At 44.4% G+C, this 121,534-nt stretch overlaps 1 protein-coding gene and 4 long non-coding RNA genes across 8 annotated transcripts; 4 read left to right on the forward strand and 1 right to left on the reverse strand.

Annotated features, from left to right (window-relative positions):
- Window positions 1-8,756: 8,756 nt before the first annotated feature.
- On the forward strand, window positions 8,757-11,552 carry LOC132541852 (uncharacterized). The gene is made up of 3 exons (XR_009552945.1): window positions 8,757-8,932; window positions 9,416-9,533; window positions 11,089-11,552. It is a non-coding gene; the product is annotated as an uncharacterized LOC132541852 (long non-coding RNA).
- An 8,250-nt stretch (window positions 11,553-19,802) lies between these two features.
- Window positions 19,803-21,299, reverse strand: LOC132541701 (uncharacterized). Its single transcript, XR_009552798.1, has 3 exons — window positions 21,126-21,299; window positions 20,818-20,902; window positions 19,803-20,410 (listed from the first exon to the last, which is right to left on the reverse strand). It is a non-coding gene; the product is annotated as an uncharacterized LOC132541701 (long non-coding RNA).
- Window positions 21,300-32,563: 11,264 nt separating this feature from the next.
- On the forward strand, window positions 32,564-40,299 carry LOC132541851 (uncharacterized). Its single transcript, XR_009552944.1, has 3 exons — window positions 32,564-32,820; window positions 38,826-38,878; window positions 39,863-40,299. It is a non-coding gene; the product is annotated as an uncharacterized LOC132541851 (long non-coding RNA).
- A 2,362-nt stretch (window positions 40,300-42,661) lies between these two features.
- Window positions 42,662-119,760, forward strand: SEC14L1 (SEC14 like lipid binding 1). 4 transcript variants are annotated; one of them, XM_007532513.3, is made up of 18 exons: window positions 42,663-42,805; window positions 44,203-44,309; window positions 45,969-46,061; window positions 97,188-97,337; window positions 97,427-97,558; window positions 99,251-99,379; window positions 102,119-102,359; window positions 102,514-102,623; window positions 105,275-105,464; window positions 105,857-105,945; window positions 107,612-107,682; window positions 109,878-110,049; window positions 110,354-110,488; window positions 113,184-113,318; window positions 115,108-115,359; window positions 116,978-117,156; window positions 117,416-117,517; window positions 118,705-119,760. In XM_007532513.3, exons 3-18 carry the CDS (start codon window positions 45,999-46,001, stop codon window positions 118,826-118,828), a joined length of 2,274 nt encoding a protein of 757 aa, XP_007532575.2. In that variant the 5' UTR covers window positions 42,663-42,805; window positions 44,203-44,309; window positions 45,969-45,998; the 3' UTR covers window positions 118,829-119,760. The 4 variants fall into 4 exon arrangements, with proteins under 4 accessions (XP_060058804.1, XP_007532575.2, XP_060058805.1 ...); XM_060202822.1 differs by having other exon boundaries at window positions 119,215-119,760; XM_060202821.1 differs by lacking the exon at window positions 44,203-44,309 and having other exon boundaries at window positions 42,662-42,805.
- Window positions 102,630-104,102, forward strand: LOC132541854 (uncharacterized). Its single transcript, XR_009552947.1, has 2 exons — window positions 102,630-103,299; window positions 103,571-104,102. It is a non-coding gene; the product is annotated as an uncharacterized LOC132541854 (long non-coding RNA).
- Window positions 119,761-121,534: the final 1,774 nt, after the last annotated feature.

The raw sequence follows: 121,534 nt of genomic DNA on the forward strand, positions 1-121,534 counted from the left end.
TGAGCACATGCTACCATTTTTGAGGACCTTGGTTCAAGCCCCTGGTCCACTTTCAGGGCGGAAGATTCATGAGCAGTAGAGCTGTGTTGTAGGTACCTCTCCTCTCTGTCTCCCTATTGTTCTCTGTCTCACCCCTCTATAAAAAAAAATAATAATAATAATAGTGGTCCGGGAGGTAGCACAGTGGTAAAGCTTTGGACTCAGCCATGATTTTCATCCCCAGCAGCACATGTGCCAGAGTGATGTCTGGTTCTTTCTCCTCCTATCTTTCTCATGAATAAATAAAATCTTAAAAAATAATAATAATAATAATAATAATGGGCATGTGAAGTGGTAGCACACCCCAGTTAAGCACACATAGTACTCTGCGCAAGCACCAGGGTTCGAGCCCCCACTCTCCACCTGCGGGGGACACTTCACAAGTGGTGAAGCATGTCTGTAGGTGTCTATCTTTCTCTCTCCCTCTTTCCCTCTTTGACTCCCCCCTGCCCTCTCAATTTCTCTCTGTCCTATCAAATAAAATGAAAAGAAAAAAAAAAAGGAAAAAATAGTCACCAGGAGCAATGGATTTGTGGTGCTGGCAGCCCCAGCGATAACCCTGGAGGCATAAAAAAAAATGACCACTGGGAACAGTGAATTTTTGTAGTCATTGGACGTCAGTGATAGCCTTAATGTCCACAAAAAAGAAAAAAAAACAGTTTTGGTTGTCATCCAAGTGAGTTATGTTCGAGGCTCCCATAAACCCCTCTCACTAATGAGCCATGGCTCCAAGCTGCTTCACCCTTTTGCAGCTTAATGAGGGAGATAAAAAGTAGATACTGAGTCAAAATGAAAGAAGGGTCTTCCTTCCTCGGGCCATTTTAGAGAAGTGTAAACACTAGTGGATGTCTGTTTTTGTTTACAATTTTGAAAGAATAAAAGGTTGACATTCACCAGCAGTTAGTTCCCCTGCTCCACATCCCTTCCACAGAGGATCCTTTTCCCTTCACTGGGCTCTCCCTTTACTCAGTCCCCCTCTCCCTATCTTTGCAGTAACATTGCTGCTATTTGACCCATCTTTTTTTTTATTTCTTTATATTTATTTATCTGTATTCCCTTTCACTGGCATTGTTTTTTTTATTGTTGTTGTAGTTATTATTGTTGTTATTGATGTTGGATAGGACAAAGAGAAATAGAGAGAGGAGGGGAAGACAGAGAAGAGGAGAGAAAGATAAGACACCTGCAGACCCTGCTTCACCGCTTGTGAAGTGACTCCCCAGCAGGTGAGGAGCCGGGGGCTTGCACCAGGATCCTCTGCTGGTCCTTGCGCTTGAGCCACATGCACTTAACCCCCTGCGCTACCACTGGACTCCCTGTTTGACTCATCTTATCCCTTGCCTGTTGACTTCCTTTCTGGAGAATTCAGGCTGAGTTCCATGACCTCTCCTCTACTTCCCCTTCCTTAGCTCCCCAGTTCAATCCTACTATACAGTTTCTGTTTATATAATGCATCGTCGTGTCTGTGTAAAATTCATTACCCACATACCAAAATATGCTTGTGTAGAATCACTATGCGAACATAGAATTATTCTTTGCATTTTCTTTTTATTTTCTCCCTAGTTATCTTGCTGTTTCTTTGACTGAGCTTTCTTTGAACCTCTTCCTAATCATTCCCACATTTTTCTAGTAGCCTCTTGGCATAACTTTATACAAAGTCAGCCATTTTAAGTATCTTCCCACTCCAGTTTTTTTTTTTAAGATGGATGAAAGGAGAGCTATCAGACAGCTTTGCACAGAGTCTGTTAGTTTTGCTACACTCTAGTATTAAAGGGGCAAGGCCCCAGTAGATGAATTTAGAAGCTTTTTAAAATATATATTTTATGGAGAGTCAGGTGGTAGCCCAGCAAGTTAAGCGCATGTGGCGCAAAGCACAAGGACCAGGGTAAGGATCCCGGTTCGAGGCCCCGGCTCCCCACCTGCAGGGGAGTCATGAAGCAGGTCTGCAGGTGTCTCTCTTTCTCTCCCCTTCTCTGTCTTCCCTTCCTCTCTCCATTTCTCTCTGCCCTATCCAACAACAACAACATCAATAATAACCACAAAAATAAAACAACAAGGGCAAATAAATAAATATTTTTTTAAAAAAGTTTTATGGGGACTGGGCAGTAGCGCAGCAGGCTAAGCACACATGGTGCATAGCGCAAGGACGGGGAAGAATCCTGGTTCGAGCCCCCAACTCCCCACCTGCTGGGGAGTCACTTCACAGGTGGTGAAGCAGATCTGCAGGTGTCTATCTTTCTCTCCCCCTCTCTGTCTTCTCCCTTCTCTCTCAGTTTCTCTCTGTCCTATCCAACAACAAGGACAACAATAACAACAACAATAATAACAACAACGATAAACAACAAGGGCAACAAAAGGAAAAAATGGCCTCCAGGAACAGGGGATTCGTAGTGCAGGCACCGAGCCCCAGCAATAACCGTGGAGGCAAAAAAAATAAATATGTATGATTTGTTTTACTTATTACATAGGAGACAGAAAAAGAAAGTGAGAGTGTCAAGCCAGAGGAGCACTGCAGGAACCTCAGGCAACAAGTTTGTTGCTCCACCAGTTGAACTATTTCTCCTGCCACACAAGTTGTCTTTAGTTAGACCGTTTTTTTTTTTAATTATTTTTTTTTATTAAGGGGCAGGGAAAGAGAACCAAGGCATCACTCTGGCATATATGATGCCAAGGATTAAACTCAATGCTTCATGCTTCAGCGACCAGCACTTTATTCTCCGGGCCGCCCTATTTTTACTTTATGGTTCCTGACTATGCTCACTTAAACATGTTTTCTTCAAGCTCCATCCAAGATGGGGTGAAGAAGATGAATATTTTGACCTAAACATATGTCTTGATTCAATATCTGAATTTATTACCTTTCCCCCTCCCCGCCTTCTCTTTCTCTCCCTCTCTCTGTCTCTCTCTCTCAACATAAGTGAAAGTTTCTCTTACTTCAGCACTTCCCAGACAACACATTCACAAATTCCTGGGGGTTGTCAAATACACATTCTGGTGTGGGGTGTCTGGTAGGGACTTGGGAGTCTACATTTCTCATGCTGGTTCCCAGGTTCTACTGATCTGGGAACAGAGATGTGCAAAGTTGTCCGGGTGGTGGCGCTGTGGATAAGACATTAGACTCTCAGGTATGAGGTCCTGAGTTCAATCCCTGGAAGCACATGTAGCAGGGTGATGTCTGGTTTTTCTCTCATTTCTCCTATTCTCATATAAAATCCTAAAGAGAGAGAGAGAAAAGCCAGGCAGTGGTGCACCTGGTTAAGCACACATACACTGCAGAACACAAAGACCAGGGTTCAAGCCGCTAGTCCCCACCTGCAGGGGGAAGCTTCACGAGTGGTAAAATAGAGCTGCAGGTGTCTCTCTGTCTTTCTCCTTCTCTATCTTCCCTCTCAATTTCCATCTCTATGCAATAATAAATAAATAAAATTAAGCGAGAGAGGAGTGAGGGGAGACTTTGTTAATCAATTCTCAAATCTTTCACAAATGGAAGGCTTGGCTGTAGGTTTAATGTGTATGGTACACACGCTTGTGATTGCTTGCAGTGCTGAGATACTGATACCGCTGCTCCCAGCCCAGCCTGCAGTGTAACAACATCTTGTAGGCTGTGCCCTTAGACCTCTACAGGTCTAGGGCAGGGGTGGGGAACGTCTAGTCCTGCCAAGGCAATTGGAGCTTTTTATTTAAAAAAAAAAAAAAAAAAAGATTCCCCACCCTTGCTGGAGGATACAAGCTGAACTCAGGGAGGTTTTTGGTTTGTTGGATTAATTTTAGGCAGAGCACATTGGAGCCTCAGGCATGGGAGTCTTTTTGCATAACCAATGTGCTGTCTGCTGGCCCAGGAGGCCTGTTAGTGCAGGGGCAGGAGCAGCAGGAGGCCATGGTGAACACCCAGCACTCTCATTGGCATTTGCTTATTAATAAAGCTGAAGTCACACATGGGAGCAAGCATCATTGAAAATAAAATCTCTCAAATGCCAAAGAAAAAGTAGAGCTGGATAGGTAAAGTGGAGATACATGTATATATATCCAGAGCTATGGCAACAGTGAGAAAGACACTTCATTTATTTATTTTTTTAAATCTTTTTATTTAATTAATTTTATTTATTATTGAATAGAAATTGAGAGCAGAAAAGGAGACAGAGGGGGCGGGCCCCCAACCCTCTTTCCCAGTCTCCTCTCAGTTCCTGGTTGTCTAACCCAATAAATAAATAAAGATAATTAAAAATATATTTTAGGGAGTCTAGGGGTAGCGCAAATATATTTTAGGGAGTCTAGGGGTAGCGCAGCGGGTTAAGCACACGTGGCGCAAAGCGCAAGGACTGGCTTAAGGATCCCAGTTTGAGCCCCCGGCTCCCCACCTACAGCGGAGTCGCTTCACAGGCGGTGAAGCAGGTCTGCAGGTGTCTCTGGTTCTTTCCTCCTCTCTGTCTTCCCCTCCCCTCTCCATTTTTCTCTGTCCTATCCAACAACGACAACAATAATAACTACAACAATAAAACAACAAGGGCAACAAAAAGGAATAAATAAATAAATAAATAATGAAAAATTTTTTAATTTAAAAAATATATGTATATATTTAAAAAAGGGAAGGGAGTCCTGTGATAGTGGTAGCGCAGCGGGTTAAGCGCACGTGGCGCAAAGCGCAAGAACCAGCATAAGGATCCCGGTTCGAGCCCCCGGCTCCCCACCTACATCGGAGTTGCTTCACAGACGGTGAAGCAGGTCTGCAGGTGTCTTTCTCTCCCCCTCTCTGTTTTCCCCTCCTCTCTCCATTTCTCTCTGTCCTATCCATCAACGACGATATCAACAACAATAATAACTACAGCAACAATAAAAACAAGGGCAACAAAAAGGAAAATAAATAAATATATTTTTTAAAAACAGAGAGGGAGAGATACAGAGAGACACATGCAGACCTGCTTCACCACTTGTGAAGTTTTCCCCCTGCAGGTGGAGGCCAGGGGCTTGAATCCAGGTCCTTATGCATTGTAATGTGTACACTGAACCAGGTGCACCACCGCCTGGTCGACACGTCAGAGTAGAACTGATCTCAATTTCAAATACACCAGGAGCAGGTGGGAATTTACAACCGAGGAGCAGGTGGAAAATTACTGAGAGGAGGAAACATCCCAGGTGAGGGAGTTTTAGCTGAACTAACCCGACAGGATTGTTGCTGAAGGCAGGCCAGTGATCAGATCACCTCTCCTGGGGATGGGGTGGGGTGGAGGACATTCCAAGGGTGATGGATATGGAGAATGAGGAATTCTAGCTAAACTGACTCAGCAGAGTTCTTGTTAGAACTAGATGTCTTTTTTTTTTTTTCTAGTATTTATTTATTCCCCTTTGTTGCCCTTGTTTTATTGTTGTAGTTATTACTGTTGTTGTTATTGGTGTCTTTGTTATTGGATTTGACAGAGAGAAATGGAGAGTGGAGGGGAAGACACAGGGGGGAGAGAAAGATGAAGACCTAAAGACCTGCTTCATTGCTTGTGAAGTGACTCCCCTGCATGTGGAGAGCCGGGGACTCGAACCCAGATCCTTACACGGTCCTTGCTGTTTGCGCCACCTGCGCTTAACCCACTGCGCTACCACTCAACTCCCTAGAACTAGATTTCTACAAGGAACTACATGGCTGGTTCAAGGATCCTATCAGGAGAAAGTTCAGGCTAAAGTTTGGTCAAGCAGACAGTCTTATTCAGAACCCAGGAAGGACCCTACACAATGGTAGAAGAGAAAGAAAGCAGTTACTGAATTAGTGTTAAATCAGAATGTGCTGAGCATCACAGGACACCCGCCAGAGGAACTGCAAAGAGAAAAAGAAACCTCACTCTTTGATAGGGTCAAGTAGCCACAACCCGCTCCTGTGGGTTTGCAGTAAGTCAGGTGACAGCTGGTTAGGCCTTTCTCCTCCCAAATAGTTGAGAGCATTATCTTACATTTCAAAGGGATGGCTCTCTAGTCCATGAGCAGAGACTCCCAAGTTATGGGACAGGCGAGACACTTCAGGGAGTAGGGGCTGGAAAGTCTTCCTTGAGTTTTACTTATTTTACAAGGGGGAGACCAGAGCACCATTCACATTTGGCATGGTCAGCACTGGGGAGTCAGATCTCCTGAGCGCCTCATGCACTGCGAGTCCTGTTGTTTTACCACCCAAAACCCCAAGCACTATTCTTATTTTTTGAGAGAGAGAGAGAGAGACAGAGAGATATCAGGGCATGACTCCACAGGCCATGGAGTTCCCTTAAAGCTATGTGGTACAAGGGGTCAATCCCACATGCATGGCAAGGCATGCACTTAATCCGCTGAGAAGCCTCTAGTTTCTAATCTGTGTTTCTATACTGGAAATGATTAAAGTCAGAGTCTAACTTCCGTATGGGAGTTGAAACAGACTACAGAACAGTTGTTATGTACTAGTCCTTTGTCTCTGTCTTTTGTCACTCTGTTCTCTGAAACCAGGGAACACTGACCATCTAAATGACCCCACAGAGTTTCCTGAAGCACCCAGTTGGTGTGGGGGGGAGCAAGGTGTTCCTCTATTCTGAGATCACCAGCCCTGTCTGTTGTGCCCCACTGCCACAAGCTAAGTCATTACCTTTCAGGCAAGGGCCCCAGGAGCACAATTTCCCACAGGAAGTGAAGTTCCCAAAAGTGACGCCTCTGGCATTGAGACTATAGATTAGATGTATCTAAATATGACCTGGCCTGGGGAACAGCTCTCCATAGTGACCTAGCCACGAAGATCCAGAGAGGATCTCTGCCAGGTTTCTTGTTTATAGAGATTATTTATACAGGTAGGAGGAGGGGCTGGAGATACTAGTAAGCTTTGGGGTAAACAGGGTTGAACTTTGACTAAGCCATGGTTTGTTTTAAAGGCAAAAGACAAAGCTGGCCTTCAAAGTCCTCTGACCTTGGAGGTCAATGTCAGAGCCTGTGCTAAGTAGCTCTGTCCTTTGAGGCTACAGTTTTAGGTAGGCTTAGGCATTATCATTCCCCACGACTCTTTTTTTTTTTTTCTTCCAGGGCTATTGCTAGGGCTTGGTGCTGGCACTATGAATCCATCTCTCCTGGTGGCTATTTTTTTCATTTTATTGGATAGAACAGAGAGAAATTGAGAGAGGAGGGGGAGATAGGAAGAGAAAAGGAGAGACACCTGCAGACATGTTTCACCACTTGTGAGGTACCCCTAGCCCCATCCCCACATCACAGGTGAGGAGCTGGGGGCTTGAACTGGAAACTTTGCATGGATTCTTGTGCTGCGTATTATATGCGTTTAATCCAGTGCGCCACCACCAAACACCCCCTCCAGCTCCGCCCCCCCCCCCCCCACATACACACAACTGTGATGCTTCCTCTTAGCGGTTTTCCATCCGCAGCCCCTCCTACTCCTTGGATATAAACTCCCACATGCCCACTATGTTCCAGACGGCGCCCTTTACCCAGCCCCCCTCCACAAACACTGCAGCCCCATCATGTCGTGATCACCTTTGCCAGGTGTCATTGATTTTTTTCTTCAATCAGACCATTGCTCAGCTCTGGCTTATTGTGGTGCTAGGGATTGAACCTGGGACCTCAGACAACTCATGAAAATCTTTTTGCATAGCCACTATGTGATCTCTCTGACCTCACCCCCCCCCTTTTTCCCCTTTTAAGTTATGATAAAGAGATGTGAATTCCTATGTCAAAGAGGAAATAACTTTGCTTTACACTATTCTTTTGCATGATTCCACCATTGTCAGTATGTGTGTGTGGGGGGGGTAGTTAGATGGTGAAAGAGAGGGAGAGAGGAGGACAGAGACGGAAGACACCACAGCACCACTCCAGCACTTGTGAAGTTTCCCCTAGCTCGCCGATCCCATATGTAGACAGGGGCTCAAATCCAGCTCCTTGGGGAGAAAACAAAGTGTGCAATCTACTGGATGAGTCTCCTCACCCTACTCTACACTCTTATGTTTAATAATTGAGGACCAGCAATTCAAATAATGTACTGGTGTAGGTCAGAGCGTCTGCAGGACAAGGTGGAGAAGTTCATTTGACTCCATGTTCTCAGCTTTCTACTGCAAGCAAATAAGTTTAAGCAGAGGGTGGGGGAGGGAATAGCATAGAGCCTCTGTAAAAGACTTTCATACTTGAGGCTCTGAAGTCCCGGGTTCAATCCTTTGCACCACTATAAGTCAGAGTAGAATAGTGCTGTGGTATCTCTCTGTCTCTCGCTCTCTGTTGCCATAAGGGTTATCACTGGGGATTGGTGCTGGAGCTACTGGAGCTACTCCTAGTAGCCATTTTTTTCTTTTTTTTTTTTTTCTGGCATGACTCCCCCCCCCTTCTATTTTATTGGATAGGATAGAGAGAAATTGAGGGGAGGGAAGAGATAGAGAAAGAGAAAGTTACACATTTGCGGAACTGCTTCACCGCTCATGAAGCACCCCCCACCTGTAGGTGAGGAGTGGGGGTTTGAACCTGTGTCTTTGAGCATGGTAATATGTGAACTTAGCTGGGTGTGCCACTGCCCAACTCATGTACATTTCTTTCTATATAACTCTGATTTAAAAAAAATAAAAGATTTTAAAAAATACTAAGCAGGGTCCCAGAGGAAAGATTCCCCAGTCTTATAAGACTGTCATAGATACACACTGTTTTCATATTCCTGGTAATCTTTTATCACTGTCCTGTTAAAATGGGTTATTCCAGGAAAAAAGTACTGACGACACAAAAATCAGAGATGTTTAATCAGAATATTTTGTTCTGCTTTGTTTTGTTATCGCCAGGGCATACTTTTGCAGACAGAGTCAGAAAGGCAGGAAGCAGGAGGAAGCCACAGCACTGAAGCTCCCTTCACTGTGGTCGGGGCAAGGCTCAGACTTGGATCATGAGCATGGGAAAGCAACACACTATCCAAGTGAGCTACTTTACCAGCCTTAATCAGATTATTTTACTTATTATTTATATATAAAACATATGTAAAAATTATTTTTATTATTAACCAGATCACTGATCAGCTCTAGCTTATGATAGTGTGGGGAATTGAACTTGGGACGTTGGAGCCTCAGGCATGAGATGAGAGTGTCTTTGCATAACCGTTATGCTATCTACCCCCACTCTCTCTATATATACACATATATATTTTTAAAAATAAAAGACAGAAACCCAGAGAGAGACCAGAGTACTGATTAGCTCTGGCTTACAGTGGTGCCAGGGACTGAACCTGGGACCTCAGGATTTTAGATATGAAAGTTTTGCACAACCATTGTGCTGTCTCCCCAAAGACCTAGTCAGATTTTTATCTGATTTCCTCTGAAAGAGAATGAACTGAAGTAACTGCTCAAAGCTGTACTGCCTCTTTACTCTGAAATACTTACTTTTTTCTGTCTGACATTGGAAGGACATCTAGTGCATACTGTTTCAGATAATATAAAGGGAAATAATCCACTACTATTTGGAGTCTCTTGATTGCCAGCCATCAGATCTCCCCTCCAGCAGACTATTCCCCATCTAACTCAGTAAGTACGTCAAGCCCTATCATCCTAACATGTGCCCTTTTTTTTTTTTTTAATTTTTTTCCCCTTTTGTTGCCCTTGTTTTTTATAGTCGCTGTTATTGTTGTTGTTGCTGTTATTGTTGTTGGATAGAACAGACAGAAATGGAGAGAGGAGGGGAAGACAGAAAGGGGGAGAGAAAGATAGACACCTGCAGACCTGCTTCACCACCTGTGAAGTGAACCCCCTGCAGGTGGGGAGCCGGGCGCTCAAACCGGCTCTTGCACTCCTGCCATGTGCGCTTAACTAACCCCTTGCGCCGCCCGGCTCCCCTAACGTGCCTTTTTGGAAACGTTGTTAAAAGCCATCATAATGCCTTGGCTCACAGGGGTTCTCCTTGGTACTCACTGCATTCCCCTGTACTTCTCAGTTCTGTACTTCTTGTCCAACCTACACAATAGTTGGAACTGACAGCAGGCAAACCACTCAGGTTTCAATGTTTGACATGTTACCCAGAATAGAGAAGTGGAATTATTTACTTGGTTTTGACTGGGAATGTTCTTTGTCTTCCAAGACCTACATGAGAAGAGTTCCTGTCTGAGAACACAAAGCTCTCAACAGTGGCTTACCCACCGGAGTAATTAGATTGGTTCGCTGAGAGGAAATGCCTTCTCTGTTGCCAGGTTGCTGGGAGAGGAAGCTGCCTGTGTGCAGGGGCTGTAAGTGAACAATGGTTTTAGTTGAGAACAATTCTCAGTCTCCCTCCAGGAAGCCTTGGTCACTACTTATGGAAGTGGCTCTAGGAAAAGTTAATTTAATGCCTGGGATCTTAGCAGGTATGTGTATCAACCGCCTGCTTGAGAGATAGCCTTAACTGAGACTCTGGTCAGAAGGCCATGCCGTGTGGCTTCTGACCACTGGCAAAAGAAGTCTAGGACAGGCAAAACAGCTCAGCTATAGTGCACCTGCTTTGCTCTGTGAGCCGCTCAGGTTTCAGTCTAACCCCCATCACACTGGAGAAAGCTTTGATGCCATGGTGTCTTTCCCCATGCTCTCTACGGAAAAGTTGGTCTGGAGCAGGGAGGTCCTGATAGAAAGGGAGAGGCTGCATCAATAACAGCAACAATAATAACTACAACAAGGGCAACAAAAGGGAATAAATAAATAAATATTTTTAAAAATCTTAAAATGGGATTTGCGTTGTAGCACAGCGGGTTAAGCGCAGGTGGTGCAAAGTGCAAGGACCAGCATAAGGATCCCGGTTGGAGCCTCCAGCTCCCCATCTGCAGGGAAGTCGATTCATAGGCAGTGAAGCAGGTCTGCAGGTGTCTATCTTTCTCTGCCCTTCTCTGTCTTCCCCTCTTCTCTCCATTTCTCTCTGTCTTATCCAACAACGATCACATCAATAACAACAATAATAACTACAACAATAAAACAAGGGCAACAAAAGGAAATAAATTTTTTTTTAAATCTTAAAAGAAAGGGAGAGGCTGGAGAAAAAGTTCACTTGGACAGTGTGGAAAGATAGTGTAATGACTATACAAAAAAAAAACTTTCTTTTTTTCTTTTTTTCCTCCAGGGTTATTGCTGGGCTCCGTGCCCGCACCATGAATCCACCGCTCCTGGAGGCCACCTCCTTCCCCCTTTGCTGCCCCCGCTGTTGCAGCCTCGCTGTGGTCACCACCATTGCCATCATTGACGCCGTTTGCCGTTGGACAGGACAGAGAGAAATGGGGAGAGGAGGGGAAGACAGAGAGGGGGAGGGAAAGACAGATACCTGCAGACCCACCCCACCGCCCGTGAAGCGACTCCCCTACAGGTGGGGAGCCAGGGGCCCGAACCGGGATCCCCAGGCCGGTCCCTGCGCTCCGTGCCACATGCGCCCAACCCACTGCACCACCGCCCAACCCCAAAAAACTTTCTTTTTAAAAAAATATTTATTTATTTATACCCTTTTGTTGCCCTTGTTTTATTGTTGTAGTTGTTATTGATGTCGTTGTTGTTATTGTTATATTGTTATTGTAGTTATTGATGTCATTATTGTTGTTGTTATTGATGTCGTCGTTGTTGGATATGACAGAAATGGAGAGGGATGGGGAAGACAGAGCGGAGGAAAGATAGACACCTGCAGGCCTGCTTCACCGCTTGACCGCTTGTGAAGCAATTCCCCTGCAGTTGGGGAGCCGTGGGCTCGAACCGGGATCCTTACTCTGGTCCTTGCGCTTGGCGCCACCTATGCTTAACCCGCTGCGCTACCACCCGACTCCCTATATTTTATTTCTTACATATGAAAATCTCACACAAGACACAGGGAGGAAGAGAAACAGCATGACACGGCTCACCTGGGAACATATCTATTATGCCATGTGCACAGCCCAGGTGGGAGTCCACTCCCCACCACATTGAGGGAAGCTTCAGTGCTGTCCTTCCCCTCCATTCCCCCACCTTCACTCTCCCTGTGTCTAAAAGAGAGAAAGAGAAAAGGGTGGTGGTGGTGGTAGCAGGTGGTAGTGCACCTGGTTAAGGACCCATTACCATGCACAAGGAGCTGGGTTCAAACCAGTCCCAGGTCCCTACCAGCAGGGGGGAAGCTTCATGAGCGGTGAAGCAGTGTTATAGGTGTCTCTCTCTCCCACTACTCTCTGAATTTATTTCTGTCTCTGTCCAATATAATTAATTAATTAATTAATTAATTAAAGTAGAGCACGAGTGAAGCCAGAGCACCACGTTGGTATGTGCATCATATTATATAGATAGCTAGAGCCCAGAAACTTCAGGCATGCAAATCTGATGCTTTACCAGTTGAGAAATCCTCCATGGTGCTGAGAGTTTATTTTAACACAGTATGTATATGTAGTATGGGGCTGGGTTTTCAGTTGAAAAGACATATGCCAAGAAAAAGATCTGAAGGAGCACGGCTTCTCTAATCTCCTGGGGCTATGGTAATAGAGCTGGCAAAACATTGGCGGCCTAAAACAACGCAGATGCGTTGCTTTGCAGTTGTGGGGATCAGAAGGCAGTTCAGGGCTTGTGACTGAACCAAGGTGTGGGCAAGGCTCTGGTTACAGTGTGTTCTGTGCATAATTCTGGCTAATCTCCCTGCTGTAAGGTCAACGGATCGGTAGCCTTAATTCCCCTTTGTCACATGACTGTACATTTTCACAAGTTTGGCTTTTGGATCTTGGAGCCACTGTACACCAACCACAAGCATTGGCTAAAAACAGTTTATTTCTAAGTGGTAGGGTTTTAAGTCCCCTTTTTCCCCCCTAAGAGTAGATATATTTCAAGGAATACATGCACTGCCTGTTTTTGTTGTTGTTTGATTATTTATTTATTTTTTTATTGCTACTAGGATGTGGCTCGGTGTCCACATGACAAATCCACCACTCCCAGCAGCCATTTTTTCCTTTTAATATTTATTTATTTATTCCTTTTTGTTGCCCTTGTTGTTTTATTGTTGTAGTTATTATTATTATTATTGATGTCATTGCTGGATAGGACAGAGAGAAATGGAGAGAGGAGGGGAAGACAGAGAGGGGGAGAGAAAGATAGACACCTGCAGACCTGCTTCACCACCTGTGAAGTGCCCCCCCCCCATGCAGGTGGGGAGCCAGGGACTTGAGCCAGGACCCTTACTCCGGTCCTTGTGCTTTGTGCCACCTGCGCTTAACCCACTGTGCAACCGCCCAACTCCCTGTTGTTTGATTTTTTAATTTTGTTTTAACTAGAGCACTTCTCAGATTTGTTTGTTTGTTTGTTTGTTTTGGTGGGGCGGGATGGAGCAGGACCCCAAACCCAGGTCGGAGGCAGGCGACACACTGCTTTCAGCCAGCCACTTCCAACCACCTAGAGTACCCGGCCAGTGACATCTCCACACCTCAGCTTTGGTTAATGATCATCTGGGGGATTGAATCTGGGACCTTGGAGCCTCAGGAATGAGAATCTGCTTGCATAACCATTATGCTATCTCTTCCACCCCTTGAACTGCTTTTGAGAGTTTTTTGTGGGGGGGAAATAGAAGTTTGTCCCTATGGATAGTGTCTTCTCAAGATAGGATCAGCCTAGGACTCTGGGCAGTTCTAAGTGGCTAATAGTGGAGCTGAGGTTTTAACATTCAAAACACTGATTATAGGGCTGGGTGGTGGCACATCTGGCTGAGTGCTTGTGTTACAGTGTGCCAGGTTCCAGGTTCAAGCCGTTAGTCCCTACCTGCAGGGGGGAAGTTTCACGAATGGTGAAGTAGGTCTCTCTGTCTTTTGTCTATCTCCCCCTTCCCTCTCCATTTCTTTCTGTCCTATCAAATCAAATAAAGGAAAAAAGAGAAAAGAAAGGAAGAGAGAAAGAAAGAAAGAAAGAGAAAGAAAGAAAGAAAGAAAGAAAGAAAGAAAGAAAGAAAGAGTGGGAGTAGATAGCATAATGGTTATGTAAAGAGACTCTCATGCCTGAGGCTTTGAAGTCCCAGGTTCAATCCCCTGCGCCACCATAAACCAGAGCTGTGCAGTGCTCTGGTGTTTCTCTCTGTGTCTTTCTCTCTGTATCTCTCTCAAAAACAAAATAAATAAAATACTTAAAAAGAACTATCCCTTAGGGGTCGCTTGGTGGCACACCTGGTTAAGCGTACGTTACAGTGCTCAAGGATCTGGGTTCAAGCCCCCGGTCCTCACCTGCAGGGGGAAAATTTTGCAAGTGGTGAAGCAGGGCTGCAGATGTCTCTCTCTTTCTCTCTCCCTCTCTATCTCCCTACCCTCTCAATTTCTGGCTGTCTCTATCCAATAAATAAAAATAATTAAAAAATCAAAAAAGATCTATCCCTTGAAACGAAAGGAAGAAAGAAAGGAAGGACGGAAGAAAGAAAGAGGGAGAAAGAGTAAAAGAGTTTGTCCCTGGGACCAGACAGTGGTGCACCCAGCTGAGCTCACATGTCACCACACACAAGGAGCTGGCTGAGCCTTCAGGGAAGAAGGCTCACAAGCAGTGAAACAGTGCTTCGGGTGTCATCTATTTCCCCCTCCCCTCTCAGTCTGTCGGTCTTTATCTAATAAATATATAAATAAATCTTTTTCAAAAATGTCCCTCTCTCCACCCTGCCCAGAAGTTCTGCTGGGCTAAGGTTAGCATAGTCTTTAGAACAAACAACAAACCAGAAGTTGGAGTTCTTGAGGATTTCACAAGGACATCGACAGGGGGCTCAAGGGAGACATTCAGTTCTTATCATTTCTCCCCTACACCCTCTCTGCTGCTTCTAATTTGCTGTAAACACCACCATCACCACTTTTCCCACTCTCAGGCCTCATGCACTCTCCAGGCACAAGCTTTGGTTCCAGGAGAAGAGGCTGCTCAGTGCAGGCAAAAGTAAAGTGAGCTCAGGTCACCCTGGGTGGGAAGATGTGTCAGTATCCGGTGCTTTCGTAAGACTCTGGCTACCTATCTCTTTGGGATCAAAAGTCTTTCCAGTTTATCTTATGTTTTGCTGAGTTTGTTGTCATAATGACCTCTGCTTCTTTCAGGCTCCTTTGGGGGATCAGTTCCTTGTTCTTGGATGTGAACTACTGTGACCACAGGCCCTCACTGCTGCTACTCATTGCCAAGGAAAGGGACATTGTCAGTTAGCTTATCCTATGCATTGTTGCAACTGAAACAATGAGGGTTTCTCTCTCTCTCTCTTTTCCTTTCCAAACCCAGGAAACAAATATTGTTTCCTAAATGAAAAGGAACAAAATCAGCTCTGGGAGAGGTCATGGGAGATGTTTTCCAAGTATGCATGAGTACTTGGCAGAATAAAACAGGGACATTTATATTTAAAAATCTTCTTTATTGGGGTTTGTTTTGAAGTCACTTTGTTGCATGGCAAAGAAAACTAAAACAGAGGCTGTAAAAGCTTTGATGCATATATGTTTTTAAACCCTGCAAACCTTCCCCTGTCTGTAAGATGAACTTTGGGGGTGCTCCCAGCTGGAGAGGATTGTTGAGTGGAGGCATCCCCCACAAGGCAGAACCTAGGAGAGGTATAGTGATACCAGCAAAACTCAAGCCCCAAACCCAAAAGCAGGGACAACTCATTCTGACTTTTTTTTTTCCTCCAGGGTTATTGCTGGGCTCGGTGCCTGCACCATGAATCCACTGCTCCTGGAAGCCATTTTTTCCACCTTTTGTTGCCCTTGTTGTTGTAGCCTCGTTGTGGTTATTATTATTATTGCCATTGTTGATGTTGTTCGTTGTTGGGTAGGACAGAGAGAAATGGAGAGAGGAGGGGAAGACAGAAAGGGGGAGAGAAAGACAGACACCTGCAGAGCCGCTTCACCGCCCGTGAAGCGACTCCCCTGCAGGTGGGGATCTGGGGGCTCCAACCTGGATCCTTACGCCGGTCCTTGCGCTTTGCGCCACATGCGCCTAACCCACTGCACCACCGCCCGACCCCCTGACTTCTTCTTCTTCTTTTTTTAATCTAGATGCTACAGTCTGAAACTGAACCTGAAGGAGTAGGGTGGGGTTTGGGAGGGCAGAGAGTGAGAAAATAGGCCTTCCAGGTGGCAGAGGCTCAGAGTTCTAACAGTGGCATAAGGACTTGCTTTTCAGTCTTTGGCCCTTGGGGTAGAGTACAAATAAAAGCTTGTGCTTTCACTCCTATTTTCACTTTGTGCTTTACAAATCTGACTTAAAAGCCAGAGACTTACAGAGAGAGTTGGAAGGAATATTATTATGAAAGTATTTTTGATATTTTATTTATATATTTATTATATAGAGACAGAGAAATTGAGAGGGGTGAGGGAGTTAGAGAAAGAAAGAGACAGAGAGACATCTGCAGCCCTGCTTCAACACTCCTGAAGCTTCCCCCTTGCAGGTGGGGAGTGGGAACTCAAACCCAGATCCTTGCGCGCGCTACTGTGCTCACTCAACTAGGTGCACCACCACCCACCCCCTCCCACATTACTATTATTTTAGGATAGAGACAAGGAGAGAGGCAGAGTGAAAGAGACCACTGCACCAGAGCTTCCTCCAGTGCAGTGAGGGCCAGGTTCAAATCCTGGTTGAGCGTAGAGCAGAGCAGTGCACTATTCCAGGGAGCTAATGTGTCAGCCCCTCCCCTTATTTTTTAATCAGTAACAACCTGTTTGAGCCATGTTGGAATTCCACAGTTTCTCTCTTTCCTCTAAGGAGCTAGCTGGTGACATGCTTACTTGAGAGTGAACTGCAGACCTCCCCCTGCTTCCCAGAATGCCATGAGTGTGAGTAAGGGCTAGGCAGAGGCTGGGAGGAGTTTTTGAGTCATGGTTGCAGTCAAAAGTTCCTCATCTTGGTGTGGGGTCAAAGGAACCCTCCTGCACTGCTGGTGGGAATGTAAATTGGTCCAACCTCTGTGGAGCACAGTCTGGAGAACTCTCGGAAGGCTAGAAATGGACCTACCCTATGACTCTGCAATTCCTTTCCTGGGGATATATCCTAAGGAACCCAACACATCCATCCAAAAAGATCTGTGTACACATATGTTCTTGGCAGCACAATTTGTAATAGCCAAAATCTGGAAGCAACCCAGGTGTCCAACAACAGATGAGTGGCTGAGCAAGTTGTGGTCTACATACACAATGGAATACTACTCAACTGTAAAAAATGGTGACTTCACCTTTTTTAGCCGATCTTGGATGGACCTTGAAAAAATCATGTTAAAAAAAAAAAAAAGAAAAAATCATGTTAAGTGAAGTAAGTCAGAAACAGAAGGATGAATATGGGATGATCTCACTCACAGGCAGAAGTTGAAAAACAAGATCAGAAAAGAAAACACAAGTAGAACCTGAAATGGAATTGGCATATTGAACCCAAGTAAAAGACTCTGGGGTGGGTGGGTGGGGAGAATACAGGTCCATGAAGGATGATGAATGACATAGTGGGGGTTGTATTGTTAAATGGGAAACTGGGGAATGTTATGCATGTACAAACTATTGTATTTACTGTTGAATGTAAAACATTAAATAATAATAATAAAATAAAATAAGTTCCTCATCTTTTTAAATTTTTTAATATTTTATTTTGTTTTATTAATGAGAGATATATAAAGAGAGACACAGACAGATCAGAACACTGCTCCGCTCTGGCTTACAGTGGAGCCTCAGGCATGAGAGTCTTTTGCATAGCCATTATGCTGTCTCCCCAGCCCCCATCTTTACAGAACGGAACCATAAACATCCTTGCACTTTACATTCTTGTTATCTCTGCATCTACTGAGTACCACCAACCCAAGAGTTCACCTGAGTTTTGATTTTCTGCAGCAAATGCTCTTTAAAGCAATCTGTATGCAGAAGCACCTTCTGTGCATGCAAAAGCTCAAGAGGCTTCTTTGCAAAGGATCGGCACTTTTTAAAAAGCCTTAATAAGCTAATCTCACTGACTGAATGAATGTTTTGATTGGTGCATTCGGTAGTTTCTACACAGAGCTGCCAAGTTATAAAGTGATTTCACAGATTGTTGGGACTATTAGCATACAAATGACGTCACCTGAGGAGGTGCTTCAGAGAAGGGACTGTATTCTTCTTCTAGTGTTTGCCCTTCTTCCGTAGCCAGTCAACAGCGTCAGGTTGAGCCTGATGTAAAGTTTCGAGACCTCCTTTGAATCTGGAGAGGTGGCAGTCGTTGACTATGTGGGTCATAGTCTGTCTGGAGCCGCAGGGGCAGTTCGGGTTGTCTCTGGCTCCCCAGCGATGGAACATAGCGGCACACCGGCAAGGGACTGTATAAAAGCACGGGACTTGGAGCAGGTCTCTCTCTTTGGCTGCTGCTTCTTCTCCTGGTCAGAAGCATCTTTGCAGAGTTGCGCCATGGCTACCCCTCCTGGGAACTGAGCATGTGTGACTCTGCTGACTCTGCTAGCTGGTAAACTTTTAGACCCCTTTACAGCCATGAGCAACCTTTACCAGAGCTGGTAATTGTTTATCTTATGGGACTAAACTTTTGATAACTATACTCAGGCTTTATGGACCTAGCGAATTCTTAACCCTTGATGATGATTGCTTATTTTGCCTTTTACCTGTTTCACCCTAATAAACCTTGTATTGTTTAAACCAGTTCCCAGCTCCCCACTGTGAATCCTTTTACCGCCAGAGCAGCCCCCAACCAAACCCTTTTTTAAGTTAAATAATAACAACAGATCAAAACCTAGAGGAGCTTTCTCCATAGAGATGTCCTGTCACCAACAAATTGCTCAAGAAAATCTAGCGCCCTAATGGCCCCAGCCAGCTCCTGTAGAAAGAAATGTTTTATAAGACTGGGGAACCAGGCACTCCTTCCTTATAAAGGAGTTGTGGGGGAAAGACTTTGTCCTGAGGGCATCAAGTCCTGAGACACCCCACCCCCCTTAAGACCATGGCCCAGTCCTTCCTTGTCATTCTCATCACTCCAGGTTAGAACCCATCAGAATGAAAGAGTGATTGTGACCTTTTACAAAGGGGCTTGAAAGGACCCCAAGGAGGGGTGATAGCATGATGGTCTACAAGATTTTCATGCCTGACGCAACAAAAGGCCCCAAGTTTATTTCCCAGTACCACCATAAGCCGCAGCTGAGAAGTGCTCTGGTTAAAAAAAAATAATAAATATATAAACAATAAGAAATAAAAATAAGGGCTGAGTCAATAGCACAGTGGTTATGTAAAAAAACATTCATGGCTGAGGCTCTGAGATTCAGTCTCTAATATCATCATAAGTCAGAGCTGAGCAGGGCTCTGGTTAAACACACACACACACACACACACACACACACACACACACACACACACACACACCATAAAGAAAAGACCCCAAGATCAAGGTGAGCCTGGAAGCTCCTCAGTTGCAGTGCACAAGCCAAAAACTGAGGCTCTCTGGAATCCATGTCTAGGATGTCTGAGGCAGTGAGGCCAGCAATAAGTTGGCCATTTAATCTTGTTCAACTTCAGGACCTACTGGATGCAGGAATAATGTCATTTCCCCAGTCTGGGTATGCTGAGTAAACCCCACCTGGCTCAGGAGGGCCATCCCAGCATCCTACTAGCCAGAGGTATGTGACTGCTCAAAGTTGCTGGAGATCGCAACAGAGAGCTCTTTAGAAGACTTGGAAGGGGATAGGGGCAGGCAATGGCCCATCTAACAGAGTGCATGTTACCATGCTCAAGGACCTGGGTTCAAGCCCCTGGGAGTGGGGGGTGATTCACGAGCAGTGAAACAGTGTTGCACTGCTATCTCTCCTTTTCTCCCTCTGTCCCCCTCTTCCTTTTCAACTTCTCTCTGCCTCTATCCAGAGAGAGAGAGGAAGAGGAAGTGGAGGGACACACTTGGAAGGGGCTGGTCATATAGCTGATTGCTAAAGCACAAGACTCATTATATGAGACCCTGGATTCAGTCCTTGGCACCAAAAATAAACAAAGGCTTGGAAAAGCCCTATTCTTTTTTTTTAAATTTTTAATTTATTTTTATATTTTTTCCTCCAGGGTTATTGCTGAGGCTCAGTGCTGGCACTATAAATCCACTAATTCCTGGTGGCCACTTTTTTCCTTTTTTCTTTTCTTTTCTGTTTTATTAGTTTTCTTTATTTATAAAAAGGAAACATTGACAAAAACCATAGGATAAAAGTGGTACAACTCCACACAATTCCCACCACCAGAACTCTGTATCCCATCCCCTCCCCTGATAGCTTTCCCATTCTTTATCCCTCTGGGAGTATGGACCTAGGGTCATTGTGGGATGCAGAAGGTGGAAGGTCTGGCTTCTGTAACTGCTTCCCCTCTGAGCATGGGCGTTGGCAGGTCGATCCATACTCCCAGCCTGTCTCTCTCTTTCCCTAGTGGGGCATGGTTCTGGGGAGCGGGGCTCCAGGACACATTGGTGGGGTCGTCTGCCCAGGGAAGTCCTGTTGGCATCATGTTAGCATCTGGAACCTGGTGGCTTAAAAAAAGAATTAATGTGTAGAGCCAAACAAATTGTTGACTAGTCATGAACCTAAAGGCTGAAATAGTTCAAATGAAGATTTGGGGGCTCTCCATTTTGTACATAGTTAGTAGTCCTATTTTAGTTATATTCCAAAAAGCCCGTGACTATACTAGTTTTCTTTTCTTTTTTTTTTCCCCTGAGCCTGACATTTGATATGCAGGTGGATCCAAGTTATTGTATGGGGAGATGATGCCATGGCTGGAAAAAGGACCAGAAAGCTGGATCAGGGAAGAAAGTAGCTCCCAAATATGGGAAAGATATATAAATATTGTTGACTGTAAACCCCATATATCTGATCTGATCTGGGACTCATTTAGCTTATGTGACCTCCGCATCCCTGTAGATCTGAACTCACATTCTGTGGTCATGAGTAGGAACGTTCCATGCTGCCCCAATACCAGGACCCATCTTTCTCAGGTAGAACTTTTCTGTTTTATTCTCTAGGAAAGAGAGAAACTGTGAGTGGAGGAGAAGATAGAGTGGGAGAGAGAAAGAGAGACACCTGCAACCCTGCTTCACTGCTCATGAAGCATCCCCCTGCCTGTGGGGAGCAGGAACTCGAACCCGGGTCCTTGCACATTGTACTATGGTAGTACGTGTGTTTAACTGGGTGCCGCCACCCAGCCCTAATCCTATTGTTTCCTCAATCCAAAGCCCTCTTACCCTGACTCAAGGAGGTCCATAACTACAAAAATCTTTCTCTCCTCTCCTTGAAGACTCCACAGCTGGGATCTTAAACATTCAGCATACAAGCAGATCACTTTGAGAGTGAAAGGAGCGTTAGTAATAGTTTTAGTGAGTCAATAGGCAGAAACAGACTGTGTCAGGCCTGGCAGGATGTCTGTCACCCTAATTGTAAAGGATGGACAAAGGGGAAGTCATGTGGCTCATTAGTACGACCTGTTAACCCCCACCCAGTGGAGGGCTGTCCTGGGAGGCCCACACATTCCAAGTGACAACGTCTATTTTTCTGTTATGCAACACAACTGCAAATGCCAGCAAGTCCTAAGGACAGAGCATTTCCAGCTGCTGGTCTAGGAATGTTGTTTAGCCCAAGAGGAGTCCCCTGGCCCCATCTGGAAAATATCACGCTTTCCTAATCCAAGGTTCTAATTATGCATTGCAAAAGCCTCCTTCCTGTCATTGTTCTGATGTGCTTGTGGGCACACACGTAGGCTGAGCACCTAGAAGCTGCTGTCTATATTTAGTTGCCATTCGTGTTGGCTCTTGATGTCATTCCCACCTTTGTGCAGGGAGCTCAAGACTTTGACTGGCAGGGTGACGGGGGGAGGGGGGTTGGAATAGGAATGAATCAACTGGTGCCTTCCAGTAGCCATCCCACCATTGTCAACAAGACTTTACTGTCTTCCTGAGGTGGGTTCCAGAAGCTAGTTTAACATCCAGGAAGCTGGACCTCTGCATGCAGTCACACAGGAAAAGAAACAGTCCAGAAGTCACCAGGCCATCTTCCATAGGGGTGAGGGCTGAATTCCAGGCTGCTGTCCTACCTGCTGCTTCTAGAAACTGGAAGGAGGAATCTCGGACCACTCTTACTAGCTTGGGAAAGCCCCTAGGCAAGTTGCTGGGAGATAGCTCATCTGGCAGAATGCACACGTTACCATGCTCAGTCCAGGTTCAAGTCTATCACACTGCTGGGAGCACTATGCATAACAGGTGCTGTGGTATCTCTCTTCACTTTCTTCTTTTCTTTTTCTTTCTTTCTTTCTTCCTTTTTTTTTTTCTCAAGGGTTATTACTGGGGCTCAGTGTTGGCGCTAGCAGCCATTTTTTTTCCCTATATTTTTTATTAGGTAGTGAAATAATGTATACGAATAATTGCAAATATTTGACCCAGGTTTCCAGGAAATCTACAAATGCCAAGCTTAATCTCGCTCCATCTTCTGGTGTCTGGACGGCCCTGAGAGCTTTAAGCCTTTCACTACCTCTGTGCACCTCCTGGTCCTCGAATAGCCAACTGGGACTCACTAGCCAGACTTTCTTGGTGACTGTTTGACTATAAAAAATAAACTCTGCTGAGATTGGAGGTCCAGAACTTGTAGTGTGAACTAATTCTGGCTTGGAGCCAATAAACTGTTTTCATGGCTTTTGTTCAGATTGTCTGTTTGCAACAGGACATAGAGAAATTGAAAAAGGAGGGGGGAGATAGAGAGAAAATAAGACACCTGCAGACCTGCTTTACCGCTTGTGAAACATCCCTCTGCAGATGGGGAGCTGGGGACTCAAACCTGGACCCTGACTCAGGTCCTTAAAGCTTTGTACTATGTGTGCTTAACTGGGTGTGTCACCTCTCTGCCCTCTCTTCCCCCTCCCCTTTTTAACTCTATCTCCCTTCTTTCTTTCTTTCTTTCTTTCTTTCTTTCTCTCTTTCTTTCTTGTCTTTTCTTTCTTTTCTTTCCTTTCTTTCCTTCTTTCTTTCTTTCTTTCTTCCTCCCATTCTTTCTTTCTTCCTTCCTCCCATTCTTTCTTCCTCTCTTTCTTCCTTCCTCCATTCTTTCTTCCTCTCTTTCTTCCTTCCTCCATTCTTTCTTCCTCTCTTTCTTCCTTCCTTCCTCCTTTTCTTTCTTCCTTTCTGCTCCAGGGTTATCGCTGGGGCTTGGTGCCTGCGCTAGAAATCCGCTATTCCTGGCAGTCATTTTTTCCATTTGTTGTTGTGTCATTGTTGATGCTGTTATTGTTGTAGTTGTTATAATTGTTATATAGGACAGAGAGAAATCTAAAGAGAAGGGGAAGACAGAGAAGGGGAGAGAAAGGCACCTGCAGACCTGCTTCACTCCTTGTGAAGTAACACACACACACATACAAACACCACCACCACCACCTGCAGGTAGGGAGCTGGGGGCTCGAACCAGGATCCTTATGCAGGTCCCTGTGCTTTGCTCCCAGGTCCCAGGATCAATACCCCACACTATAATCAGCCAAAGTAGAGCAGTGCTCTAGTAAAAAGAAAAAATAAAGCGGGGGAGGGGGAGGTGGTGGCACAGCGTGTAGAGAGCCCATGTTACAGCATGTGAGGACCTGGGTTCAAGTCCCCAGGGTCCACCTTCATGGCCTACCACTGCAGGGCTGCAGTTGTCTCTCTCTCTCTCCCTTTCTATCTCCTCTTACCCCCTCTCTCTGTCTCTAGCCAATAAATAATAGTAGTAAATGAAGAAGAAGGATAAAATGTGGTCCCTTTAAAACTAAACTAGAGTGGTCTGGGATGTGGTGCAGTGGATAAAGCATTGGTCTCTCAAGCATGAGGTCCCGAGTTCAGTCCCCAGCAGCACATGTACCAGAGTGATGTCTGATTCTTTCTCTCTCTCTCTCTCTATCTCTCTCTCCTCCTATCTTTTTCATTGATAAATAGATACAATCTTTAATAAAAAAAAATTGGACTGGACAGAAGAGATAACATCATGGTTATACCAAAAAAAAAAAAAAAAGACATTTGTGCCCGAGGCTCTACATTCTCAGGTTTAATCCTCCAAACCACTATAAACCAGAGCTGAGCAGTTCTCCAGACTCTCTCTCTCTTCCTTTCTCTCTCCCTCTCTCCTTCTCTCTCTCTGTATCATTAAAATATTAATAAATATACAGTAAATCATATTTTTTCAGTAAATAATATTTTAAAGATAGAAACAGGGACCAGGTGGTGACACACACAACTGAGCGCACATGTTAAAGTATGCAAGGACCCAGGTTCAAACCCCTGCCCCTGCTTGTAGGGAGACACTTAACAAGCGGTGAAGCAGTGATGTCTCTCTCTCTCTTTCTAGCTCTCCTTCCCTCTAGATTTCTCTCTGTCTCTATATGAAACATCAACAAACAAATAAAAGAAAAAGTGGTCTAGGAGGTGGCACAGTAGATAAAGCATTGGACTCTTAAGCATGAGATCCCGAGTTTGATATCCACAGCACATGTACAAAAATCTTGAAGGAGAGAGAGATAGAAAGAGAAAGAAAGCTTTTTTTTTTAGATTTTTTAAAAAAATTTTTTATTTAAGAAAGGATTAACGAACAAAACCATAAGGTAGGAGGGGTACAACTCCACACAATTCCCACCACCCAATCTCCTTAACCCACCCCCTCCCATGATAGCTTTCCCATTCTCTAGCCCTCTGGGAGCATGGACCCAGGGTCATTGAGGGTTGCAGAAGGTGGAAGGTCTGGCTTCTGTAATTGCTTCCCCGCTGAACATGGGCGTTGACTGGTCGGTCCATACTCCCAGTCATAGATTTTATTTTCTTTAAATATTTTATTTATTTGTTTCCTTTTGTTGCCCTTGTTTTATTGTTGTAGTTATTATTGTTGTTGATGTTGTTGTTGTATAGGACAGAGAGAAATGGAGAGAGGAGGGGAAGACAGAGAGGGGGAGAGAAAGACAGACACACCTGCAGACCTGCTTCACCAATTGTAAAACGAGTCCCTGCAGGTGGGGAGCCAGGGGCTCCAAGTGGGATCCTTACGCTGGTTCTTGCGCTTCATGCCACGTACGCTTAACTGTTGCACTACCGCCTGACTCCCCTCAATATATGTATATGTATTTTATTTTATTTTTTACGTGAACATGAAGAATCCCTGGGAATGGATGGTTTTAATCCCCTTGTTTGCCTCTCTCCTCAGAACTGAGGATTTATTGGAGCACATCACCGTGCTGCCTCCGACCGCCAAGAACAGAGACACACACCTTCCAGCCTTGGCCTGCTTGCTCTTGCTCTGTAATCTGAGGCTGCCTCAAAGGTTTTGAAGTTTCTCTCCCTGTCACGGGCTGCAATCAGATCTCCAGAATGTAGAAAGGCTCCTATTTCTGATGTAGAAGGTGTCGACATCTAATACCTGCTGAGATTCAGAAGTGTTCTTTAGATTCAAGTAAATGCACGCTGTGACAACAGATGTGACTCAGAACTGCCTGCAATGGGCAGAGAGGTGGGGACAGGGCTCTGCTTTGTTGGCAAGGACTGTGGCAGAGGGAACTTGACTCTGTAGACACCAGCATCTTGACTTGGCAGCTTCTGCACCCAGTGAGGTGGCAGCTCTTACAGTGTAATTCTGGCAGGTAGTCTGCTGGTCCTGGACACCAGCCCCATGCCTGCATCTCTGGCCCTCCCAACATCCCCCAAAGCTCTCACTGCCTATTCATAAGCCCCTTTTGTCTTGAACTAGTTGAGCTGGATCCTCTTATTCTGTTATGTTACCACCAACACCCCCCCCCCCAGCTAATACCAGTTGAGGGAGGGGGTGGGAGAAGAGAGACAGGCAGGACTTGGTAGGAGATTCCAAGAAGGCATACAGAAAGTAGATGAATATTGTGAATAGTGGTTGTCATTTATTGAGGCTGTCCCTTATTTCGAATCCTTACAAGGATTAGACATTGTTATGTTTAGTTTTACCAGAACACTGTTAAGCTCTGGTATATATAGTGGTGACCTGGAACCTTGGAACTTCAAGAATGACCAGACCATCCTCTCCCAGGCCTAGAATCAGTCATTATTATTACCATTTTACAGATGAGGACATAGACTCACAAAAGGCTAAGGGACCAGCTTATGTCCACTCAGCCTTTGGCAGTGAGTCAGGAATTTGAACCCAGATCATTTGTATTCACAGCCCAGACACTCTCCATTTTGTTCTGCCCAGGCCAGCCCTGCTTACAGACATTCTTTCCATTTTTTTATTGGATAGGATAGAGAGAAATTGAAAGAGGAGGGGAAGATAGAAAGGGGGAGAGAAAGGGGCCAGGTGGTGGCACACCTGGTTGAGCACACACATTACAGTGTGCAAGGACCCAGGTTCAAGCCCCTGGTCCCCACCTGTAGGGGGAAAGCTCCACAAGTGATGAAGCAGGGCTGCAGGTCTCTCTCTCTCTCTGTCTCTCTCCTCTCTCAATTTCTCTCTGTCTCTATCTGATAATAAATAAACAAATAAAATATTTTTAAATGGGGTGAGAGAGAGATATACACCTGCAGGTCTGCTTCACTATTTGTGAGGCTACCCCCCCCGCAAGTGGGGAGCCCAGAGTTTGAACTTGGATACTTGTACAGGTCCTTGGACTTTGTACTATGTGCACTTAACCCAGTGTTAAGTGCACTACCACCTGGCCCCCTCTATTTATCTAATTCTATCTCCCCCTTGCTTCTCAATTTCTCTCTGCCTCTATCAAAAATAAATTAAATAAAATTTAAAAGAATGAAAAGGCAATCATTTTGGATGATGAGATTATAGCAGATTTAAAAAATATATTTATTTATTTATTCCCTTTTGTTGCCCTTGTTGTTTTATTGTTGTAGTTATTATTGTTATTGATGACATCATTGTTGGATAGGACAGAGAGAAATGGAGAGAGGAGGGGAGGACAGAGAGAGTGAGAGAAAGACACCCGCAGACCTGCTTCACCGCCTGTGAAGTGACTCCCCAGCAGGTGGGGAGCCGGGGGCTTGAACCAGGATCCTTATACTGGTCCTTGTGCTTTGCGCCACCTGCGCTTAACCCACTGCTCTACCGCCCAACTCCCTATAGCTGATATTATTTTCTTCCTTATGTGCTTCTCATTTCTTCCCATTTCTAAAATGAGGATGTGCTCAAGTTCCTCTTAGCCACAAGGCCCTGAAAACACTTCCTCAAACTGTATTGCACAATGAGGGCATTGAAGATTCACATGACTGCAAGTCTAGCAGACAAGGAGGATCCCCAGCATGGCAGGGACTGTCACGAAAGACCAAAGGTGTTTCTTCTTCCACTCTCCTCTTTGTGACCCAGTCTCTCCCCCAACCCCAGCAAAGGCTGGGTGATCTCATGGATATCTACAACTATCTCAGTCCCAGGAGCCCATGGGAAGATTACACTGTTAAAATGTCCACACATTGCCAGCAGGCCATTCTGTATCAATGTCTGCTGTTTCCCGGAACCCAGTGACAGATGCTCCAACCCCCAGTCTCATTCATCCCAAATAAGTGTCCAGGAGCAGGAATGTCTTAGTTCACCTGAGCTACCTTCTGGAGCCAGGGCAGGCACTGGCTTCCCCGGAGCCCCTGACATGGGGTGGAGGGTGGGTGCTTGATCAAATGAAAGTCTTGGGAGGGAGTCGGGTGGCACACCTGGTTGAGTGCACATGCTACAATATGCAAGGACCCGGGTTCGAGCCCCCAGTCCCCACCTGCAGGGAGAAAGCTTCATGGGTGGTAAATTAGTGCTTAGGGTATCTCTCTTTCTCTCTCCCTCTCTATCTCCTTTTACCTCTCGGTTTCTGGCTGTCTCTATCCAATAAATAAAGATTAATTTTTTAAATGGGGGGGCAGGGAGTCCGGTGGTAGCACAGCGGGTTAAGCATACGTGGCGCAAAGCGCAAGGACCCATGTAAGGATCCCGGTTCCAGCCCCTGCTTCCCCACCTGCAGGGGAGTCGCTTCACAGGAGGTGAAGCAGGTTTGCAGGTGTCTGTCTTTCTGTCCCCCTCTCTGTCTTCCCCTCCTCTCTCCATTTCTCTCTGTCCTATCCAACAACAATGACATCAAGAACAACAACAATAACAAATACAACAATGAAACAACAAGGGCAACAAAAGGTAATAAATAAATATTTTTTTAAAATGGGGGGCAGGCGGTGGTGCACCTAGTTAAGTGCTCACATTATAGTGTGCAAGGACCAGGTTCAAGCCCCTGTTCCCCACTTGCAAAGGGAAGCTTTATGGGTGGTGAAGCAGGGCTGCAGGTGTCTCTCTGTCTTTCCCTTCCCTTCTCTATATCCTTCTCCCTTTAATTTCTCTCTGTCTTTATCCAATAATAAATAGATAATTATATTTTTAAAGTTTTAAAAGTGCTTTAAAAAATAACTGTATTAGTTGAGCCAGGAAATCCTGATAATAAATAGACCTGAGAAAATCAGGTGGGACTCCCCTTGGTTCCTTTTGTTCCCAGAGATAAAACTATATTATGAAACAGAAGCAGAACAGACAGTTTTTTTTATTATTATCTTTATTGGATAGAGACAGCCAGAAATCGAGAGGGAAGGTGAAGACAGAGGAGAGAGACGCCTGCAGTCCTGCTTCACCACTTGCAAAACTTTTCCCTTGCAGTTGGGGACTGGGGGCTTGAACCTGGGTCCTTGCACATTGTAACATGTGTGCTCAACCACATGTGCCACCCACCACCCACTACCTGGCCCCTAATAGACAGTTGTGTGTGTGTGTGTGTGTCTTATCTGTTTTTAAAAGTATTTATTTTTTTGGACAGAAACAGAGGGAAATTGAGAGGGAAAGGAGAGATAAAGGAATAGAGAGAGAGACTGAGAGAAAGAACTGCAGCACTGTTTGCCATTCATGAAGCTTTCGCCTGCAGGTAGGGACCGCAAGGGCTTGAACTTGGGTTCTTGTGCACGGTAGTATGTGTTCTCTAGCAAGTATTGAAGGAAACATTGCTAAGGCCTGCTCCCCTATTAATACAGAAAGAACTTATCTCACTCAAACAGACTGAGGGTGACATTCAGAAGAACAGATTTTCTCACCCACACAAGAAAAACTTATCTTTCTCCTGCCTGCCTTGGAAATATCTGAGAGACTTTCTTGAGGTTCAGTCTTCCCAGGCAACCAGGAATATCTCTGAATACATCATAAATCTACCTAAGACCATTGGTCTTCCCACACTGCTAGAAAAAGCCCTGAACCAAGACCCTATCTAAGACCCACCAGCCTGTCCCAGAGCAGGCTCTCAAGCTCCCCCAGCAACTTTCTTAAAGCTTTCCCTTGGCTGCTCAACAGTCTCTGTCTGTATCACATTTGTGTCTTATATTTCTTTTTTAATTTTTTATTATTATTTATTTTCCTTTTTGTTGCCCTTGTTTTGTTGTTGTAGTTATTGTTGATGTCGTCGTTGTTGGATAGGACAGAGAGAAATGAAGAGAGGAGGAGAAGACAGAGAGGGCGAGAGAAAGATAGACACCTGCAGACCTGCTTCACCGCCTGTGAAGCGACTTCCCCTTAGGTGGGAAGCCGGGGGCTTGAACCGGGATCCTTCCATGGGTCCTTGCGCTTTGCGCCACGTGCGCTTAACCCGCTGTGCTACCACCCAACTCCCGTGTCTTATATTTCTAACAGGCATGCTACCACGTGGCCCCATTATGTATTTATGTATTTATTATTTCTTAATTCATCCATTTTTTCCCTTTTGTTGCCCTTGTTGTTATTCTTATTGTTGTCATTGTTGTTGGATAGGACAGAGGAGGGAAAGACAGAGAGAGGGAGGGGAAGACACCTACAGACCTGCTTCACCGCCTGTGGAGTGACCCCCCTGCAGGTGGGGAGCCCGGGATGCCGGTCTGTGAGCTTTGCGCCATGTGCGCTTAACCTGCTGTCCCACCGAGCAGCTCCCTCATTGATTTTCTTATTGCCACCAGGGTTATTGCTGGTGCTCAGTGCCGGCACTACCAACCCAGCCCTCATGGTGGCCATTTTTTTCTTTTTCTCCCCACCCCCAACTTTTTCCTATTTTATTTAATAAGACAGAGAGAAATTGACAGGTGAGGGGAAAATAAGAGAGGGCGTGAGAAAGGTAGACACGTACAGACCTGCTTCAGCACCCATGAAGCTTCCAATTTTCAGGTGGGGAGCAGGGGCTGGAACCCAGGTGTTTGTGCATGGTAACGTGAGTGCTCAACCAGGTGCACCACTGCCCAGCTCCTATGTATTTATTTATTTATTTATTTTTATTTAAAAAATTTATTTCCTTTTGTTACCTTTGTTGTTTTATTGTTGTAGTTACTATTGCTGTCATTGTTATTGGATAGGACAGAGAGAAATGGGGAGAGGGGGGGAAGACAGAGAGGGGGAGAGAAAGACACCTGCAGACCTGCTTCACTGCTTATGAAGTGAGTCCCCTGCAGATGGAGAGCCGGAGGTTCGAACTGGGATCCTTATACCAGCCCTTGTACTTTGTGCCACCTGCACTTAACCTGATGTGCTACCGCCCATAAATAAATATTTTTTTAAAAGATTAGCTAGCATGGTCCAGGAGGTGGCGCAGTGGATAAAGTACCGGACTTTCAAGAGTGAGGTCCCAAGTTCAGTCCCCAGCAGCACATGTATCAGAGTGATGTCTGGTTCTTTCTCTCTCCCCTCCTTTCTCATGAATAAGTAAATAAAATCTTTAAAAAATTAGCTAGAGAAAAGACAAATTTAATTACATGTGCATGAAGGTCCATGGAATGTGAAACCTGTGATTTGGTCAATATGTTGAGGTGATGCAGGTTTTAGAAGGGGGACTTATTCAATAAATTTGGGAGGGAAAGCAGACCAAAGAGACTTCATGATTTTTTTTTTCTTTTGCCTATAGGGTTATCGATGGGGATTGGTGTCTACACCACGAATCCACTGCTCCTGGCGGCCATCTTTTTTCCATTTTTTGTTGTTATTGTTAGATAAGATTGAGAGAGAAGGGGAAGATGGGGAGTGGGAGAGTAAAACAGATACCTACAGACTTGCTTCACAGGTTTGTGAAGCAACCCCCCCCCCCAGCCCAGTGGAAAGACAAATTGCAGGTGGGGAGCCCGGGCTTGAACGGGGATCCTTGGCCTGTCCTTGCACTTTGCACTACGTGCGCTTAACCAGGTGTACCACCACCTGCCCCCTGAAACTTCATCATTGAAAAAGGAAGTTTGCAGAGTTTCTTTACATTTGCAGAGAGAAGGTAGACCCCCTGATGTTGGCTGATATGGCTGTCTCATCTGCAGGGGGGAGATTTGCTTTCTGACTTAGGGAAGGGGATAGCAGGGCTAGGCAGCATCCTTAGATATAGTGCTTCTCAGTTGCCTTCAGTTTAAAACATCGCAGGTCCCCCACCCCCCACCCCTGTCCTGTCCGTGCCATGTTTAGATGTCACCTGGGAAGAGCAGCACTATTAGCTGGCACCGAAGTTCTGAATTCTCTGTAGGGATTAAACAAACAGGCCTCCTTGTGCCTTGGCTTGCCTAGATGTGAACGCACTCAGGTGCGGGTTCCTGGAAGGCTCCCGGAAATGCTAAGCTGCGGGCCCCAGAGAGGCCCTTATGTGCCTGCTGTGTGCGGTGAGTCACTTTCTAGGCGCAGCTGACTCGCCCTGGGCTGAACAAGGCCAGTCCGGATGCAGAGACCTTTGCCATCCAGGACAGAAGTACCCTTGTTCTCAGACCATTTCATTTCGAAGTGGAGAACAGATCCTGTCTCTTCCCTTGACAGTCAGCAGGCCAGGTAAAGGCAGCCCACCTGGAGGCCCGTCTGGGGGATGCAGGCCCCTCACCTACTTCATGCTGATATGACTAGTGCCCATGAAGGGAAGCTGAGCAGCTGAGCTTGTGCTCCCCCACCCCCCCATCCTAAAACAGGATTATTTTTCTGCCCCTGTAGAGGAGGAGGAAATGGCAGTAGTGTCCCCCTCCCCCCACTGCAAAAACCAAAGGTGTGTTTAAGTCCTAACCCTAGGTCCATGTGTTTGTTTTGAAAACAAGGTCTTTGCAGATGTGATTAAGTTATGGATCTCCAGGAAAGAACATCACAGATTTAAAGTGGACTCTAAATTCTATGATGGCTGCTCATGCATTTTTTTTCATTTATTTATTTGTTTATTATTTATTTATAACCAGAGCACTGCACATCTCTGGTGCAGGGGGGGTTGAACCTTAGACTTCAGAGCCTTAGGCATCAAAGTCTTTTTTTTTTTAATTTATTTATTTATTTACTTTTTGTTGCCCTTGTTGTTTTTGTTGTTGAAATTATTGTTGTTACTGATATTGTCATTATTGGATAGGACAGAGAGAAATGGAGAGAGGAGGGGAAGACAGAGAGGGAGAGAGAAAGATAGACACTTACAGACCTGCTTCACAGGCAGTGAAGCAACACCCCTGCAGGTAGGGAGCTGGGGGCTGGAACTGGGATCATTAAGCTGGTCGCCTCATGCTCACGCCTCATGCTCTTAACCCACTGTGCTTAACCCTCTGTGCTACCGCTCAACTCCCACTTTCTGTTGTTAGCCATAGGCATGTGGCAATGTGTTAGGACAAAGTACTAGTGACTTGCCTGCCAGACATGTAGCAAAGTCAGCCTGTGTGATTAAAAAGTCCCTGGTCTGCTGATTCAAGTTCAAAGGCATAGCTTGTATCCCAGGGGTGTGAAGGACCTTGAAGGCTCACATTTTTACATCAGTGTAGTTGCACAATTTGGGAGCACTGTAGGACCCAGCTAACATGCTAGAGGTCCGTGGGGATCAGGCCTCGACATGACCATGGTACACAACAGAAGCCAGCATAGAGGCACGGCTGGCTGGCAGGCCCAGGCCCTCTTAGGATCAACTTGTTCCAGTGGAGAGAGCTTGGTGAACTTGGCTCATAGTTATCGAAGGTGAGTTACAAAGGAAGATTTATATTCTTTCAGCATATCTGTACCTACAGACAGACAAGTGAGACTCAGTCTTTTGATTGCCACTCTAAATGGTGTTCTTCTGTTTTGGGCAAATTTAACATAGGAAAGATGGGGTGGGGAGTGCGGTGGCATAGTGGATAAAATGCTGGGCTTGAGAGCATGGAGTCCCAAGTTTGATCCCTGGCATTGCCATGTGCCTGAGTGTTCCTCGAGCTCTCTCTCTGTCTCCCTCTCGTTAATAAACAAAAAATCTTTTCTCGGGGACTGAGTGGCGGCTCACAGGTTGAGTGCACACTTCACTACTCTAAAGGGCCTGGGTTCAAGCTCCTGGCCCCTACCTACTGGAGGAAGATTCATAAACAGTGAAACAGTTCTGTAAGTTTCCATCTTTCTCTCTCCCTCTCCTCCTCCCCCTTCTTTCTCAATTTTTCTCTGTTCTATTAACTTAAATTGGTCAATTAAATTAAATCAGCTTATGGTGGTGCTGGAAATTGAAACTTGGACTTCGAAGCTTTAACCATGAGAGTCTTTTTGCATAACCATTATGCTATCTTCCTCTCCTTTACCCCACAAAAAATCTTTTTTCTTTCAATTTTTTTAAAAAAATAACATTTATTTATTCATTCCCTTTTGTTGCCCTTGTTGATATATTGTTGTAGTTATTATTGTTGTCACTGTTGGATAAGACAGAGAGAAATGGAGAGAGGAGGGGAAGACAGAGAGGGGGAGAGAAAGATAGACACCTGCAGACCTGCTTTACTGCTTGTGAAGCGACTCCCCTGCAGGTGGGGAGCCGGGGGCTTGAACCGGGATCCTTACATGGGTCCTTGCGCTTTGCACAACCTGCACTTAACCCACTAGGCTACTGCCTGACTGGGGTTCCATGTCTGCACCATGATTCCACTGCTTCTGGAGACCATTGTTGCCCTTGTTGTTGCCCTTATTGTTGTCATTGTTATTGTTGTCATTGTTGTTCTTGTTCTTGAATAGGACAGAAAGAAATCGAGAGAGGTAGGGAAGACAGAGGAGGGGAGAGAAAGAAAGATAGACACCTGCAGACCTACAGGTGGGGAGCCGGGGGCTCGAACAGGGATCTTTAAGCTGTTGGTGCTTTGTGCCATGTGTACCTAGCCTGCTGCGCTACCACCCAACATCCCCCCCAACAATAAATCTTTTCTCAAAAAAATAAAGATGTCTGGTTAAAATAAAGGAATAGGCAAGATAATGTTAATGATAATAATAATAATAGTCTATGAGTACAAATTATTCTGGAAGCTATAAGAAGCCTGGCTATGGGAAGCTCTAGAGAAAGCGTCATATGTAGAGAGTTTGCACATTTTGTTATCTATGGGTAACAATTCTGTGAGATGTTTTGACACCACATCTCATCAACATCTAACAAAAACATTTTTTTCCCTTTGGGTAAAGACAAATCCTAAATGCTGCTTTGGGCTTCTGAGATGGTTCAGTCAGGCGCTCAGACCCTGCCAAGGAAGACAGGGAAGCAAAATGGAATTGTCAGTGAGGTGTGAAATGAGCAGATGTGTGATTCTCAGGTCACAGAACATTCTGGAGGCAGAGCCCTGGGATGCTTCCCAGACAGTGGATTGAACAAAAATACCCCCAACCTTTGTCAAAATCTTTTGAGATGTCAGAACATTGGGGTACTCTTTTCCGTATGCTAAGGAGAAATTGGGGGACTCTGAGTCCCCCCTTAAAAATAAAACCTTATTTATTAATAAGATAGAAGAGAGAGAGACCTAGAACACCATTCTGACATATGCAATGCCAAGGATTGAACTCTGGACCACATGCTTCAGAGTCCAAGGCCTTATCCACTGTACCACCTTTCAGGTCATTGATGATCCATATATATATATATATATATATATATAAAAAATTTATTTTCCCTTTTGTTGCCCTTGTTGTTTTTTATTGTTTTTATAGTTATTGTTGTTGATGTCGTCATTGTTGGATAGGACAGAGAGAAATGGAGAAAGGAGGGGAAGACAGAGAAGGGGAGAGAAAGATAGACACCTACAGACCTGCTTCACAGCCTGTGAAGCAACTCCCCTGCAGATGGGGAGCCGGGGCCTCCAACCAGGATCCTTAAGCAGATCCTTGTGTTTTGTGCCATGTGCGCTTAACCCGCTGCGCTACCACCTGACTCCCTGATGATCCCATTTTTAAAATTTTATTTATTTATTTTTACATTACAGAATTACATGTCTACAGGGGTTTGAAACCATATCATTCCCACCACCAGAGTTCTGAATCTTCACTCTCCCCACTGCAATCCACCACAGATCCCCTAAGGTTGTAGACACGGGCCAACCATCTTCTCTACAACTATCTGTCCACATTTATACATAGTTTCTCCGTCTTTTTTTGATTCAATCCTCTCTTCTCCTCTCTGCCACTCATGACATCATAACTACCTCCATATGTCTCTCTCCTTTTCCTTCTCTCTCTCTGGGTGCTGATGGAGCTGGAATCCAGAGTCCTCTTATCTTCATCCTGTCACTTCTCCCCTGCTGGGAATATGGATCAAGGTTGGTTATGGGGAGCTGATGATTCCATTTAAAATGTTTTCTCTTTTCTTTTAAAGATTTAAAAGAAATCTTTTATTTTTTTTATGGGGGGCTGGGTGGTAGCACATCCTGTTAAATGCACATATTACCATGCACCAGGACCTACCTGGGTTTCAGCATCCACTCCGCACCTGTAGGGAAGAAACTTCACAAATGGTGAAGTAGGATCTGTAGGTGTGTCTCTATCTTCTCCACCCTTATCAATTCTATCTGCCTTATCAAATAAAAAAGAAAGGAAGGAAGGAAGGAAGGAAGACAGAGAGAAAGAAAGAAAAGGAAAAATGGCTACTGGAAACAGTGGATTAGTCATGCAGGTAATGGGGAAAATATTTATTTATTTTGGGGGCTGGGGACACAACATAATGGTTATGCAAAAGACTAATTTCTGAGACTCTGAGGTCCCAGGTTCAATCTCCAGCACCACCAGAAGGCAGAGCTGAGCAGTGTTCTGGTTTTTGTCTCTGTGTGTCTCTCACTCTGTATCTCACTTACTATACTAAATTTAAAGGAAGGTTCCAGATGCTATCATGATGCCAGCCTGCCTTCCCAGGGCAGAAGACCCCACCAATGAGATAGAGAGGGGAGAGTAAATCAGACAGTTGTAGACCTGATTCACCACTTGTGAAATAACCTCCACATAGTTGGGGAGCTGGGGGCTTGAACTAGGATCCTTGTGCTTAGTACTGTCCAGCCTCCCATTTTTTTCTTTTTCCTTTTTTAAATATTTATTTTGGATAGAGACAGAGAGAAATTGAGAGCAAATGTGGAGACAGAGAGAGACAGAGAGGGAGTGTGGTGCAGTGGATAAAGCACTGGACTCTCAAGCATGAGGTCCCGAGTTCAATCCCCGGCAGCGCATGTACCAGAGTGATATCTGGTTCTCTCTCTGTCTCTGTCTCTCTTTCTCCTCCTATCTTTCTCATTAATAACTAAGTAAAATCTGTAAGTGGGGGGAGAGACACTTGCAGCACTGCCTCATCACTTGTGAAGCTTTCACCTTACAAGTGGGGGTTGGGGGATTGAACCCAGGTTCTTATGCACTGTAATGTGTGTGCTCAACCAGGGGCACCAGTCCCGTGTGCTCTGATTCTTTTTCTTCATCCAGTCCACAGGACATGTGGTCTTTGGTCTGTCCCTTTGTGGCAACATTCCTTCTGGAGACCCATCTCTCTCCAGCCCATGTGAGCGGCATCAGGACAGACAAGATGGAGACAAACTGCTGGACATACAAACCTGAGTCCCCAGGGGAACCAGCTAGTGTAAAACAGTTGCATCAGGGAAGGAGGAGCAAGGACTATGTTTTCTGAAACAAACAAAGCCAGAAATACCATTGGGTGGGCTATTTTTATGACTCTGAGCCGGAAACTGAAAGGCCTCAGGTCATCCTGTGTCCACTAACATCATCAGATGTGGTTTTGCTTCCCAGGCAACTGTCCTCAGCCATGCTGCTCCCTCCAGATGATGTCCTGGGTCGGTGACACTGGAGACAGAACAGAGGGGAGAAAATTATCTCTCTCCCCTGCCAAGGATGCTTCAGCTCAGGCTGTGAGCTGGGGACTGGTGTTTATTTACTTTTTTTTCTTTCTTGTTCTTTGTTGTCATTTCTTTTTTTGACACTGGAGACTAACCACATGCAAAATCCTATGCTCTGCCATTGGGCTTCATTGCTGGTCCCTGAGTGTTTAAAGCACTCAGAAGAAAGGCCTCACCAGTTAATTAACTGGATTCTGAGAGAAATCAAGTGCTGTGATAGGTGGCAGGATATAGTGGAGGTGGTGCCAGGACGCAAGCAACTTACAATTCCATTCTAAGGAGACTCAGATCTGACTTTTTTTTCCCTCCACTCTATTTGATACAGGATGACTTAGAATGTAAGTGCCAAGTCTCTGGGCATATAGAAAAAGAAGAGGCAGGCTGGAGAGACAGCATAATAGTTATGCAAAGGACTTTCATGCCTGAGATTCCAAGGTCCCAGTTTCAATTCATAGCACTACCACAAATCCAGAGCTGAGCAGTGCTCTGGTCTCTATCTCACTGAAACTAACTAAACAAAATACTACAAAGGAAAGAAAGAAAGGAAGGAAGGAAGGAAGGAAGGAAGGAAGGAAGGAAAGAAAGAAAGAAAGAAAGAAAGAAAGAAAGAAAGAAAGAAAGAAAAAGGAGGCAAGATAAAAGGCTGGGGGGGGGGACTTCTCACTGGTGACTTGTCCTGAGCATTTTGGAGGGAATTTTTATTTTATTAATTTTACTTTTTTAAAAAGATTAATTAATTAACTTTTTACCAGAGTACTGTTCAACTCTAGTTTATGGTGGTGCAGGAGATGGAGCCTGGGACATTTGAACCTTAGGCAGGGAAGTCTTTTGCATAACCATTATGCTACCTCCCCTACAAGACAAACTATTTTTTATTTTACCTCCAGGATTACTGCTGGGGCTTGGTGCCTGCACCATGGATCCACTGCTCCTGGAGACCATTTTTTTCCCTTTTTGCTGCTCTTGTTGTTTATTGTTGTTGTTACTGCCTTTGTTGTTGGATAGGACAGAGAGAAATTGAGAGAGGAGGGAAAGACAGAGAGGGGCAAAGACAGACACCTACAGACCTGCTTCACAGCTTGTGAAGTGACACCCCTCCCCCCCACAGGTGGGGAGCTGGGTGCTGGAACAGGATCCTTACACTGGTCCTTGTGCTTTGTGCAATGTGTGCTTAACCCTCCTGCCCCCCGCAAACTTTATTTTTATTTTATATTTAAATATTTTATTTATTAATGAAAAAGGAGGAGAGAAAGAGTCAGATATCAGTCTGGTACATGTGTTGCTGGGATTGAACTCAGGAACTCATGCTTGAGAGTCCAACACTTTATCCAATGTGCCACCTCCCAGGCTACCAAACTTTATTTTTATATACTATCTCCCTACACACCTATGTTTAATGTGGAATCTGAGTAAGCTAAGGGCTTGAATAAATGCCTGCTAAATCAGTGAAGGAATGGAACTAGACAGAGATGACGGGGTGAGAAATAAGCACATTTGGGCAAAGGAAAGCCAGAGACAATGTTTAGAGGGTAGCCTCTGAAGCTTACATTTCATTACAGCTTTTATGCTAGAGTATGTTGTTGGAAGCAAAGCCTGCACACAGAGAAGGGTAGCCAGAAAAGGGAAAATTGTCGGCAGGAGAACCAACTACGATATACCAATTAACGCCAATTCCCACTGAACTCCTTCAGAAGTCATATATAGCTGAGTGATAACTTCTGCAGACTTGCCTTCTTGGCCAGAAGTTTTCCCAGGTTGGAAATGATGCAATGGCATCAGCTTGAGGTTTCTGGACAGCTGCCCAAGCGCAATTAGGAAATTGTGCCTTTAGGGTAACCTACATTTTCCGAACTTTTCCAGGTTGGAAACTTTGCCAGATGGCCCACGTCAGAAGACCCAGCATGCCTTGCGAGGTAGCCTTTTCTCCTCTGATGATTAAAATGTGAAAGTGTTCTCTTCCAGACAGAGAAGAGACCTGATATGTCTCTGTAACAGACCAAAATGGAAATGGGGGTAGCTGGGGGGGGGGGGCAGGGCTACCAGAGAACAAGGAGGAACACCCCAACTCTTAATAACTTCAAAGGGATCCTTCAGATTTTTCTGCTTCCTTCATTGTCAGGTAAAAGAGACTGAGCTCTGGGGGCTAAATTTTTGCTAAGATTGCCTCAGACCTCCCAGTGTCATATATATATATATATATATATATATTATAGAAAGAAAGAGGGAGAGAGAAAACACAAGTAAACCAGAGCATCACCCTGGTATATGCAAGGACTGGGATCAAACTCAGGACCCTATGCGTGCGACTTCAATGCTTTAGCTACTATGCCACTTTCCAGATTACCTCCTAGTATCTTTTATGCACGGGTCCCCTTTCTTAATCTATACCCCTATTTCTATTAGCAGTATCAGCTACCATGCTTTTCAAATATTGCTCTAAAACCAATGAAGAGCTGAGACTGGAGGAGGCAGTATTGCTGTCCTCAGCCTCAGGTTAATCCTGTTGAGGATAATGTCAGTGCCAAGGCTATTGGCACTGTATCCTCACCTGCAAGGAAGTACTGCTCCAGGGAAGGATTAGAGTTTTTTGGTTCCTTTCTCCTATTTGCCAGTCCAAGATGGAGGAGTCACCAAGGTGGTGGCAAGACTGAGGCACTTATGTCCTTGCAGATGAGAAATGAGACCACCTATATCCACAGAGCTTAACTGTCAGGACTGAGATCTCAGACTTTTTTTTCTCCCCTCCCCGATCTCAGACTTTTTGTACCAACATGATTTGCCATTTATATAAATAGCAAGGTAGATAAGAGTATAAAGCGATAAGTTATTTTACCTTTTGCTTCAGGAAATTTATAATAATTTCTTCTAACAAAGGATCTGTTCTTTTGAAAAAACAGCCCCCTTCTCAGAGGATAGATTGCTCACCTGGGCAAAGTGTTTGATTATCAAACAGCAATCTACTCAAATCTATAAAGCCTTCTGCTTGCTGTGTCTGCCCGGTCTAACCAACTACATTAAAACTTGGACAAGACCCAGGAGGTGGAGCAGTGGATAAAGCATTGGGTTTTCAAGCATGAGGAACTGAGTTTGATCAACTGAATGTGCTATAGTGGTGCTCTGACCCCTCTCTCACCACTCATAAACAAACAAACAAACAAACGAATAAAATTTGCAGCCTGGGAAGTAGTGCCATTGATAAAGTATTGGATCTTCAAGCATAAGGCACCCAAGTTGAATCCTTGACATCACATATGCCAGAGTAATGCTCTGACTTCCTCTTTCTCCTCATTAATAAATAAAAACCAGTCTTTAATAAAAACCTTTTTTTAGTGGTCCGGGTGGTGGCGCAGTGGATAAAGCAAGGACTCTGAAGCATGAGGTCTTGAGTTCAATCCCCGGCAGCACATGTGCCAGAGCGATGCCTGGTTCTTTCTCTCCTATCTTTCTCATTAATAAATAAATAAAATATATTTTTTAAAACAAGTATGCAAACTTTAATGGTGGTTCAGTGAATTTCCCAATTAAAAATATCTATACATCTGTCCTTCCCGTCTTTTCCTCTGGAATTTAATTTGATGACAGTGTTCACCAAGCTCCTTACCATCTGTACTTGGCCAATCATTCCCCTCTGTTCTTTTCCTGTAAATTTGTGATTACAGTCAAAGGCTTATGAGATCAGGTCCATTTTTGGAAGACTATTTCATAGGTGTGGTTTTCTCCCAACAGGAAGCTCAGCTCATACTTCCTGGGTTGTCTTTCTTTTACATATATATATATATATATATTATTATTATTATTTTTTCCTCCAGGGTTATTGCTGGGCTCGGTGCCTGCACCATGAATTCACCGCTCCTGGAGGCCATTCCCCCCCCCTTGTTGTTGTAGCCTCATTGTGGTTATTATTATTACCATTGTTGATGTTGTTCGTTTTGGATAGGAGACAGAGAGAAATGGAGAGAGGAGGGGAAGACAGAGAGGGGGAGAGAAAGATAGACACCTGCAGACCTGCTTCACCACCTGTGAAGCGACTCCCCTGCAGGTGGGGAGCCGGGGGCTCGAACCGGTGGTGGGGGGCTCGAACCTGTCCTCGCGCTTTGCGCCATGTGCGCTTAACCCACGGTGCCACCGCCTGACCCTCTACATATATATATATATACATATATATATATATATATATATATATATATTTAAATTCCAGTATCTGGGTCGTTTTTTCCTTAGATATATTTATTTATTTTTTATTGCCATCAAGGTTATCACTGGGCTTGGTGCTGGCATTATGAATCCACCACTTCCAGCAGCCACTTTTTCCTTTTTTTTTTTTTTCCTTAGATGGGACAGAAAGTGAGAGGGGGGAGATAGAGGAGAGAGAAAGATAGACACCTGCAGACCTGCTTCACTGTTCAGAAGCATCCCCCCCCCGCAGGTGGTTGGGGGGACTTGAACTCGGATCCTCAAGCACTGTAATGTGTGTGTGCTCAATCGGGTGCGCCACCACCTTATTTATTTTTAACCAGACCACTGCTCAGATCTGGTTTATAGTGTGCAAGGGATTGCGTGTGGGACCTCAGAGCCTCAGACATGACAGTCTTTTGCATAACCATTATGCTATCCTCTCTGGCTCTGAGTTGTCTTTCTCAAAGCATCTTTGGAAGGTGGGTGTGACTTTACAAACAGGTAAAAGTACTCATTCAAACTAGTGATTAGGTCGGAAAATAACCGGTTTGAGTTGGAAAACCGGGTATGATCAAGTAACGAATGATTTTTCCTTCTGTGGCTGGTAAATTGACTCTGAAGGAAATTCCAAAATAGTTGCCCAAACGTCTGCTGCGGTGACAGCTTCAATGTACAGCCACCCGGGGGGTGACTAATGTGAACGGAACAACAGTGACACTGATGGAGAAATTGTAGCTGGTTACAAAGTCAGCCTTGCTGAGTGGGTGGACATGTGTGGTGTTCCTGGGTAGTCACGGGGCTCCTTAAAAGTCTCAGTGTGAACCACACTTGTGTTTTCAAGTCAGCACCGGAACTGCGGCTCTTTGCTGAAATGTGCATTCCCTGGGCGGTCCTTTTGCCTCAGAGGCAGACTGAAGATTCCCTCAATTGCACCGAGCTCTCAGGTGGTGCTGACCGGATGCAGCTAGGTTCCACCCAGCCCCTCCCTAGCCTTGGCACTAGCCTCATCCGAGAAAATGTCCTCAGGGCACTGCAAGGGGAAGCGTGCTGATTTTTGAGTAGTCAACAAAAAATGAGGAAGCTTGAGGTGAATCTCCAGCGCTGAGCAGACCCGATCGGTCGCCGACTTCTGCAAAGCTCCTAGGTCGGGTTATTAGTACATTGTCCAGGGGGGACCTAGCCTTGCAGTCCGGGGGATTCTAGTCCGCGCCCTCTGCATAGCCCCGCCCCGTGACGCAGCACTGGGCGGAGCCAGGCGCCTCCAGAGGGACCAGCCCTCCCCCAGAGCAGCTCGAAACTCCGCCCCCTCGCCGGTCGGGAATTGGCGCCTGCGCCGTTCGGGTTTGGCCCCAGTCTCCATCCTCCCCACGCCTTCATAGCAACCGACTTGGAGCCCGTCTCCGCCCCTCAACCTCGTTTGCGCACGCGCGTTTCTCCCGCCCGCGGGGCCCCGCCCTCCCGTCACCCGTAACAACCACTCGAGCCTCGCCGCGCCCCGCCCGCTCCCGGCCCCCCCACTCCCCCCCCCCCCCAGCGCCAGCCCACTCCCGGGAACCGGCGGTGGAGCCGCGGCCGCCCGCTGAGGGACGGCGACGGCACTGAGAGCCGCCGGCATGAGCGCACCCCGCCGCCCTGCGTCCCGGACCCGGCCTTTCTGACAAGAGGTAGGAACGTGTAGCCGCGCCGAGCCACGAGCGCACCCTGGCTCCTCTGGGTGGCCCGGGCTCGCGATCGGTCGGTGTCTCCCCGGCGATCGGACCCGAGAGGGAACTGCCGCCCAGCGGTCCGCGCCCCCAGGCCCCGCGTGGCGACTCCGGGACGGGCTCCGCGCCCCGCCCCCACCGCCAGCCTGCGCGGCCCGGAGCCCGGCGCGGGAGGAGGCGGCGGCGGCGGCGGGGGCCCCGCACGTCCCCCCGGGCCCCGGGCTGGAGCGGGGCTGGGGGCCCCCAGGGCCCGGCGCTCCCCGACCTCCTCGCGATGCACCCTCCCCTCCGGGTTCGGTCAGCGACTGCCTTCTGAGCCCCGATTGTCATGCAACAGAGGCTGATCCGGGTGCCGCTCGGCCATTGTCACCCGGCTGCCCGCAGCACGTTCCTCTGGACCCGCGCGCCCAGGCCGGGACGTGCACGAGTTGGGAGGCTCTGCCGTGGAGTGGAGCCTTGAATGGGATTGATTGTCTTGGCGTCAAATCCTTCCTTTCTTTTACTTGCTTAACTTACTTTTCCTCTCTCCTTTTCAAACCCACTCATCACGACCCCTGTCCCTTCTCTAGAAGATAAGCATGAGTTTTCTCAGTTAAAAGTTTTAAATGAATTTATTGAATTCCCACCCTGCAGCCCAGCAGTTGTCAGATTAGCAAGACTTAAATAGAAGAAGACCGTGGTCCCAAGCGCACCAAGATTTTGCAGTCCCAGGATCTAGATAAAGAGCCGGGTGGAGAACTCAGGGGTCTGGCCCCGAGTGACTTTAGAGCTGGAAGTCTTTCCAGATGATCTCACACCAAACCTTATTTTTTAAAATTTATTATTTTAGTGGTCCAGGAGGTGACACAATGGATTAAGCATCGGACTATCAAGCTTGAGGTCTTGAGTTTGATCCCTGGCAGCACATGTACCAGAGTGATGTCTGGTTATTTCTCATAAATAAATAAAATCTTTAAAAGAATTGTGTGGCAGTGCTGGAAGATGAAGCACCACAGCACTTAAAAAAAATTATTATTTTATTTTTACCAAAGCACTGATCAGCTCTGGTTTATTGTGGTGCAGGGGATTGAAACTGAAACATTGGAGCCTCAGGCATGAGAGTTTCTTTGAATAAACATTATGCTATCTACCCCCTCCTGCCAAACCTTATTTTACAGAGGTTGTAGCAATCTGAGGGAAGTCGTCTGCTGGAGGTCACTTGGAGTTGTCCTTTAATAATTTTCATGCCTTCAGAGGGCTGACAAACATAAAGTAAGGAAAGTTAGAAATAGATTTACCTGCTAAAAATGTAATCATATAGATAGAAATCTTCAGAAATAAAATATGTACTGCTAATTTTCTTCCTTTTTTTTTGACAGCTAGACTTTGGGCTCCTTGAAAACACTCCATTTTGTACTTCTGAACATCCTCTCAATCACTCTCAGCATAAAAGTAACGTTCTTAATGATCATCAGAGAAAGAGCAGGTAGGCTCTTTGATTTCTTTTAAGCAGGTATATAATATTACAGAGGTCTTCAAGTAAAAGTGCAGTTTAGAAAAATCTCCAGTGGGGATAGATAGCATAATGGTTATGCAAAGAGACTCTCATGCCTGAGGCTCCAGGTGTCCCAGGTTCAGTTCCCCATACCACCATAAGTCAGAGCTGAGCAGTGCTCTGGTTTAGAAAAAAAAAAAAAAAAGACTTCAGAAAAAAAAGAAAAATCTCCGGGAGTCAGGCGGTAGAGTGCAGTGGGTTAAGCTAGGGCAGTGGGTTAAGTGCAGGCGGCGCAAAGCACAAGGCATAAGGTTCCTGGTTCAAGCCCCCAGCTCCCCACCTGCAGGGGAAACAGGTGTGCAGGTTTCTTTCTCTCCCCCTCTCTGTCTTCCCCTTCTCTCTCCATTTCTCTCTGTGCTATCCAACAACGACAACAGTAATAACTACAACAATAAAACAAGGGCAACAAAAAAGTAATAAGTAAATATTAAAAAAAAAAAAAAAGAACTCCCCCCACATAGGTGTGGACCAAAATGTGATTATGTATCTTGAAGGAGGATCACTGGAGTTGAACATTTCATTGATACTGTATTAGATAGACACAGCTGTTCTTAGAAATGTTTGAGACTGGAGATTTTAGTGGGCCCTGTGCCCAGAGTGCTTGAAGTGCTTTGTCACATGAAGACCAGCCTCAAATCATAGTTTGTGATTAGAAGTCAGTCTAAGACGTTTCCTTTGAAGCTATCTTTGAAGAGTAGTTCATAATTTCAGAACAGTCTTTATTTTTTTAAAAGATTTTATTACTTATTAATGAGAATGATGGGAGAGAGAAAGAACCAGACATCACTCTGGCACATGTGCTGCCAGGGATTGAACTCAGGACCTCATGCTGGAGAGGCCAATGCTTTATCCACTCTACCACCTCCTGGACCACTAGAACAGTATTTTTTTCTATTTGCATTTTTCTGTATTCTCAGAACTGATATAAAAGTGCCACCGTTTTTTCTTTGGCTTCGGTTGATAGAAATCGTTGAAGAAAAAAATCACTCATGGATGAATTCTATTGGCTTTTAGAATCTTAACAGTTTGAGGCTGAGGGGTGGCATCCTCAGCAGAGCAGCACACATTAGCATGTGCAAGGACCTGGGTTTAAGACCCCCGTCCCCATTAGCAGGAAAGAAAGCTTCATGAATGGTGAAGCAGTGCTGCAGATGTCTGTCTGTCTTTCTTATTTTCTTTCTCTCTCTCCCTCTTTGCTTCTTTCTTTTTCTCTATCTCCCCTTTCCCTCTCAGTTTCCCTCTGTTTCTGAAAAAGAAAAAGAAACGAAATCCTAACACTTTGTTGCTCCTGAGAACCATTAAGTCAGCACACGACTTCATGAGTGCAGCCCTGGAGAGTCTCAGTGGCGGGAGTGGCGTCCACTAGCCTTCAGACCAGTGCTGTTGCCCTTTCTGCACTTGGGCTTTCTTCTCTTCCTGTTGTCTTCTTACATGTCCCTGCCCTTGTCTAAGTAGCACCTTTAAGTGTATACAGAGAATTGTGAGCACTTGGTGTCTCTTTGTCGCCCGAGACTATAGTAGGATATGGGAATGCAGATTCAGTCTTCTCTACATCATTGGGTCTTGCTAAAAGGTGCTTTTGTTTTGCAGGTGTGAGAGGATTGCTGTTTTATTGCAATCATGGTGCAGAAATATCAGTCACCCGTGAGGGTGTACAAACACCCCTTCGAGTTAATTATGGCTGTGAGTACTACTTTACATTTCAGTTTATTCTTTTAGTTTTTTTTTCTTTCAATATTTGAATTTGATAATCTGTAAACTTTTTTGCTTATTTCCATTGTTCCACCTTTATTCTGTTTATGTGCATATACATTTATTTTAAGTTTATAAAATGTTTTTAACTGTAAGACTGAAAAAAAATTAACTGCATGTGTCTTTTAAAAATAAACCTCAAGATAATGTTTAAATCCTAGTTGAGTCTTCCACCGAAAACACTGAAGTAGGATCTGACTAATACTTCCTTTGGATTTTACTTATTAAAGTAGAAAAGGGATGTGGAGGTTGGTTTCTTTCCTCTGCTGCTGCTTTAGCTACTGGTGAATTTAAGAATTGCACACTATAAGATAGAGTTTAACTTACTTTTTTGTCTTTTTTTTTTTTTTTTTTTTTGGTAAGACAGAAATCGAGAGAGGAAGGGAGATGGGGGAGAGAGAGAGAGAGAGAGAGATATCTACAGATCTGCTTCTCAGCTCTTGAAGCTTCCCCTGAGGGTGGAACTTGGGAGCTTGAACCTGGGTCCTTGCACATGGTAATGTGTGTGCTTAACCACCGACTGGCCCTTAATTTACTTTTTTCTAAATTGCTAAAGGAACCCCCTCTCCATCAACTTCCTAAGGCATACTGGAATTTCCTGAATAGGGTAATTAATGATTTAATTCTCTGTATTTACCTAAGCTTTTTGAAAATAAGCCTTTAACTAGATGGAAAAGACAACTGTTTTCCAAAATCACTTTTAGATTGCTCTAGGGAATTCTTTAAAAAAACTTTTTATTTATTTAATTATGACAGAAATAAAGAGAGTTAGGGAGAGAGATGGTGAAGAGGGAGAGAAAGAGAGAGAGAGATCTGCAGCACTGCTCCCATTGTGAAGCTTCCTTTCGGCAGGTAGGAACCAGAGGCTTGAACCTGGCTCCTTGAGTATAGTAACTTGTGTGCTTTACCAGTTACAACACTGCCAGCCCCCACTTTAGGGCATTTCTCCCCATTTATTATGAAGATAAATATAACATATTTTCAGGAAAATGCTCCTGTCATGAACAGTGACTTTGAAGATAATGTCAAGTGAAATAAGATCTATGAGCAGATTCCAGCAGCCCAGTTAGAAGCTCCACTTGGTTCCTTTCCATTCGTGCTCCACCTCTGTCAAAGTTAGCCATTCCCCTGACTTCACATCCACAGCTGAATGTTAGCTGTCTCTGGAAACTCAGGTGTTCTTCATCTGACGACTTCTTTTCAACATTATGCTTGTGAGCTTTATCTAGATGAAGATGGTTTTGAAAAAACAAAAACTGCAGTGTGCTGACCCTGGCATAGTGGCTCTGCACATGGGCTCTGAGGCAGACAGAGCTTCAGGTTCAAACCCTATTCTTACCAGAAGCCAGTGGTTCACCCCTCTGGGGGTAAAACAAACAAACAAACAAACAAACAAAAACCCACATTCTTTCATGGGAACTATTTAGATTCGGGGTGTTTAAATTGATGTACAGTTTACATATAGAGAAATGGCCATGTGTTTGGTGCACAGTTGATTAGTTTTGACCAGAGTGACCCAGACCCATACTCTTTCAAGATGGTGAATCTTCCTTTTGTTATTTTTGAAAGTTGCCTGGTACCCCCTTTCTCTCAAGGTTGAGGAGGTTGTTCTATTTCCCAGAGCACTGCTCAGCTCTGGGTAGTGGTGGTACGGGGACACTGAATCTGGGACTGCAGAGCCTCAGGTGTGAGAGTTTTTCTGCGTGACCATCATGCTCTCTCCCTTGCCTTTGAGGTTATTTGGGGGGGGGGGGCGGGTATTTTAAAGTTATGTCTCTTAAATATGAACACTGCCTAGAATTTTATTTTAGTGGTTTACCAACAAGACTCATTTGCATGTCCTGTGTGCTGGCTTGACTTTGTACGGGGCAGGGATATATGTACTGCCACTAACTTGAGAAGGGCCATAGTCTGTTGGAACTAGGTGGTAGGTATCATTACAACAGTGCAGAAATCCAGCAGTTTCAGCCGGGACACAATGAGTCCAAAAACCTGGCCTGGAAGGGTGCTTTCTCTTCAGCCTGGGCTTCTAGCACTTGTCTGCAGAGCTAACCCTGAGGGACAGCTGGAGCCTGGCTCCCCATTGCCAGCTGACTGATTTGCTCACTTCTCCTTCTCCTGTGCTTTCAGCTCAAACACTTTTTTTAATTGGTCAGACTTTTCTGGCCACACGTCAACTGTGGAATTGCTTGTTGATTTCTTTCAGTTTCTAAGTGACCAATTCTTGTCATGTTTCCTAATTAAGATCTCGAGAGGCATTAGCCGGCTCTCCTCGCCCTGAGACCCAACATGTGATAGGCTGCTGGTTAGCTTGTGGGTTATTTACCTGGAGTCTAACCAGGTGGCAGGGACTGTGGAGTTGGAGATGAATGTGGGGGGCCTGGGGTGGGGGTTGGGCAGAGTGGCAGAAAGGCAGCCAGAGAAAAGCATTGCCCCAGTGGGTGTGGGGTGGGGTGGCAGGTGCCGTGACTGGTACATTTTATTTACCAAAACATTAAATATAATTTTAAAAGATTGATTTATTACCAATAGGTCTTAGAACTGTTAACAGTAAGTAGTCTGATTGTGTCAATGAGACACTGAATAAAATAAAACAGGAAATACTCTACCCTCCCCAGAGTACTTATCAGCTCTAGTTTATGGTGGTGTGAGGAATTGAACCTAAGACTTTAGAACCTCAGGCATGAGAGCCTCTTTGCATAGCCATTATACTATCTCCCCTGCCCCAGAAAAGAAATTTTTTAAAAGGAGAGTAAGTCTTTGGCCAAGGGGAAGAAGGGCATTTATGCTCTGAGAAACCCTTTGTTGAGCTGGCTAAGAAACAACATTTGTAGTAATAGAAACTACTCTCTCTCTCGTGGTCTGGGAGCTGGCACATTGGATAGGGCATTAGACTCTCAAGCGTGAGGTCCCAAGGTCAATCTCTGGCAGCACATGTACCAGAGATGTTTGATTCTTTCTCTCTTTCTCCTCTCATTTCTCATGAATAAATAAATAAAATCTTAAAAAAAGAAACTACTCTTTTTTCCTTTTCTTTTTAAAATTATCTTTATTTACTAGATAGAGACACCCAGTAGTCAAAAGGGAAGGGGAGATAGAGGGAGAGAGACAGAGATATCTGCAGTCCTGCTTCACCACTTGCAAAGATTTCCCTCTGCAGGTGGGGACGGGGCGGCGAGTGGGGGGCTTGAACCTGGGTCCTTGTGCATTGTAACATGTGCTCTAAACCAGGTGTGCCACCACCCGGCCCTCCTCTCGCTTTTTTGAACATTTTATTTAATTATTATTAAAAAAAATTTTTTTAAATTTTATTTTTGAGAGAGATGCAGAGAGTGAGACACACACACAGAGAGAAATACCAGAGCACTGCTCAGCTCTGGCTTATGGTGGTGCGGGGGATTGAACCTGGGACTTAGGAGCCTCAGGCATGAGAGTCTGTTTGCATAACCATTATGCTGTCTCCCCCGCCCCTATTTAATTATTTTTAATGAAAGAGATGCAAAGAGAAAGATATACACAGATAGCTACCAGAGCACTGCTCAGCTGTGGTTCATGGTGGGTCTGGGGATTGAATCTGGGACTTTGGAGCCTGTCATGAGAGTCTTGACAGCATAACCGTTAGGCTGTCTCCTCAGCCCTAAACTACTCTCTGCCGGCACTAGTTAAATAAGTTAAGGGAAAGATAACTATCTCTCTGCTAATTTTTTCAACAAAAAGAACATGAGGAATACTGCCCACTACCTATGTGAGGGTCAGAGTCCTAAAGTCATTGCTTACATGACAGTCATGCTTTCTATGCAACTCAGAATTTTATTATCATCATTATTATTATTATTTTACTTGAACCCTGCTTAGCTCTGACATGGTGGTATGGAAGATTCAATTTGGGACCTTGGAGCCTCAGGCATGAGAGTCTTTTTTTAAAAAAAATATTTTATGTATTTATTAATGAGAGGGATAGAAGGAGAGAGAGAGAAAGAACCAGACATCACTCCGGTACATGTGCTGCCGGGAATTGAACTCAGGACCTCATGTGCGAGAATCCAACACTTTATCCACTGCACCACCTCCCGGACCACAGGCACGAGAGTCTTTTTGCACAGCCACTGTATTATCTCCCCCACCCAGAATATTTTACAAGTCCCAGAAAGACTCAGAAATGGGGACTACAGATCTGCGTATTAAGACTTGGTGACCAGTTCCCTCCTCTAGTTATATCCTGCTTCGCAGTCTTGAGAATTGGAATTAGGCTGGAAGTCTGTAAGAGTGGAAATGTTAGTTGAGTTGTCATGGATACAGATACCAACAACAGATACCACCTGCAGTGAAATGCGGGGGGGGGGGGGGGGGGGCATAGCAGTGTCACAATGTAGAGCTGCCGCCTCTTGATTTGTCTGTCTCTGTCAGATAAGTAAAAATAAATAAAAAATATATATACATATATATATTATATATTTTTTTAAGGATTGAAAATTAAGGAGCCAGTGTGTTTGGAATTGTGGGTTATTGCAAGTGTGTAAACACAGGGAGCCAAAAAAAAAAAAAACAAACAAAAAAACTGTGGACATACATACAACTTTGAATGGAGAAGTTCAGGGTGTTCCGGACACCCTTGGCCACTTAATATAAACTACTGACAATGGTCTGACTGGTGGTCATGATTCAGTTGTGTAATTAAACCTTATGAGGACAGCACATGCAGATCAGAGACACATGTCAAGCATGGGACTCCATGCTCTGAGGTATTCACGAAGAGACAGAGAAACACATTTATTTTCCTGCTTTGGTTAAAAACGGTCTTATTTTCCAGTCTAGACGGTGTAAGGGTGAGACTCACCAGGGAGGACTGGAAGTACTGGAGTATGGCGTTACTTTGCAAATCCAGCTTAAACTGGACTTGTTAGAATTGCGTGATGTGTCCACTGTAAGAAGAAATTTGGCCCTCCCCCCACTGTTTTAGAGATTGACCTGTTAATGCCTGGGAAGTGGTCTGTTTATATTGTCCTGTTCCTACTGGCTGTAGGTGTTTGCAGAAAAGGAACTGGTTCACAGTCTAATGGGCCCTTCCTGCCTCCTTCCCTAATGGCCCCGCCCTTCCTCCCTCCCTCCCTCCCTCCCTCCCTCCCTCCCTTCCTTCCTTCCTTCCTTCCTTCCTTCCTTCCTTCCTTCTTTCCTTCCTTCCTTCCTGTGTTTATTTAATAAAGAGAGGGCGAAAGGCCATCTGAGCAGCACTGATATATGCAGTGCCCGGGATTGAACTCAGGACCTTGTGCTTTCAAGCTGAATGCTTGAGCCACTGGCCACACCCAAATGGGTGCTTTCTCAGTTGCTAACTTTATTCTTGTATGGTTGATCTGTAATGGGGCTTCTAGGCTTAAGGAAAAGGATAGTCACAATTCTACTTATTTTCCCTTTTGTTGCCCTTGTTTTTTTTTGTTGTTGTAGTTGTTGTTGTTATTGATTTTGTTGTTGTTAGATAGGACAGAAAGAAATGGAGAGAGGGGGAGAGAAAGATAGACACCTGCAAACCTGCTTCACCACCTGTGAAGCGACTCCCCTGCAGGTGGGGAGCCGGGGGCTCAAACCGGGATCCTTACACTGGTCCTTGTGCTTCATGCCACGTGTGCTTAACCTGCTGCTCTACCACCTGACTCCCAGTCACTGTTCTTAACACAAATTCAAAACTTGAGAAAAGCAAAATGTCAGCTCAGAAAGTAAAAATTTAAGATTCATTTGGTTCATTCTTGGTTGCACCTAAAAGCAAAAAAAGGAGAAGCCTCAGATGATTAGAACTTGAAATAGTTTTCTTCTTTTACCTGAATATACCAAATATTGGGTGTTCAGAAAAGTCTTGATGTATTTTATATTTTTATGCAAAAATTCATCATGACTTTTCCCATGATTACAGTAAAATCAAACTGCTGATCTGATCCCAACAAACCTGCCCTGTTATTTTGTATAAGTACAGAGGTAACCATGTAGATTAGAAACAGTTTTTTAAAAACTTGTTTTAGAATAATGAGAGATACAGAAAGATAGGGACCAGAGCACTGCTGGCTTATGGGTGTGTGAGAGATTGAACCTGGGATAGAGTCTTTGTTTCCTGGTGGCCATTTTTCCCCTTCTTTTTTCAGTAGAACTTTTTGGGTTTTTTTTGGTGCTGCTGCTGAGGATGGAACTCACAGCTGTGTGTGTGTGTGTGTGTGTGTGTGTGTGTGTGTGTGTGTGTGAGAGAGAGAGAGAGAGAGAGAGAGAGAGAGAGAATATATATATATTTGGAGCATGTGCTCTACCACTGAGCTACCTCCCTGATCAGGGTGTTCTTTAATTGGATATTGGCCCAGAAACTGGATGTTAGCTCTACTATGAGGTGAGCGATCATGTGACTCAGCCCTCTTTCAGGGTATAAAGAAGTCCAGGCTGACATTGTAATGTGTGGAGATCTCATTCACGGTGCCCCTTATGGCCTCGATAATACAGTGTAGCCTGGGAATGTTTTGCGAAGGTTCCTTTCTGAGAAGGTGCCTTTTAACATTTCCTCTATCAAAAACATTTCTTGGGCCAACCCAGCTCGATTTGGGTCAGTGTTCCTTGAAGGATTTGTGATCTCACACAGCTTTTTGAAATAGAGTAGAAATGGTCTGTCGGCCTGATGCTGCAAAGTAATAACTAGGTACTTCAGTACTTGTGCAAAGGAAAAGGCTTCATCCTGAAATATTGCACAGTATTGGGAATGGGGTTATTCCTCAAGGCATTCACCCCTTAACTAGCCTAGTGACTGTTCTAAATATCTCTGGGTAGTTGGCCAGAAGATCCAGATCCAGATATCTGACCTCCTTCATTCCAGAGGGAGGATGGGCAGCACCTCCCTGACCTTAATTCCTCCCCCAAATTTAACCCTCTATTGTAAAGACGTGATCTGAGAGAGAAAGTTAGAATGTGGAAGAGGTGTGACTCTGAGATGCATAGGTTAGAGTTTTTCTTTTTGAAATCTATAAGGTAAAAACCTCAACTTTTAAACTCCCATTTTCAAATATAGCTTCCCCCTTCCAAATGTTAAAGGCCCTTTACTTACTGAAGGAGCAATAGAAAAGCAGAGAATCAGGAGTACTGTTGTGTAGTGGGGCAGCATGGGCGAGAACGGTCAGGTCAGGCGCTCTGACTGAGAAATGTGTGAGAGAAGCTAGGTCACAGCTTTGCTGTCTGGACCAGCAGATCTGTCATGAAAGGCCCAGGAGGCTCCACTGCTCTTTGAAATGTCCTGTAAGTCTATTAGTGTCTAGTCTTTCTGCTTGGGATTTCCATTTTCACACTAGATTTGCTTACATCATTCTCTCCTCTCTTCACCCTCCTCTCTTCCCATATTTCCTTTTTCTCCAGTAATTTCCCTCATTCCCAGACTCACTCCCCCCGGCCCTCCCCATTCCTCCCCCTGGGTATCATCCTTTGGGTGGTACCTGCTAGTCTCACATTTTGAAAGCAGTTTTCTCCTAGATACTGCGTCCTTCCAGCCTAAATCCTGACTCTTTAGGGGGAGACACAGGATTTGTTACCTTTCTTGTTAAAGATTTATTTAGTTTGCCACCAGGATTATTGCTGGATCCGGCGCCTGTGTGACAACCCCACCATTCCCAGTGGTTTTCTTCTCTGCCAAGACAGAGAGAAATTGGGAGGAGGGTGGGAAAGAGAAGAGGAAGAAAGAGGAAGCTGCAGCGTTGCCCCACCACTTGTGAAGCTCTCCCCACTCCCCAAGGGGCTCTGAACCCTTGTCCTTGGTCATTGTTAGCATATGCACCCTACCTGGTGCGCCACCATCGAGCCCGAAAATTTTTTTATTTTATGAGAAAAAGATGAGAGCACTGTTTGGCTTTGATATATGCAGTGTCAGGAGAGAACCAAGGACCCAGGCACACTTCATTTTCTTTTTTAAAATTTCTTTATTGGGGGACTAATGGTTTACAGTCGACAATAAAATATAATAGTTTACACATGCATAACATTTCCCAGTTTTCCACATAACAATCCAACCCCCACTAGGTCCTCCTGCCTTCATGTTCCAGGGCCTGAACTCCCACCCCCCACCCTAGAGTCTTTTACTTTGGTGCAGTACACCAATTCTATCTTATTTTAATGAGATAGACATAGAGTGGAATGGGGTAGGGGAGTAAGACCAGAACACTGCTCTGCTCTCTGGTTTATGGGATTAAACCTGGGATCTCTGAGCCTCAGGCATGAGAGTCTTTTTTTTATTTATTTATTTATATTTATTTTCCTTTTTGTTGCCCTTGTTTAACATTGTTATTAATGTCGTTGTTGTTGGATAGGACAGAGAGAAACGGAGAGAGGAGGGGAAGACAGAGAAGGGGAGAGAAAGACAGACACCTGCAGACCTGCTTCACCGCCTGTGAAGCGACTCCCCTGCAGGTGGGGAGCCGGGGGCTCGAACTGGGGTCCTTACGCAGGTCCTGGCGATTTGCGCCACGTGCGCTTTACCCGCTGCGCCACCGCCCGGCTCCCCAGGCGTGAGAGTCTTTTGCATAGCCGTTATGGTATCTCCCAGCCCCTGCTATTTTCTTACCCCATCTCTGCCGCAGATACTTGAATTTGTTGGCCCTCTTTTTTCAATCTTTATTTATTTATTGGCTAGAGACAGCCAGAAATGAAGAGGGAAGGGGAGATAGGGAGAGAGACAGAGAGACACCTGCAACACTGCTTCACCACTCATGAAGCTTTCCCCCTGCAGGAGGGGACCAGGGGCTTGAACCTGGGTTCTTGCGCATTGTAACATGTGCTCTCAACCAGGTGCACCACCACCGGCCCCTTATTGGTGCTCTATTATATTGATCTCTCAGCCATGTTATTTCTTTGATGGAAACTAAAATCTAAAATGTAACTTTGCGATCTGTTTTCTGAGAAGAGGTTTAGTTTTTTTTTTTTTTTTTCATAGAAAACAAGTGACTTTCGGGAGTCGGGGCACAGCATGTGGCTCAAAGCGCAAGAACCAGCGTGCGGATCCTGGTTTGAGCCCCCGGCTCCCCACCTGCAGAGGAGTCGCTTCACAGGCGGTGAAGCAGGTCTGCAGGGGTTTTTCTCTTCCCCTCTGTTTTCCCCTCCTCTCTCCATTTCTCTCTGTCATATCTAACAATGACGACATCAGTAACAACAACTATAATAACTGCAACAACAATAAAAAGAATAAGGGCAACAAAAGGAAAAAAAAACACTATATGGGGTCGGGCAGTAACGTAGCGGGTTAAGCGCATGTGGAGCAAAGTGCTAGGACCGGCGTAAGGATCCCGGTTTGTGCCCCCGGCTCCCCACCTGCAGGGGAGTCGCTTTACAAGTGGTGAAGCAGGTCTGCAGGTGTCTTTCTCTCCCTCTCTCTGGCTTCCCCTCCTCTCTCCATTTCTCTCTGTCCTATCCAACGACGACGACATCAGTAACAACAACAATAGTAACTACAACAATAAAACAACAAAGGGCAACAAAAGGAAATAAATAAATATAAAAAAAACCACTATAATAAAAAGAAAAAGAAAACAAGTGACTTTGATGTACAGCCCTTCTGTTAAACAAGAGTCTTCCTAAGGAACAAATCCATTTGTGAAGAAGTTGACTTATTATTTTTTTTTATATAGTAGTAAATAACACTTTTTTCAATAGATACTCCAATAACCGTTTGTTTTATACTCTCATTGGTTGAAGAACCGGAAAAAATCTATTTTCAAGTGTTATATAGGTTTTGATAAAATAACTCACTACTAGAAGATTTGCGTTTATTTTTATTCTCTTGCTTTGCTTTTGTATCAATTTCTAGTTTTTGTTTTGTTTTTTTGGTCTCTTTTCCTTGCCCAGGCTAGAGAATGAATGGTAGGGCTGAGGAGGAGTCACCGTGACATTAGGTACAGATCAGGTCCCAGTTGCCATCTAGCTCAGGAACTGTTACTAGCCCGCCAGTGACGAGGGTGTGAGGGTTGCCGGAGAGTTATGCAGACTGCAGACAGGGAAGTGTAGGCAGGGCCTGGTAACACCCATGTCCTCCTAGCCTTTTTCTTTGTCTTAATTTCCAGGTGAAAAATGTCAGTTGACTCGTAGCATTTGACTGTACTGTGAATGTGTTTATCTCCTTTAGATTAAATAGGCACTTGTGTTTTTATATAAGCCTATCCATTTAATTTCACATCTTAAAACAGTTCATGAGCTGTGGGGGTCCCTTAGAGGAAACTTGTCTTTCTGCAAGATAAGGAGCATCTCCAGTGAGTGAAATCAGATCTGGTCTCTTTTGAGGGTGAGGGTGGGGACTGCAGAAATCCAAAGGTAGCGGACCTCTGGAGGAGGGAGGTGGCTTCTAATGCACGCCACCACACACACAGCTGTTCCCAGATTGTCCTCTGCCTGGCTGGGTCCTGCTGAACCTTGTTCCTTCTTTGTTGTTCTCATTCTGGGTAACAGCCAGCTCCAGCTGGCTTCCTGTTTCAATTAATTAATTCATTAAAAGAGAGTTTCACCTGAGACCCAGAGAAGGAGTGGGAGGGGGGACTCAGGGAGAGAGGGGCAGGCAAGCTCCAACGGCAGTCTGTTACCTTCAGTGCCGAGGATCTAACTGGCAACCTTGGGCATCTAAGTAGAACTGTTTCCCTGGGCCCAGTTGTCTTCCATAGCTGAATTTATCTTGAGCTGCCTGTTTTCTTTCTTGAACTTGGTTTTCTTCTGTTCTGAGTGCAATGCATCGTTTTAATTAGAGATATTTTCATTCTATCTCACATCTTCCTTAAATCCTCATCCTTGTGTCAAAGGTTTTATTAATGAGAAAGAGAGAGAGAGAGGGAAAACACCAAAGCATTGTTGATGCACATGTGTTGCTGGGGATTGAACTTAGGATCTCATGATTGAAGGTCCAACATTTTATACACTGCTCACCTCCAGTCCCTTATCCTCATCTTAAGATTTCATCCAAAAAAAAAAAAATTTCATCCCTGGGGGCGGTGGTAGATAGCATAATGGTTATGCAAACAGGCTCTCAAGCCGGAGGCTCCATCAAGTTCCAGGTTCAATCTCCCACACCACCATAAGCCAGAGCTGAGCAGTGCTCTGGTAAAATAAATAAATAAATAAATAAATTAAATTAAATAAGTTATATATATAAAAAAGATTTCATCCCTGGACTTTTTTTTTTCTTTCCTCTGATTTTTGCTTTCAAGTTTGCCATGGATGAGGTGTGATAATGACAGGCATCTTTTTTATTAGTCAGGGTATTGCTGGATTTTCAAGCCACCTAATAGAATTTGTTTTTACTCAAAGGGATAAGCAGACAGCATAGGGGGTAGTTACTTAAAACCCAGTTTTGTGCAAATGTTGGACTAAGGGAAGTGAACTATTTTCTCTGATAAACTGTTAAAAGACCCTGGTCAGTTTTTAGTGGTGGAGGTGTGTGTGTGTGTTTGGGGGGGGGGAGGGTTGTGCCATTCTAATTACAGAGTGTTTGACTGCCGTAGTGAGTCCTAGTGCATGAAGAAGAGCTTGGGCATAACTGCTTGAATTCACTTAGTTGTGAAAATGACCACTTATTCCATGCTTTCTTTATGTGGCACTCGGTGCAGAGCCAGGCACGTTTCCTCTCACGCCTACTCTTCCAACACATTATGCACTCTGAGTATGTCTAATGTGCTAGGGTGAAGACTGTTGTTCAGTAGGAGATACTTCAAAGAGAAATAAAGCAGGATCTAATTCAGCCCCTGACACATTTATTTTCCTGTTTTGATAAATGAAAAAAAAATAGCTAAAACCTTGTATTATGGTTTAAAATTTCAAATATACATAAGTAAAGATAATGACATAATAAATACCCATGTACTCATGCTATCAAATACATGGGTATTTATTTACCCAGCTCCCGTGGTACCAACATTTTGCCAATGTTATTTTAGCTCTTCTCTCCACTCTTTCCCCCCACCCCATTATAAAGATTTTAGACATTTTTTAATTCATTGATACATTCTTCATTATGTGACTTTCATACTTGAGAATCTTCTTTCTAAAGATTTGTCTATGAGGGTGGGGGTAGATAGCATAATGGTTATGCAGAGACTCTTGCCTGAGACTCCAAAGTCCTAGGTTCAACCTCCAGGATTATTTCTGGGGCTCAGTGCCTACATGACAAATCGATCACTTCCAGCAGCCATTAAAAAAAAAAAAAAAAAACCAGAGCACTGCTCAGCTCTGACTTATAGTGGTGCAGGGGGTTTCTGGGACTTTGAAGCCTCAGACATGAGAGTCTCTTCACGGAACCATTATCCTATTTACTCCTTCCTGCTGTGTTTTTTTTTTTTTTAATTTAAAAAAATTTATTCCCTTTTGTTGCCCCCCTTTTTTTTATTGTTTTAGTTATTCTTATTGTCGTCATTGTTGGATAAGACAGAGAGGAGGGGGAAGACAGAGCGGGGGAGAGAAAGATACCTGCAGACCTGCTTCACCACTTGTGAAGCAACTCTCATGCAGGTGGGGGAACAGGGCCTTGAACCCGGATCCTTACGTGGGTCCTTGGGCTTCATGCCACGTGCACTTAACCCGCTGTGCTACCACCCAACTCCTTTGTTTTCTCTTTGAAAATTTTTTCCTTTTCCATATTTCTTTTATTTTGATAAGACAGAGAAGAATTGAGAAAGAAGGGGGTGGTAGGGTGAGAGAGAGACACTTGTAGCCCTGCTTCACCACTTGTGAAGCTTCCCTTCTACAGGCGGGGACTGGGAGAAGGCCTGAGTAAGAAGTGTTCTCTGTAGCAGGTGGGCCTTGTGCTTGGTGGAGGTCTGGCCTGGGACGGTCTATCCTTTGTTGTGATTCTCTTTACAGCCCTGGTTTTGGGATATCTGGCTGGTTGGGTTCTCCCACTGAGGAATTCACTGAAGTGGGGGCTGGGGGTTGGCACACCCAGCTGAGTGCACACATTACAGTGTTTAAGGGCCTGGGTTCAAATCCCAGGTCCCCAGCTGCAGAGGGGAAGCTTCACAGGCTGTGAAACAGTGCTGCAGATGTCTCTCTTTTTTCTCCATCTTTATCTCCCCTTCCTCTCTCAACTTATCTCTGTCTCTCTCCAAAATAAGTAAAGGGGGAAAAAATCACTAATGACATAGTGGGGTTGAGTAGTGTTATAATTGATCCTTTTTTGATGTTTATTTTCATTTTTTATTGATTGATAGAGACAGAAATTGAGAGGGATGGGAGATGTAGAAATGAAGAAAGAGAGGCACCAGCTGCACTGCTCTACCATTTGTGAAACTTCCTCCCTGCAGGTGGGGTTCAGGGGCTTGAGCCCTGGTCCTTGTGCATGATAATGCGTGTACTCAATAAAGTGTGCCACTGCCTCACCCCATTGATTTTCAGGTGTTCTGATGGGCCAAGGCCCCCTACTGTTCACTCTGTCATGGTGAGGTCACTAGCTTGCCAACTTCCCTTCTATGCAAACATCTCTAGGGAAGGGATCAAACTACCTTTTTATCTTGAGCATATAGTAAACTCTCAAAAATGTACTTGTCCTACCTCCTACCACTGAGCCATCACCCTGGGCCTTATGTCTTTGAATGTCTGCTTATGTTCTGTTCACATGTGTTTCCAGTGATAAGCAGTTTGATAAGAGGTTACATGAGAACCAAGCTCTTGGTAGTGGCAGCGGCGAGGCAATGCAAAATCTCTTTATTGATCAGAGAGCTAAGGCTTTTAAAGGGCAGACCCGGAAGTGGCAAGTCAGAAATGGAAATGGCTAAGAAAGGGGCGGAGAAAGGCAAAATGGGGCCGGAACTTCTTTAGCAACTGTTTCGAGGGTTTTAACTGGTAGGATTAGACATGCAGGTTGGGTCTTGAGGGTAGAAAGAAGATAGATCAGAGGGATGGAATGAGTGGGGATCTTTCAGGCAAAACAGTGATTATGTAGATAGACCATAGTATCAGGAATGCAGGGTGCTTTGTGATCCCTCACAGTTTCCTGACAAGAGGTAATTACTACTTGAATTACATTTTGAAGGAATCTGATGTACATATTTTGTGAGTAGAACAGAGTTTATGTTCAGTAGCTGAAGGCTATAATTACTGAAAAATGTGCCCTGGCTTATGTGTCACTTGGTGTTTTTGTTGACTTTTTTCCTATGGTGATGAGTACTGAGTATATTAAATATACTGTTTGGGGGCTGGGGAGATGACATGGTGGTAGTGCACCAGACTATCATGTCTGAGGCTTCACAGTTTTAATCCCTGATATCACCAAGTTTCTAGAGCTGATCGGTGCTTTGACCTCTCTACCTCATAAATTAAATAAGTGGGTGGCCTAGTGGCGGTGTTGCACCAGATTAAGGGCACACAGCATGAAGCACAAGGACCTAGGTTCGAGCCACTGGCTGCCCACCTGCAGGGGGGTCACTTCACAAGGGGTGAAGCAGGGTCTACAGGTGTCTGTAATGCTCGCTCCCTCTCTTTTTTTTTCCTAAAAAATTTATAATCTTTATTTATTGGGTAGAGACAGCCAGATATCAAGAGGAAAGGGAGTGATAGAGACAGAGACATCTGCAGCACTGCTTCACCACTTGCAAATCTTTCCCTCTGTAGGTGGGGATTAGGGGCTCAAGCCCTGCTCCTTGAGCACTGTAACCTGTGCAGAAGGAGAGAGAAAGAGCCAGACATCACATCTGGTACATCACTCTGCTGCTGGGGATTGAACTGAGAACCTCATGCTTGAGAGTGCGATGCTTTGTTCACTGTACCACCTCCCGGATCACTCTCTCTCACTTTCTGTCTTCCCCTCCCCTCTAGAGTTTTCTCTGTCCTATCCAGAAAAATAATAATAATAAAAAAATGACCACAGGAGCAGTGGATTTATAGTGCTGACACTGAGCCCCAGCAATAACCCTGGAGGAAAAATAAAAATAAATAATTTAATTAAAAAATATGTTTCTGTGATTTTTTTTTTTTTTTTTTACAGAGCATAAAATTCATTTAAAATTGTTTCTGATAAATGGTATTTTAAGTTTATTTTGATCTCCTATAAGTTTAAATCTGAGAGACTGGCTACTATATGATTCTTAACAGGTAAATTATTTGGTCGTATCAGGTAGTGCTAACTATAAAATATATCTTTCTCTTTTTCCCAGTTTAATGCCTGTGTATGATTTAAAACACCAAGTCCAGAACTAAAAGCACAAGGTACATACTTTAAGAGTAAATAGATTTAAGAGATCTTTACAGAGCAGAATCGATGCTGTTAATATTTAGAAAAATCTTCCCTCAAACACTTGTTATCTTCATCTTACTTGGCTTAGAATGCAAATTGGAACATTTAAAATTCTTCTCTGCTGAATCAGCATTCTGGGGGTGGACATAGCAGGCTGCACACAGCCTGCAGGTGACTGTGGTGGGGTTTGAGAGCCAGATTTAGACTTTCTTGATTTGAATGTGTAGCTGAGAAGTTAGGAAGAAAGTTTGAGTAGCAGGTTTTATTTATTTATTTTTAATATAAAAATTTTCAAAAAAAATTTTTCAAAGGAATGGGCTCTTGAACAGACTGTAGCCATACTCTCTAAACAGTCCCAGAAAGACACTTTGTTTTCTTCATGTGCTTTCGTAGCCAGCTAGTCGTGAGCTTATTTACTGACACCAAAACTGTCTGAACCTCTGTGCCTCTTTGAATTTGTTGTAATTATTTACCTGACTTTCTTTGCTAATTTTCTTTTTTAAATTAATTTGATAGGATAGGACAGAGGAGGAGAGAAGAGAGAGAGTGAAAGATATACATACACACACACTATCTACAGCACTGATTTACCCTTTGTGAAGCTTCCCCCTTCTGCAGATTGGGGCGTGGGACTTGAACCTGAGTCCTTTATTTCAGCTAGGTATACCAACCACTGCCTAACCCCTACTAATTTTCAGATTGACTTTTTTTTAAAGATGAGTTTATTAACAAAATAGGAAGTTTGAGGTTTGGGTAGAGAACCTGTCAGGAAATTATGTGGATGTGGTTGAGCTTGTCAGGGCTCACAAAGCACCCTGCATTCCTGATACTGTGGCCCATCTACATAATCATTGTTTTGCTTTGAAAGATTCCCACTCATTCCATTTCTTTGATCTATCTTCTTTCTACTCTCAAGACCCTCCCTGCCTCCAGGGCATTATTAATCCTATCAGTTAAAACCCTTGCAACAGTTGCTAAGGAAGTTCCTACCTTTCCAGCTCCATTTTGCCTTTCTCTGCCCCTTTCCTAACCATTTCTGTTTCCGACTTGCCACTTTCAGGTCTGTCTTAAAAAAGCCATAGCTCTCTGATCAATAGAGACATTGCATTGTTTTGCCACCACGTGTTTGGTTCTTGAGTTATCTCCCTCGCGTCTCTGAGTAGTAGCAGCTCAGGCTGGCTCTGGTCGAGTTCTCTCCAACCCAGAGAGTACGCACCTGGGAAGAGGCACCCCCACACTAGCCCGGCCAGAACCAACATTTTCTCCCCTTTTTACGGTTGAACAATTAAACTTTGTGTGTATTTTCCATTTTGCATACTTGCCCTTAAATCAGTGGATGCTTGGGCCTGCTTCTACATTTTGGCTGTTGTGGTTTACTATGCATCTTAAAAGTGTAGTCAGTCATTATAAGGCCTACTAGAAATAATTCATATATCGCTCTAGGGTTTTTTTGTTTGTTTTATTTTTTATATTTGATAGATTCTAGTCCCAAAAAGACACGATCCTTGAAGGATTCAGGGAGTTGGGTGGTAGCGCAGCAGATTAAACGCATGTGGCACGAAGCCTAAGGATCGGCCTAAGGATCCTGGTTCAAGCTCCTGGCTCCCCACCTGCGGGGGGGGGGGGGGGGGGTCGCTTCACAGGCAGTGAAGCAGGTCTGCAGGTGTCTATCTTTCTCTCCCCCTCTATGCCTTCCCCTCCTCTCTCCATTTCTCTCTGTCCTATCCAACAACAACGACATCAATAAAAACAACAATAATAACTACAACAACAATAAAAACAAGGGCAACAAAAGGGAAAATCAATAAAGAAATATATATATTACAAAAAGAATTTACCCGTCCTTGAATGATTCAATCACTGTATCTTATTCCATCTCTTCAAAATACAGCTTCTTAGTAAAGAAAGAGTTGCATACAAAGTAGGTATAGGTTGATGAACTAAGTGACAGTGGGGGAGAAAAGAAACTCTCATGCTTCCAGATCTGTAGGACACAACTTACTAACCTGGGGCTTTTATTCTGGTTCATGATACTGAGGCAAGCAAGTGTTAACTTCTTAGCTGAAGAAAATTATAGTTGGTGGCAATCTACCCCTCCCTCTCAGTGTAAATAGGGCTTTTTAAAATCTCTTTTTAAAATTTATTATTGGATTGAGACAGAGACTTTGAGGGAAGAAGGGAAGAGAGAGAGAGAACCCTGCTTTATCACTTGCGAAGCTCCCCCCCCCCCAGGTAGGGACCAGGGATTTGAAAGTGGGTCCTTGTGCACTGTAATGTGAGCGCTTAACCAGGTGCGCCACCACCTGGCCCCTAAATAGGACATTCTACTGCTGTCATCAAAGTGGCCTTGGTTGGTGGCCTTAGAATCTGCTCTTCCTGCCCAAGAGTCTGCTGATGACCCAAACAAGTTGTACTTTCTGTATACACAAAAGAAAAACCAGCCTGTTAAGTTCGTTGCTGTGAGTGGCTATGGGGAAGTTGCGAACTATGAAAGGGCCAGCGTCATTGTGCTGGGGGCCTAGTGTCTTGTGGACACGAGTCCGGCTGGGTCTGCCGGTGTAATAAACATGGCTTCCTACACGAAAGCCTCTGTGTGTCCCGTCTCTCCGCCTGAGAATCCGATTACACTACCAGGTGATAGTTCATAGCTTGTGACATTCTTTTGTGTGGGCAGACACATGGCATTCTTGAAAGCCAACAGCTGCAGTTCCCTGGAACAACAACTGCTTTCTCAGCTCCGTGAATTTATTGTGTACACTGTGGAGAAGCAAGATGGCATTATTCTGAATCCAACTTGATTTGGGAAGAATTTGCATGACTGCAATTTATGGAATAGGAATGCTTTATTTATTTATTTTTTAATTGTAGCATGTTTTGGATTACATTTTTTTTGCTTGAGAGAGAGAGAGAGAGAGAGATGCAGAGGGAGAGAGAGACAGCAAGAAACACCAGAGCAGTGCTCAACTCTGGTTTATGGTGGTGCTGGGGATTGAACCTGAGACTTTGGAGCCTCAGGCGTGATAGTCTGTTTGCATAACCATTTTGCTATTTCCCCTGCCCTTGGATTACATTTTCTTCTTAATAAATACTTTTAATTTAATTAATTAATTTTCCCTTTTGTTGCCCTTTTTTTTAATTGTTGTTGTAGTTGTTATTGATGTCATTGTTGGATAGGACAGAAAGAAATGGAGACAGGAGGGGAAGACAGAGGGAGCGAGAAAGATAGAGATACCTGCAGACCTGCTTCATAGCTGGTGAACTATGAAGTGACTCCCCTGCAGGTGGGGACCTGGGGGTTTGAACTGGGATCCTTAGGCTGGTCCTTGGGCTTCATGCCACATGCGTTTAACCCACTGTACTACTGCCCGACTCCCCCCTTGGATTACATTTTAAGACCAGCAGAAGAGAACCTTTCAGAGCACTTCAGGCAGACAGACTAGTGTGACTGAAATTTAACTGTAACCTGTGAAACTTTGGACCTTTAAGATTTACTAGTGAAAGCAAGGTGTCTATAAAGTATAAAGATCTCCTTAAAGAAGATTCACTTTTTTTGGTTTTATTATCATTTTTAAAATATCTATTTATTTATTATTGGATGGAGACAGAGAGAAATTGAGAGGGGAGGGAGAGATAAGAGAGTGAAAGAGAGCTACCTGCAGCCCTGCTTCACCACTCATGAAGCTTTTCCTCCTGCAGGTAGGGACCAGAGGCTTGAACCTGGGTCCTTGCACATTGTAATGTGTGCGCTTAACCAGGTGTGCCACCACCTGTCCCCCAGTTTTACTATAATTTTTTTAATGCAAGGAATGAGATTTGGGCCTCCTGCTTGCATGCAGCTCCCCAATTTCCCCATTCTCTTTAGAGAGAGAGAGACAGACAGATAGACAGACAGAAGGGAGAGATTCCTCAGCACTATTCCACTGTCATGGTGCTCCCATGTGCTCTGCTGTCCAAAGTTGAACTCATGACCTTGTGCGTAATAAGGCTGTACTTGATGTGCTAGCTCGTGGTCCCCTCTATTTATTTTTCTCTCTGCCAGGGCCTTACATCTGCATGATGTCACTGCTTCTGCCAAGTTCCACCCCACACACACACACTTCAGACAGAAAAACCACACAAGAGACACCACGACACCACGCCACCTTTTAGAGAGTCTCCCCTGGTGCCATGATGCTCCTGTGTGGGGTTGGTGGCTCAAACTTGGGCCCTTGTGCCTGGCAGAGTGTGCATTTTTACCAGCTGAGTTATCTTCTAAACCCTCTCCCCTCCTTTTGGTAATAGAGGGAGGATTTCTTGACTTCATGTAAGAGAAAGACTGAGAGAGACCTGCATTCTACTCTGGCACATACAGGGATTAGAACTGGAGGCCTACAAGTAGTTTGCTCTACTGCTCAGCTACCCAGCCTGCTGTATCTTGCCCCCCCCCCCCCGTGTGTGTATTTTGCTGGACCCTTGGACATGTGTGATTTCACTTCTTCAGAGCTCTTGCTTTTTCATATAGGCAGACAGATAGGGAGAGACAGCACAGCATAAGATCTTCTCTTGGTGCTCTGGGACTTCTGTTAGGTGTGCTGAGACGCAAACTTAGACCAGCAGTGTTCCTGGCAAGACAGGCACCCCACCAAGTGAGCTATCTCTCCAGGTCTCCCCCTCTTTCTCTGTTCTCTAAGCTGGTGTTCTTTAATTCTCTGGCAGGCGTAAGGTAGTGTGGTTTTATTTCTAAGACTGATTAATACAAGAGAGGGAGAAAGACCCAAAGTGTCACTGGCATATGCAGTGCTGAGGAGTGAACTTGGGACTTTATTAAGAACGTGAACGTAGCGCCCTGCCCACACATAGTGCCATCTCCCTGGCTACTGCTGTGCTTTGCTTTGAAAATTAAAAACTAAATGCATTGAGACGAGCTGGAAGCCTTTCTAGGTGCTGTTAGTACAGTTTCTAATATTAATACAAGAGGGAAAGACCCAGAACATCACTGTGGGACCTGTGACGCTGGGAATGGAGTTCGGGCCTCAGTCTTTTGTGTTCAGTGCTCTAGCCACTGTGCCACCTCTCAGACTATAATGATATATTTTTATTTCTAATTTATTTTTTAAAACTGTTTAAAGCTTTATTTATTTGATTTGATAGAGAGAAATCGAGATTGTGTGGGAATAGAGACAGAGACACCTGTAGCCCTGCTCCACTGTTCATGAAGCTTCCTCCTTGCAGGTGGGGAGTGGGGGCTCGAACTCGGGTCCTTGTGCATGGTAATACATGCACATAACCAGGCGTACCACCACCTGGCCCCAATAAAATTTATCTTGATGTTTTTTTTGGGGGGTGGGCAAACACATCAAGTAATACTGTTTTGATGGATGGTTGATGGTTGAAAGTAAATAGTAGAACAGTGATAAAATTAACATGTAAATAATATGTTTGAGCCAAGTATAGGCTAAGTTACTTGGCAGGTTGGGAACTGTGCAGATCAGGACTTAAATATGCAGATCAGGACTTAAATAGAGGGGCGTGGTGGGCCTGGTGAGTCACCTGACAGCCTCCTGAGGGGGCCTCCTGAGCAGCTGTGCCCTGCCCATCACTTTGGACTGCTGGCGGGGCAAGCTCATCGTCAACAGCCTGCCCGTTCTTGTTAGTTTATGTTTCATAATTGTGTGTGTTCGTACCTCCTTTGTACATATGTTAGTGATATAATAAAGATAGCTGCTCACTACTGGAAGGTTCCAGGAATCTTTTCCAAATGAGGTTTGTTTTCCAGTCTAATAAATAATTTCTCAAAGATAGAAATTTGGTTATAATTTTATAAATTATAAGTCAGCCTGGTGTTTAAATTGCATTTTGTTTGAAGCCCATCAAGAGATTGAAAATAACCAGAAATTCCCCACCCTCAAAGGAAAGCTTTACAGGTGGTGAAGCTTTCTTTCTTGCCCCCCCAATTTCTGTCTCTATCCAAAATAAATAAATAAATAAAATATCGAAAGAAAGAAAGAGTGGGGTAGGGAGATAAGCAGATTGGGCAGGGCAGAACACCCCCATCTTTTAAACTTACTTTTTTATTATGATAGAGACAGAAACACGGTGGGCGAGGGACACGCACACACGCACACGCACACGCGCACACGCACACGCGCACACGCACACGCGCACACGCACACGCCCTGAAATCTGCTCTGCTTCTTGTGAAGCTCCCCCACCTGGCCCTTCCCTTTTTTAAAGTCTTATTTATTTATTTTTTTATTTATTCCCTTTTGTTGCCCTTGTTGTTTTATTGTTGTAGTTATTATTGTTGTCGTCATTGTTGGATAGGACAGAGAGAAATGGAGAGAGGAGGGGAAGACAGAGAGGGGGAGAGAAAGACAGACACCTGCAGACCTGCTTCACCGCCTGTGAAACGACTCCCCTGCAGGTGGGGAGCCGGGGGCTTGAACCGGGATCCTTATGCCGGTCCTTACACTTTGTGCCACCTGTGCTTAACACTGCTGTGCCACCGCCCGACTCCCTAAAGTCATTTTTAACATGTTTGTGAAGGAGACCTGAGTACTGCTCAACTGCAGAGTGTATGGTGCCAGGGATGAAACGGGGGGGGGGGGGTCCATCTCCTAGTGCAGCCCCCCTCCCATACATTTGAGTCCTGAGTTCTACCACTCAGTGTCTCTTCATCCCAGGAACATTCCTGTGTTCTGTCTGTGCTTAACTATTTGAATAATGGGAAACCTTTCTTTCTTCCTTCCTTCCTTTCTTTCTTTCTTTTTCTTTTCTTTTTTTTTAGATAGGACAGAGAAGTGGAGAGAGGAGGGGAAGACAAAGAGGGGGAGAGAAAGACACCTGCAGACCTGCTTCACCGCCTGTGAAGTGACTCCCTTGCAGTTGGGGAGCCGGGGCTCAAATAGGGATCCATAAACTGGTCCTTGAGCTTTGCACCACGTGCGCTTAACCCACTGCGCTATTGCCCGACTCCTGAAACCTTTCTTTTTAAGTGATCAACAGCCAGAAGTCTGTAACAGGTATTTTACTTGGGTATCAACTGGTGAGACTGAGAATGGAAAATAGAGATGGCAGTGTCTTCTGCTTCTGGTTCTAGTGTTATATCTGTTCCTCCTGTTTCTCTTCTCCAGCTTCATCTTTCCTTTCCCTTTTTGAGCTCAAGGCTTGAACTAGGATCCTTGCATCGGGTCCTTGTGCTTCTTGTACTATGTGCGATTAACCCAGTACACCACCGCCCGGCTCCCTCCATCTTTCCTTTGATCTGTGTTGGAGCCAATTCCCTGCTGGACAAGGACTTCCCCCCTGGCACCCTAGTAATACTTTTGCTGCCTCACAGTCTTTTTCTTTCCATATCGAGAGACTGTGTGTGTATAGGTTTACTGCTGGAACTCAGTGTAGGGCTGCCTCCTCCAGAGCCCAGCTTCCCTCCACTTCCCTTCATACAGCAGCTCTGTCGCACGTTGGAATGCGCCCGGTTGTGTCACAGCACTGAAAGGGCAGTGTCTGAGGGGCGTAGTGAAAAGACGCTGTTGGGTACTTAGATGGGGCCGGGGGTGGGGGAGTGGGTGAGGGGTTGCTAGAGCACTCAGTTTCACATAGTGTGAGACCTACGTGTTGGTTCCATGTCACGCCTTTAGGAGGCGATTGTCCTGGTTACACGAGGAAAGCTTTTGTCCACAGTAGTGGGCTACTCCCCCAGCACCGTGGGAACAACAGCTACTCAGGCCATGGCAGGAGCCCAGTGATTTGCTTCCTCACACTGAGTTCTTTCTCTTGCAGGGACACTGTTTCTTCGTTCTTGGAAGATGTTAATATTAGCATGAAATCTGATTCAGGGCCATCTGTGACCAAAACCTTTTTAGAGAACATCTTATTCAGCACCCCCCCCATTTATTTTATAAAAATCATCTTCTCAACTGCGGTACTGCTTCCAGCAATAGAGCATAGTCTTTTTAGCCAGTTTTGAGTTTAATAAGTAACACGGCATATATATTTTTTGTATATACTTCATATTACAAAGGAAGTATTTTACTCTTTTTTAAAAAAATTCCCTCCAGGGTTATCACTGGGTCTTATTGCCAGCACTGCCAATCTACTATTCCCTCCCAGTAGCTATTTTTTCCATTTTTTTTGTTTGTTTATTGGATAAGACAGAGAGAAATTGAGGGGAGAGAAGATAAGAGAGAGAGGGAGACAGACAGACACCTGCAGACCTGCTTCACTGCTCATGAAGCTTCTTGCCTATAGGTGGGGAGTGGGGGCTTGAACGTGGGTCCTTGCACATGATAATATGTGCACTTAAACTGCCCAGCCCCAGTGATTTACTCTTAATGCGTAAATCAAAATAGATTATTTCATATTTCTTCTCTTTTTTAATTTTTATTTATTATTGAACATAGAGAGAAATTGAGAGGGGAGCGGGAGATAGAGAGGGAAAGAGAGACACCTACAGCCCTCCTTCACCACTTGTGAGGTTTCCCCCTTGCAGGTGGGGACCAGGGGCTTGAACCTGGGTCCTTGTGCACTGTAATGTGTGCGCTTAACCAGGTGTGCCACCACCTGGCCCTTCATATTTATTTTCTGTTGAAAATTTAATATTTTCTTTCTAGAAGGGGACACACATTATTTACACCTACCCCCTTATTTTAAAAATATTGATTTATTAATGAACCTGTAGTGCTGGGAATCAAACTCAGGACCTCACGACTATGGGTCTTTTGCTTTATCCATTACACAACTCCTGAGCTGACACTTTTGTTTCTTTGAATTGATTATCAGTGTAGACTTAAAGTAATTGGTTTCCAACAAGGCCTCATGAGATTTAACCTTTTAATTGTTCTCTGAGGCAAATAATGATTTGCAAGACAGCTGTTACATGAGTGCAGTTTCTTTATTTTTATTTGATAGAAGAGAGAGAGTATTTGAAAGGGCAGGGGGAGATAGAGGGAGAGAGACAGAGACACCTACAGACTTGCTTTACTGCTCTTGAAGCTTCCTCCCTGCATGTGGGGAGTGGGGGTTCTAACCCGGTTCTGTGTGTTATGGTAATGTGTGCGCTTAACCAGGTATGCCACTGCCCAGCCCCATATGTAGTTTCTTGTCTCCCCAAAATAGGTGTCTGCACACACACCCACACACCCACACACCCACCAGCAGTTAAAGTCTTACTCTCCCACTGTGCTCTGTGCTCCTCATGCCCTCTCAACCCCATCTCGCCTCCATTGAGAGTCCACCTTTTGTACATTTAGGGCCACGGAGGGTATACAATTGTATATATATTTACATAATTAACTATATTAATTTTGTTGTTTTTACATAGTGCATTTTCAGATTTTGCTAGAAAAAATAGAAATGTCAAATGAGAGATTTTAAGTTTTTCCTAAGATGTATTTGTTTATTTTTACAGGAGACAGAAGTACTGAGACCAGAGCACTGCTTAGCTCTGGCTTTTTGTTTTTAATTTGTATTTATTTATTAGATAGATATAGCCAGAAATTGACAGGGGAGGGACAGAGAGAGACACCTGCAACACTGCTTCACTGCTCACAGAGCTTTCCCTCTGCAGGTGGGGACTGGGGGCTTGAACCTGGGTCCTTTTTGCATTGTAACATGTGTACTCAACCAGGTGTGTCACCACCTAGCCCCTTACCTCTGGCGCTTATGATGGTGCTGGGAATTGAATCTGGACCTCAGAGACCATAGACAAGCAAACCCTGATCTTTAACGTTATGTGGCATGCTATATATGACCTTGGCCCAATAAATTTTAGAGGGTTTTTTTTTGTTGTTGTTGTTTTGTTATTTTTAGATTTACTTATTCATTATAGGGGGGTGGAGGAGGGCAGGGAGAACATCAGAGCATCACTCTAGTAATCCATGTGATGTCGGGGATTGAACTCAGGACCTCATGCTTGAGAGATCAATGCTTTACTCACTGCATTACCTCTCAGGCCACTAAAATTTTAGTTTTTAAAGTTGCTTGTCCTATAGAGGTTCCATTCATCATTGTGTGGGGCCTTGTTGGTTCTGGGACTGTCATGTAACAGCATCTAGTATTCGATCTTTTTCTTCTCTTTGACAAGTTTCTGTGTAGGTTGGATAGGAGCCACAGTTATAGAATGCTGCATATGTTAATAGAAGGGTTTGTTAAGTACTCTGCTTTTAAATTTTCTGCAGTGTTTTGAGTGTCCGAGTTAAAAATGAAGATGCTAAGATGAATTGAAGAAATGGGGGTGGGGTGATCCGGGAGGTCGCACAGTGGATAAAGCACTGGATTCTCAACCACGAGGTCCCGTGTTCAATTCCTGGCAGTGCAGGTAACAGAGTGATGTCTGGTTCTTTCTTGCTCTCCACCTGTCTTTCTCATGAATAAATAAACAAGTTCTTTAAAGGAAAAAAAAAAAAAAGAAAGAAATGGGGGTGGGAATGGAAGATTGAGTCTGTTTCCCTAGGAGGGCTGGTGTTTATGTTGCCTTTCACACTGTGCTCTCAGAGATGGTGCTCAATCTTGTAGTGGGAAAGATTTTGTTAGGATCTTGTGATAGTTACTGTTTTCAGCCTCTTTCTCCTCATGTGTGTCATTTCATGGGACAGTTTCACCCAGTAAATAAAGCTTTTGCCTTTGTGAAAGTGACTGTATTTTTTTTTTTTTAATATTTATTTTATTTATTTATTCCCTTTTGTTGCCCTTGTTGTTTTATTGTTGTAGTTATTATTGTTGTCGTTGTTGGAAAGTGACTGTATTTTAAGGAGATACCTGCTGACTGCCTGCCTCTGTTAAGTTGTTTTGCTCCCTGCTAACAGTTCTCCATGAGGTATTTCTTTTCAAAAGAATTATGAGAAAGATTGGGGGGGAGGCAGTACCACCATGGCACATGCAACACAGGGGATCAAACCTGGAGCCCCCGGCATTCAAGCCCTTTTGCCTTGCTAATAAAAATGAAAAAGAAAAAAAAAAAGAAAGAAAGTTTTCTTCCAACTTAAATTGCTATTTTTTTCAAATGGTTACTGAGTTGTTATTATTATTATTATTTTAGGTTGTTTGAACTTAACCATTTTAATAGATGGTATTTCTTTTGACTATGATATACCATTGACCAAGACACTGAGCTTAAATCTAAACTTGGAAAGTGAGTCACCCTGGGACAGCGCTTAAGGACAAGTGTCCCCAGCTAACCCAGTCTGAGTGTCTGTAGTGCTTGTCTTCCAGAAGACAAACTGAGAGCGTGAAGCCCCTAGGCCTTTTTTCATTTATTTTTATTTATTTATTTTTAATTTCTTTATTGGGGAATTAATGTTTTGCATTGGACAGTGAATACAGTAGTTTGTACATGCATAACATTTCCCAGTCTTCCATATAGCAATACAACCCCCACTAGGTCCTCTGTCATCATTTTTGGACCTGGATTCTCCCCCCCACCCACCCCAGAGTCTTTGGCTTTGGTGCGATACGCCAATTCCAGTTCAGGTTTTCTCTTCTGATCTTATTTTTCAACTTCTGGCCGCCAGGCTTTTTTTCTGAGATGTTAATCTTGAGATCTTTGGAAATGTAATTTGGCTGAACCTGTATTGATTTTAGTAATTTAGTAATTTTAATGTAATTTGGCTGAACCTGTATTGATTTTTCTAACCCAGATTAAAATGCTGAATATGGGGAGTCGGGCGGTAGTGTATGTGGCGCAAAGCACAAGGACTGGCATAAGGATCCCGGTTCAAGCCCCCGGCTCCCCACCTGCAGGGGATTCGCCTCACAGGCAGTGAAGCAGGTCTGCAGGTGCCTTTCTCTCCCCCTCTCTGTCTTCCCCTCCTCTCTCCATTTCTCTCTGTTCTATCCAACAACGACGACATCAATAACAACAATAATAATTACAACAGTAAAACAAGGGCAACAAAAGGGAATAAATGTTTTTTTTTTAATGCTGAATATGCAGTGAAATCTAGCATTGTAGGTTCTACTTTGACTTTTTACCTAAAAGATCCGTATCTCTATCCCAGTATGTAAATAGCGTTTACAGAAGCTTTTGGATGGACTTGCCTGGAAATTCTTGAAGAATTTAATTATTTTGAGATACACTTAAATGTCCTAGAGGACTTTGCTGAATCAAGGTGTTAGTTTGTTTTGTGTTTTTAGATTTCTGTTTATTCACACATGATAGGAAGTAGGGGAAGAACACCACCCCTCTGTCACTGATGCCGAGGATCAGGCTCAGGACGTCTTGCAGCACCACTAGCCCAGCAGTTGATAGATTGAGATGTTAACTATTTGGTTACATACATGTGAGGTTTGACAGAGTGAGAGGAGCAGATGGTTTGGGTTTTTGTTTTGTTTTGTTTTGTTTTTTGCATTGCTAGGGCCTTTCATAACCATAAGCCATTGTTTCCAGGTCAATTTTTTTTATTCTTATTTCAGAAAGGGAGGAACACACGCATACACCCACACCACACCACACCACACCACACACCACACCACATCACACCACACCACACCACACCACACCCACACCACACACCACACACCACACACCACACACCACACACCACACCACACCCACACCCACACCCACACCACACCCACACCACACCACACCCACACCCACACCACACCCACACCACACCCACACCACACCCACACTACACCCACACCACACCACAACACACCACAACACACCACAACACACCACAACACACCACAACACACCACCTTGAACCACGGACCTTGCACACTGTAATGCCTGTAGCCCCCCTACTTTTTTTTTCTCCCCTTAAAAAAGGCTTATTTATTTTAGTGAGAGGTACCAAAGCACTGCTTGGCACTGGCTTATGGCGGTACTGGGGACTGACCCTGTATCCTTGGAGCTCAGGAATACTAACATTGAGCTATTTCCCCTAGGTTTTAAACACAATTTGTTTTTCTGCTTTGTTGTTGCAGCAGTGGTTCAGATTCTTAAAAGCCAGGGTGCTCTTTGTTGAATATTGTGAGCTCTCATTACAAATGAGGAGCAGTTTGTTAGCAGGACTCCTGACTCTGGTTTGCGTAGTCAAAGTCCCAGCTATAAGACACAGCCACAGGGTGTGGTGGCACTGCCAAATCAGACTGGCCGCTGTTCCAGTTCTGCCCAGGTGGCTCTGCTGCTCCCTTGTTTTTTTTTTTTTTTTTGCTCTATGATTTTTTTTTTTTTAATCATGCACTTTAGCACTTCTTTCTAGGACTCAAAGGATTAAAAAGAAATTATATGAAGAACCCTTTAAATGACTAGAATTCTAATTTGTAGTCTTTGCAGGGAGAATGCTGTCAGTAAACTGGGTCAGAGCACTTCTGTCCCTCTTGTCTTTCAAGACGCTCCCTTTGGAATAGTCAGGCACACCGTGGGGATCACTGGCCTACATTGCTCTGAGAGGTCAGTGAAGTCTACTGTCCTCTCTCTCCCTCCCCCCTCCCCTCTCTCTCTCTTTTTATTTTGTTTGTTTGTTTGTTTGTTTTCTCCTTTTTTTCCTGCCTCCAGGTTTATTGCTGAGGCTCATTGCCTTCTTGATGTCTCCACTACTCCCAGTAGCCTTCCCTCCCCTTTCCTTTTCTTATAGAAACAGAAAGGAAGACAGAGGTACCTGCGGGTGGGGGGCCGGGGGCTTGATGTGTACACTATACTGGCTGCTCCACTGTCTGGCCCCTGGTGATGTGCGGGGTGCGGGTGCATGCGTGTGTGTGTGTGTGTGTGTGTGTGTGTGCGCGTTAATATTTTACTTATTATCTATTTATTTTTGTATTTATTTTCCCTTTTGTTGCCCTTGTTTTTTATTGTTGTAGTTATTGTTGTTATTGATGTCGTTGTTGGATAGGACAGAGAGAAATGGAGAGAGGAGGGGAAGACAGAGGGGGAGAGAAAGATAGACACCTGCAGACCTGCTTCACTGCCTTTGAAGTGACTCCCCTGCAGGTGGAGAGCTGGGGGCTCGAGCCAGGATCCTTCCGGCGGTCCTTACACTTTGCGCCACGTGTGCTTAACTCGCTGCGCTACTGCCTGACTCCCTATTTATTTATTTTTAATGAGAGAGAGAGAGAGAGAGACATGCCAGAGCACTGCTCAGCTCTGATTTATGTTTGTGTGGGGGATTGAACCTGGCACCTCAGGCCCTTAGAAATGAAAGTCATTTGCAGAGCCAATGTTTACTGAGAGGGTGTGTGTGTGTGTGTGTGTTTTGACACTATTCAAAACTCTCTTAGTTTGGATAAATCAGACAAGTGGCCACTCTTTGGAATGAAAACTTTTTACATGTAGCGTTTTTTTAAGTTCGTGTGTAATACCTGCCAGTCCTTTAGAACTGTGTCACTGTGCCTTGCCTATGATCACCTGAAGGTCCTTGAGGAGGCAGGTGGTGAAGGTGGAGCCCAGAGTGCTGAAGGGCAGTGAGTGCACACCTGGTCTCTAGATAGAATGACATACTCTGGATCTAGGCCCAGGGCCCCCACCAGCACAAATGCCACCAGTCTCCATGCCGTTTTCCTGTGAGAAACTGAACTGTAGAAGAAACCCTGAAGTTTATTCTATCCCTTTAAAAGTGTTTCCTGTCTAAAACCTGGAGCAAAGGAGATGAATGATCTAGAAATGATGAGTGAAAGAAACAGTGATCTCTTGACCTACAGTTCTCCCCATCCATTGTGTGGAGTGGTGTATAATGAGGTGACTCCTTCGCCATGGTGAGCGCCAAGGTGAGCGCCAAGGTGAGTGTAACTAGAAGCCCACAAACAGCTCTGCTTAATGCCACAGATCACAGCTCTGCACGCCAGTCCATTGTGTGAAGGGAAGAGAGTCTGACTTTGTGATACCCTGCAATAGGCGATGTTGTTTTCCTCCTACAAAACTGCAAAATATTCCGCCTTTCCCCGCCTTGCAACTATTTTTCAAATCCTCCAGGTTGGGGGTGGGAGTGGAAGTTTGGGGCCCAGATTTTTTTTTTTTTTTTTTTTTTGCCTCTTGGGTTGTTTTTCTCTCATTCTTCTCTTGCCAATAGACTTCTTAGATCCTCCGTAAGGAGTTGAGTTTTTTTTTTAATTCTCAGCTTCATAACCTCTACCCCCAAGTGGTAACTGAGAGTGGGTGGTAGGAGAGAAAGAATGAGCTGCAGGTGAAAGTGCCTTGAGAGACTTGGCATTGCCAGCCTTTGGGAACATGGTATATGAGCAACTCAGTCGCCATCTGTGCCTTGAGCTATAACTGTCCCTTCCACAATATTCATCATAATTACACTTTAATGAGAAGGTCTTAGGAAAGAAATTACTAATTTTTTATTGGGTTACTTTGATGTTTTCCATGATTCTTTAGATACCCTTGCCATTTAATTTTTTTCAAATCTATTTTTGTTACTTATATCTTAGATAGGATAGAGAAATTGAGAGGGAAAGAAGGGGACAGAGAGACTGAGACCCACCTGTAGTGTAGCTTCAACACTCATAAGCTCCCCTCCCCCCTGCTCGAAGGAGGGTTCTGAGGTATCGAACCCTGGTCTTTGCATATGGTGATGTGTTCACTCCAGCAGGTGCACCACTGCCTGGCTCTAGATGCCCCTCCCCAACCTTGTAGCTCCACAGGTCGAACTCTGTCTTTCCTAGATGAAACCTTACCTCTGGAAAATCATGTCATTGGGGTCGTGGAACTTGAGATGATATTTACAGTTCAGACCTCAGGCCTCACATTTGAGGGAAAAAATTTGGGATATATCAAGTTTAATTTGTGTCTTTTTTTAGTTTTAATACAGTCATTCTATTTTCTTGTTTGATACCACCAGTGGATATTTTAGTCTTGTTTTGTCTTGGTATGTTGGTCTAACTGAAGACTAGTGACCGAGGACAGTAGTTGGTTTAAATGTTAACACTTACAGTATGTAATTATATATGCTATTTTACTATTGTTCATAGTTTTGTACTAGTTTAAAATAGCTAATCTAGTTGAGCTTTCAGTAAGTACTTGGATGGGGAGCCAGATGGTAGCACACCTGAAGAAGCATACATGCTGCCGTGCCCTGGACCCACAAGCTCCCCAGTCCTTACCTGTAAGCGGGGAAACTTCATGAGTGGAAGAGTAGGTTTGCAGGTGTCTCTTTCTCTCTCCTTATCTTTCTCTTTATGTCTTATCACACATTCCTTATTGTCTATCAAAAAGAAAATGCTTCTCTCTTCCTCTCCCCCTCTGTCTCCTTCTCCCTCTCAACCTCTGCCCCCTTCCTGTCTGACTGTCTATCAGTAGAAATATGAAACAAAAACAAAAAAGCAAACAACAACAACAAGTCTCTGGGGAGCAGTGGAGTCCTCCTGCAGGCATGGACCCCAGTCATAACCCGCGTGGTGGGATAGGAAAGATAAAGGACTGGGTGAAGAATGTAGGCCATGATTAGATCATAGAACATTTCTAAAAGGAGTTCAAATTTTCATTCATTTTTGCTTTTACGAGAATCTTCTTGAGTCTGGACACACCTCAGTTTACTGGTAGACTAAACAGGAGTGAGCTTCTCTGAGAAGTACAGGAGGAACCAAGAGCCCACAGAGGGCTGCACTGTGATACAGGGCAGCGTCAGAGCCCTTGGGTTTCCTGCACATTTAGCACTTTTAACATCTAGAACTAACTTATATGTTGGTCTGTGTTTGAGTCTTAGCCAAAGACACTGGTTCTTGAAGCTGTTCATGAGCCACCTCTTTCTCTAGAATGTGTCCATGTTGGTTCCCTGTGGTGTTTCCTCTTGCCAGGAGTTATCCTTTCTCAAGGGGTCAACTTCCAGATCTCGTTCATGAAGCCCTTTTACCCTCCTAGCCTAAATACTTCCGTGAGTATCCTAGCCAGATTCCCCTGCAGTTGAGGACTCCCTACCTCAGTCTTCTCTGTGGGTCGGTACTGCGATAGGTCACAGGCCTCATGTCTTCCACCTCCCGTTCTCTAGAGTCTTTGGTGCAGTACTGCTTCTGATAGACTTGCCGCTCATATCTGCTCTTTGATAATGAATTTCAGAATCCTGAGGGACTTTGGCCAATTAGTTACATTTGTTTTTGAAATGTGTGTATTTGCTTGCTTTTTACATCTGGCAGCTCAAGAGAACTGAAAGCCACAGTTGGCTTTTTTCACTTACTGATTATTTCCATGGTGAAACCGGAGTTGTATATAAATGAGTTTGATTGTTATAGCAGTGTGCTAGAACTTCCTAGTTGTTATGTGGGAAGCAGCTGGCTCAGTTTGTTGGTTAAGAGGAAGAGACACCATGCGGTCATACTTTATGTGGTGTGTGAGGACCCTAATCTGGGTGGCATGCCTGGCAAGAGGTTTCTTCCCAGTTGGGCTCTCTTGCTGGCCCTAACATAAAGCCTTTCAATTTCAGTTTGTTTTATATATATTTTTTTCTGACAGAATACCTCAAAAACTTAATTTTCTAGTTAAAACATTGCCACTGAAACATAGTTGTTGTCTTTAGCACAATTCTGTTTTTTAATGTTGAACTGCATTCAAAGGTTGGTTAAAAAACAAAGTTTTGTTCCCAGGCTCCCAAGTTGCAGGCTCAGAAACTTCTTGTGGAATTGAGTAGGTGGGTGTAGAGAAGTAGAAGGAAGCTAAGTTGCCCAGCTTTCCTCTCCTGATAAAATGATAAGATCCTAGTTTTTTTTTTTTTACGACCCTGGGCCCATGCTCCCAAAGGGATAGAGAATGGGAAAGCTATCAGGGGAGGAGATGGGATATGGAGATTGAGTGGTGGGAATTGTGTGGAGTTGTACCCCTCCTACCCTATGGTTTTGTTAATTTATCCTTTCTTTTTTTTTATTTTTTAAATTTATTTCTTTATTGGGAATTAATGTTTTCCATTCAACAGTAAATACAATAGTTTGTACATGCATAACATTCCCCAGTTTTTAACAATACAACCCCCACTATGTCATTTATCATCCTTCATGAACCTGTATTCATGAACCCACCCACCCACCCCAGAGTCTTTTACTTTGGTGCACTATGCCAATTCCAGTTCAGGTTCTACTTGTGTTTTCTTTTCTGATCTTGTTTTTCAACTTCGGCCTGAGAGTGAGATCATCCCATATTCATCCTTCTGTTTCTGACTTATTTCACTCAACATGAATTTTTCAAGGTCCATCCAAGATCGGCTGAAAATGGTGAAGTCACCATTTTTTACAGCTGAGTAGTATTCCATTGTGTATATAGACCACAACTTGCTCAGCCACTCATTTGTTGTGGGACACCTGGGTTGTTTCCAGGTTTTGGCTATTACAAATTGTGCTGCCAAGAACATATGTGTACACAGATATTTTTGGATGGATGTGTTGGGTTCCTTAGGATATATCCCCAGGAGAGGAATTGCAGGGTCATAGGGTAGGTCCATTTCTAGCCTTCTGAGAGTTCTCCAGACTGTTCTCCACAGAGGTTGGACCAATTGACAATCCCACCAGCAGTGAAGGAGGGTTCCTTTGACCCCACACCCTCTCCAGCATTTGCTGCTGTTACCTTTTCTATTATATGACATTCTCACAGGTGTGAAGTGATATCTCATTGTTGTCTTGATTTGCATTTCTCTGACAATCAGAGACTTGGAGCATTTTTTCATGTGTTTCTTGGCCTTTTGGATCTCTTCTGTGGTGAATATTCTGTCCAAGTCCTCCCCCCATTTTTGGATGGGGTTATTTGTTGTCTTGTTGTTGAGTCTGGCAAGCTCTTTATATATGTTGGTTATTAAACTCTTATCTGATGTATGGCATGTAAAGATCTCCCATTCTGTGAGGGGTCTCTTGGTTTGGGTAGTGGTTTCTTTTGCTGTGAAGAAGCTTTTTAATTTAATGTAGTCCCATAGGTTTATACTTGCCTTAGTCTTCTTTGTAATTGGATTCGTTTCATTGAAAATGTCTTAAAAATTTACGTGGAAAGAGTTCTGCCAATATTTTCCTCTAAGTATCTGATAGTTTGTGGTCTAACATCCAAGTCCTTGATCCACTTGGAATTTACTTTTATATTTGGTGAAATACAGTGATTCAGTTTCATTCTTCTGCATGTTTCAACCCATTGTTTCCAACACCATTTGTTGAAGAGACTCTGCTTTCCCCATGTAATAGTCTGGGCCCCTTTGTCAAAGATTAGATGTCCATAGGTGTGGGGCCTCATTTCTGGGCTCTCAATTCTATTCCACTGGTCAGTGTGTCTATTTATGTTCCAGTACCAAGCAGTTTTGATGACAGCGGCCCTATAATATAGTTCGAGATCTGGGAGTGTGATGCCTCCGATTCTGTTCTTTTTTCTCAAGATTGTTTTGGCAATTCTAGGTCTTTTCTGGTTCCAGATAAACATTTGTAGCATTTTTTCTATTCTCCTAAAAAATGTGCTTGGGATCTTGATGGGGATAGCATTAAATTTGTAGATGGCTCTGGGTAATATATTCATTTTGATGATGTTAATTCTTCCAACCCATGAACATGGAATATCTTTCCACTTCTTTGTGTCTTTTTCAGTTTCTTTGAGTAATGACTCATAATTTTCAGTATACAAGTCTTTCACTTCCTTAGTTAGATTTACTCCTAGACATTTTATTGTTTTTGTTGCTATGGTAAAAGGAATTGATTTCTGGATTTCAATTTCTTCTAACTTAGTGTTTGCATAGAGGAATGCCACTGACTTTTGAATGTTAATTTTATAGCCTGACACCTTACTGTATTGCCTGATGATTTCAAAAGCTTCTTGCTGGATTCTTTAGGTTTTTTTATGTATACTATCATGTCATCTGCAAATAAGGAGAGTTTGACTTCTTCTCTTCCAATCTGTATCCCTTTAATTCCATGCTGCTGCCTGATTGCTATGGCAAGAACTTCCAACACTATGTTGAATAGTAATGGTGATAGTGGGCAGCCCTGTCTAGTACCTGATCTGAGTGGAAATGCTTCCAGTTTTTCACAATTGAGTATGATGTTGGCTGTAGGTTTGCTATCTATAGACTCCACTATCTTCAGGAATTTTCCATCTATTCCCATTTTTTGTAGTGTTTTGATCATAAAGGGATGTTGTATTTTGTCAAAGGCTTTCTCTGCATCTATTGATATGACCATGTGGTTTTTGGTCTTGCTTTTGTTGATGTGGTGAATCACATTGATTGATTTACGTATATTAAACCAACCTTGCATGCCTGGGATAAACCCCACTTGGTCATGATGAACAATCTTTTTGATATACTGCTGTATCCGGTTGGCTAGAATTTTGTTCAATATTTTCGCATGTATGTTCATCAGAGATATTGGTCTGTAGTTTTCTTTTTTGGTTGTGTCCCTGTCTGCTTTTGGTATCAGGGTGATGTTGGCTTCATAGAAGCAGGCAGGGAGTATTCCAGTGCCTTCAATCTTCTCGAAGACTTTTAAAAGTAGAGGTATTAGTTCTTCTTTGAAGGTTTTGTAGGATTCATTTGTAAAACCATCTGGTCCAGGACTTTTATTTTTGGGGGGATTTTGGATAACTGTTTCAATTTCATTAGCTGTGATGGGCCTGTTCATGTTATCCACTTCCTCTTTACTTAGTTTTGGAAGTTGGTAGGTATCTAGGAGATCATTCATTTCTTCCAGGTTCTCTAGCTTGGTGGCATATAGTTGTTCATAGAAGCCTCGCATGATATGTTGAATTTCTGCAGTGTCTGTTGTGATATCTCCTCTTTCATTTACTATCTGATTTATTTGGGTCTTCTCCCTTTTTTGTTTTGTGAGTCTGGCTAAAGGTTTGTCGATTTTGTTTACTCTTTCGAAGAACCAACATTTACTTTCGTTGATCTTTTGTATGGTTTTCCTATTCTCAATGTTATTTATTTCTGCCCTAACTTTAGTGATTTCTCACCTTCTCGTTGCTTTAGGGTTCCTTTGTTGTTCTTCTTCTAGGTCTTTAAGATGTGCAATCAGGCTGTTTATTTGTGCTTTTACTTGTTTCCTAATGTGTGCTTGTATAGCTATGAACTACCCTCTTAGGACTGCTTTAGCTGTGTCCCAAATATTTTGATAGCTTGTGTCTTCATTTTCATTGAACTCTCGAAACATTTTGATTTCTTCCTTGATTTCCTCTTTGACCCAGAAGTTGTTAAGAAGTGTACTGTTGAGCTTCCACATTTTGGCACTGTTACTAATCTTTTGTTGATTGTTAAGTGTTAGTTTAATTCCACTGTGGTCTGAGAAGATGCTCGGGATGATTTCAATGCTCTTGAATTTGCTGATGCTGTCTTTGTGGCCTAACATATGGTCTGTCCTTGAGAATTACCCATGTGGATTTGAGTAAAATGTGTATTCCAGTTTCTTGGGATGAATGACTCTGAAAATGTCCAATAGTTCTAGTTTATCTATCTCTTCATTTAGCTCCCTTATGTCTTTATTGATTTTCTGCCTGGATGATCTATCAAGTTGAGAGAGTGGGGTGTTGAAGTCCCCTACTATGATTGTGTTACTGTTAATATATTGCTGTAGCTCTTTCAGTAGAAGTTTGATATATTTAGATGGCTTCTCATTGGGTGCATAGATGTTAATAATTGTTAAGTCCTCTTGATTGACTGATCCTCTGAGCATTAAGTAGTGTCCATTCCTATCTTTTTTAATCTTATCTATTTTAAAGTCTATCATGTCAGATATGAGAATAGCTGTTCCTACCCTTTTTTTGTGAGCCATTGGCTTGTATGATAGTTTTCCATCCTTTCACTTTAAGTCTGTGTTTGTCTTGTTGAGTTAGGTGGGTTTCCTGTAGAAAGCATATTGTTGGGTTGTGTTTTCTGATCCATCTTCCTACTCTGTGTCTTTTAATAGGTGAATTCAGGCCATTGACATTTATTGATATCAAAGATTGAAGATATTTTAACGCCATTCTTGTAGAGTTTTAGAGTGTTTTGATATATGTCCTATTTGTGGTGGTCTGGTTGTTTATAGGAGACCTTTCAGAACTTCTTTCAGGGCAGGCTTGGTGATAGTTATTTCCTTCAACTGTTGCTTGTCTGAGAAGGTTTTGATGCCTCCATCTAGTCTGAATGACAGTCTAGCAGGATATAGTATTCTTGGCTGAAAGCCTTTCTCATTGAGCACTCGATAGATATCTTGCCATTCTCTTCTGGCCTGTAGTGTTTGTATGGAGAAGTCTGCTACTAATCTTATGGGTTTTCCTTTGTAGGTGACTCTTTGTTTTTCTCTTGCAGCCTTGAGGATCCTTTCTTTATCCTTATTCCTTTCCAATCTAAGTATGACATGTCTTGGTGTCTTTAGGTCTGGGTTAATTCTGTTTGGGACCCTCTGGGCTTCTTGAATCTTTATGTCTTTGATGTTGTCTAGACTAGAGAAATTTTCACCTATTATGGCCTGGAAAATGCTTTCTTTCTCTCCTTCTCTTTCTCTGGTATGCCAATAATGCGTATATTGTTTCTTTTGAAGTCATCCCATAGGACTCTGTTGTTGTTTTCAGCATCTCTTAATCTCTTTTTGAGGTCTCTTACTTCTTTTTTAGTTGTCTCTAATTCATCCTCAATCTTGCTAATTCTGTCTTCAGCCTCATAGATTCTATTCTCTATGCCCTCTACTGTTTTCTGGAGTTCATCTATTTTGTTGCCCTGCTCTGATACTGTTTTAGCTTACTGTTCATCTAGTTGCATTCTTAGCTCAGCAATTTCAGCTTTCAGCTCTCTAATAACCATGAGATAATTAGTATTTTCTTCCATATTCTCATTTGTTGTTCCTGTATTTCTGATTATAATTTTTTCAGATTCTTTACTCACTCCTGTTATTATTTCCTTAGCTAATGTTTGGATGTTGAACTCGTTATTTTGTGCTTCACCCTCTGGAGGACTTTAGCTGGACTCTTGTCCTGGTTCGATTCTCCAATATTTCTTCTTGTTGTTTTAACCATTTTATATATTATGTTATGAGTTCCCTTTATCAGTACTTTCCAAATTATTGATCACTATTGCCTGGATTGACTTGTGTCTAAGTAAGTTAATTAAAGGGTTCACAGTGGTGGAAGTTAACAGTTGTTTCAGTAGTATTTAAATCTCTGAGTTGGAGCTCAGTGGTTTAAAAGCCTCTTTTTTTTCCTTCCCTGTAGGCTATGGGAGCCTGAGGGCTTTTAAACTATCAATAGGCTTCAGCTTAATCACTGACTCTTGACCAAGAGATAAAGCAGGGTGTGGCAGAGATAATCCAGTGGTTATGCAAAGAGACTTTCACAGCCCATCAGCTATGCCACCGAGGTATAGGTCTTCTCCTGAGTTTCCTGGCTAGATCTCTGTCCCCTGGTGTCCCTCCCTCTCTACTCCAGACTCTGCGGGTAGTAGCAATGGAGACTCAGAGTTGCACTTGGGGAGTCTCTGGGGAGTCCTCTCCTCCCTTCAGCTGTCCCCTTGTTGGTGGAGCAGACTGGAGGTGGTGTCTCAACTGATAAACTGCTGAACTGTTAGCAGTCACGTAATCTCGCTCCTCTCTCCTCTCTGTCACCAGCCACACGTGTTTGTACTCATCGGTGATTTACTGGGTTCCTGTGGTCATTCTAGTCCTGTCTTGTTTCCTGGGTGGTCTCCTTTGGTATTCCTAGTTGATCCGGGAGAAGAGGGGAGGGGAGGGGAGGGGAGGGGAAAGAAAGCAATCTGCTGCTGGTCTAGTTTTGTTTTTCTTATTAAAAACAGTTGCTTTGTTAAGCAAGAGTGAGCAATGATTACAATAGTTACTTCTCCTACAGAATTAATTTTTCCTTTTAAAGGTGACATCAAAGAACATGTCTCCTCTGAAGTGATTGCTTCTGGAGACTTCATTTCGCTCAGCTTTTCTTGGTTTTTGTCCTTAATAAATGTTGAGTGTTATTAGGAAATGTTAATATTGTAGTTTGCAAAATAAATAAATAAAAATAAGAAGACACTTGGAAATCACCACTGTTCTCCTGACTCAGTGACTTGATTATGACGAGAGTTGAAATACGAGTTTCTCCCTTATTTTTCTTGTGGAGCTGTCTTACAGAAGGCCTCCTGAGCTCTAGATCCTGTCTCCCAAACAGGGCTCTAAAAACAGGGAGATTTTACAGAGAAGTTTGGGTGCTTGTTTTCCCTTCTTCCTTCCCTCTCTCCCTCCCTCCGTTTCTTTCTTCCTGTCTGTCTGTCTTTCCTTTTTATTCCCAGCATTGCTCAGCTTTGGTTTAAGGTGGTGCTGGGATTGCTCCTGGAACCTTTGCTGCCTCAGTCTCCCCAGTCTGCTTGTTCCTCTTAAAGGTGGAAACCTGGACTGGGAAGATGGTGTACCAGGAGTGCACAGAACTATCCTGCCTGAGCCCCAGAGGTCCCAGGTTTAGTGTCTGGCGGCAGCATATGCCCAGTTGAATGATGTGCTGGTTTGGCTCTCTCATGAAAGTAAATAAATAAAGATAAGAAAGAAAAGCTGGAAACTTGAGTCCCCTGGGCCATCATCTCGTCCAGGAGCAGTTGCTATTGGAAGGCACACCGGACCTGCCTCCTCGGGCTATCATTTTGGGCAGCTATAAAGTGTACATAAGTTTTCATGTATAATATGTAACGTTGGTGGTCAGGGAGGTGGTACGGTAAGCAGGTCTCAAGCATAAGGCTGTGAGTTCAATCCATGGCACCACATATACCAGAGTGATGCTCCTGTTCCCTTCTCCCTCTTGTAAATAAACTAGTCTCCCTTAAAGAGTGACATGGTCACATTAAATCAGTTATGTGCAAATCTGCCTTTAGTTTATCGGTGGATTCTTCCCGCCTCCCCCCAAGTCACCCTTTGCTATTCATTTATAATCCCAAACCTTGCCATTTTTTAAAGAAAGTTGATAAGTATATTGAAGAAATATCTACATTTCACCTAGATAAGTTAGTGCATGGTTTTGAGGCTCTCTTACACACACACCTGACCATACCTGAAGAACCTTTGGAAGTAAGCTCACATATCATGAGACTTTTTGCCTAAGTCCTAAGACATGCATTGCCTAACAATAGCTGTGTTCCTTTCATTAGTAGCTCACCTAAGAAAATTCACACGGGGGGGGGGGGGGAGGATCGGGAGGTAGCGCAGCGGGTTAAGTGTACATGGCGCAAAGCACAAGGACTGGCGCAAAGATCCCGGTTTGAACCCCCGGCTCCCCACCTGCAGGGAGGTTGTTTCATAAGCAGTTTGCAGGTGTCTTATCTTTCTCCCTCCCCTCTGCCTCCCCATCTGTCTCAATTTCTCTCTGTCCTATCCAACAACAACAGCAATGGCAACAATAACGACAACAAGGGCAACAAACAAACAAACAAACAAACAAAAGGGAAAGATGGCCTCCAGGGACAGTGGATTCATGGTGCAGGCACCGAGCTCCAGCGATAACCCTGGAGGCAAAAAATTAAAAAAAAAAAAATGAAAATTCACACTGGTAGAATAACTTTGTTTAAGGTCACATCATACAGATAGTCTTTTTAGCTTTTTAAAAAATCGTTATGGTATCTCAGCTAGCATGGATTCTCCCCCCTTCCTCTCCCCCCTTTAAAGTGGGGAATGGTATTTACATGGATTATTTATTTTGATATCTAAGTGCTGCCATGGCATATGTGTGGTTATGTGTTAGCTAGGCCTGTTCTGATAAGACTCACTGGGTGGACTCTGATGGATAAAGCCAGAACATACCAGCTTTAGTAAAATTGGGATACTTCTATTATGTAGTTCATACTGAAAATACAGTATCTATAATTAATGTTTGAGATGAAAGCTAGTCAATTTTTAGATTTTTCCCTTTCCCACCTAGAAAGTTAGGGCCTTATGTGCTAACAATACACAAAATTCACTAACTGTAGTTTCCTCATGGCATGCCCAGGTGTGTGAACACAGCCCTGTTGCAATCACCTGTCTGTTTAGCAGTCTTATTTTTCGTAATTCAAAAGATGTTTATTAAATGGCCCCTTTGCTTTACTAAACCATAGAGCAAGGTCCTTATTCTTGTGGGGATACAAAGGGAAATGGAAGTTGTCCTCTGTTCTGTCACTGAGCAGTATATCTGACCGGTGGATGTGTACTATCAGCTGTTCACACCCTTGGAGCTTGGAGAGGAATGTGCCTGTGCCCTGTGTTAGCTGCTCGTTCCCCTGGATACTTTAAATGCCAACTGGCTGGGGAAACCAATGTACAAGGAAACATCTATGCAAATGTGTCTCACATGGGTGGATAAGTTTACAGGGATGGAAAATTTGTACCATGTTTGAAAGTCAGGGCCAGTTGTGTGGGTAAAGGCTTATGCTGACCACTCTGTTTCAGGAATTTAAAGGATGTGACTGGTTTGAAAATGATCTAGTAGGTGCTTAAATAGAGACTAGAGGGTTTTTTGTTTTTTTTTTTTGCAAAGTGCTTACTCTACCTTTTATGCAACTTGAAAAGAATGTTTTTTTAAGGCCCATGTCATCTCAACTCTTTGTTATGTCATAGTGCTATTTATTTTTATTTTTTATTTATAAAAAGGAAACATTGACAAAACCATAGGATAAGAGGGGTACAACTCCACACAGTTCCCACCACCAGCTCTCCATATCCCATCTCCTCCCCTGATAGCTTTCCTATTCTTTATCCCTCTGAGAGTCTGGACCCTTTTTAAAAAAAAACAAAAAAAAAACCAGAGCACCGACCAGCTCTGGCTTGTGGTGCAGGGGATTGACCCTGGGACTTTGGAGCCTCAGTCATCAGAGTCTTTTTGCATAACCATTAAGCTATCTACCCCACCCCTAATTTTTTTTTTAATCCAGTACAGTTTAAAAGACAGTCTAGTGGCCCAGGGGCTGACATATGGATAAAGTGTTGGGCTGTCAGCCTCCACATCCTGAGTTTGTTCCCTGGTGCTCTCTTTTCCCCTTATTAATGAATTAGATCTATATATTTTTAAAAGATTTTATTTATTTATTCATGAGAAATGAGAGAGAGAGAGAGAGAAAGAAAGTAGACATCACTGTGGTACATGTGCTGCCGGGGAGTGAACTCAGGCCTCATGCTTGAGAGTTCAATGCCTTATCCACTGCACCACCTCCTGGGCCACACTAGATCTTATTTTTAAGGAGAGTTTTGCTGGGGAGATATGATGGCACAGTAGCTTATGTAATAGCCATTTATGTCTGAGTCTCAGAGGTCTGAGGTCCTATCCCTGGCACCACCATAAGGCTGAGTTGGGCAGTGTTCTGGTCAAGAAACAAAAAAACAGCTTAAGATTTTTTTAAAAAAATTTTTAAATTTATTTATTTTCCTTTTTGTTGCCCTTGTTTTTTATTGTTGTAGTTATTATTGATATCGTTGTTGTTGGATAGGACAGAGAGAAATGGAAAGAGGAGGGGAAGGCAGAGGGGGGAGACAAAGATAGACACCTGCAGACCTGCTTCACTGCCTGTGAAGCGACTCCCAAACAGGTGGGGAGTTGGGGGCTCGAACCGGGATCTTTACGCCGGTCCTTGCGCTTTGCACCATGTGCGCTTAACCCGCTGTGCTACTGCCCAACTCCCTAAGATGGTTTTTGGTGCCATAAAGAACAGAGAATAGCATCCCCAGATTGTTCTTGTGCATGCATATTAATACTGACAAATTAGGGCTCAGTAGAGCTTGTCTGTGTTAAGACCTAAGCAGTTGAGTCATTTTTTTTTAATTTATAAGATGGAGATATTGACAAGGCCATAGGATAAGAGGGGTATAGTTCCACACAATTCTGCCACCAGATCTCCATATCCTACCCCCTCCCTTGATAGTTTTTCTATTCTTTATCCCTCTGGGACTGTGGACCCAGGGTCAGTGTGGGGTGCAGAGGGTGGGAGGTCTGGCTTCTGTAATTGCTTCCCCTCTGATCATGAGCATTGGCAGGTCGATCCAAACTCCCAGCCTGCCTCTTTCTCTAATGGGGCAGGGCTCTGGGGAGGTGGGGCTCCAGGACACGTCGATAGGGTCATCTGCCCAGGGAAGTCAGGTTGACATCATTGGTATCATCTGGTACCTGGTGGCTGAAAAAGAGTTAAGATATAAAGCAGAACAAATTGTTGACTAATCATGAACCTAAAGGCAAGAATATAGCAGATGAGATTTGGGGTCTCCATTTTGGAAAGAGCTAGTAGGTCTATTTTAGGTGTATTCCAAGGGTCCATGACTTGTTTTTTTCCTGAGCCTGACATCTAATATGCAGGTGGACTCAAGTTGCTGTCTGGAGAGTACATTATTTTCTTAAATACCTATTGTAAAATGAAGTGAAAAACAAATACTGGCTAGAGAGATAGCTCACAGGATAGGGCATGTGCCTTGCCATACGTGCAGCCCAGCCTCGAGGCCCTGCACCACATGAGGGGTACTGTGGCACCAGAGGAAGCTCTGGTGCTGTGGTCTGTCTGTCTGTCTGTCTATCTGTATCTGAATGAAAAAGGGTTTGGAGCAGTGAAATCACCCCTGCATAAGGCCCAGGTCTCCACCACGAGAAAAGAAACGAATATTGTGTTCTTTATAAGGATCGTAGCATAGTGGGATTCTGCGCGTATGTAAGTGGAGGAGGAGTCGGTAAATATGAAGAATATGGGGTGATCTCACTCTCAGGCAGAAGCTGAAAAACAAGATCAGAAGAGAAAACACAACTGAACTGGAGTTGGTGTATTGCATCAAAGTAAACCAGTCTGGGGTGGGGGTGGGGGAGTACAGGTCCATAAAGGATGACAGAGGACCTAGTGGGGGTTGTATTGTTATGTGGAAAACTGAGACATGTTATGCATGTACAAAGTATTGTGCTTACTGTCATATGTAAAACATTAACCCCCCAATAAAGAAATTAAAAAAAAACTGACTATTTATTATGGATGGAGACAGAGAAATAAGATGAGGCAGGGAGAGAGATACCAAGGCAGAGACCTGCAGCAAAATCAGTCAATCAGTAAATAAATAAGAAGGATTTATTTTCAACAAAAGTGAAGACACTGAAAATCAAGTATAATCGGTCACGATGTGGGATTTGATTCCCTTCCAGACCACGCTGTGCATGACGTCCATGAAGTTTCTGAAAGAAAGCCCGGCTATGGCTCTGATAGCTAGCGAGTGCCTTCCTTCCCACCCCCTGGCTGATAGGTTCCCCACCCCCCACCCCCCCAGCAGGGCCCTCTGCTGCTTGGTCCCCTACCGGCTCCCTGCCCCCAAGGCCTGGCTCTGTGGTGGGTACTCAGCAGGGAGTGCCAGACGTTGCCACTGGCTCCTGTTAGCACCTCAGGTTTCTCACAGCCACATTTCTGGGCTCTTCTGCCTGGATCCATTCTCCTTTCTGCTGACTAGAGCTCCCCCTACCACGAGGCCCTGAGTAAATGCCTCCACTCCTAAGAAGTCTTCCAAGCCACTGGCCCTCAGTGCTGAGGGTGTTCTTTTTCTGCGTAAGCCTTGCCAACACCGTCTTACTCTTAGGGCATTCGTGTGTATTTTCCTAACTCCCTTTCCTAAACTGTCTCTTTCCTCTCCTCTCCTCTCCCTCTTCTGTTGCTTAACACGGAACCTTATACACAGGTAGCGGGAGTGTAACGTACATTTCCCAGGCCAGCATAACATTGTATTGTGAGGGAGAGCAAAATGCCAGGAAACTGACAATTGTTGGAGTGGGCTGGTAGTAGAAATACCGGCTGAGTGCACAGGTGGCTCAGGAGCTGCTGTGGGACCTTCCATGGCAGCCCTTGCGATGGGAGTATGACCCATGTTCCAGCGGTCAAGCCTGGTCAACTGGGACTTAGAGAACTTCTCCGTATCAAAGGCTTTTTACCTTGACAATGCTTCTAAATGACTTGCACCTGTCGTAAGTAAAACCTAAGTGTTTTAATCAGTGTTTTTTTTAAATCAGTGCTTTCGCGTAACTGTTATAAATTGAACCCACCTCCCACCCACTTAGTGCTTTTATAAAGGGGTGACACCTGTCAGTCTAACGAGCACTAACAGCCAGTACTCCCTTTAGAGTCAGAGCACACCCACTGAGGCAAGCCCTGGCCTTCCTCAAAGGTTCCGTCTGACAGCCAGACTCAATGGTTTTCTGTGAGCCATGGGATGATTCAGGTTTAGTTGAATACAGCATTGTCTTTGGTTCACTAATATTCACAGATTGCTACAGAATAAATGGAATCTGACACCTAGTTATATTTTCTAAAAGTTTGGATAGCCCTCCTTATCTTTTCTTTTTTTGCTTTTTAAATTTCAGAACTTTCGGGAGTTGGGTGGTAGCGCAGCGTGTTTTAAGCGCACGTGGTATGAAGCTCAAGGACTGCTCCCCACCTGCAGGGGAGTCGCTTCACAAGCGGTGAAGTAGGTCTGCAGGTGTCTATCTTTCTCTCCCCCCTCTGTCTTCCCCTCCTCTCTCCATTTCTCTCTCTCCTATCTAACAACGCCATCAATAACAACAACAATAAAAAACAAGGGCAACAGAAGGGAAAATAAATAAAAATTTCTGAACCTTCACCACCTTGGGCTGACTTTTTTCAGAGAGAGAGAGCGAGAGAGAGAGATGGAAAGAAACCAAAGCTTCCTTCAGTAAGGTAGGGGCTGGGCTCAGTCCTGGCTCCAACACATGACAAAGGACCACATTATCCAAGTGAGCATTCTGCCGGTCCAAATTGTTTCTTTTTCATTTTTAATGAGAAAGACCAGAACAGTGCTCTGCCTTTTGTAATCTTCTGTCTGTCTTTATGGGCTTCTAGGGATTGAGCCCAGAGCTGCCTGCACAGAAGGTAGGTGCTGTGGTCTGGGAGATGGCTAAGTGGATAAAGCACTGAACTCTCAAGCATGAGGTTCTAAGTTCTAACCCTAGCAGCACATGTACCAGGGTGATGTCTGGTTCTTTCCCTCTCCTCCTATCTTTCTCATTAATAAACGAAATCTTCTAAAAGAAAAAGAAGGCAGGTGCTCTACCACCAAGTCACCTCCCCAACATCCCCTTCACCCTTTTCTTTCTATCTCTTTTTACTTAAGTTTTTCATTTTAAGGTAGTTGTAGATTCATAGATTCACACTTTTTAATAACCTATCATTCATAAGGAACAATGTGGAGAGATTTATCTGCTTTTCCCCCCCAGTGGTAGTGTCTTGGAAAACTGTGTCACCATCACTACCAGGATAGGACTCTGATGTGGTCCAGAGACAGAATATTCCCCAAATGTGCTTTTAGAAAGGGCCTGTTAGAGCCACACTCACTCCCTCCTGCCTTCATCTCATCCTAAGTCTCTAGGAACTACTGATCTGTTCTCCATTACTGTAATTTTGTCATTTCCAGAATTCTACAGAAATGAAATCAGACAGCATTTTACCTCGAGTTTTTGTTTGTTTGTTTGTTTTCTTTACTCAGCATAATTTCTGGAGATTCATCTAGGTTGTATGATCGATCAGCAGTCGATTCATTTTTTTAAAAATATATATGATTATTTATTTATGAAAGGAGACATTAACAAAACCATAGGATAGGAGGGGTACAACTCCATACAATGTCCATATCCCATCCCCTCCCCTGATAGCTTTCCCATTTTCTATCCCTCTGGGATCATGGACCCAGGGTTGTTGTGGGTTGCAGAAGGTAGAAGGTCTGGCTTCTGTAATTTGCTTCCCCACTGAACATGGGCGTTGACTGGTCAATCCATACTCCCAGTCTGCCTCTCTCTTTCCCTAGTAGGGTAGGTCTCTGGGGAAGCGGAGCTCCAGGACACATTGGTGGGGTCTTCAGTCCAGGGAAGCCTGGCCGGCATCCTGATGGCATCTGGAACCTGGTGGCTGAAAAGAGAGTTAACATACAAAGCCAAACAAATTGTTGAACAATCACGGACCCAAAGGTTGGAATAGTGGAGAGGAAGTGTTAGGGGGTACTCACCGCAAACTCTAGTGTACTACTGCGTTCAGGTATATATTTTGCCCTAGTTTATGGATACATGTGAACATACGCTCTATCTCACGGAACCTGGTCTATATCTAGGTTTTGGGACTTTGTTAGGATGTGATCCACCTGGAATGGAATTAGAGAATACTATGAAAGGAAAGGTCTCACCCGAGTAATGAAGCTGAAGGGTTGTCATTCCACATGTGAAGTCTCTGGACACAGTCTGAGCTGAAGCATGTTGAGGTGGCACTCGTTGCGTTGATTAGGTTGCAATTGGCGGATGCAATATTATTTGATATGAATTGGGAGAAGCATGCGGGAAAGTGGGCCATACCCTAAGACTCCAGGACTGGGGGAAGTAGGGGCTTTATAGTGGAAATGTGAGGTTCCTGCTGTTTTAGGGTTCAAGAAGACAATGGATAGTTATTGTTATCATCACATTATTTGGCAATTGGGTTAACTTTGAAAAGTCCCTTTGTTAGGGTTTGCTGTATAATACCCAGTATCTTGTATATAGCTGTGCTAAAAAATATTTTTTATGAGAGAAAAATAAGACAGACTAGCAAATAAGAGGTACTGCTCAACTGTGATTTATGGTAGTGCCAGGGAATAAACCCGGGGCCTCAGGCCTGTGCTTAACACAATAAGCTATATCCCTGCCTCTCATTCATTTTTACCACTGAGTAGTTTTCATGCTGTGGACTAAGGATCTGGGTCTTTCCCAGTTTTTTTTTTTTTCCTAATTAACCTTTTAATTAACCATTTGGATAGAGACCGAGAGACATTCAGAAAGAAGAGAGGTAGAGAGGGAGAGGGAGGACCCTACAGTACTGTTTATCCATTCATGAAGCTTTCCTCTTACAGATAGGGACCAGGGACTTGAGCCCAGGCCCTTATGCACTGTCACATGTGCTCACTTGATCAAGTGTGCCACTGCTTCCAACATTTTTCACTTTCTGGAATAGTTGCCTTGGAGTGTAGTATAGAATTAAATGTTTAAATCTTGGAGACATCCCAGGCTGGGGAAATAGCATAATGGTTAAGCGAAAAGACTTTCATGCCTGAGTCACCAAAGGTCCCAGGTTCAGTCCCCAGCATCTTCATAAGCCAGAGCTAAGCAGTGCTCTGGTTGGGGGGGGGGGGGTAGGGTACATTAGATTTGGGGAAATAGCTCAACTTGTTAGCACAGTGTCAGTATGCCTAAGGTCCCAAGGTCCCAGGTTCAATCCCTAGCAACACCATCAAGCAGAATTGAGCATCGTTCTGGTGCCTCCTCCTCTTCCCTCTTTCTTCCCTACCCTCTTCTGTCTTCTCATTAAAAATCTTGGGGGGAGGGGAAGCAATTGCCTGTTTTCCCAAGTGATGATACTACTAGTGATAAGTTTTTCTGCATCTGTACTGGAATATTTGGTGTGTCGTTTTTTATTTCCAGTATTTGGGTAGATGTACATTGATACCTCTTTGTAGTCTTCATTTGTCATCTCACCAAGGGTTTTATAACTGTGTAGTGAATCTTGTCCAGTGCTTTTTCAGCATCTACTAATGTGATTCTGTGATTTTTATCTTTTTGTTGATTGATTTGTGTGTTTTGAACGATCCCTACATCCTTGAGAAAAATTCCACTGGGCCATGATGGATTGATGTGGTGTTGAATTCAATTTCCAAAGCTTTTGTTGGAGATTTTTACATCAAGTTTATCAGGGATATTGGCCTGTGGTTTTCTTTGGTGTGGTCCTTTTCTATTTTAAGAAGAGTGATGATACTAGTCTTACAGGATGTGTTTGGAACAGTTACCCTCCAATTTTTGGGGGGAAGATTTTTTGAGCTCTGTGAGTATTAGTTGTTCTTTGAAAAAGTTTTAAAGTTCATTAGCGTTAGATTTCTGGACCACTAATCTTAGGGAGACTTTTGATCACAGACTGGATGTGTGTACTTGTGATTGGACTGTTCAGGCTGTTTCTGCCTGATTCCGTCTTGGAAGCTTGTTTGATTCAAGGAAAGTGTCCATAGTTTTTCTAGGTTCAATTTGTTTTCATATAGATGCCCCAAATATTCTATTATAATCCTTTACATCTCTGAGGTATCAGTTTATAATTTTACCACCACCCCATTCCCTTCGTATCTTACTAAAATTCTGTTGTTATTGTCATTGTTAATTGGTGGGGTGAGAGAGAGAGATGCATCATTACTCTGACACATGGGGTGTTAGCTTTTGAACTTGAAACCTCATGTTGGAGAGTCCAAGACTGTATCCCCTGCACCACCTCCTGAGCCACTTTATAAAACTCGATAAAGTAACTTCTGAGTCACTTAATCGGGGAATATTATACTGTTGTGACACATGGACTCTTGTCCTGTTTGCACATCTGGGCTAACTTCTGTTTTCCCATAGGTGTAGCTGTTGTGAAAGTGCTCGCCTTAGTTTATACAGTGTGACAGGGAGGGCGAGGCAGTGTGAGAAATGACAAACAGCAGTGTCTCCAGTCACTTGTCAGAAGAGGAGATGTGCAGCCTAGCAGGAGAGCACCACACTGTGCCGTCACTTCTCCGGTTCATGTGACACAGCTCATCTGCACACTCAGTAGGACAAAGCTGCAGTGTCCTTCTTGCCTGCACACTCAGGCAGCCACTCATGACTGAGTATGGCTGCTCTCACCCACATGGTTCTCTGTTGGGGGCAGGGGACTTGGGCAGACTGACTCTGCTGAGCTCACTTGTGTTCTCAGATGACTGCTGTTTCTGTTGCGGAACTGAGTCCTTGTGGATTGTTTGGCACTGTGACTCCCTAGAGATGTTCCCTGGGGCCTAAAGTCTCCGAGGTTCTCCTGTTCCTGCTGTTCTGTTAGAACGGTGGAGACCGGTGGTTGCAGTGCCGGCAGTCCAGATACAGCTGCTGGCCCTACCCCCCCACTGTCCACCACAGAAGTGTGTGTGTGAGTGATTTTCAGGCAAACTAGACTGCACCGTGAGGATTTTCTGTGGTTTGTTGTTCTTTATATAGTTGGCGGCCAAGGAGCATGATCTTCTTGTGACTATTCTATGAGTCTGACTTAGGAAGTCTGAATTTTTTTAAATTCTAAAAACACGTAGCATATGATTCACCACCTCAAGCATTTCTGGGCATGGAGTATGGAGTTCAGTGTTGGTGCAGATAGCAGTTGCTTTGAGAATTCTTTACTTATTTTAAGTACTAGTCCTCTGACAGACCTGTGGTTTACTGATATTCTTCTAGTCTCTCACTTGTTTGTTCATTCTTTTAGTTAACATGGTCTTGAGTAGAGCAAAAGGAGTTTAAATTTTCTCTCATGGATTGTGATGTTGGTGTCACTGAAGAACTCTGGCTGGTCTTAGACCCTCAAATTTCTTTCCTTTTTCCCCCCTAAGTTTTATGGTTTACATTTAAGTTCAGGATCCATTTTGAATAAATGTATATAAGGTGTGAAGTTTAAGTTTCTTTTGTTACTATTTATAGATGTGCAATTTCTCTAGTAACATTTGCTGAAAAGACTCTTCTTTCATTGAATTGCCTTTACATCCTTGTCACAAGTCTGTTTAGTGGATTACTCCGTGTGGCTCCATTCTCTGTCCACTGTTGTGTGTCTGTCCCTCTAGCAGCACCGCACAGTCTTAATACTGTAGCTGTATAGTGAGCCTTAGTGTCAGGAGAGGGAATCCCCAACTTAGTCTATCTTTTTCCTTTCTGTGTAAATTCTGTAGTAGTCTTCTCTAAGCTACCCCCCCCAAAATGGTTTTTTGTTGTTGTTGTTTTGCTAAGAATTATGTTCTCAATCTCTGTATACATTTCTCCAGCGTGAACATCTACACTGTGTTGTGTCTTCATTCCATGAATATTTCTGTTTTAAAATGAAAGCTCACGATATAAAGATGAAGGGAGTTGTGGTCTAACAGGTTGACATAAGTCAAGAAGTTATTTTGGTCAGAGAAACTATATCAGTGGCAGATTTGCAGTTTGCATCTTTTTCAGTTTCTCTTTTTAAAAAATGTATTCGTAGGCCTATGAAAGGAGGTTCCCTACGTGTCCTTTGATCCCAATGTTTGTGGACAGTGACGTGGTGAATGAGTTCAAGAGTGAAGATGGGGCCATTCACGTTATAGAAAGGCGCTGCAAACTGGACATAGATGCACCTCGATTGTTGAAGAAGGTAAGAGTCCCCACCAAGTGACTTTTGCTGACAGCTCCTATTGCAATCGGAGGTTACTAATAGACCTTTTAAATTTCCCTCTCCTAAAGATTGCAGGTGTCGATTATGTTTATTTTGTCCAGAAAAACTCTCTGAATTCTCGGGAGCGTACTTTGCACATTGAAGCCCATAATGAAACGTTTTCTAACCGGGTCATCATTAATGAGTTCTGCTGCTACACGGTGAGTGGTGGGCACTCGGTGAGGTGGCCGCAGGTGCTGAATCACAGCCTGCAAGAATTGCTTGGCATTGCTGTAAGCAGTATGTTTCTGTGTCCTAGAGGGCAGTTCTTCAAATATTCCCAGAGTCAGGCGGTAGCGCAGCTGGTTAAGTGCACGTGGTGCCAAGTGCAAGGACCGGCATAAGGATCCCGGTTTGAGCCCCTGGTTCCCCACCTGCAAGGGAGTCGATTCACAGGTGGTGAAGCAAGTCTGCAAGTCTCTGTCTTTCTCTCCCCCTCGTTGTCTTCCCGTCCTCTCTCCATTTCTCTCTGTCCTATCCAACAGGGATGACATCAATAACAACAAGAGTAATAACTACAAAAATAAAACAAGGGCAACAAAAGGGAATAAATAAATAAATATTTTTTAAAAACACCACAAATATTCCCCATCACTTCCCATTAGCAGGATTGGCAGGTGGCAGGTGTTGGGGGCTGCAGAGTGGAGCGTGTCCTGATAGCAATTAAGGGATTCAGTGACACCTGACCTTTTAAAAAATATATTATTTTCATACGCTGCTTCCTTTCTGACTCACTCTGCCATCTTAACAGTATGTATCCGAAGACCCAATCCACAAAGAGTAGAGCTGAGTGTAGTTACCTGCGCTGCCATTGCCACTGCTTAGTTTGAAGAACTTTTCTTTGTAAACTCTTAAAATATCTTAGTAGATGTCTTTTTCTGCTCTGCCATTCTGTTCTACAGTATATGCTCACTGACTCCAAAGCTGTTCATTTAAAGCATGTCAGGTAATATTTTCTCTAGGCTCAAAACACTGCAGTGTCTTTGCATTTCACTCGGGAAAAGCCCAGAGGACTCACACACCTTGTGCCCTCTCTTAATCACACTGCCTCTGCGCACAAGCTTGCCTACCTTTCTGTGTTCCCTGACCGCATATGGACGCTTCCCAGAAAGGAATCTGTCCCCTCTGCCCCAATCTCTGCTTCACTCCTCCCCATGCCTCCTCCAGTCTTTTCTTCCATCTCCTTTTTTTCCTCTGATGCTAACCCTGAACACCCTATTTAATTCTGCACTCTGCTCCTTTGCAGTCCTTTTAACCCTGCTCCAGCTTCTTTGTGTTAATATTTTCCATAGCACTTACCTCTGAGCAGCTAGATAATGTCTTACTTACTATATGCATGAACAATGTTCACTTCCCTTTGATATCTTTGTCCTTCACAAGGCAGGGACAGCAGTGAGCAGCAAATATGATGAATGAATGATTGAGTGAATTAAGAGAATTATGCTCTCTTGATCATTTTTTAATTATTTATTTATTATTTAATAGAGACAGAGAGAAATTGAGAGAGGAGGGGGTATAGAGAGGAAAAGAAGCAGAGAGATACCTGCAGCCCTGCTACACCACTAATGAAGCTTTCCTCCTGCAAGTGGGGACCAGGGGCTTGAACCCTGCACGCTGTAGTGTGTGCGCTTAACCAGGCGCGCCACCATCTGGCCCTAATCATTTCATAATGTTTTACAGTTATCATTTAAACATTTTCATGATTTTTGCGCTTGTAGTTTTTTCCATGTTATCTTTTCATTGCCACAAGAATATTAGTAACAGCAGTGTTTTCTTCTGGTTACCAGTTAATTAAGGAGCAGTCTTCCTAGTCATTAGCATGGTTACTAGGAGTGCTTTCTCTTCATCTGCAGGTTCACCCTGAAAACGAAGATTGGACCTGTTTTGAGCAGTCTGCAAGCTTAGATATTAAATCTTTCTTTGGTTTTGAAAGTACAGTTGAAAAAATTGCAATGAAACAGTATACCAGCAACATTAAAAAAGTGAGTGTTTTGGGATTTTGTGGAAAAGAAAAGAAAAGGAGGCAGAGGTGTCTTTTTAGGAGGCTGGGACTCATGAGTGGGTTAGTTGGGATCTGGCCGTTTCTGAGCTAGGAAGTGTTGTGTGTTTCTCCAGAGCCTTAGATCCCAGGAAGGGGAATTGGTGCATGTGTTTATCACAGAGATAGGAGGAGTAGCTACTGACCCTGGCAGCTTCTATTTGGAGTTGCTAGGTGAAAAGTGGGGTGAGGCAAGAGCAGCTAACAGACAGTACCCACCCTACCCCCTACCCCAACATCCACAGCGTGGTTTGCTGGCGGGAGCAACTGCTGTACTGAAGAGACACTTAATAGGTGTTCCCAGAGTTCACAGACCTTGGACTGTTAGACTCATATTCTGTAGAAGGCCTTACCTTCTCATTTTTATGCTACTGTTATGTAATTGTCCAATTTTAGTTTTGAAGCATATCAGTATGGAATTATAGATTGTTTTTATTAAGGGCTGCTTTCTTTTTTTTTAATTTCTTTATTGGGGAATTAATGTTTTATATTCAACAATAAATATAATAGTTTGTACATGCATAACATTCCCCAGTTTCCCATATAACAATACAACCCCCACTAGGTCCTCCATCATCCTTCATGGATCTGTATTGTCTCCACCCCAGAGTCTTTTACTTTGGTGCAATACGCCAATTCCAGTTCAGGTTCTACTTGTGTTTTCTTTTCTGATCTTGTTTTTCAACTTCGGCCTGAGAGTGAGATCATCCCATATTCATCCTTCTGTTTCTGACTTACTTCACTTAACATGAATTTTTCAAGGTCCATCCAAGATCGGCTGAAATGGTGAAGTCACCATTTTTTTATAGCTGAGTAGTATTCCATTGTGTATATATACTACAACTTGCTCAGCCATTCATCTGTTGTTGGATACCTGGGTTGCTTCCAGGTTTTGGCTATTACAAATTGTGCTGCCAAGAACATATGTGTACACAGATATTTTTTGATGGATATGTTGGGTTCCTTAGGATATATCCCCAGGAGAGGAATTCAGGATCATAGGGCAGGTCCATTCCTAGCCTTCTTTTTTTTTTTTTTAATAATTTATTTCTTTATTGGGAAATTAATGTTTTACATTCAACAGTAAATACAATAGTTCGTACATGCATAACATTCCCCAGGTTCCCATTTAACAATACAACCCCCACTATGTCATTCATCATCTTTCATGGACCTGTATTCTCCCCACCCACCCCAGAGTCTTTTACTTTGGTGCAATACGCCAATTCCATTTCAGGTTCTACTTGTGTTTTCTTTTCTAATCTTGTTTTTCAACTTCGGCCTGAGAGTGAGATCATCCCATATTCATCCTTCTGTTTCTGACTTATTTCACTCAACATGATTTTTTCAAGGTCCATCCAAGATCGGCTGAAGATGGTGAAGTCACCATTTTTTACAGCTGAGTAGTATTCCATTGTGTATATAGACCACAACTTGCTCAGTCACTCATCTGTTGTGGGACACCTGGGTTGTTTCCAGGTTTTGGCTATTACAAATTGTGCTGCCAAGAACATATGTGTACACAGATATTTTTGGATGGATGTGTTGAGTTCCTTAGGATATATCCCCAGGAGAGGAATTGCAGGGTCATCGGGTAGGTCCATTTCTAGCCTTCTGAGAGTTCTCCAGACTGTGCTCCACAGAGGTTGGACCAATTTACATTCCCACCAGCAGTGCAGGAGGGTTCCTTTGACCCCACACCCTCTCCAGCATTTGCTGCTGTTACCTTTTCTGATGTATGACATTCTCACAGGAGTGAAGTGGTATCTCATTGTCTTGATTTGCATTTCTCTGACAGTCAGAGACTTGGAGCATTTTTTCATGTGTTTCTCAGCCTTTTGGATCTCTTCTGTGGTGAATATTCTGTCCAAGTCCTCCCCCCATTTTTGGATGGGGTTATTTGTTGTCTTGTTGTTGAGTCTGGCAAGCTCTTTATATATGTTGGTTATTAAACTCTTATCTGATGTATGGCATGTAAAGATCTCCCATTCTGTGAGGGGTCTCTTGGTTTGGGTAGTGGTTTCTTTTGCTGTGAAGAAGCTTTTTAATTTGATGTAGTCCCATAGGTTTATACTTGCCTTAGTCTTCTTTGTAATTGGATTCGTTTCATTGAAGATGTCTTTAAAATGTATGCGGAAAAGAGTTCTGCCAATATTTTCCTCTAAGTATCTGATAGTTTGTGGTCTAACATCCAAGTCCTTGATCCACTTGGAATTTACTTTTGTATTTGGTGAAATACAGTGATTCAGTTTCATTCTTCTGCATGTTTCAACCCATTGTTTCCAACACCATTTGTTGAAGAGACTCTGCTTTCCCCATGTAATAGTCTGGGCCCCTTTGTCAAAGATTAGCTGTCCATAGGTAGGGCTGCTTTATTTTCAACTTATTAGAATTTTAATTGAGATAGCACCTATTAAGTATGAGGATGATAAACTAGTTCTTTCAGTTAATCATAAATATTTTATCTCCTTAGAAAAGAGACGTTACATAATAGGAAATACAAATAATATATACTAACGTAGTAAATGTAATATAGATGGTAATACAAAAACACAGAAATATTTGGATTTCGTTTTCCCTCTTCTATAGTAGTTCAGTTTTTATCATAACTTTTAAAACCTGTGAGGAACGAGTAATCTTAATGTTAAATATTCACTCTTTTAAAATTGGTTTTGTTTTAAAGGGAAAAGAAATCATTGAATACTATCTTCATCAATTAGAAGAAGAAGGTATAACATTCGTGCCTCGCTGGATGCCCCCTTCCCTCAAACCCTCTTCAGAGATATCCTCATCCTCAGCAAGCAGGAAACCGGCAGCGGTGTCGACTGTGGTCACCCCAGACACTACCCAGAAGGAGGGGCAGAGCAGTGAGGCCCTCGGCAGCCCCAGCGGCGCGCCTGAGCCTGTGGTGGGGACGCCTGATGGTGAGTCTGTCAGAAGCTTCTTTGAGAGCCAGATTTGTGCTTTTTACAGGGTTCTGCTGGGACCACACACAGCTTCATCAAGCAGAATGACTTTGGGAGTCTTCCAGCTCTAGTGTTGCTTGTTGTAAATGATGTCATGTAATTTCTGTTCCAGACAAATTGGATGCAGACTACATCAAGAGATACCTGGGGGACCTGACCCCACTGCAGGAGAGTTGTCTGATCCGACTTCGCCAGTGGCTCCAGGAAACTCACAAGGGCAAAGTAAGAAATGACACATTCCGTATGGTGGTGCTATCTAAAGCTGTAATCCTGCTCACAGCCGTGCTGATAAAATGTTCACGAAGCGTAGCTGGGAATGTCATTGACTCTGTGTCTTTTTTGTCCTTTGCTGCAAGTTACGGTGCCCTCTATAGTTAGCTCTATTTCTCCAGGTTTCACAGAGAATGATAGAACTGAGCTATAATTTCATGTCAAGTTACAAAGCAGTATTCCAAGTATCCACACATGTTAATTTCAGGTGTGTGAATGGAGTTGCTCAATGGTTCAGAGAATAGAAAATGCATCAGTGACCCCGTAGATAAGTCTCTGGGTTAACTCTCCAACACCCCCAAATCAATAAAAGATTTTCAAAATGTCTCGACCGTAGGGCTGGAATCATAACTCACTAGGTAGGGCATATGCCTCGCCATGTGCACCATCCAGGTTTGAATGTCTGCACCAGATGGGAAGTGCTCTGGCCCCAGAGCTGATATCTCTCCCTCTCTTTGGGTATTTATTTATTTTTAAATGTTTAAACATGTTAATTTTTAGTTTCATAAAGAATTAGATTTTGTCTTAACCAAGGTTCTTGCTGATGGGGAAACTTAAGATCATCAAGCAGAGGCAGATGAGTGTGTTTCATCTCTGAATACAGTTAGTCTGCTCTGGAGTTCCTGGAGTGTCTCGTCTCTGAGTACAGTTAGTCTGCTCTGGAGTTCCTGGAGTGTCTCGTCTCTGAGTACAGTTAGTCTGCTCTCGAGTTCCTGGAGTGTCTCGTCTCTGAGTACAGTTAGTCTGCTCTGGAGTTCTTGGAGTGTCTCGTCTCTGAGTACAGTTAGTCTGCTCTGGAGTTCCTGGAGTGTCTCGTCTCTGAGTACAGTTAGTCTGCTCTGGAGTTCCTGGAGTGTCTCGTCTCTGAATACAGTTAGTCTGCTCTGGGGTTCCTGGAGTCTTGGTGCTTACTGGGACTGGATACTAGCTTAAGCTCTGTACTAAATCCTGTTCCTGCCCAGTGAGGTTGGAGCTGTTTTTATCATGCTGATGTACACGCGAGGAACTGAGGCAGTGAGTAGTAGTTTGCCCAAGGTCCATTGTGGGTAGTGGGCATAGGGTTTATCAGTCACCCCAAAAGAAAGACTTGTTTGTTTGTTATGAGAGAGAAGAGGACCAGAGCAATGTTCCGCTCTGGTGTAAAGTGGTGCTGTGACTTAAACCTTTGACCTTTGAGTGCCTCAGGCACGCACGTTCTGTGCTCTGACAGGCTAAGCTGTCTCCCCGGCTTTTGAGATTAGGGTTTGAAGCCAAATCGCTTCACCCTGAAACCCATGTAGTTGTTCTGTAAAGAAGACAGCTGGGGCGGGGATAGACAGTATAATGGTTAGGCAAAGAGACTCTCATGCCTGAGGCTCTGAAGTCCCAGGCTCAATCTGCCCGCACCACCATAAGCCAGAGCTGGGCAATGCTGTGGTCTCTCTCTCTCTCTCTCTCAAAAATAAAATAAATAAAATATTAAAAAAAAAAAAAAGGAGACAGCTGCAATTTTTCTTTTTTTTGGTTTACTTTCCTTTAGTTTCATTTTATGAAAGGGGCAGAGATGGGAGGGAACGGCTAGAGCTCCAACTGTAGCATATGCAACTGGTGCTAGAGAGAAAACCTAGGACCTCACACTCTGAAGTCCAAAGTTTACCATGGTGCCGTTTCTAAGGCTGCTCTGAAGCCCACCTTTGTCGTCACCCCCATGGGACATAACCCTTTCTGGGCAGAGGCTATGTGTTCTCAGTGCGCGCCATTATTTTCTCAGGAGTCGGGGAGGGAATAGACTCCAGCTCCCACTTCCTACTTGGCTACTTTGACCAGCACACGCACCTGTGGAGTAAGACAGCTGGTCCAGAAGAGACTCGGACACTGTCTTGGCCTTGAGTTTGGCTCAGGAAAGTCTGCCTATCAGCTGTCAATGGCAGAATATAGAGAAGGTTCCGGAATAATGGGAACACTGCCGCCATCAAAACTAGTAACGACCCCCCCCCCCCAATCTGTATATAGAAAAGCTGTGGATCACAGCAATGCAAAGATCGGTTCACTGAGTTGAAGCAGTTAGTATTTAAAAAACATTGTTATGCCTTTGCTCTGTCTTGTTGGAACTAAAATGAAATACTGTGAGATTCAGACAAATAGTGGTGACTCATTAAATATTTTCTGGTAACTCATTTTTAAGTAGAATAAGAGTATAGTTCACTCTTGATAAGAAGTAAGAATTTTAGAACCATACTCCCTTAGTACTACTTGGTGTTTCCTCTTAGCATCTTTAAACATTGCTCAGAAACATCTCTTTAGGGAGTTAGGTGGTAGCGCAGCAGGTTAAGCGCATGTGGCACCAAGCGCAAGGACTGGCTTAAGGATCCTGGTTCGAGCCCCTGGCTTCCCAGCTGCAGGGGAGTCACTTCACAAGCGGTGAAGCAGGTCTGCAGGTGTCTGTCTTTCTCTCCTCCTCTCTGTCTTCCCCTCCTCTCTCCATTTCTCTCTGTCCTTATCCAACAACGACTACATCTATAACAACAACAATAATAACTATAACAACAATAAAAAACAACAAGGGCAACAAAAGAGGAAATAAATATTTAAAACCAAAAAGAAACATCTCTTTGTCTTCACAGATTCCAAAAGATGAGCATATCCTTCGTTTTCTACGTGCCCGAGACTTCAATATTGACAAAGCCAGAGAGATCATGTGTCAGTCTTTGACCTGGCGAAAGCAGCACCAGGTAGACTACATTCTTGATACCTGGAACCCTCCCCAGGTCCTTCAGGACTACTATGCAGGAGGCTGGCATCATCATGACAAAGGTAACCTGGGAACTTGGCACTCTGGGCATGCTCAGAAACGTCATTCCCCAGAGTTTAAGTGGGCTATATCACCCTTTCCTAGTACAACACTCTTAATCACCCCAGAAATTAGAATAGAAGGGGAGGGTGGGGCATGAACCTGAGAATGTGCTTGCTTCTTCCTCACCAGTTCACATTGCCTGTTGGCAGGCTTTCCTCCCCTTTATACACATATTTTAAGGGTGGGGACTGTTGACGCCCCTCACACAGAGACCTGGCACTGCATCTAGGAGCAGAGCAGAGCTTGCAGCTCCTCTGGAATATGGGAGAGTATATTTCCTTGTTTTAAAGTTCTTGTGTCCTGGGTTTCATGTCCGGAATAGTGTTAATATCTTCCCCTCCCTCTCCTGCAGATGGGCGCCCCCTCTACGTGCTCAGGCTGGGCCAGATGGACACCAAAGGCCTGGTGAGGGCCCTGGGCGAAGAGGCCCTGCTGAGATACGTAAGTTGCTCTGTCCATCTGGCTTCATGTTTGCTTTCTCTGCCAGCAGGATTGGGGCATTCCAACCTTCCTGTGATAGCAAGCATGTTTTGCTTCTGTAGTTAGAAAGGAAAAATCTATTAATAAATTCTAAAAATTTCCAAAGGAGGTAGCATGTTATAAAGCTGTTTTTCACAGGGAAGCATCCACAAAATATCAGTATAGCTAGTCAAGATGACTATTTAGGGTTGATTCTGAGTCCTCTTCTTTCTGCACTCCCACGTTGAGTTGGTCCCCAGCTCACACCCAGCTCTCCTCGGAAGATTCTCTCAAATAAGACCACTTATTAGTGTTCTTTCCACTTTAGTTGAGGTTCTTAGCATCTTTCTGAACCACAAATGCCTCCTTGTCTCCTTGACTCAACCTCATCTTCTCTGTCTCTCTCTTTGTTGATTTAACAATGATCGATAAAACCATAGGATAAGAGGGGTATAATTCCCACCACCAGAGTTCTGTATCCCACTCCCTCCATTGGAAACTTTCCTGTTTATCCTGGACCCAGGATCGTTATGGGGTTCAGAAGGTGGGAGATCTGGCTTCTGGAATTGCTTCTCCACTGGACTTGGGTGTTGGCAGGTCAATCCATACTCCCAGACTGTTTCTGTCTTTAGTGGGGCAGGGATCTGAAGAGGTGGGATTCCAGATACACTGGTGAGGTTGTCTGCCTAGGGAAATCAGGTTGGTGTCATGGTATCATCTGCAACTTGGTGGCTGAAAAGCATTAAGATATAAAGCAGAACAAATTTTTAGTAATCAGGAACCTAAAGGTAAGAATATAGCAGATGAGGTTTGGGATCTCCATTTTGGAAAAAGCTAGGAAGTCTATTTTAGGTACATTCCAAGGGGCCCATAGGTAGTTCAAGACTTATTCTTTCCACTGCATCCTTCACAGTGTGGGTGGGTATGAATGTGTGCCCCCCACTGCATCCTTCACAGTGTGGGTGGGTATGGATGTGTGCCCCCCACTGCATCCTTCACAGTGTGGGTGGGTATGGATGTGTGCCCCCCACTGCATCCTTCACAGTGTGGGTGGGTATGGATGTGTGCCCCCTTTCCCAATATTATCCTTAAAAACACACAAAGACTTCTTCTGTGGCCTCATTATCATCAAATATAAGAGCTACAGTTAGCAGGTTGGTGTGTGTCCTCTTGACCCTTCAGTGTGCATGCAGGCTTAGCATTCATAAATATACACACACACAGACATATGAACGTACAAATGGGGTGAAGTTCTATAAGGGAAGGATTTGTCGATCCGAATACAGACTTCTGATTAGCCATACTTGCAGATTCCCTGTTCTAAGATCCACTTCTGAACATGCCTGAAAATGGTTATTCCATGGAATATCAGAATGTCTCCTCCATAGGCATGTTTATATCCTTATTCCAGCTGTGTTTGTTCTGAAGCTAGGCCGTGCATTCCCTGACCATCTAGTGACTGCCTAGATGTGATCTTACTTGGGGCAGCTGTTGTCTCATCCCAGGTGTCTGAGTGTCTCAGAAAATCTGAGGTGACTTGTCATTTACACAATTGCCTACGATGTGTTTTTTCAGTGTCACTGTCTTCCTAGCTAGATGCAGTGGTCTTTCCCTCGTAGACTAAATGTCTGTGGCTTCTTATGTACAGGTTCTCTCTATAAATGAAGAAGGTCTAAGGCGCTGTGAAGAAAATACAAAAGTTTTTGGTCGACCTATCAGGTAGATGTGTGATTTGTTTTCCTTTCTAAATCATTGGGCATATAAGTTAGCTGTGTCTAGTTGCATTTTGAGCCCCAATCTGGTAGGTAGTTTGCTGTTTTCTAAAAGGTAGAAAGTAAGATTCATGGGAGTCGTGCGGTAGCGCAGCGGGTTAAGCACACATGTCGCGAAGCGCAAGGACCAATGTAAGGATCCTGGTTCGAGCTCCCAGCCCCCCACCTGCAGGAGAGTCGCTTCACAGGCAGTGAAGCAGGTCTGCGGGTGTCTATCTTTCTCTCCCCCTCTCTGTCTTCCCCTCCTGTCTCCGTTTCTCTCTGTCCTATCCAACAACGACATCATCAACAACAACAATAATAAATACAACAACAATAAAAAACAAGGGCAACAAAAGGGAAAATAAATAAATATTTAAAAAAAGAAAGATTCATATGCAGTGTGGCGAGTCATGAGGGAAGTTGCTGTCCTCTTTTGTTTTTTATTTCTTTAATGTTTTAGGAATCATTTGAACCGACTCCCGCCTCCCTTTTTTTTTTTTTTTTTTTTTTTACTTATTATTGGATAGGGATAGAGAGAAATTGAGAGAGGAGAAGGGATAGAGGGGAAAGAGACAGACACTTGAAGCCCAGCCTTATCACTTGTGAAGCCTTCCCCCTGCAGGTGAGGACCAGGGCTTGAACCTGGGTCCTTGTGCATGGTAACGTGTGCTCTTGACCAGTTGTGCCACCACCTGCCGCCCCTGAGGTTAGAGGTCTTAGGGATATAAGACAGAGCTCAAACTCCAAAGTCCCTAGGGATGGGTCTGGCAGGGGCTTGGGTGGTGGTGGGGTGGCGTTCCAGGGCCCTTTTAGACTGTGGAAGGGGCAGCTGGGTCATTTCTCATGTTCTGTCACTACTCATACGTGGTCACTTCAGCCTGAGCGAAACAGCGGCCGGTCCTGTTGGTTTGCCATGGTCCATGGGAGACCAGAGAGTAGGCTTTTTGTTTTTGTTTTACTTTAGGGAAGCAGTGGAAAATTTACTGTTATATGTTTCTTTTATTATTATTATTTTGGACTAGAGATAAAAGTTGAGAGGGAAAGGCAGGAGGAAGAGGAGAAGGGGGAGAGAGAGAGAGAGACTGACTTGTAGCACTGCTTCACCACTCATGAATTGTCCCCCTGCAGATGGGGGGGACCAGAGGCTTGAACCTGGGTCCTTGCACACTAATGTGTGCTCAGTCAGGTGATCCATCACCTGCCCCCCTTTCATGTGTTTCTAAATCATACTGGTAGCTGAAGTTGCTTCAAAAATGTGCAGTGGGGGGCCAGATGGGTTAAGCGCACACGGCACAACAAAACACCAAGGACCTGTGCATGGATCCTGGTTTAAGCCCCCAGATCCCCACCTGCAGGGGGGCCGCTTCACAAGTGGTGAAGCAGGTCTGCAAGTGTCTATTTTTCTCTTCCCCTCTCTGTCTTCCCCTCCTCTCTCCATTTCTCTCTGTCCTATCCAACAACGACATCAATAACAGCAACAACAATAGCAACAATGATAAAACAACAAGGGCAACAAAAGGGAAAAAATAGCCTCCAGGAGCAGTGGATTCATAGTGCAGGCACTGAGCCCCAGTGATAACCCTGGAGAGAGAGAAAAAAAAGTGCAGTGGTTCAGAGGTTGATGTCCGGAATGTAACAGTTTCCTGGAATGTGAGTTCCAAGAGGGAAAGGACTGTGACGGTGATTCATTCACTGCTTCATTATCAGCTCCTGAGACAGTGGCAGGCTCTTAAGTGGTAATTGAAGAAAATCTTTTTTTTTTTTTCCTCTTATCTATTTGTTTTTTTACACCGGAGCATTTATTAGCTCTGGCTTATGGTGCTGCTGGTGATTGAACTTTGGACTCAGATCCTCAGGTATGAGAGTCTCTTTGCATAACCATTATGCTGTCTACCCTCCGCCCTTGAAGAAACCCTTGATGCAGTACAGTTACACCGTTTGCTAAGATGCCCATCTCGTGTTCTTTATCTGTCTGACTGAAGTTTATATTCACTGTCAATTAGCTGCCAGTCCGATTACTTTGCTTTTGAGGAATTGGTGCTGCCATCCAGATCCTTGTGCTTTATATAAGTCGATTTTTAAGAAGTCTTTAAAGTTTTTTAAATAGTTCATAGCACTGTGCATTTAAAAAGTTGAATAAGACACCATGCATGCCTGCAGCTCGTGGACCTGCCTGGTGGACCTGGAGGGGCTGAACATGCGCCACCTGTGGAGGCCTGGCGTCAAAGCGCTGCTGCGCATCATAGAGGTGGTGGAGGCCAACTACCCGGAGACGCTGGGCCGCCTGCTGATACTCCGCGCCCCCAGGGTGTTTCCTGTCCTCTGGACACTGGTAGGTTTCCGTGCTGGGTTGCTGTGACTGGTCACTGTTTGGAAGGCAGATATACGCGTCATGACCTCAAGAAACAAGAGTAATGAGTCTATAAAGTTTAGTTTGTTTAAAGCAGGAGAGAATTCCTGAGTGCCCAAAGGTAGTAACACAGACAGACTTTACAGAAAGAGGTCATCACACTCAGGTTTCCTTCCTTCACCTCACCCACCCACTAATAACACCGCATTGTAATGCTTTATCTTTAAAAACTCAGCCGGCCGGCAGAACAAATACGGCTGCATGGCCTCTTCCTAATTACTTTTAGGTGAGCCCATTCATTGACGACAACACCAGAAGGAAGTTCCTCATCTATGCAGGAAACGACTACCAGGGGCCTGGAGGCCTGCTGGACTACATCGACAAGGAGATCATTCCAGACTTTCTGAGCGGAGAGTGCATGGTATGTACTTAAGCAGATATCTTAAAAGGGAAAGGTTGATTTGCACAACAGATGCTTTTCAGAATGGTTTACTGTGGATTTTCTTTTCTTTCTTTCTTTCTTTTTTTTTTGGACTGGCACCTCTTAGTTTCAGCGTTGAAACTAAGTAGAACCGTTTAGGTAATTGGTTGATAACATGCATTTTTTTCCTCCTGTTAAATACTAGTGAGAGTCTGTTTTGATAGCTCATGGAAATGTAGTTTGCTTTCTTCATTTGGTTTTGTGTCATTTTTTATTTAGGGGGTCCATACATACAGTATTCATTATTTATTTATTTGTTTATTTTTAACCAGAGCACTCTGCTCATCTCTGGTTTGTGTGAAGGGATTGAACCTGGCTGGGACTTTGGAGCCTCAGGTACGAGAGTTTTTTTTGGTTTTTTTGCCACCAAGGTTATCACTGAGGCTTGGTGCCAGCACTACAAATCCACCACTCCCAGCAGCCAGTTTTCCTTTCCTTTTTTTTTTCCTCTCCTAATTTTTTTACTAGATAGGACAGAGAGAAACTGAGAGGGGGTGGAGAGACAAAAAGAAGGGGGAAAATAATGGACACCTGCAGACTCACTTCACCACTTGTGAAGTGGACCTCCTGCAAGTGGGGGGCGGGGGCTCGAACCTGGGTCCTACAGTGGGTAATATGTGCACTCATCTAGGTGTGCCAACGCCTGCCCCCCCCCAGTGTCTTTTTGTATAACCATTATGCTATCTCCCCACCCGTTTCTGTATATTATTTTTAAATGCTATTAAGAAATTGACTCTTGCAGCCTGGGATGTGGCACAAGGGGTTAGAGCTTTGGACTTAAGCACAAGTTCCTGGGTTAGAGTCCCAGCACTTCATGTGCCGAAGTGGTGCTCTGGTTCATTCTCTCTCCTCTCAAAAAGATTTACCTTTGAATAAAACATTGAAGATTAAAAGGAGTATTTATAAAAGTCACTTTTTTTTTTTTTAATCAGAACACTGTTCAGCTCTGGTTGATGATGGTGTGGGGGATTGAACTTGAGACATGAGAGCCTCAGGCATGAAAGTCTTGCATAACCATCATGCTATCCATCCCTCCTTCCTATAGGTGATTATTTAAGGGAACTATTTCTATTTTATGCACATTAGCAGTGTGTGTGTGTGTGTGTGTGTGTGTGTGTGTGTTTAGTTGTAAGATCTCTTTGTCTATTTGTGAGAAGGAGAGAGAGAGCCAGAGCATCGCTCCAGCATATATGATGCTGGGGACCTCATGTTTAAGGATCCAGTATTTAATCTACTCCACCTCCCAGGTTGCACATGGAGTTTTCGATACACTGAGTTGCTGAGTAATCACACAGGCCCCTTATTTAGCTTCGTCACAGCCTGATCGGTCTGTCAGTATGACTGCCTGGCGTAGATGAAGACAGAAGTCACAGTCACTTCAGTGGCAGCAGAAACCACAGAGAGTCTGGATGTCACGTGTCAGGTTCTTTGTGGCAGAAAGCGCTCTCTCATTCTCTGTGATAAAGACAGTCATTCTCTTGAGATTTGTAGTTATTGAGCTTGACTCTCACATTCAGCCGGTGAATAGACTTCGAGGGGAATCTTTCTGGAGGGCCAGAGGGATTTAAACAGCATTTGAATCCAGGTCTTAGCTTATCATTCTGGAATGGAGGGCCCATGAGCAAGTGAGTTAGAGGATCCTAACTTACCAGGTGCCCAGGAATTTGTAAAGTCCACAAACAACCTGCATTATAGATGAGAAGGGACCCCATGTGCCTGCTCCTTCTGGTGATGGTTGGAAGTGCACTGAGGCAGGAGGTGACTCTCAGTGTGCCCACCCTGCATTTGCCCTACACTGTGACGTGTTCCTGGTGGGAAGATTTCCCAGAGTCATTTGGGATCCCAGCTTCTCAGTGCTCTGTGCTCCCTGCCACTGATGTCAAGGGCTGACCCCTGCTGTCTCCAGCACTGGGCCATCCTCCCTCACAGCGTATCCTTGCTGTCACATGTGTCCTCAGGATACGCTGCCCATCAAAGACTAGTGCTCATCTACAGGGCTGTCCCAGCTGAGAATACAGCAGGAGTTGGGGTTTATGAACGTTAGTGTGAAGACATTATTAATGGCAAGGTCAATTATGATGTGTGTAAAATACACAAGTTCTAATTCAGTTTAGCCTGTCTCAAGGAAATTTAAAAGCTCTCCTTGACTTTTTTTGGGTGGTGGTGGTGGTGGTGATAGTGGTGGCAGTATTACAGGCTAATCATTTGGCTCGAGTTAGACACAAAGCTTTTTGGATTCTTTATCCTGACTAATTGCATTTGAAAATAATGATGCCTGTAGTTGTTGAGTATAAAACTCTTAACACAGTGGTTTTCCTTAAAAGTGTAATATAAATGCTTCTGCTTCCCATATAAATCAGCTTAGTAATTGAGTCCAGCACCTCATACATTTTTGTGTGAATTCTGTGGTAAATTAGCTTCAACTTGTTCTCACTTACTTAAAGCAAAACACATGTGTTTTAAGTGGTTCTGAGCATTATTTTGCTAAGTAGTCCAGAATATTCTGTGACAGTGCTTGTGTTTTTCCTCAGCCGGAGCAGCTTCATGGCCAAAAGCACAATGGCCATGCCCTCCAGCAGGCTCTCAGGACTTGCTGTGTGTTTGCACAGCTTTCACTGTGTGTTTACATTGCCAGTGTGAAGTGCCAGAAGGGGGGCTGGTCCCCAAGTCTCTGTACAGGACTGCAGAGGAGCTGGAGAACGAAGACCTGAAGCTCTGGACTGAGACCATCTACCAGTCTGCCAGTGTTTTCAAAGGTGCCCCTCACGAGGTAGGCGTTGGCCACACGCTGGGCTGCTCCTCCCAGTAGGGTTCAGTTGAGAAGAGTCAGTGCAGGCTCTGGTCTTTGTCTTGCACTTTCTGTCACTCATGCTCACGCTGTTTAGTGTAGGTGGAAGTCTCAGAGCAGGAAATACCTCTGCTTGACTGCATGCCTGGATGGCAGAGTCATCTAGAGGCCCTTAACACGGAGCCATTGTTAGCAGGAAGTTGATATCTTTCGTGATTACAGTAAGACCGGTTTTATTTTTGCATTTTCTTTCTTTTAAATTTATTTTTTTATTTTATCTGATAGGACAGAGAGAAATTTAGAGGGAAGAAGGAGATATGGAGGGAGAGAGACAGAGAGACATCTGCAGACCTGTTTCACCGCTTGTGAAGAAACCCCCCCCTGCAAGTGGGGACCAGGAGTTGAACCCAGGTCCTTGTGCACTGTAATATATGCGCTTAACTGGGTGTGCCACGGCCCGGCCCAGCATTTTATTTTCTTATTATAAGAAAGGGGCTAAGTGGGTTGACCAGAGCATCACTACCTGAATGTGGTGCTGGGGATTGAAGAATCTGGGGCCTCACATACAAGGATGTGCACTGCCACTTACTCCCCTTCCCCCCACCCCCACCTCATTTTTTTCCTGACTGGGCTTCGGCCATTTAGTTTTCATGAAGTTTGCCCATTTCTGTAATTTCCAGTGAAGTGAAGAGAAACTAGCACGTCTCTATTTCCCAGTGGCAATGTGTGATGTATGGAGTGTGCTTCTCTCTATGCTCAAGAATTGTAGGTGACGATGGTGGCATTTGGCACAGTGTGAGCATTCAGTGAGCCCGTGCTGCTGGCCTGGGTCCAGGTGGACCAGGAGCTGGTCCCTCACTGTCCCCTGCTCCAGAGCCTCCTGGCTCAGCCACCTGCCATTTGTCCTTGCTGGTGTGTCCAGGTCTGCTGGCCTGTCACATTGGGTACTGTTGCTGTGGTTGGAACAGCAGAGACCCACGGGGTGTCCTCGCCACAGCAGCAGGAATGGAAGGTAGTTCACTTGGCAGAACACACAGCTTACTGGGAACAGGGACCCGGAATGGAGCCCCTGGTGGGAGCCCACATGGTGTTACACTATGTAAAGGGGAAGCTTCGGGAGTGTGTTGTCTGTTGTAGCATTCCTGTCTGTCTCTCCCTCTCTGTCTCTCTCTGGGGGAAGAAAGAGGGAGGGAGAGAGAGAGAGACGCTATACAACAGTGAAATCTCTCAGGTTTGAAGCCCCAGTGAGGCTGTGGTGGCAAAAACAAACCCCTACCCACTCTCAGACTCTGTAGGAGGAACCGAACTATGTCCTGATGAAATGTATTAGTTTACTTGGGGGAGCTGGGGACAGAGGGGGAAGGGATGTTTCTTGTTTGAGAAGTTGGTGGTGTGATATTTCCTGTGAGTCTCAGAGTTGTCTGTAAAATATCTGTGTAGCCAGGTTTTCTGCATTAAAACAGTAATTAAAGTACAGTTCTGTGTTGGGTAAAGAAAGACGCAAAGCAGGAACATGACAGCTCTAAAGGAAAGACGGAATCAAACATTCCCATGTGAGTGCAGGAAGAGGCTGGTACGATCTCAGGAGAGCTCTGGGCTGGGGGACACTTGGTGAAGAGAAAATCGACACACTTAGACACGAGTCTGTGCTTTCTGGAATATGACCTCTCAGTAATTCCTGTGTGGTGTTTTGGTGAGGAGAGAGGATGGTGGACTTGAGAACAGAGTGGGGGCCACGAACTTGGCGGGCTGATGTCCTCTGTCTTTCCAGATCCTCATCCAGATTGTGGACGCCTCCTCGGTGATCACTTGGGATTTTGACGTGTGCAAAGGTGATATTGTCTTTAACATCTATCACTCCAAGAGGTCACCACAAATGCCCAAAAAGGACTCCCTGGGGGCCCATAGCATTACCTCCCCAGGAGGGAACAACGTGCAGCTAATAGACAGAGTGTGGCAGCTGGGCCGGGACTACAGCATGGTGGAATCCCCTCTCATCTGCAAGGAAGGAGAGAGTGTGCAGGTAAACCGTGGTTCTCCACAGCTGGTCTGGCGGTTTGATCTTTGCTTTGTTCTTGGACTATTTGATGATAGCCGTTAGGGATGTTGGGTTTGAGTTATGGGTAGAATGGCTTGAAAAGCACTGTTTCTAAAAGAAAAAGATCTCAAACTTGAGCAGTGGCCCATGACTGAGATCTGAAGTCGAGGGAGCTTCTCTGGGAGTATTTTCTAGGGAGTGGAAGTGCTTGTAAAGGGAAAAAAAAAAAGAGGATGAAAAGAATGGACTTTCTGTGCTCAGATACAGCAGTCTTCTTCTCAGACGTCTTCTGACCAGGCAGTGTTTTTCTCCTTCAAAACAAAACCACCCAAAATAAAAGAGAAAGGAACTAGTACTTAGGGAACTGTTAACTCTTATTATTGGAATTCTCGTTTATTAGAAAATGCACCTGCAGGGGAGTCGCTTCGCAGGCGGTGAAGCAGGTCTGCAGGTGTTTGTCTTTCTCTCCCCCTTCCTGTCTTCCCTCCTCTCTCCATTTCTCTGTCCTATCCAAGAATGACGACATCAATAACAACAACAACAATAATAATAATCACAACAACATTAAACAACAAGGGCAACGAATGGAAAAAAATAGCCTCCAGGAGCAGTGAATTCCTGATGCAGGCACCGAGCTCCAGCAATAACCGTGGAGGCAAAAAAAAAAAAAAAAAATCAATAAAAAAAAAAGAAAATGCACTGTCAGTTCATTTTGAAGTTTCGTCCAGTTTTTTGAGTGCCTGTGCTCAGAGCGATAGTTCTTGGCTGCCTCTGGCCTTCATAACAGATGGATGATTTTGCTGCCTTTACAGTTTTTCCAGGATTAGCCTGTCAGTGTTAGGAGCAGAGCAAAAGAGAACACTGTATTTAGTTCTTTTCTTCTTTCTTTTTTTTTAAAGGATGTTTTAGTACATATCACAGTCTTTTTCTAGAATTAATGGAAAAAAGCAATTTTCACAAATTGACATTGTACTTTCGGTTGACCTCTTTTTAACGCAGAATCTACTCTTAGTGTCAGCAGAAGAATGTCAGAGAGAGCATTTCCTAGTTCAGATGACCTTGTTTGACTCTGTAAAGACTATGTGAAAACACACACACATACACACACACTCACACACTCACACTCACACACACTCACACACTTTCTGCACACCCATGGCCCCATTACACACACACACACACACACACACACACACACACACACACACACACACACACACTTTCTGCACACCCATGGCCCCATTACACACACACACACACACACACACACACACACACACACACACACTCACACACACTCACACACACTCACACACACTCACACACACTCACACTCACACACTTTCTGCACACCCATGGCCCCATTCCTGACAGGCATCTGCTTCCATCCTGACCATTTCATAAGCCTGAGAGTCCTTAGGGTGCAGGGCTGCGAGACTTCTCCCGTGCTTGTCCCGACCCTCAGTAGAGCACCATACAGGGCTGGCACTCAGGTGGAGGCAGTGGGAGCTAGGTCCTGACAGCAAACCAGAGTGCCGAGTGCTTAGCATCCGGAATCACTGTGGGCACATCACCCTCAGCCCGGTCTGCTTGCTCATTCCAGGGCTCACACGTCACCAGGTGGCCAGGCTTCTATATCCTGCAGTGGAAGTTCCACAACATGCCGGCTTGTGCTGCCACCAACCTGCCTCGGGTGGACGACGTGCTGGCCTCCCTGCAGGTGTCCTCTCACAAGTGCAAAGTGATGTACTACACCGAGGTGATCGGCTCCGAGGATTTCAGGTATGGCTTTCCTTGCCCGGCAGCAGGGGCCTTCACCCCGGTCGGCTGTTCTGAGTACGGCTACTCGGGGGCATCCACAGCAGTGTCCTCTGAGCCAGTTACTGTTGCCAGCTCATGATGCCATCTGTGTGCAGTGGCATAGGGGAACCACGTCCCTCAGGGATCCTGCTGGACCCCCTCACTTCAGAGTACAGAGAACGAGGCTGACCAGACGGCCACCTGGGGTGCTCACGCACTGTCCCGTCTGTGCCATTCACAGAGGCTCGATGACCAGCCTGGAGTCCAGCCACAGCGGCTTCTCTCAGCTCAGCGCTGCCACCACTTCCTCCAGCCAGTCTCACTGCAGCTCCATGATTTCCAGGTAGTGCCGCCAGGCTCTGCCTGGTGTGGAGGGGACGGCCACGCTCCTTGGACAGCCCAGCACCGTTCACCCAGCGGCCAGTTGTGCAGACCCCTCTGACCCTCTAAGTAGCAGATAGCACTCCAGATGGTAAACAGAGTCCTTGATCCCGAAACTTTCTCGGCAGGCAGTTGAACTCTAACTTATCTCAGTAGCCATAGATTTTGTGTACAGTGTGCACAAACGCAAACCCGAGCACAAGGGCTCTCTTGAAAGAAAAGTAGTTTCTATACCAATTTTAGAGGTTGACTTTGTCTCAAACATTGATGCAAAAAAAAACAAAAACCCCCCACAGTTTCACCTCCCTGCACACTGTTCGTATGATCCCACCTTCCTCGTGGGGTGGAAGCCCCCAGTGTAACCCCTGAACGGCACTGCGTCCCCACTCCCTGTTAGTTGACACTGCCCACTGACTGAGTGGTGGCACTTGGCACCGCCACTTCTGGGCCCTGTTGCTGAGCTTCGAGGGCTTGGAGGCAGCTGCAGGTGTACCCTGCCTGGTCCCAGAGGCCCGATGCACCCATCACCCACTGGTGGGTCAGGACTCCTGGGGATTCCCCGTGCAGCCAGGAGAAACACCACCGCCGTTCAAACATTACTTTCGCTTTCCTCCTTTTCCAGCCTTTTGATACTTAACAGAGCAGGGGTTTTTCTCTGTGCACTTGAGGAGAGAGATACTTTCCCTCATCCTTGGTGGGGATTTGCTCTTTCTACTTGGCAGGCAGCAGTTCTGAACTCAGCGTAGCTCTATCTTCCCTCGACACCCTTAGAGCTTAAAGCATCCGAGCCCAGATCATCTTTCTAGTTCCTAGAAGGGCAGTCTGAGAGCAGAGTCATGTCACGTCAGCCATTTTCCAGCTGCCCACTATTCACTTCAGCTAAGCATCATCACCACGTGGCTACTTCAGGACAGCAGGTGTCTTCCGGGACCCTGCTTCTTTGTCCGAGGGAACGGAGGATGAGTGGGTACGTGTGGCAATACGGTGCTGGTGGAGGGTTGGGGCAAAGAGTTCGGGTAACAAAGAATTCTTCATAGGAGCAAGTTAAGAACAGGAGACTGGCTTGCTTTTGTGGTTTCTTTCTGATTCCCAAATACAAAACCTACTCTATCTTGTATTGGTTTGTTTGTTTGTTTTTCATGGGAACAGCAGCGGATTCTTTGCATATCTGTCGAGAAGGTGCGCAGGGTTGGTCTCCAGGAGAGAGACAGGGTGTGTTGTTGGGTGTGGCAGAGACTGCGCTTTGCAAGATAACGTGCCAACACCCATGTAGCCACCGTCTGTGTGTGCAGCAGGCTGGACTATTTTATATCTCCTCTGAAGACACTAGGCCAGGAGGCCGTCATGCTTGGGAGACAGTGCGCCCCGTGTAGGCATGTGGAGGCTTGGAGGCTTGGAGTAGCAAGGTGTCCGCTGGCTGCTGCCGCCCAAAGGTGGAGGAGACCTCTCCCTGGGGCACGGTCGTGTGTTTCCTTGTGCCAAGAAAGTAGTTGCTGGCACCTGGAGCCTTGTTTGTCGAGAGCCTGGTAGGGTCAGTCAGTGATCCTTGCCACTTGCAGTCAGCGCTTCCTGCTTCCAAGTTACAAGGACCTGAAGATGGTCCCTTCTCTTTCTCTCTCTCTGTCCTTCTCTCTGTCTCTCTCTCTCTGTGTGTCTCAGATCGTGATTATGCTGACAGCGGCCAAGAAAACGCTTCAGTCGACAATCCACACCAGCCCAGGGATGCTTGTAGAACTGTTTGAATCCACCCCTGTGCCCCTAAAGTCTGAAGATATGTACTTTTTAACTTGATCCATTCAGAGTGGCCGCTTCCCCCCAGAGTCCATGCATCTTTAAGAGCTCAAAGCACATCACTGCACAAATGCTCACAGGGTTACTCAGGAGCGTCCACCCCGAAGTCCTTGTGCAGAACTCCAGGCCACACGGCATTTCGTCACGCACTGTGTCCTCTCTACCTTCAGCCCCTGGCACTCTTCTTAAAAGGCTGCCGCCATTCACTTTTTCCAGCACTAATGATTCTTTCGGTCCATCCACGCCCCGCCCCCACTAGACTTCTAACTCATCCCTCTAACTTCACTATTTGCATATCAGATTCTGTAAATGTTTTGTAAACATATTACCTCACTCTTGGTAATATAATACTGATAGTCTTTAAAAGATTTTTTTATTGTTATTAATAAATGTGAACTGTTTAAAGAAAAAAAATGATGTCTTCTCCTTACTGTGAAGCAACACTCTCCCTTGAAGAGTTTGACATTCTCAGGGGAAATCTAGAGATGAGGAAAGAAGACACCCTGGAGGGAGCTGGGCGGGCGGTGGCGCAGCGGGTTAAGCGCAGGTGGCACGAAGCACAAGGACCGGCGTAAGGATCCCGGTTCGAGCCCCTGGCTCCCCACCAGCGGGGGAGTCGCTTCACAGGCGGTGAAGCAGGTCTGCGGGTGTCTGTCTTTCTCTCCTCCTCTCTGTCTTCCCCTCCTCTCTCCATTTCTCTCTGTTCTATCCAACAATGATGACATCAAGAACAATAATAATAACTACAACAATAAAACAATAAGGGCAACAAAAGAGAATGAATAAATAAATATTTTTTAAAAATTTTAAGACACCCTGGAGCCAAGGTATTGTATTTTAGACATTTAAGCGCGTTGCGTGGCTTGTGCGACCACGTTATAGGAGTGTCTGCAGCAGATGAGCAGTAAGTTGCTGACAGGAGGGAAACTCCCTGCTTGCTTGATGTTGTGATAATAAAAGGAAGCCTTTAGTCAGGAAGCTTCAGAATCAAGCAGGCAGGGAAAGTCTTCTGAAACTGGGACCACCTTGCCTGATGCCCCTACCTGTGGGTCTGTGGCCAGAGGAGAGGAGTCTGTTCCATGAAGCCAGGCCTAGGTGCCACAGTTTTGCCTTGAGCTAAAAGCCTTGGCTGTTGGACCTAGTGGGGGGACTCTCTTTTTTTTTAATGTTTTTTTTTTAATCTTTATTTATTAGATAGAGATAGCCAGAAAGCTTTCCCCCTGCAGGTGGGGGCCGGGGGCTTGAACCTGGGTCCTTGTGAACTGTAACGTGTGCTCAACCAGGTGTGCTACCACCTGGCCCCGGGGGGACTCTCTTTCCTGAACAAGGCACTATCCTTGGTGAGGGTGCTTCAGGTTGTCTTTTTTTTTTTTTTTCCTGGATAGAGACAGAAATCAAGAGGGAAGGGGGGGATAGGGAGAGATCTGCAACACTGCTTCACCACTCCCAGACTTGAACCTGGGTCTTTGGACTCAACCAGGTGCGCCACTGCCTAGCCGCAGGTTCCGGGGTTTGATGACCATGTGGTGTGGTGCCCGGCTAGCTTCGCGGGCGGGAGAGAGACGACCAGGAACTCATGGCTGAGCGGGAACGCAATCCAATGCTTATTGATTAGACAAAATTCCTTTTATATCTTCCCAAGGGGAAGTGGCAAGTGGTAAAAGGAAATGACTAGAAAAGGGGGTGGAGCAAAAAAGAGCGCTGAGGTAACAAGCTTCTATCTAACCAGTGGGGATTAAACCAATGCCCTGCAGGCAGGGCGGGTCTCAGGCAAAACAGTGGTTATGTAAATAGACCACAGCATCAGGCAATGCAGGGGAACCTGGCATGATGACCAACACGTATAGACACGGAAGCAGAATTAGCCAAAGGAGAAATGATGACCAACAGTGTGGGGGCAGGTGAGGCCAGAATGTGTTCTCATGTCTGGGGCTCAGCCTGGTGTGCCAGTTTGTTACTCACCCCAGTGACTTACTGATGCCATTGCTATCTGTGAAAGGGATAAGCTTTCCTGCACCCAGCTTCCTGCTGTGTCGTCAGTTGGGGGTGCAGCACCCCTCAGCCGAAGCCAGAAGCCCCATGAGACTGATGAGTGCTGAACATCTTGTCTCTGCCATGCAGTTTTCGTCTGTCTGAACATCACAGTGGAGCCGAATGTTCCAAACAGGAGGGAGACCACTCACCCGGC

This window comes from Erinaceus europaeus, chromosome 12 (genome assembly GCF_950295315.1).
Source record: "Erinaceus europaeus chromosome 12, mEriEur2.1, whole genome shotgun sequence".
NCBI classification, from domain to species: Eukaryota; Metazoa; Chordata; class Mammalia; order Eulipotyphla; family Erinaceidae; genus Erinaceus; species Erinaceus europaeus.

Bases quoted from the DNA above. Each gene is read 5' to 3' on its own strand.
- SEC14L1 (XM_060202821.1), top strand. From the start codon at position 45,999: ATGGTGCAGAAATATCAGTCACCCGTGAGGGTGTACAAACACCCCTTC. The intron at 97,338-97,426 runs GTAAGAGTCCCC...CCTCTCCTAAAG, and splicing joins CACCTCGATTGTTGAAGAAG to ATTGCAGGTGTCGATTATGT. The intron at 110,050-110,353 runs GTAGGTTTCCGT...AATTACTTTTAG, and splicing joins TTCCTGTCCTCTGGACACTG to GTGAGCCCATTCATTGACGA.